Genomic DNA, 144,179 nt, shown 5'->3' with positions numbered 1-144,179 from the left:
GGGTAAAGCTCTGTGCAGAGGAAAGTCAGTGAGTAGAATGGATGTCAGTCCCTGTGAGGACGGACTGCTGGTCCATCCAGGATGGAAGGGACCCAAGGTAGGGAACTTGTTGTGAAACAGCTGGTTGGGTGGATGCTCAGGGTCAGCAGAAGCCTTGGCAATGGAGAATCTGTGCTGTCTGGCTCATACGTGGCCTTCATTTCTGCCTCTGTGGCTGCTCCATTCACCCGTCCATCATACCAGTTTGGGGTGGCTGATTAGAAAGGGCGGCTTTTGTCCACTGGCTGAGTCATTTTGTCTACTTTGTTCTTCCACGCCTCTGCCGTGGTGGGTGCTTCCGGTGTGCATTAATGTGATACAAAACTTCATACTTTGTGGTTGCTCACGTGCTTCTATCCCAGGGCCTCCTCATCTCTCATCTTCCAGGCTTTTCCATGAAGGTCCCTGTGGTCTGCTCAGATGGTTACTATTGCCAGGACGCTGTACTGTTCTCACCTTGGGCCACTTTTCCTTCCACATCTGTAGATGAACAGCTTCACTGCTCACAGCTGAGTGCAGACTGTCCCTCCCTGCTGAACTTCAAGTCCACCCCTGAATGTGGCTATAACGCGGCTGCACATTTCCCCCCATAGACCGCTCATCCATCAAATCCATCTCAGTGTCTGCTTCTCAGGGGGACTAAACAGAACAAAGGTGATATCAAGAGAGGTTTGAGAAAACAGAGTTTTGGGGACTGGCTCACTTATTGACCAACGGGCAAGGAGGACCCCATCCTCAGTGGAATGTGGGAGACAGATGGCTCCTGGCACAAGATTGCACCATAATTTGCTGATGATTTTACCTGCGTGGATCTGGGAAGACATCTCAGAGGAAGAGAACACCCGGGTCACGGTGGCCTGGCTTCTGGTGTTGAAGCTCTGTCACCTAAAGTAACAGGGGCTCCATCGTGCCCATGGCTGTTAGGGAGCCCAGCTCTGAGACCACTCTCCTACTGTCAGCATCAGCCTGCAGAGAGGCCACCACTGCACCTTATAGCGATGCTGGTGCCCCTCTCACCAGCACATTCTTCTTCTTTTTTTTTGTGAAGAAGATTGTCACTGAGCTGACATCTGTGCCAGTATTCCTTCTTGTTATGTGGGATGCTGCCACAGCTTGGCTGGATGAGCGGTGCTAAGTCCGCACCTGGGATCCGAATCCAGGAACCCCCAGTTGCCAAAGTGGAGTGCACAAGCTTAACCACTATACCATTGGATCAGCCCCTCACCAGCACATCCTTGATGGCCTTAAGGTCATTCTTGAGGTCCAGGCTGGTGTGCTAGCAATGCTCCTGCTTGTGCAGACCCTATGGAATTGTCAGTGGTTGAAAAAGATGTCGTATGGAGTTTATGGTGAGCACTGTTGGAACGACAGCATAGGCCCTGAGGTTCTGCAGCAAGGCCTGCCATCTGCAGTGGGGAATTATGTGTCTTTGAGAAATGGCTCCTTGTTTGTTACTGGTCCTAGTAGAAACATAGGCTTGCTCATGGAGCGCCAGAAAACATGCACCCGGAAACACCCATTATGGGCTGGATTATGTCAGAACCGCAATTTTAAGTCAGGTGGGGCCAGGATACTCCAGTGTAAGATGAAAATGGTACATCTGGGGTTGCTCTGACGTGGACAGTGAAGGGGAGGGAACAGACCAGGCAGTCGCAACCTAGGTCTTATGCAGATGCTGAAAGCTACGGGAGGAGGCAGGGGAGGAAGGATGGTGAAGAGGAAGAGCCCCAGACTCCGGTGCCATCCCAGAGGAACGCTGGCAGGCTGATGGAGTCTCTTGGCAAGGGCTGCCTGCTGGAGGCGCCTCGTGTCAAGTGGGAATGACCTGGTGTAGTGCCCCTGCTGTGCTTGGGCATCGGCTGGGAGCAACCTGGCAAAGTCTTGCCTTAGTGAGAACACTTTGCTGGACCCAAAGTGTGCTGGCTGGAGGCTGCTATCAGCCATGCTTCTCAGAGAAGGTCCTTTTGAATGGAGATCTAAGTGGTTCTCCTCTATTGCTGCCATGTCTACTAATTTGTAGGACTTGCTTTTCCTTCTTTCTCTTTCTCTGAGTCACATTGCACCCTCCCTCTGCAGAGTCCTAGCATACGCTGTTCCCTCTGCTTGGAAAACTCTTCACCTCCCCCATCACCCCAGTGACTCTTCAGACCACAGCTCTAACAGTGCTCCCCCAGGGAGGCTGCCTTTGAACCTCCAAAGAGCTTGGATTCCTTGCTACAAGATTTCATAACTCGCTGTACGTTTTGTCCATGGCACCTGTCAAAGTTTGTAATTACACATCAGTAAGATGATTGTCCTGGTTTCCTTACTTGGCTGTAAGCTCTGGAAAGGCATAGTCTTTTCTATCCTCTATCCCAATACCAGTCACAGTGCCTGCCATGTAGAGTGCATGCAACGTGTGTTGGATAGATAAACGAATGAATGAATGAATGGCTCAGTTGTCTTCATTAATTTCAACCAATTCTTTTAATAAATGAGAAACTCTGAGAGCCTTAGGTTCATAAACTTGGACATAAATTACCATCATGCTATGTATAGATGAAAGTACAGAACATTCAAGGAATTGATGCCAGGGAGTTATAGTTTATGAAATATACAATATTTTTGGCTCTTTTTCCTGAATATGGAGTTTGACAATAAGAAAGTTATTGATTTTTTCAGGATTTTGCATATTTGGCTTCCTGATCTTCAAGACTTTATAAATGGGCGTTTAATTAAAATGAAATTCTATAGTAAAAATAATAGTGATATTTTAATGTAATTGCTATCACTATTATATGCATATATTGTACTGTCTCCCATGTGAACCATTTCACTAAATATTCTCAGCAGGCTGTGTTAGGTATTATTATTGTTCTCATTTTGCAGATGAGGAAATTAGCATTTAGTGAAGTTACATATTTGCTCAAAGTCTCAGGCACAGCCTAGTATGGATCTAGCTTTAGATCCACCACATCTGTCTGATTCCAATGACCATGACTTTAGCCACAAATCCTATAACTGCTTAAATTTTGAATTTCTTACCCAAATACTGAATTTTTTATTTCTCTCTGGGAGGTTCTTAAAAAAATAAGAACCTTGAAATAAGAGCCTTGATTCAAATCAAATTTGAGCCTCAGATTCTCCTCAGCAGGTCAAAACCTCCCTTATGAGCACTAGCTGTCCCACGCCTGCCCCATTTCTCCCCCTGGATATCTTCATTGTTTATTTCTCAATCACAGCATGTCCAAGGCCAAACTCAGTGCTTGATTTCCCACATCACTCCTTTTCCTTGGTTCTCTTTTTCAGTGGTGTTGGTGGTACAGTGCTGAGCAAAGATGCCTCCTTGGTCCCCTTGTTAATGAAGGCCATCACCGTATCCCCAGGCATCCAGGTCTGAAATATCAAAACTACTCATTCCTTCCTCAAACGACACTTGATGTGAGTTTCTTGAGGATAGAGATCCTGATCTGTTGTCTCTCTGTGTGTATCTTACCGATGTCTGGCATGGAATAGGTGCTCGAGGGTAATGATAGGAGATCCTCTTCTTCCCGGACCCAGGCATCCATTGGAGATAAAGCCGTGTTAAACACAACAGAATTCTCTAGTGAGGACTACACTCTGTTAAGTGCAGTACTTTGAACTGGAGGTCAATGGTTGTGTCAGTCAATCCTTTGAAAATATAACAAAAAGTTTGTGTGTCTGGGTATTTTTGTAGGAAAGAGCACCTGCTTAAAAGAGCAAGAATCGCTGGTCCTTGGAATTTTGCATCATGGAGATCATCATCTTCAAGAGCAACTTCCGTCAGTGGTAGAGGCAGAAACAAATTTCAGAATGTTAAGTGAGTGGAGAATAAGAAAGTGGGAACAGAGAGAAGTAGGCTCAAAATAGAAGGGAAAAATAAAGGTGGATATGGGTTAGAAGGACACTATGTTCCAGCATGGAAGAGACTTGAATTGGAAGGGACTTATAGTCTTGTAGAGGCACGTTCATTGAACACTTACTATATTCTGATCACTGAGTCGTGTACTTTACATAAATTAGGCATTAGTTTATTGATCAAGTCAGATCCTGAAGATGATGGAATTGGCTGGGGGAGGACACTAAGGAAGCACGTGGAACAGACGAGTTGCCTTGGAAAGTGTGAGGGGTGTCTCATCCCCTGAGACTTGAAAGAGGGAGGGAAATAGGGCACAAACATAGATGAGGGGGCCCAGAGGCCCAGCTGGTTCATACAAGCGGCCTCAGTTTTCTCCATAAAATGCAGCAAAGTCCTCGAACAAAACTGAGGAGGTGAAGGTGGGACTTGAGGAAATTGGGGAGACGTTCAACAGTTCCTGAGAGGGTTTTCTTCTTTATTTGATAAATATTTGTTAAGCATCTATCATGTAGGTACTGAGACTACATGTCCTTGTTCCCTAGGAAGTTGCCATATTAATAAATTATAGTCCCTGATGAGTACGGAGCACGTTAGAATTATTTATTATTTCCTGAGAGTGCATAGACTAGTGTTTTGGGCACAGCAGGTAAACTCTAAAGTTTTAGATCAACGAATTGAATCCACAAGCACTCTTTATTTTAAGCAACGCCTGGGGCTTTTTCGGTGGGAGTCCTCGACAACCAGACAGCAGAGATCTGCCAGCTGGGAGCATAGCTTGTGATGCTCAGTAACTGAAAATATGTTCAGGGCAGCGTTTCTCAACCTCAGCACTACGCACGTGGACTGGACAGTTCTTCGTTGGGGAAGCCGTAGTGTACATGGCAGGGAGTTTGGCAAGATCCCCAGCTTGTGCTGACTAGATTCTGGTAGCACCGCAACTCCCACCCAGTCCTGACAAAAATATCTCCAGAAATTGTCAAATGTCCCCTGATTTAGAGTATGGATGATTAATTTACGTAAAGATTCTGCATAACAAGCATCTAAACTCAGAAAACCCACCATCAGGTGGTGAGTACCAGGCGTGGCTGCTCCCTCCTTGTCCACTGTCTGGTGTGTGAACAGGTGGCCAGGTCTCCAGCACGGAGAGTGAGGGGACCTCAGGTGAGGACTGCTCTCTCCTCTCAACAGCCCTAAGCAGGAGGCTGTCCACAGTTCTCTGATCTTGCCTTCCTTCCTTTAGGATTGGAGAAACTGGGCTGTCCCTACTGTGGATCCTTTTGGTGACTGTGCCCACGTTCATACAGCACAATGCATGCTGAATAAGTGTTGGACTTGGAACCAAGGTCTTCTGTTTAAAATCAATTTAGTTCTGTAATTTTGGAAGATCACTTACTTCTTTTGTTGAATTTGGAGTTGTTGAATTTGCAAACGCAGGACACATAGAAGGCTATTTTGGGGAGATTGTTAGCTGTGTGAGTCTTAGGCTTAGGAGAACAGTGTGAGTTTGAGATGTAGATTTGGGCATCATCAACATGCAGAACTGAAGACAAGGGAAAGCAAGAGCTCACCCAAGCAAAGTATTAGAGAGAAAATAGCAGAGCAATAAAGACACAGGTGTGAGGAAGACCCACGGCTCTAAGGTCAGTTCTGATGAATATCTGTGGTCTGTGTGGGGGAGGATGGGAAATGGGGAGACCAGTTAGGACTGTGGGCAATCAGGACTTTCTTCTGAGAGGATTTGCACGGTGGGAAGGATTTCACCGACAGAGCTGCAAAGAATGGCATTCTGACGTAGGGTCTTAAATTGTGAGAGATGAGGAGGAGCCCACTGAGCAGAGTGTGCGAAAGGCTTTCTATGCACGGGAACCAGCGTGTGTGGAGACAGCGTTGTGCTCAGTGCCTGAGGAGTTCCGGACAGTCACACAATTTACATTCGCTCGGTGGTTTTTCTGTGCCAGCACTGCGCTGGGTGCTTCCCCAGATGACCTCATCTAAGCTCACGACAGCTTTCATTTTAGAGATGAGAAGTAGACTCAGGGATGTTCTGTAACAAGCCAGGTTCCACAGCTGGGAAATGATGGAGTCCAGAAATGAACCCAGGTCATTTGGTTCTGAGCCTGGAGTCTCCACCGTGAAGTAACTCATCTAAGTACCTGTAGGTATTGGGAACTAAGTACCAGTATTCAGGTCAATGGTCACTCCTGGTAGCTGATCACGTGCCTCCAGCCCTGGTCCTCACTTGGTGGTTTGCTTTGATGGCTAGTTTGGTGTGCTCTCCATTATTCTTAATTCTAGAAGAGGGAGTCTGAAACATCACATTCATTTGGGAAGTACTTAAAAACACAGATACTTGGACGTTTCTGTAAGATTTACGGTCTTCAAGATGAGGCCCCAAACTCAGGACTGCGTCCCCTCAGGTGGTGGTGCTGCATCTCCCTGCGACAGTGCTAGGTCTGTCCTCTGAGGGTCCTCAGGCGCTCAAACTGGAAGACAGTACTTCCTGACTTTCCAGGTCCAGTTGCTGAAATACTAGAAAATGCTAAAGATGGTGGTGTGGCCATCCTGGATCGTGTTTACCCTCCGGTTTTTCTTCCACACTCGTTGAAGAGGACTGGTCTTAAGCACTCTTCATGTGCTAGGTGTTTTCACTGAGACTGACTGACTTTCTTCTCACAATGTATCTAGGAGATGTGTCACATTATTTTAGTTTGACACTGAAGAAACTGAAACTCAGGGAACTTACATAACTTGCCCCAGCTCACAGGACTAGTAAGGACTCAGATTTAAGCTCAGATATTCAAAATTCAAGTGCAGGGCTCTTTCCACTACCCCAGGCGATCTCTCCTCTGGGAAATGTTTAATAATGAGATTAATCCATTTACTGGTTTTCCATTAATATATTCATTTCCACAATGTGCAAAGACTTCTGCAAGGCTACCTATAAGAAAATTCCAATCTATATTCTGGTCACACTTCATGATGTGACTTATAGGTTTTAGAAAGAAATTTAGAAAGTTTGAATTCTTCCTTCTCTATTATGCAAATCAGAGCCATCATGTGGTCTGAGGCTGCAGTCTGTTGTCAGATCACAGACCTTGCTGGCAGAAGAAAATAAACCCCAACAGTCAGAGCTACAAGCCATCTGTTTTTAGCTATTTCATGTTTTGTTAAAAATTATCAGCATAGTTGGAGAATAGCTGTGACCAATTAATGTTAGTAAAATGTAAAGTGATTAAATGATTAAATGGAACACTCAAACTGTTTATTCAGAGACAAAATATATGTCCTTTGAAATTTTGGAAGAACACTAAGAATTATGGAGGATATTCATGTTGCAAAGTTATTACAGAATATTTGACGGTTGGTTGGAAGGAAAAGGATTCGTATGCTAATGTTTTACAGGTACAGATTCTTAGGTCCTCACACTAGAACTGTATTTAGAACACTTGAATTTAGAGGCCATTTTACTGAACTCCTTTGTTTTAGAGGTGAGAAAATTGAGACCAAGAGAGGTTAAATGAATTGTCTGAGATCATAAAGTAATGAAGTAAGATGGCACCTCAATCTTCTCACTGTATGAAAAGACAGAGTCAGACAATTATTATTATTACTAATACAAATAGCCCCAATTTATTGATGTTATGATTTTGAGAACTTTACATATATTAACGTATTTAATCTACATGGCAAGTCTAGATGGTAAATATTATCATTGCCATTTTACAGAGGAAGAACTGAGGGTCATGAAGGTTAAGAAACATGCACTGTGAAGTCTACACAGGTACATGGAATGACACAAATAAATAGGCAAATAGATAAATAAAGCAGGAGCGAAAGCTCTTCCTTGGATGGGAAGGCCATCTAATAAATGATGAAGGAACGATGAAATTAGAAAAATCACCATTTGGCAAGCATCATAGTATTCACTGATTAAAGGAAGAATCATAAATAGATGATAAAACTAGTGAGTGAAACATTGATGGGACTTCGTTATTTGCCTAGACCCCAGATTTTTGTCTCGTAAGATAATTATTGATCACAAATGGAAAAATACTGTTTTCACAGTGGAGAAACCTAGCAGATGCCATCTTAACCAGTGATTGAAGTTAACATCTACATAAATAGGACAGATAATATCGTGTTCCTCTGACCTCATGCATGGAAAAGAATAGAACATCACATGCAGGCTAATCCTGCCAAAGATGCAAAGCTGAAACAAATCATGAGAAAACTAAAAATGAGGGACATTCTAAAATATATCTGACTCATTCTCTTCAAAAATGTCAATGTTATGAAAAACAAAGACTGAATGCCACAGGTGATCCAGGGTTTTCTTTTGATATGAAGGACAACATAGGGACGAGTGGAGAAGTACGAGCGCGAGCTGAAGGTCAGATAACAGAATTACATCAGTGTTAATGTCCTGATTTTGTAATTGTACTATGATTATGTAACAGAATGTACTTGTTTTTAGAAAATAAACACTGAATTATTAACGGTCATCATGTCAGTAGCCTTTAAATGGTTCAGAGAAAAATGTGTGTGTGTGTGAATGATAAACAAACATGGAAATACATTAACATTTAGGGACTCTGGGAGAAGGTTTAAGGGCAGTCTTTGTACTATTCTTGTAAACTTTCTTTAAATCTAAAATCACGTCAAAGAGAAGTTAAAAGAAAAAGCAAAGGAATTTGCAACATCACACTGTCAGGTCTGGGGCTCTTACCCCAGCCTGCCTGCCTGGGTTCAGAGGCCGTGCTCTCCTGCCTCAGGAGTCAGAGAGTGCGTCCAGCCCCCATGGATGCTCTGCCCTGGACAGACGGGCTCTCACCTCACCCACGAACTCACTACTGATACTGAGAGGCAAGGAGTTCTGTTTGCTTAGACTTCTCTCTCTCAGGTACTTTCACTAACGATGACTCTTACCTTCTTCTGACAGTGCAGTTCAGATGTGAAGTCTTGAACCTATTAATGTCGTTTGTGCCTCTTAGTCCTCTTCCAAAAGAGGGTCTAATAATACCCACATCTAGGATGGCTGTGAGGATTGAATGTAATCATGAGGGGAAATACCTACATGTTGACAAACATGGTGGCCTTTCACAGTCATGTTAGATGTGCTTTCCTTCTCCTTTGGTATCTACCATGACATGCGGGGTAGGCAGAGAAGGTCCAGAGAATTGACTGGATGGTGCCCAGAGCTTTCTCAAAGGCTGGATTGAACCCTCCCAAACTGCCTCTCTGCTCCTCTAGTTCTGTAAGAAACGTCCTGGTGCCCTTCATGTGCTCTGCCGCGAGGGTTGCAGGAGGGAGGTGAGGCCACCCCAGCTCCCCAGCAGCGAAGGAACCATGTGGAAGCAGACAAACCTCTTTTCTTTGTGCTTATATTGCACGTCTACAGGATGCGAGAAGAGGACAAGGATCTGTTCTCTGTTGGCGGTTCTAAGTTAAGAGCTGCCGTGAAAACCTTTAAGTGGCAGCAGGCCTGCCACTGAAGAAGGATCATTGGGTTTGGAATTTGAGTTTGTTAAAAAGTCATTATAAAATGCATAATCTACAGTGAAATAAACACTAAATGAATATTGTATCGGGCATACCCTAAAGGTCATTCACACCAATCTACACGCTTTGTAGGTAAGGAAGGCAGACCTGGGGAGGGGAGTGACTTGTTACGGCTGCAGAGTTATTTAGTGAAAAACAGGATAAGATTGGTTCTCTTGACATTTAGACAGTAGAACCCCACAGAAAGGGGGCTCCTTTGTGCTTTGGTCAGTTTCTCTAAGCCACTGAGAGTGAGTGGGGAAATTTCCCTTTCCTCCGCTCTAGTGCGATGGGCCAGACATACAGAGCAACCTCCATCTAAAGAGCCAAAAAACTGATAAATAAAATATGAAATAAAACTTTTAAATGCATCATTGGAGTGGCAAGAAAATAAGGACTCCTAAGAGGCCAAACAAAGTAGTTGGAGCAGGAATGCAGGAGATAAGCGAGTACAATTTTAAGACAAAAAATAAAAGGAAACGACAAAAGATGATATGTTATTCATCAGTGCTGATCATTGAACTTTTCCCACTCTCTGACTTCCTGGCTCGTGGTAAGAACATGCTTGCTGGATTGCTAGGGGAACAACTCTGCCAGTGACTGGTGCGGGGAGCTGACAGCACCTCTTCTGGGCTAAGCATCTAATTCTCAGTGAGACCCCCAGCCCCCTCTTTCTTTTCTCTGGGACGACTGGCAATATCCGATGTAGTGTCTTCTTTGTGAGCCTGGGTCCTGGAGAGAATTGTCAGGCAGCAGAGATGGAGCCAAGACTGGTAGGACCTATGGGGGAAGTGAAGAGAAACACAAAATCAAAACCAGAAACATAGGCTTTGCTTTGTAAAGCGCTAGGACCTCGCTTGTTCCTGCAGCATGCCCTGCCTATCTGAACGCAGAAAGTGTGATATTAACAATGTTGATGGCAATAAAATAATGCGAGCACACGTTCATGTGACTGTCAGTAGGTGCCAGACACTTGTCTAGGTGCTTTTCACATGTCAACTCATATAATCATCTCAATAATCATGCAAGGTAGATATGATTATTATTCTCACTTTATGTATAAAGAAACTGAGACGCAAAAGGGTTAAGTAATTTGTTTAAGGTCAGAGAGTTAGAAAATGACTAGAAAATGACAGAACTGGCATTTCCTTCAGTCAGAAGGAAAATTTTCCCTATTGGAAGGTCTAATATGAAATGTATGACACACAAAGACATATGAAGATATAGTTAAATAAAAAACGACTACATAAAGCTACAAAATATAACTCCTAGGTGGTTATAAAGATAAAAGAACTAAAATACTGAATGAAAACAGCCTATAGTTTGAAGAGCATGGAAATTGGATGTTTAAGTGTTGTAAGTTTTACCAGTATTCAAAAGCAGGGCAAACAGATAATTTTAAACTTTGAAAGATATTTGGCAAAACATTTCTAGAGCAGCCATTACAAAGCTAGCTATAGAGTGTACAATTTTCAAACTTGAGGTTAAAAGATAATGGATAGAGAAAAGTCTCAATGAATGCAAAGAGAGGCAAGAATGGGGAAAAATGGAAAAAGCAAGAAAATAAATAAAAATTAGGTGGTAGTATCAGAATATATTAGTAATTTCAATTTAAGTGGACTTACTCTCCATTTACAGCACAAAATTTTTAATGCTTACTATTCTTGATATCAGAATCAAAGATAGTAGAAGAAATGAATTAAATATCATTTGCCCTCATTTGCTAAAATCTCTCACAAATTATTAGCAAGAATAAATCAATGATCTAAAAATATACAATACCTCATGGACGGTTAGATTTTCCCAGACTGCAGTGTAGGTTTAATATAAAACATAAATTAGCATAAATTCATTGTATTAGCATATGATTAAAAGAGAAAAATGCATGACCTTCTTAATAGGTAGAAAAGAAGCATCCAGTAAAATTCAACATGCATGAGGGACAAAACTGGAATTGGAAGGGGCAGATACTAGAGACATGTTAAAATATACACCAGACAATGATGCTCACCATAGCCGCTTTCTTTCCATGATTTCCTAGAAGTCCAAGACAAGACGGCATAAATGCATGAGTGTAGAAAATGAAGAATATGACTCCACCATCATGCACACGTATACCGATTGTTTCCACACAAAATGCGAAGAATGTACCCAAAACTACTAGACTTCAACAGGGAGTTTTGCAAAGTTGATCAAAACAATATCATCGTATAAAATTCCGTTGCATAGCTGTGCATTAGTAACAAGAGTTAGATAATTTAATATTAAAAATGATATAATTAAAATAAAATAGTATCTATCCACATACATACATATAAGAGGATGTATAAGAGATTTTTAAGACTTAAGGGAAAAATTACAAAATTTAATTTAAAAGCATTAAAGAAGACCTAAACCAGTGGGAAGATGCACTGTTTGTGACTAGAACGACTCGAAAGTTTAAAACTATCAGCTTTTCTCAAATTTATCTACTCCTGTGAAAATCTTACCAAGACTTTTGTGCAACTTGGCAAACTGACTCTAAAATTCTAAATTTGATTCTAAAATTTTTATGAAGGAGGAAAAGTTAAGAAAAGCCAAAATGCTCCTGAGGGGAAAAAAATCAGAAAGTGAGGGCCATGACCTACTGGACATCAAGATCCTCATATAAAGCACTAAGAGTTAGAAGTGTAGTGTCAATCTGGGGACAAATGGACCAATGAAATTAGAATAGAAATAGAAGAAACAGACTCAGAAATACATGGACACTCAATACATAGAATGTGCCAAGCAAATCACTGGGTAAAGAAGAGACTACCAATTAATGATACCAGATCAAACACTATCTATATCGGAGAAAAAAGTTAGATTTCTCTCTCTCTAAATACAAAAATCAATTCTGGTTAGATTAAAGACTCAAATTTGAAAAAGAACCATCAAAGTTTAGAAGATAATATAGGAGAAAATCTATGTGACCTTGGGTAGGGGGAGAGTTTATAAACAAGACACAAGAGCACCACCGTAAAATAAATCTTCATACATTTAACTACAAAAGATACCGTTTGTATTTAAAACTGTGCTAATATCGAGTCTTGGTAAGAACATAGAATGAAACAACCCACGTGATTCTTGGTGACTGTTTACATCTTATGACCTATTTGGAAAACTATTCAGAATTCTCTCCAAAGTCGAAGATACAGCTCCCTTACAAACAAGCAACTCCTCTCTTGCCTTTACTCTTCAGGGAATTTCTTACACATGTGTGAAGAGTCCAGTACAAACATGTCCATTGATTTGTAGTCGCCAAGAGAGAAGCAAACACAGAGCAACAACGACAGAATCACAAAGAGGAAGCGGCTCCACGGGCGAGAGGGTGGAGGAGTAAACCATAGTTTACTGACACGAGGAGTCAGCACACAGCAGTAAGCACCGAGTCAACCAAAGGTACACATCTCGGTGTGATTGAGTGACAGAAGAACTCATAGGATATGCTCCCATTTATACAAAACATGAACAATGTACTGTTTAGGAAAACACAGATAATTTGACAAAACTCTCAGGAAAAGCAAAGGAACAAGAAGTCCACAATTCAGGATAGTGATCACTCTCAGGAAGTTGGGCTGGGAACGGGATCAGAGAGCAGCCCTGGGTCTCGAGGCTGTGTGGGATCATGGACCCCCTGGTCACGTGCTTTCTTCCCTGTTTGGGTGGTGGTTATGTGGATGTTTATTTTAGCTACTTTCCTAACTTACATTTTTGTTATGAATATTCAGATTGGAGCAATTGCCTTGTAATTTCACCTATATCTTCTATTCAAGTTGATTTTCACCAAAAACCTATGAAAGTTTTGTTCTCTTAAGTCACGCTAAATAATATTTCTCACTATTTATTCAAGATTTTAGATGAAAATGATGTGTTTTAAGATTCAGCAAATTTATCATTTAGTCAAAGTTGTCTGTTTTTGGCAACTTATAAATAGGAAAGTTTCGTTCTCCATGAATTGAAAGCAATTTAGTATAACCACCTTGGAAATGGAATCTGAAGTTGTTGGAGCTTCCAGTGCAGCCTTTTTCATGGAATTTCTCCTCATTCTCGCTCAGCGCTGAATCATGCCAGCCCTCGTGCCAGCCGCAGCACCGCTAGCAGGGACCTTTACCACGTCCAACAAGAAGCCGTTGATTGCTAAGACTCCAAAATCAGTGGGTTTGCACCAGAGGCTGTGAATTTGTGGCTTTGCCCATCCACCTAGTGCCTATGTGACTTGATCAAAATTTGTGCCAGGTGGAGTGTGGGGAGATGGAAACTCAGTGATCCGTAAGAGAAGAAAACCTAATCCACATTTACTAGATTCTTGTACTGGACACCGGGAGGCAGAACAGTGAGTTCCCAAAAGTCTCTGTGTCTTGACCCATGAACCCTGTGAGGATGTTACCTCACACAGCACAAGGGGCTTCGCAGTTGCGATTGATGATCCTGAGAAGGGAAGATTATCAGGTGGCCCCAATGTAATCACGAAGGTCCTTGTAAGAGCCAGGTAGGCATGTTAGAGTCGGAGAAGAAAGTGTGCTACAGAAGGAGAGCTCAGAGTGATGCCATTGCTGGAAGGAGCCATGAGCCGAGGAACGGGGACAGCCTCTAGACGCTGGCAGAAGCAAGAAGTGGGCTTCCCCATAGGCCACCAGAAGGAATGCGGGCCAGCCGACACCTTCATTTTAGCCATGAAGAGCCAGTTTTGAACTTCTGATCTCCAGCACCGTACAGTAACGAGGTTGTGTTGTTCTAAGCCACCATGTCTGTGGTAACATCTTATAACAGCAAAAGGGAACAAACACAGATGCCTCTGGTGTGTCACGGAAAGTTCTCGTGACTCCATTTTTGACCCACTGCTACTGTCGTGACCAGTCCTGCTGGCTCTGTGCAGCTGCAACCACTCACGTGCCTTGTTGACGGTTTCTCTGATGGCTGCAGGAGCCCCCGACAAACATGTGCAGCCTGGAAACGCATGCCCTGCAGCGGCCCTTGACTAGTGGCAGGTGGCTGCTGGTGAATGAAAACTCCTCGTTTCTCCCTCGAGCAAAGAGTTCTAGGATGCATTTCACGACACTGCAAGGAAGGAAGGTCGAGCACCAGTCATCTGCACGGGTGACCAGCTCGATAACATCCTTGGACTGGTTTCCTTTCTTCCTGTTCTCCTCCCTGGACCTTCCGTCCTGCTCCCAGGGTCACTTCCAGACTAAACCACGTGCACGCCTCCAATCTCAGAGGAACTCAGAGATAGACACGGTACTGATGCTTTACCTGCATCTTCTTGTTTTATTAAAATATCCACCCAGGAAGACATTCATTCACATCCCCATGATTTTATAAAGTGGCTTTAACTCAGAGAAATTGATAATTTGCAGAAGGTAATTCAAGGAACACAGAAGGCAGTTGCTGAGCCCGGGATCCACCTTGCAAGGCACAAGGTAGGCGGCTGCAAACCTCATGTTCTGTGATGTCTTGTTCACATTCTCAAACGCTCTTGGGAGAGAGTAAATGAGATCACAAGTGTGCAATTCTTGGTACAGACAGTTCTCAAAAAGCCTGCAGCTGCAGAAACCACGTCCTATCTTCAGGAAGGGAAAATGCTTCAGCCTCAAAGAAACATGGAAAAATTCAGCTGAGACTCCAAATCTCAAGTTCTGTGCTTCTTAGAATATTTTGTTCCCGTGGAAAAGAAACTGAAGAATTTGTGTTGGCCAAAAACTGTGTAGAGGGAGAAGAGGAATCAGCCCATCACATTATGTTCCGAACGCAGAAGAGCAGCAGAACCCGACTGCCCCGCCCCAACTAGCACAGTGAAATTCTGGGAACCAGAGTCATCTGTCACGTCGGGCTTGTCACATTCTGCTGAAATAGGACGCATTGTCTAATTTGCAAAGTTCTCTTGTGGAAAGAGTCTTAAAATGTATATAACCTCTGTCCCAGTAATTCCATTAGGAACTTATCCAACCCCAAATCTAAAATGCAGAAAAATCGACATGTTGGATGCTTATGGCAGCATTCTTTAAAATTATGAAAATTGGAAGCACCAAAGGTCTCCAAAAACAGACTAACGGTTAAGCCATATAATACACTCATACTACGAAATGTAGCAATTGGATACTCAAAATATATTTTATATGGGAAATTATTTGTGGTGTAATATTTAGTTAAAAAGGGAGTGGACTAAATTGTATTTTGTAAACCAGTACCTCCACATTTTTATGAGCCTGAAGGATAAGACAGGCTATTTTTCTTTAATTGTTCGGGCTATGGTGAATTCAATTTTCTTAAAATGTTTTGATCTTTGAATTTTTTTATAATGATCTCTAATAATAACTAACAAAGGTACAAGTTTTAAAATATTTTTATGTCTTTTTCTCAGGAATAAAATCACGTATCAACAATTTGTCTTCAAGTATCCTAAAGTGTTGTTATGCCATTTGGCACGGACAGGTATTTGAATCCGCCTCCTAAAGCTGCATGCTGGCCTCGAGGGAGGTGAGGGGGCAGACGGGGATCCTGCTCTGTGTCTGTTCCCCTGTCCGTTTATTCCCACTTTTGTTTCTGCTCGATGTTCTTGACCCCTGTAATCTACCCTCCACCTTGCAGCCACAGGGAACTTCCACCAGGCAAATCTAGCCATGAAACTCCTGTGAGAAAAGCCCTGTGATGGCTCCCTCTTGTCATCAGGATAAAGCCTGTCTCAGTTAATTCTCTCTCAGTTGAGAATATCACACTCAACGTCAGTATGTTTAACAAAAAGGATAATTGATCGTCTTACATTCCCGAGAGGAGATCTGGGGGGCTAACAGAAGTGAAGACAGATCCATAGGATACAATCCTCAAGCAACGGCCCTGGGACTTCAAGGCCAGCTGACTTTCTTCCCTGAGCTTCCCCTATGTCTCTCCTCCTTCTTTCTGTGAATGAGCTTCACTGTCTGCTGCTGCCTTCGGGGTTCTCGGGGTGGCAGGCAACACGGCTGCTCTCAGCCTGAAGGGGATTCCTTCCATCATCCATGCACTAATCCTATGGGAGGATCCACTGGACCCGTCTGCATCACGTGCCCACTGCTGGGTCAGTCCCTGTGTCCAGAGGGCTGGAGTCCTAGGGCCACGCTGGGTCTCATGGTTCCCTCCCGCAGAGCACAGGGGTGTGTGGGGAGACACACGGCAGCCATGAGGGCAGGGGACCCAGGGGCCTTCGTAAGTAGACCGTCTGCTGCTCCGTCCTGCCTGCTGCCATGCTTGTCGTGCCTACAGAGCTGCGGGCATTCTGGAATATTCCACGCTGGTTTACAGTCTGTGCTTTGGTAAGGGTGTTTCCCCCATTTGGAAACCTGTGACTTATCCACGTTTCTCACCTAGAAAATGTTCTTTCTCTTTCACTTCCTCTGAAAGGTCTTTCCTGACTCCTGCTGGCAGATGCTGACCTGCTACTGGAGCCCGCTCTGCGTCCACCCTGCCACCCGACCCCCGTGCAGTGGGCCCCTGGGCCGCGGGGGCTGCCTCCTTTATGTTCCTACCCCAACACCAACAAGTCCCTTAATATACAAAAAACACTCAAAAGTGTGTTTATTAGATGTTAAATAAATTATCAGTTTTCTAAAAAGATATGTGATAGGGAAAGGAAGGAATTCAATCAATTCACTTGGACGAAACGGCTGCTCACATCTACAGGAAATCACTGGACCCCTGCTCCATACTAGATACAAAAATCAATCCAGGACGACGGAAAACTTAAATGTCATAAGCAAAATTTTAAAATTTTTACAGGAAATACAGATCATGATATCTTTCCGACCATGGGGATTCATTAATACACATTTTTTAAAAGGAAATTTATAAAAGATTAATAAATCCAATGATTCTAAAATTAAGAGGTGTTCACCAGAAGATATCCAAAAGCATCTGAAGCTGGGTTTCCTAGAAGCAGGGCCCAAGACAGAACGTTGTGCAAGCAGTGTACTGAGGACGTGCTCTCGGAGGAACGTTTAGGGGCCTGAGGAAAGCGGCGTAGGGAGGGAGGAGCCGAGCCGGGATGTGGGTTCAGCGGGAGTCCAGCTCCAGTCTGACCCCACCGGAAGTTCTGAGCATGAATTGTACCACAGAGCAGCCTTGCCTTGAGGTGAGCCGACCTGCCTCTTCTATCTGTACGTCAGTCGGTTATCAGCTACTGGCTGATCCCCAGGGTGCGGATGAGGCAGATTGCTCGGCCAAGTACAGTTCTTTTGAGAAGGACACTGTAGCAAAGTATTAGCAGTTAACGCTCCTCCTCAAACAACATTGACTAGGAAAGTCGAAAGACACGATATAAACCAGGTGAAGACACTTACAATGCCTACACTGACAGAGGATTTGTACCACAAATGTGCAAAGAAGTTCTACAAAGAAATACCCACAGCCGATGTGTGAAGATATTCTCAACCTTATCTGAGGCTGGGGAAAGGCAAGTCAACACCATAGTGAGACGCCACTTACACGTACTTGACTGACAAAATGTAAGAAGCCTGACAACATACTTATTGCAGAGAAGGTGGATCACTGGGTCCCTCACACCTTGGTGGGGGGTTTATAAATTGTTGTCACCACTTCATACAAGTGACTTGGTGTTTCCCTGTGAGGTTAAATATTTATATACCTTACAACCCAGCAATTCTACTCCCAGGTATATACTCAAAATAATGTTGAAATATTCACGGCAGCATTATTCATAATAGCGAAACCAAAAAACTCACCTGAATTTCTGTCAATAGAACAATCGTTAAACAAATTGCGGTACATTCACAAAATGGAATATTGTTCAGCAATGAAAATTAAGGAACTTCAACTATTCAAAATAGCATGGATCAATATTGGTAAGAATCAAGAAAATCAAGTTCCCAGAAGACTACAAATAACATGATAATTTTAACATGAAGTTCAAAAAAGAAAAAATGAACAAAACTAATTGTAAAAAAACAAAGGAATGACAAACATGAAATTCATATTAAAGACACCTTAGGGTTGGGTGACACCAGAGGTCAGGAAGGAGGAGCAGGAGGAGGTGACACGTGCTGACAATGTTTTAGTTTAGGAATGAGCAGTGGATTCATGCTATTAGTCTTATTAATAAAAAAAATGAGCACATACATGTGCACAAATCAGGACACGAACTAGTGAGACTGTGATAAACCCATGGGTATGATTAACCCAATTTTGTGCTCCTGAGGTCTATTTAAATAAAAGGATAGCTCCAAGGAATAAAATTCATGAGCACATGGCTCTAAAAGTTCCACTTAATTGAATATAGTGCATTAAAAGTGAAGTCAGGGGCCGGCCCCGTGGCCGAGTGGTTAAGTTCATGCGCTCCACTTCGGTGGCCCAGGGTTTCACTGGTTCAGATCCTGTGCGCGGACACGGCACCGCTCATCAGGCCATGCTGGGGGTGTGTCCCACATAGCACAGCTGGAAGGACCTACAACTAGAATATACAACTACGTACCAGGGGGCTTTGGGGAGAAGAATAAGAAGAAAAAAAGGAAGATTGGCAACAGATGTTACCTCAGGGGCCAATCTTTAAAAAAGAAAAACAACTGATTCACATGTTTAAAAAAAAAAGTGAAGACCAAAGAGGGGTTGGTTTTCCATTTCCCACTTATTTCCATGGAATACTGGGCAAGCCTTCTCTGAGCCCATCTTCTCACCTTCCTCTCCTGAAAAATGGGGTTAAAAATAGCTGTCCGCCCAGTGTTGTGTGGTTATCTTGAGATTCAAATGAGATCACATACATGAGCTCGCCGGGTAAATTACAGAGAGACGCACAGACAGACAGGTAGATGTACACACTCTTACAGATATGGGTGATGATGGCTGTAGAAGCGATAGTCACACCATCATCATCAGGAGCATTCTCTGGACGTGTGCTGTGTGCCAGGCCTGCAGCCAGGCGTGGTCCAGCTGTAGAGGTGTGCATGTAGCTGGGAAGTGCAGTAACAATTAATAAATGTTCATGGAGGAATAGGATGAAAGCATTGCTGGGCACAGAAGAGGGGACAATAGAGTGAATCAGAGAGGACTGAACAGGAGATAAAATTGTGGTAGATCTTGAAGGATGAGTAGTTTACCAAGAGAGAAGAGAGCAAGGCAGTCTGGGAGCTTGAGCAGCCTACGGCCTGAGGGGTTTAAGAAATGTTGGGTTTTTGGAGTTTCTGCAGCCAAAGTGAAATTCAGGTCGACAGAGAAGCAACCAGGGAGTAAATTCCTGGGAGTAAAGAAATCTGTTACACTTGTTACGACTTTTTTAAAAAGAACTCATTGCTTCTAATTTATCCTAAACCAAACATTTTTCCAAATATTCATAAGATCCCTCCCAGAGAATAAGCAAATTACTGAAATGCATTGTGTTTTCTGAATCTAAGGAGCTATGAAATCCATTCATAATTAACTTTTTAAAAAAGAAAAACATTTCATGACTCGTATGAATATCATTTGTATTATTATCGTGAGATCATTTCCTTCATGCAGAGGAGAATAAGCTTCGGGCTCTGTCAGCCCCACCAATTCATTAAAACTTGTCTTTGATTCTTAAGAAACTTCCTAAGGTTTTCCTCCCCCCAAATTCCCTGCCAAACTCACTCTGTAAGTCAGCCCCGGGTCTCGTCTTGTGTTTATTCCAGAGTCTGAGAAAAACCACAGGGCCCACATCGCTTGGAGACCTTTCACTCATGAGCTTTAAAAACCCCTCAACCAACAAAACCCCAAAGCTGATGGTAGTACGTCTTCCTACTGTGTCGACAGGGCCTTTTAATGTCTGTCTCATTCTAACAGCGCTGGGTGTGGACGGCTGGTTCTTGTACAACAGAGTCCGTATTTTGGATGCTTAATTACTTTAAAAGACAAGTGAAGTGCCCCATTGTCCCTTACTGTATTGGAGAAACGGTGAGAGAGATCATTCAGAACAGTAGTCACCAAATTTCTAATTCTGTTCTTTTCTCTATTGGCTCAAAATTGCTATTTCTTCTAGATTCAGATGGCTTCACCTTGGCAGAGAAAATAAACAACATTTGGAAGAGCACAATATATCCTAGGCTAATTTAGGGTCTTTTAGCAAATCTGGGGCTTCATTTGGTTTATTGAAACATCAGTACCACTTAGATGATCGAGAGAGAGATGGACAGGTGTCCTTCTGTAAATGTTGTCATTCCCTGTGGTTCTTCCTTGTCCAGATTCTCATCCTACTTCAAAGGCATTTTGTGGGTTTTCTCATCTGCTCTCATAATTACCATCTCCAAGGTAATTATTTCTAAATTCCTACCTCACCCCAACCTCTCCCTTAGCTCCAAATCCATATACCCAACTCTGTAGATCAGTTTGAATGTCCCAAAGCATCTCATCTTACCATTTTCCAGAACAAACTCGTCTTTCCTGTCCTTCCCTCAACTTGCTCTTCAACCTGTATTTTCTTAAGCACCCCCAAACAAGGAGCCTGGAATGGTCCTTGACTCCCTCCTTCCATGGACCAATTTCTAAGTCTTGGAGATGGTTATCCCTAAAGATTTAAAAGATTTGTTCCTTTGTGTTTATTCCCACGAGCACTTCCTTAGTTCTGAGCTTTGTCACCCATGTCCCCATTACTATGATGTTCTCTTAGGTAAGTTTCCGCTCCTGTTCTCTCCCGCTTCACATACCCGCAGGAGTGCTCTCGATATAAATATGTCTCTGCTGCTTGAAACTTCTCATGGTTTCGTGTTGCCCTCGGGAAAAATAAGTCACGCAGCTCAGCCTGGCATAATGGGCCATCCTGGCTGGCCAATCCTCTCTTCTGGCCTAGGACCTGTTACCTCTTCATATGCTGAGCGCACGAACTGCTGGAAGTTCCCAGAAGTTTCTGTATCTTGACTTTGAATGTTGCCTTTGCATGAAACATCTTTCTCTCTCTTTCCATTTGTCATATTCCTCCCTTTCTTTGAGAGCTCAGGTGTCATCTCATTTTAGATGCTTCTCCTTATCCCTGGAGAGAATTAACCACTTCCTCCTTCTCTGTGTCTGCAGATTTCTGTCCTCTACCGTAGCATCAACACACTGATGGCTTTTATTTATTCACAGGTTTATGTACCCATTTAATTATGAGCATCTTAAGCCAGAGACCCTGTCTTATACATCCTGTTCCTGGCACCCAGTGTCTGACCCAGAACAGGAGTCCAGTGGATATTAGTTCCATGGGTAAATGGATTTCTTGGAGAAAAAAAAATGAGCGTCATAAATGTGTAATTTTCTTTCTCCTATCCTCATTTCAGCCCAAGGATTACATTCTTCCCAGGATGATTGTGGAAATACCCACATTCTTTATGAAAACTTCCACCTCTCCCTGGCAGAGGTACTGTCTGTCTCTGTGGCCACAACAAGACAGGGACACAGGAGGGCAACAGTCCAACACCAATACTGTTTGGAAGGCTCGGTAATTTACCTCTGAATTCACCAGTTGCCTAAGGTCTTGTCGCTCGGAGGGGAGCTGCGACGCTTGTCCAGCCCAGGCCAAGCTGCACCAAGTCCACGCCGCCCTCTCACCCAATCTCTCCTCCAGCCTGAACTGCATGCTGGGCCTGCATTTCTTTTCTTCCAGTTGTGGAGTCTCTATTTCTGATTTCTTTTGATCAAATACAAGCATATACATCGTGGTCAAAACAAGCAATAATTTGCAGCCTAACCTCCTGCTTAATAAAGAAATCTTTCTCTCAAAGAAGCAACTAAGCATGCAAAGAAATAGCTTTACTAAAACATACATTCGATTTGCATCGCCAAATAGCACGTTAATCCATTTAGTCTAAAACACATGCCTTCAGGTTACTTCAGTATCTTCTCCAAGGAGGAGGATGGCGGTGGGGGGTGGGATGGAGCGAAGTTACATTACATTTGCATAGCCAAGTGCATAGATCCAGATGACTCTTCCCACAGCAAAGGGGTGACACGCTTCAAAATTTAACTGAAGTACCTCCTGCTTGCAAAATAGGAAAGCTCTGATATTACTTTTAAAATGTTTCTACTCGCGGAAGTTTTGAACAAAAAAATCTTAAAGTCAAAGTAATCCAGAACAAATGAATGAGCAAACAATAACACAAGTCACAATAAGAACAACAAAGTCATAACGACAGCAATAGTAATATCATATAGAGCTATTTCCAAGTTTATTTTTTAAGCACTTTCGTATGTTTTAATCTATTTAGTCCTCAAAATTACTCTTTGTGGTAGACGCGATTATTATCTCCACTTTACAGATATCTTAAATAAAACATTATTCAAGATAATCTCTGAGACGCAGAGACTAAGTTACTCTCCTGTGGTCACACAGCGATAAATGGGAGAGCTAGGATTCAATTCTGGATCAGAATCTCTGCTGTTAACCGCTATGGGAAGGCCCAAAGGAGTGATAAATACAACGTCATCTCATAAGCCACATGCATCTGTGTTTGCATGTACTCAATTCTCAAGCCACAATGAACATGGATTTGTGTGCACACAGGTGCACAGTTGTATGCATACACTACATATATAGACACATTCTCACGTGTTACATGCATAGACGTACAGAAACAGAGACACACATATTTACATGGACACACACCAATGTGAAAATACACAATATGTGATAAACGTAAAATAGAAATATAGCAATAGCTTTAGCAACTTTTCCTGCAGCAATCCATTGGGCCTCCTAAATGCAACAATATGAAAATGAGGGAAAAATTTCCCTTACAATTATATTTAGCAAATGTTTTCCAAGAAATATTGTTTAATCACTTCAGGGAAGCAAAACTTTCTAAGGCTGCAGCCAAGTTAAACTTCTGAAAATTGTTTTTGTAATGTTTCCCCAGTGAGATCATATTTTCATTGCCTTGATGAAATACAGGTGCAAAGTCTGAACACGCCAGCCCCGTCAGCCCGTCTCCCACCAGTTCCTGCTTAGCATGGCTGAAATCCTTCCACCTCCTTCTTTTCCCTCTGTCCTTTGCCTCAGAATTTATTGGACTCATGTGATTCTAATGATGTCCACGAAGGACAAACAGGAGGAAATAGTATTTACTGAATGCCTACTATGTGTCAGTAACTTCAACAAGCATTATTTCCTTTAACTGACTCAGTGACATTGTGTGGTTGGTGTTATTTTTATAGAAGGAGAAACCAAGAGAAGTTAAGAAACTTACCCAGGAAATCTGAACTATTAGGTGGTGGATCCAGGAGCTGTGGGGCTCCCTGGAGTCACAGTGGAAAGAAAGGAGGAATAGAGTTGTGGATGCTGTTGTCGAAGGGTCAGTATTCATTCTGCTGTAACTGTTGGTTTTCTATGTACTCCTGGAGGAGAATAACCTTACTCATATTGAATCTCCAGCCATGTGCACTGTGCTGAAACAGTTCACTGGGTCGTTGTTTACTTTTTAAAAAATTGGTTTAAAAATATATTACAATGTCCAAGGGCGACCACGTGTCAGACATCTTGCTGTCTTTGTCATACCCCTTCTCTCCTTCGATGGACTTCAGCATGGCATCCTCACGTTGTGCTGGAGGAAACTGAGGACGAGAGGGTAAAGAAGCTTTTCTGATGACACCCACTGAGCTTGGAAGTGACCATTTGGAATTGGTGCTCTTTGCACGCTATAGGAAGTAACTCATTACCAGGACATTAGTGTTTAGATAGTTTGAACCAAACAGAAAAGGAAACTATAGTCTCCTTGTCTATCTAAATTGCCAGTGCCAGTTCACAGCCTAGATGGAAACACATTTACTCCTAATTATGAGGGGAGGTCAAGGCATCCTTCCTGTTTTCATAGAGGGGTGGCGGCACCTCCAGCCTGGACCCCGTGCTCCTGAGCTGAGGGCCAGGCTGCCAACCATGGAACGGAAGAGATTCAAACCCACATATCCCCATGTAAAAAGTAAAAATCCTTTTTTGCTTCTTAATTCAATCACATACCCAACTGGCAATCTCGCATATCAAAACGGGAATCCTGGGAGGCCGTTGGAACGTGCAGATCAACAGAAGCTCATTAGCATCAACTTGCAGCCATCCCGAACTGATTGGCAGCACAGCTGTAGGGACCCAACAAAACCTGCTGAGTCGCATGTTTGTCAGGCCACCTGCCACTTGGCAGAATCCAAAATAGTGCAAAGCACCATGCCGTAATAGCGCGATAACCTTAGCTTGTGAGGAGCAGGAAACAGACATGTTCGGATCCTGCAGTAATTAGTACCTCCTTCACCTGACACCGGTTCAACAATAGGCTCATGGCTACCTTCCTCCTCCAACACGCTGACGTCTTAATTGAGATTGACAGCTTCTTCCTGAGGCCGCTGGTGCTCCAGGAAGTTTGCAATCTTCCTCGGATCACTCCAGGCTGCAGGCAACGAGACTCTGGGACGAGTTCGTTCCAGCCTCCTGGAGCCTGGCTCTTGTTTCTTAAATCAAGGGCACATTTTAGAAATAAACACAAGACATTGGGGCAGGTACAGGGAGCGTGGAAGCCGGAGATCTGGCTGGGTGCTCTCACGTAAGTCACCTGACATCCTTCACCTCAGCCTCCTAGTCTGAATTGGGGCACCTTCTGGAGTTATCATGAGTGTTGAATGGGGTAATGTGTGAAAGTCCCCAGCATGAAAGGGGCTCAGTAAATGGCAGCCATTGTTCTTTCTATAGCAAGAGACACACACACACACACACCAGAGAGCAGAGGGGCTGACCACTTGGGTCTGATTTTTACGACATGTCACTGGAAACTATTGTAATAATATTTATGGATCAAATCACCGTTGCTTGTATTTGGAAACTCTGCCAAGTACATTCTAAACCTTTATTCTTTCTAAGTCTCCACCTCATATATATAAGGAAACAACTTTAGTAATAATGAGGATGATTGCTAACATTTATTGAGAAATAACTATGTGCCAGACGTTGTGCTAAGTGTCACACATGCATGCTCTGATCTAACCCTCGCAAGCCCAGGAGACGAGTACCATGAGAATCTCAAACTTAAGACGAAAACATCCAAGGCTCAGGGAGGTCTAGTGACCAGTAACCTCAGGGAGGTCAACGTTGACCCAGCACTGTCTGTCCTCCCGCATATTTTAGATGACGCAGATATTAGTTATATTTTACACTTGGGTCATGCTTCCTTGTTTTCAGAGAATGGGGTTCCCTATTCGCAAAGCTGCAAGGAGAGATCGAATACTCCCTCGGTTGTAGCAAAGATGTATGCAGCAAGTGTAGTTTGGGGAGAGCGTTAGGCTTCAGCTTGGCGGTTTGGAAGATCCATTCCGACTCTGAGAGACTCTGATCGACATAATACATTTTGCAGTTAAGTGAAAAGTTATCTGAAGTTTGTTTCAGTTCTAGTGGGTAAGGCAGGTGAAGTGGTAGCGGCTTCAGTTTGACACAGTTTGACAGTGGAGACCCCTGAAGAGCAGGATTGTGGGGTCTGCGCTTTGAGTGGAAGAATCAATCTCTTGGATTTGGGAAAGTCAGCTCCACTGATCCACTTCACGCAGATGTTCTGAGACAGCGTGGGCCTATTTTTTAATGGAGTCTCAGTGTTTTGAACACCCAGGTCCCTCTGACCGTCTGTTAGTGGACTGTCTGCAGTCAGCTGAGTAAGTTCCCTTTGCGTGGTCCTCTGAGTCACTCACCAGTCCCTCCTACCACTGCTGACGCCTCTGCTGCCTTAGCCCGTGACCTGTGAAATGTCTGAAAAGTGTATGACCCCTGGAATGGAGAAATCGCCAAGTGGAGAGAGCTATGAGGCCCCTTCTGGCTCATGAGGAGAGCATGAGAAGGAGATCGACAGACCATGAACCAAGGAGATGTCATTTCTACTCCAAATCGCTCTTAACCATTGACTCCTTTCTCAAAGTACGTTTAGGTGGGAAAGTGGAGGCAGAGACAGCCTGAGCCCACTCCATACAAGAAAGAGAAAAATAGAGTGATGAAAATAAGTAGGGTCATTCGAGCTGTGGTGTCCCTTGTTGACATTACCAAATAAAGAAGTGAAACACGAGTGACAACACTGTGGAAGTGTCTACAGCGTTCAAGGAACTCTGGTGCAATGAATCATTTGACAGATGAAAAAACTGAAGACTTGGGCTGGCCCGGTGGCCCAGTGTTTAAGTTTGGGTCCACTTTGGTGGTCCAGGTTTGGTTCCTGGGCACAGACCTACACCACTCATCTCTTAGGGCCATACTGTGGCAGAGGCTCACATTAAAAAGAGCGGAAACAAAAGAGGAAGATTGGCAACAAATGTGAGCTCAGAGCAAATCTTCCTCAGGAAAAAAAAGGAAGAAACTGAAAACTCAGCATTGGACAGGGTGACAGAGCTGGCAAACAATGGTGAGGAGATCAGAGCCAGTCCTCAGCTGTGCTCACGTTTGCACTCTTGTTGCTAAACAATTCTGTCTCTTAGTCTGGGAGGCAAGAGATGTGTCAGCTAAAGAGAGGAGGACGTCACTGTGATGCAGACAGTGCATTCCCCCTCTGTTGTCAGTGCCCCGGGGCAAGTCGCTGATCCTAACAACGTTAAAAGCTGGGCGTGCAATAAGCACTCAGCATAAGTGCTCGTTTAATTCTTACCCTGCCCTCCCAGGGGGATGTGATACGTCTATTTTACAGATAAGGTTCTTGGAGGTTTAGTAGTTTTTCCAGGAAATATCTGGTGTCTGGGGTGCAAGGCTGGGTTTGTCAGGCTCCAAACCCCAGTTTTTGATGGATAATCATGGAACCTCAGTTGTGGGAAATTAGTTTTCAAAACAAACGAATACTTTAGTGAAAGCACTGCTGTGGGAGGTGAGCTGAAACGGGGAGATGGGCACTCGGGGGACGGACTAGGGGGCGTTTTGCTGATGCGTTAGGGAGCGGATGGCGGTGGTGAAGGTTTATGCCATAACACAGGAGCTGCCACAGCAAGAGACGGTGAACTAGGCCACTCATCAACAGCCAGCCACCGGCCCCTTGTCCTAAGGGCACTAACCCAGTTCCTGTGGGCTCCACCTGGTGACCTAATTCCCTCCCAAAGGCCCCACCCCCGAATACCACCGCACTGGGATGGGGGTTCAGCATATGGAACTTTGGAGACAAACATGAGGTCCATGGCATCCCCCTTGTGGGCCTCCGGGTGCTATCTGGGGGCCTTGGCTCTGCGGCTGCCTGCGTGTGCCTGCTGGCGGCAGGAGGAGGAATGCCAGGTTCGAGCAGTCGGGCTTTTTTGTTTAACATGAAGCCACTGTAGGGTTGGCCGACAGAGCCTGACAGGCATCTGAACACAGAGGAGAAAGCGAGGAATTGTGGGGCCTGGGAGGCCACCGGCTCACGCAGGAGACGCTCACTCAGGATAGGCACCGGGAACTCTCAAGTCTCGTTAGGTACTAGCAAGATTTCTCTGGGCCAAATTTTGTGTTTTTGAAATGCTTTATCGGTGGAGAAGAAAAGGAAAAAGGAAAAGCATAAAAGGAGAAGAAAAGGCTCGCTGATGGAGAGGGGATAGCAGAGGACAGGGAGCTGCCTAGGGCTGCTGGTCTTATGCCAGGCTCGCTGGCTCTGCGCCCACCCTCCCTGGTGCGACGGGATGAGGGTGCCCCCAAGTCCATGCGTCGAAGCCACAACCCTCAGCGGGACAGCATCTGGAGACGGGGCATCAGGAGGTAGAGTTAAACGAGGACAGGCCCAATCGGGTGAACTGTGGCTTTCAAAGAAGAGGAGAGCCAGCTCTCGCTCCCCATCACGTGAGGACACAGAAAGAAAGAAGGCTGACGTCTACAGGCCAGGACGACAGCCTCCCCAGATCCCAGCCATCCTGGCACCTGCTTCAGGCCTCCAGTCTCCAGACTGTGAGAAAGTAAACTTCTGTTGTTTAAGCCCCAAGTCTGTGGCATTTTGTTACAGCAGCCCGGGCTGACTGATACACCTGGAATATTCTATGGGGCTCCCTTTTAGGACCCAGCTCGCCTGCTGGGTCTGTGGGACACCGTGGAGCACAGGGCACACTGGGAGAGCAGGGCTCCTGGTGACGGACTCAGAGAGGCCCAGGCTGAGTCCTAAGTTTTGAAAAAATAACAGCCGTCAGTTATTGAGCACCAAGTGCCAAGCGATTGACCTAAGATAGAGAACCCTGGGGGACAGCGCAATTACCCACATGGCAGGAGGGGGAGGCTGAGGCCCCGAGAAGAGTCCTGAGCCTGAAGGCCTCATGTCAGTGTATGTCCGAAACACTGGATTCTGTCAAGAAAAGTCCTCTTGACTCTCTGTCCTCGGCTTTAACTGGGCCTACTTCATGCACTGAAATTAAGAAGACGTGGTCCCTACTCTCGAGGGGTTTCTGATCCTGGTGCTTGTGGCTGGGGGCTGTTGGACGTTGGAGCTGCAGAGAGATGAATGGTCAGCATGCAGGGTGTAAGAAGGGCCTTCTGGACATCCTTGACCAGAGCCCGCTCTTCTGCAGGTGACCTCGCAGAAAGCCCCAGAGGGGCAGCAAGGAAGACCTTCCGTACGGTTGGTCAGAAATCCTTCAGATCGGGACTCCGAATCTGGGTCTTGGTTTTCTGGGGTTCTGATTTCCAGTTCCTCTTGCGATATACCTCCTTGTCACCTCTGTTATCAACAGCTTCCTAACACGCGTCTGTCCTGCTTTCTCCCCTCTTACTGACCAAAGCTGGTACTGGTGTTCGGCTTTGGTACCCATGTCCTCTGCCTTTGGATGCTATTTCTGGCCCACAGAACTGTGACAACAACAGTACCTGGCATTATTAATTCCTGGGGAGATCTGGGACCCAGCACATTTTTATTCAGCCTTGTGTAATCCAGGAATTCCAAAATAGGTGCATGAGGGCAGAATGGGGCCTAAGGCCCTTGGCCGGTGCAGAATTCTTATTCTCAACAGTTTTACTGAGGTGTAATTTGTGTATCATAAAGTTAATCCATTTTAAGTGTACTCTTTATTGATTTTTAATAAATTTAATGAATTTCCATCACCTCCCACTAAAATACGTGCAGTCCTTCCCTATGCGCACCGTCCGCCCCAGGCAACAACAAATCTTTTTGTCTCTTTCGGTTCACCTTTTCTGGACATTTCCTATAAATGTAATCATACAATATGTGGCCTTTTTGTGTGGCTTCTTTCACTTAGCATGATGTTTTTGAGGTTCATTCTTGTAGTAGAAATGTCAGTATTTTGTTCCTTTATGTTACAAATAGTATTCTGTTGATGGATGTTCTGTGTTTGTTCATCCCTTGCCCACTTGATGGACATTTGGGTTATTTTCCCTCTTTGCTCTTGTAAATATTACTCTTTGAACTCCTGTTCATGCACGAGTTTCATTTCTCCTGCACAGATGCCAAGGAGTGGGATTACTGGTCATATGATAACTCTATGTTTAACACTTGAAGAAACTGACAAACTGTTTTCCAACATGGCTGCATCGTTTCCCATTCCAATTTCCAGTTTCTCCACATTCACGTTAACACTCGTTTTTGTCTATTTCTGATTACAGCCATTCTGGTGGGTGTGAAGTTATATCTTACTATAGTTTTAATTTGCTTCTCTAGGGCCTAATGATGTCCAGCATCTTCTCATGGGCTTATTGGGCATTCATACATCTTCTTAGGTAAAATTTATTCAAATTTCTTGTGTGTTTTTAAATCAGTTTATTTGTTTTCTTTACTGAGTCATAAATGTTGTTCTATTCTGGATACAAGTCCCTTATCAGATATATGATTTGCAAATATTTTCTCCTAATCTGTGACTTATCCTTTTTACTTTTTTGGTGGTATCTTTTGAAGTGCAAAAGTTTTAAATTCTGATGAAGTCCAATTTGTTATTTTTATATTTTACTCCTTGAGATTTTTATGTCATATCTCAGAAATACTCGCTTGCACAAGGTCAGACTATCCTTCCACATTGAATTGTCTTGACACCTTTGTCAAAATCAATTGACCGTAAATACGAGGATTTACTTCTGGACTCTCCACTGTGTTCCATGGATCTATCTGGGATCCTTGTGCCAGTATCATACTGTCTTGATTGTTGTTGCTTTGTTGAAATCAAGAGGTACGAATCCTCCAGCCTTGTTCTCTTCTTTCAGGATTGTCTTGGCTATCTGGATCCTTTGCATTACCATTGATTTTAGGATTAGCTTGTCAATTTCTGAAAAAATGCCAGCTGGCATCTTGACAGGGATTTCTCCGAATCTTTGAAGCACAGTATTTTAAAGCTTTGGAGCTTGAAACTGAGTGCTTTTAGGAGGTACAGCTGCTTTCCAGTTTGTCCAGATCTCCACCACTTTTTATCGCTTTATTCCAGACTCTTCCACACACTACATGACCCGCCTGGTCCCTAGAGCATTTGAACTTTCAACCCCAGGTCTCCAGCATGGACAGCATGCTGAGAGGTGCAGGACGGATGATAAAGGTGGGTCGGCCTCAGCTTGCTGTTGATGAATAGCTGTCAGCAAGCACTGGTTCCCAAGCACAGGCCGTGGACTACCTTTCTAGAGATTTTTAGTAAGGCTCCAAACAAAACTGGCAGCAGGAATCCTCAAAAGTTTGATAACATTTTAGCTCATTACTGGGCAATTTCATGCTTGATGGTGTTTGAGAGCCTTTTTGTGTGCACTGTCCTATCCACATACTTGCAAAGTAGGCATTATTGTTCCTGTTCTGCAGATGGCCCTTGAATAGAGCATTTATTTTCCCCCAAGAATCCGGGCACCTTTTTGCTTTTTCCTGGACTCAGTGTTTCTATCTGAAATCCCATGGCATTCTCTCTGGACCTCTCTGAGGATGCAGAAAAATTCACCTCTTGTTTTACCCATTTATGTACACATGTTACCCTTTACTAAATGGAGACTTCCGAGGGGACAGACCTGTCAGACTCACCAGTGTCCCAGGACGTACCTTCCACAGTGAAGATCGAGTGTTGCCGTGCATTCATATCTGCTGTGTGAGTGAATATTTCAAATGATCATTAACTGAGATTTTCACATGAGGGATTTCTTCTGAAGAGGCAGAACTTTGGATCTCACTCTATATTTCCAATAAAAATTCTAGAAAATTTAAAATAAAACATTATGGAGATCTTGGGCTACTATAAACTTTCCTTTGATAGGCTGAGAAAAAGCACATTCAAATAAGTTCTAACATGTAGAGTTTCAAAATTCATCAACAGATTGTAACTACGTTAGGCAAGCGTCTTCCTTCATTGGTATATTTAAAAAATCTTTTTTTTCAGGGTTGTTTAAGAGCTTCCTAAACCCTCCCCTCACCATCCCTGTGCCTGGGCTCCTTTCTGGTTCCTTCATCCCATCATGGGTTCGTGAGACTAGTCCACGTGTGCCCCTGTCAGTTGTCCTGCATGTGGATGGATACGACTCTGCTTGGATCGCAGTTTGATGCTGCTGTCAACACCCCGATGTGGGACTCATTCTGCTGAGCTGCCGAGGCTGCTCGCTCTGAGCTGTGAGTGAACGTGTACGCTGGAGCAGTTTTGTCTCTGCTGCTGCTGAGTTCTTACTTTTCTTCTGAAGAGCAATTTGGGAGCGAAACCATGACTATGACATTTCATTTTATTGACTTGTTTGTTCTATTGGTAAATCAAGAGTGCATTTTATGGCATTTTAAAGCTAGATGAACGCCAGAATTGAACATCAAGTTGCTGTGGTCTCAACGATAATTTTTAAAGTTTTCCTTTTTTTTTTGCTGCTCTGAGAACATGTTGAGATTGTAGCAGGAGGCCCTCTAGGATCCACAAACCCACACACTGTGTGAGCGCGGCCACAGAGCACAACCCACTTGAGCACCGAATCCCGGGTGCCTCGTGTGGTACCCGTGTGTTTGTGCTGAAGCAGAAAGCAGTTTTCTCTCTGCGTCTATCCATCTCTGTGCCCTTCTCTTTGCTTTTCTACTTCTCAGCTCAGAGGTCTCCAGACATCTCTGAGCTGCTCAGGTTCACATGAAAAATGTGACTGTTGTTGATATCCCTAGAGGTCGGAGGGCTGCCTTCCTCTCACAGAGTGATCTGAATGTCCCAAGGATGCTGGGAACGAATTCAGGCCCCTTCCTGATTGGGATGCTGCCACCGCGTGGTCAGGAGCTAACTCTCAACAGAGACCTTGATCGTGGAGGTGACTCTAAGGCCGGGTGTCAGGCAGCTCGGCTTACTAGACATTTACAAAATATTTAAATGTATGTATTAGAAGATGTCCTTTTATTCACTTGATCACTCAAGAGATAAATATGGAGCACCTACCATGTGCCAGTCCCTGTGCTGGGAACTGGAGATAAAGATGACGACTCGGTCTCTGTCCTTGAGAAGCTTACAGTACAATTGGGCAGGAAAGCGCAGCAGATGCAGACGTGCTGTGCTGAATGCTGTCCTGGGGAATGAGGAATGTGCTCCGGGAACAGAGGAAGGAGGGAGAACATTGCCTGGAGGTTGGGAAGCATGTTTTTTTTGTTGGTCTGCATCCTCTTTCGTCACTGGAAGCCCTGAGGACAATTTTTACACATACTCATTTGGCAAGATAATATTTGTAAAATATTTGACTGTCCTCAGATCGTAGGGGGAACGATTCATATGGCATAGCACGGCAGGAAGCAAAGTCTAACACTGGGGGAATACTTTCAAAGTCCTTACAGTCGTTGCTGAAATGATCTGGAACGACTAGTTACTTGGTGACAATGGATGCAAACTGCAGCTCGCTGGACAGACAGGTGCTCCATCTGACTGAGCATCTTCTCCTTAACTCACTGGTGTTAAGAAGCCCCTCTTCCCTCCCTTCCCTTTCGTCTCTCCTCCTCTCTCATCCTCTCTCCTCAGCTGCAGTACTTTTGGAGTAGTTGCCATGTGTTAGACCGCGTACGAGGTGCTGAGCACACAAAGATGCTAACACACTCCTGCAGGGTTGACAAAGCAATAAACAAGTGAGCTCTGTTCACCGCGACACACGCTCCAGGGGGAGTGTGCGCCACGCTGGGTGCTTCAGGAAACAGTAATTGCATCCTCCTCCAGGGACTCCAGCAAGACCTCAGAGAGGCCGCGATGCTGGAACAGGGTCGCGACAGGCATTCTCGCCTATTTCGTATGTAAGGTCTTAATCACGATTTGACTGTTTGCTGGACAATTGTAGCAATCTATGCAATTCTGAGTTGTCTTCATGAGCATAATGTACAAATTATAAATTAAAGTTCCATTCCTGAATCCACACATTTAATATAAAAACTAATTCATGAATGTTCTTTTGAAGCATTTTTTTATGAAAGCTAGATAGGCTGAGGCTCCTTGAAAATAAATTTGATAAAATTTAGGTTAACATTCTTTGTGCTTGATGTCCTTTGAAATATAAAGAGCCACTAAAAGATTTTGAAATGCTCTTCTAACAGAAGGGTAGTTTCTACAGCAATCACATAAGGTCATGTGATCTGCTCAGGTCCAACTCCACGGGGCGTTATTCACAAAGAAAGACTACGGTAGGAATTTCCTCCTGTGACGTGGGCACTGTGATAGTCCTGATGGTTTCCAAGATGATCTCCTATTTGGCCCCTCTTTGTCTTTTGCATATGTACGTATGTATGTGTACACACCTGCATCCACATATACACACATGCATGTGAATATATACATACAAAAATATATACATATATGTATGTGTATACACACTTTTATATGTTTACAAATGTATGTATGTAAATATAGAAAAGTATACATATCCTAAGTGTATAACTCATTCAGTTATTGCAGAAAGAACAAACCCATGGAGTAAAGATGCAGACAAGAAACAGAACCCTACCACAGAGTTCTCCTTGTCGTTACTCCCATGAAGTTAACAACCAGCTGGATTCTGAACAGCGTTGATTAGCATTTTCTCTGAGTGAGTGTGTGTGAATTAGCTCTATATCTCTGATGTATTTTTTAATACTTGCTCTAAGGTTCACAATTTGCATCTTTAACTTCATCTCAGTCTACATTTAAACAATACTATACTGTTCCATTATAATATTAGACCCTATAAGAGTATCTTCCACTTTTACCTTCTGTCCTTTGTGCTATTACTGTTATAATTTTTATGTATATTTGTGTTTTAAGCTCCCAAATATATCATCATTTTTGCTTTAAACAGTTATCTTTTTAAAAAGTTAAAAAAATGAGAAAATGAATACCTTTGGGAATTATCTCATAGTTACCTTTCTAATTATCTTCATTCCTTTGTGCAGATTCAAATTCTCATTTTATTCATGTTGAAGACCTTCCCCTAATTTTTTTGTGGTGATGTATGCTGTGATGAACACTTTCAGCTGTTTCCTGACATTGTATTTATCCTACCTTTACTTTTGGAAGATAGCTTTTCCTGGGCATTGAATTCTAAGTTAATAGTTTAAAAAATATATTTTCTTATAGCACTTTAAAAATATTGTTCCATTGCCTTATGATTTCCATTAGTTCTCATGCAAAGTCAATATTGATTATTATTTTTATTCCTCTGCATGTAATGTGTTTTTACTTTCAACCATATTTTAAGATTTTCTTCTTAATATCAGTATTGAACAATTTCATTATAATATGCCTGCTTTGGTTTTCTTTGTATTTATCCTTCTTGGGGTTTGTTTAGTTATTTAGATCTGTGGGTTTATGTATTATCAAACTCGGAAATATTTTGGCCATTATTTCTTTTTTCTATTTTTTTTTTTTGAGGAAGATTAGCCCTGAGCTAAGGACTGCCAATCCTCCTCTTTTTGCTGAGGAAGTTTGGCCCTGAGCTAACATCCGTGCCCATCTTCCTCTACTTTATATGTGGGACGCCTGCCACAGCATGGCTTGTCAAGCAGTGCCATGTCTGCACCCCAGATCCGAACTGGCGAACCCCGGGCTGCCGAGAAGCGGAACGTGTGCACTTAACTGCTGCACCACTGGGCCGGCCCTGGACATCATTTCTTTAAACATTTTTTCTGCCTCCTCTGTGTTAAACACCAATTATGTGTATGTCAGACCACTTAATATTATCTACAGGCTAAGCAGCTTTGTGTTCATTTTTTAAAAATTGTGTGTGTGTGTCTGTGAGTGTGTGCTTCATTTTGGATAGTTTCAATTGCTTTGACCTCAAATTTACCAATATTGCATTCTGCAATGTCTGATCTGCTGTCAAGACCATCAGTGATTTTTCATTTTAGGTAATGTCATTTTCACCTCAGAATTTTCACCACTTAGTCCTTTTTCCTCAGTTTTACTTTCTCTCCTCATTATGTTAATGCTTTCCTTTAAATTTTTGAACATGTTTGTAAAAGCTGATTTAAAGCCTAGTAAGATGCTATCATCTTTGTCATTTTTTTGCTTATTTCTATAAACTGATTTTCTCTTAGCTGTGGCTTCCATTTCTTTGCTTCTTGGCATATGTGGTAATTATTTGTTGGATACTTGATACTGTGATTTTTATGTTGAGTGTTCAGATTTTGTTTTCTTTTAAAGAATGTCCCAATTTCTTACAAAGGACAAACAATTCACTTGCAGATTGTCTTAATCCTTTTGCAGCTTGTTTTAAAATTTCTTCATGCGGGCATTGAGATGCCTGTTCTAGGCTTTCTTAGTCATACCCCTAAAAGGTGAACTTCAAAGGTCTCTCTGGATGTTCCAGATGGTCAGTAAGCTCTCTTCCCACAGGCTTTACCCAGCTCTGTGTGAGGTCTAATAATTGTTCACTTTATAGCTCTCTGGTAGCTATTTTTTTCCTGGTGGTTGTTCTTTGCCGTGGCTCATGGGGGCTCACCTACGCATGCAGAACTCAGAATTCAGCCCACGACTCCAGGGGACTTCTATGCAAATTCCTTGAGGTTTTTCTCTGCATAGATTCCTCTTATCAGCTACTTCCACCTCCTTGATCTCTAGTCTCTGTGTCCTTAGCGTAGTGCCACTGTGATGCTCTGCCCGGGTTCCCCTCTCTAAGCCAGGGTCTGGAAGGTGCCTAGAGGTAGAAATATGAGATAAACATAGGGCACATTCTCTTAGCAAACACAATCCATGCTATTAGTTGCTCAATATTTGAAAATAGTTGTTTCATTTTTTTTTTTTCCCAGTTTTTTGTTGTTTTTGGTGGTAGGGCTGTTCCAGTGCCAGTTATAATATCTTAGTCAGAAGCAGAAGTTTTATTTCACCTATTTGTTATTTTACACAACTGCTATCATATATCAAGCACTCCTTGGTGGATGGCTTCTTTCACTCGGTATTATGTCTGGGAGATTCCTCCATATTTTTGCAAGTAATGGAAGATTGTTCACTCATTATTACTTTATAGCACTCAGTTATGTGAATATTCCACATTTCTTTTATCTATGTTGTTTTTTATGGGCTGCCTGTACACTTTAACTCATCATCAGAAAAGGGAATAAAACTAATATTTACTGAACTATGTGCCCAGTGATTTCTTCACAGTGTGGCCAACACTCATGTAATATTGCTAAGTACCAGGCATTGTTCTAAGTGCTTACATATATTAACTCACTCAGTCATCACAACTACTTTATAAGATAAGGAATGTGATGATCAACGTCCCAGTGTCCAGACAGAGATACTGACGCAGGATTCAATTCCTGGGCCAAGGACGCACACAGAAATCACATGACCTGGCATTTGAGTGCAGGCACCTGGCTTTAGAGGATGTATCTTAATTGTTATGCATATTGCCTCTGCGTGAGCAAGCCATTGCATTTAATCTCACTTAATTGTTACTACTGCTGGACACTGTCTCCATCTTACAGTTTAACAAGAATACATAGAGTTAGTTTGTCCAGTGGACACGAGTCAGGGCTGTCACTCTAGTGTCTCTTTCCTACTTTTATATCCTCTACCTCTAAGGCTTTTTTTTTTCTTTCGCTTTTAATTTTAAAATAATTCTAGATTCACAGGGAGTTTCAAAGATAGAACAGAGAGGTCCCATGCACACTTTGCCTCATCTCCCCAGCTGTAGCATCTTATATAGCTAAAGATCACCCTCAAAAAAAAAAAAAAAAAAACGACGCTGCTGTGGTCCACAGACCAAGCATGACTTTATCATGGCTTCTAAATACTCTAAAAGTTATGACACACAAAAGCGAGCCAATTAATTCTCTTTTCTGTAGACAATGGAAAAACTAGTTGAAAGGAACCAACAGGGTACTGTGATTCTAGGAATCAAACTCTCAGACTTAAAAAATGGCTAGAAAGGGGTGAAATTCTCATTAATGGTGGGATTTGCCAGCAACATGTTCTAATGCAGTGCAACCTTGTTACATACTAAAATCTCAACTCCATAAAAGGAGATGAGCTAAACTGCGAATCTGTGAGAAAACACACTTAAGTCACTTCAATACATGAAAGCAATTTCCATGTGAAAACCTATAGGCTGGGACTCCAGATTCTGAAACACACGGCAAGACTATTGCTTGTCCAACATCCCTCCGAAAATTGATGGCTGGCCTCTTTCTAAAAGTTTTCCATTCAGTCTACGGTAGAAGTTTTGCTCTGCAGAATTACAACTCTAAAAATCTTCTCATGGAATTCACTAGAAACCTAGATTCATGGCTCAGAAATGAGTGTGAAACCACTTAGCCTGTTAGGTGAGAGAGGCTTGTATTTGCTCTCGTTGGGCTCTAAAGCAATCTCTCCCGAGGTCCCCGATAGCTGCAGGTGCCTGAGAATGAGAATTGTGGCACGCTCACGAAAATAAATCTTTGTAACTCTTCCCAAGGTGGGAGACTGAGACCAGTCTCACATTCCTTTCAAATTTGAAAACCAAATTCTTGCCTCTGTTTAATCTAGAGTCTGTGCTATTCTGCCGAGTCTGTCCATTTCTTTCTTTATTACATTCACAGAGCACCTTTCCTCCAAAGCAATGTCTTTGTCAGAGCCGGCTCCTGGAGGAATAATTGATCACAGGGATGTTGTGAAGCCCACAGGGGAAGAGGACTAGCAAAACTCTTTCATATTAGAAACAGAAATGTCTTCCCAGGGTTTTTGCTGTGGAGACACTTGTTTCACCTTTTTTAGTGTGGTGACCATGGGAAATTTCTAAACTCTCGGAAGACGTGGAACTCTTTATTTTAACATCCTTGCAGCCCTAAACAGCAATGCCTTCTCTACTAACTCGTCACAATCCAACAACAGATTAAAGGAGGAAAAGGTTCTTATTTGCCAACTTAAACAAGATAGAAAATAATGGAAACATCTCCGGGTCTTTGGAATCAGGCTCTGGCAGGTTTGTAGACATTTTGATTTGTAGATATAGCTCTCAGTCTTTCCAGGCTATATCGTACCTCCTTTTCCCAGCACACTCCAAAAAACATCAGGCCAAGTTCAAAACTTTGAAAACACTTTGCAGATGTGCTTGTGTTGGGAGCTGGGGCTCCCTGACCTATGTGATGACAGGTAGGTGGCATCAGCTCAGAGCTGCAGATGTTCCCGTCTCTCCACTCTTGCCTTAACAATACATGACCACATTTCTCCATCGTGGATAAACACAGAAGTGCTCCAAAATATTGCCAGAAGAGGTTGCAAGGGAAGGCGAAGAAATATCACAGATGAAAGAGCATCAAGCCAAGAGTCAGGAAACTTGACTTCTAGTCCAGGTTGGTCACTGCTTGTTGTGGGACTTTGGACAATTCATTTAGTTTTCTCATCTAGAAAATGAAGTGGAAATCTTGGATGATCTCCTAGGTCATCTCCCCATCCAGCCTTCTAAGAAACTCAAATCAGACTCTTGGAAGTCCTGGTAAAATGTGTGGTGGAATCAAACTTTGTGACCAACTTTTCATATTTCATTTATAACTGAAGCGCAATTCAGTCAACATTAAAAAAATACTTCTTGTATATATTTATTGTGCACCTTCTGTATGCCAGTTGCTATGCTAGGTGACTCAACTGTAAGTGTAAAAAAGAGACACACAGGTCCCTAAGTGATAGACAGTTTATAGTCGAGGGAGACAGAAAGTAAATGAAAAAGTCAACAAATGCTTAATTAATTACAGTTGTGGTAAAACCTAGGCTAGAAAAACACAGGACGTAACTGAGAGCTTATAGCAGAATTTGGCCACCTAGGCTAGGTGCATGCTTCACTGGCTTTTCTTAGAAGTTCTCTTAGATATTCCAAGGAGCATATCTCTGTCACACACGTTTGTTTTAGGAAGAATCAGAGAGACCACAAGGCTACAGTTTATAAAGCACCCTCTTACCATGATTTATATCCTGAAACAGAGCCTGCAAGCAGCCATCACATCCTAACAAGGGCCTGCTGCAAGCTCCATGCAAAACACGGAACACCAACGTAGTGTCCTGACTTATTTTGGTGCCTTCTGCTCTGGACTCTCTTTCCAAAAATGTTTGTAGTGAAAAGTCCTGGAAGATGGAGAGAGGGTTCCCTTCCAGAGCAAAGGGTGGATTTGCTTGCAGTCTTGGAAGATCAAGACAGCATCTCACCCTGGAGCAAAGGCAGCATGATTACTGTCCAGAAGAGTAAAGAATGCTCCCCCGCTCCTTAGGGAAAGGGCAGGTACATTTAATGCCCATTTAAAAAGATTGGGTTCTCTAAGCTCAAGGTTCCTCTCCTGTGACACAGTCTGCTGGGCAGCCACATGTGCAGGTGACATTGGCCCTCTTCCAGTCACACTGTGGGAATTGGGGAGCAATGGAAAAATTGCTGATACTCTGGCGCTGATGTCACTCTTAGTAATAAACTGCCCTTCATCCCATGTCTTCCAACAGCATCCGTGAAACTGTGGCAAGCTAAGTCGGTAGTTTGAAGGTAAGGTAAAATCTCAGACCCTTTACAGTTCTGAATAATAGTTATAGAAACGTGGGAAGAAGCGTTTTTCTTTTAGGATGGCAAATACAAAGCACACGCAGATCTGTTATTTGAGTCTTGCTTGAAACAAACAACTGTGACTTGGAAGAGTTCATGATTCCTGTTTTAAAAAGGAGTTCCTTTTGCACCAGGAGTTGCCTAGTTTTTCAGTAATATTAATAATAATTAAAGTTCATCTCATCTATTGAGCATGTATTGCTTCCCTAGTGCCATGCAAAGCATTTTACACACATCACTTCTTTAACCCTCAGAGCAGCTGATGATGTGGGACACATCAAGGCTTATGCTTTTGACAACATGCCTACTCAACATGACAACATGAGAACATCCTTGCTGTAGGCTTTTTGGTCTTTCCACTCCTTGGCTACATGTTCACTTGCAGCTCTCACCTTATCCTTGTAGAATAGCCCTGGCCCTTGGAGTCTTGAGTAATCTAGGATTCAAGATGAAACTCCATGGTGCCATTTTTCCTCCGCTGACTAGGGTGTCCTGTGGGGGAACATCCCTCCTTCCGTTAGTGTGCACAGAGACCAGAGAGTCAACTCCCTTCCAGGGTAGGCATGACTCAACTTTAACTCTGTCCTTAAGGACCTCAGGCCAAAATCTAAGTCCATAGCATCCCCCACAAATGGAACCTCCCTTTCCCAGGACTCACTCCTTGTGGTTGCAGAAGGGTAGAAGTCCTCTTCTGAAGCCACGTATATTTTTGGGTAAGTTTTCTTGATTTCAAGTATAAATATTCCTACTAATAAGTATTTCTATGTGTCTACCAATTGCCACAAGTTGGATTAGGTACAGTAAATAATCTCAATTAATCTTCACGTAATCCTCAAAAATGAAACTAAGATTCACAAGGATTAAGCAAATTGCAGTATAGGATAAGCAATAGAATGTTGTCATTAAAACCGTGGGTTGTGGAATCACCCTAGATACGGGTTTGAATTCTGGCTCTGTCTTCTACTGGCTTTGACGATCCAGTTGCTAAGCCTTGGTTTCCTGTGTGTACAAGGAAAATAACAGTGTCTACTTCATAAGGATATGGTGGGGATTTAATAAGATAATGCTCCTGTAAGCTTGTCTGCTGAATAGTAAGTGCCAATAAATGTGTGCTGCTGTGGATATTAATCCCAATTTAAGGTAAAAAGTGAGCGAGTGGTAATCCATGACTTAAACTCAGGATAGGATTACCAGATAAAATCAGGACACTCAGTGAAACTGAATTTCAAGTAAAAAATGAATAATTTTTTACTCTAAGTAAATTCTAAATATTGTGTGGGACATCCTTATGCTAAAAGTTATTCACTTTTTTTGACATTCAAACTTAACTGGACATGTTATATTTTTATTTCCTAAATCTGACAACTTGAACTCGGGGTTAATTACTCCCAAAGCCCAAGCTTTGTCCACTGTACAGAATTAAAGAAAAATTGGTTATTTCCCTATCGTCTACATCCTCTCCATCTTCTTCTCTTAAATCCCTGTTTCCTGTGTTTCTCATTGTTCTTCACAGTCATTGGAGAGTAACTGAGAGAAGGGAGAGGCGAAGAAATTAAAATCATGCAATATTATTGTTAGCAGCCCCGCAGGATTTAAGGAAACAGAAGAAGCTGAATTAAGTGATAAAAAGTGTCAGGAGCTAACTTTCCCTGGAAGCCTGCCTCGAGTTCTGCATGCTGGGTTAATTAGTTCTTTGTGCTCCCACAGTGCTTGGAAATGTCCTTCTACCAGAACACTTCTCACGCTTTATCCCGGGGGTTCTCAAACATGGGCCACCGTCAGAAGTCTGCAGGGCTTATTAAACAGAGATTGCTGGGCCCCACTCTCTGAGATTCTGGCTCAGTAGATCTGGGGCAGGCCTTGAGAATTTGCATTCTAACCAGCCTCCAACAGATGCCAACCCTGCTAGTTTAGGGACCACACTTAGAGGACTATACTTTGCTACCATAGTCGCTGGTTTACTCCTTTGTCCTTTACTGGGTGGTGAGATCCTTGACGGTGACTGTAATGTTGACTTCCTAAAGTTCTGTTTCCCAAAAGTCAGTTCACTGAAGATTAGCTCACCAACTCACTGCAGATTCATTCTGAGAATGTTTGGTTTGCTCCTTCCCTGTCTCTGTTCTGCCCATCTTCCTGCCTTTGCATCAGTCCTGGAGAAAAGATGGCCGTGGTGAACTCTCCCAGACTCTGTGTTTGTGAGACAGTCTCTGTGGGGCACAGGATAGGGAAAAGACAAGAAGAGTGGATAGGGCATACATCTGCCATTAGATAGAGGTTAAAATACACACAGACACACACACACACACACACTCTAAAGAGAAAGCACATCCAATTACCCAAATAATGGCAGAAGCAAGTGCAAAAGTAAAGTAAAAATATGGTTCTTTTTAATTTGTTCAAATAGTTTCTCATTGATTTAGTCACTTAGTGAATTAACACAAGGAGATTTTTGTTGTCGTTTTTATATTGCCATTTAACAAGTTGACTTTGATCTCCTCTTGGGGCAAGAGTTGTGTCTTGTTTATATGTCCATACAACATGAAACTGTATGTAGCACTTCTGTAATTATTGAATAAATGATTTATAAAGCTCAACTAGCTGTGATATTCTTGTACCTTATGACCAGTGAAGGAGAATTATTCAAATAGTGAATTGGAAGGAAATTAGCAGTTTTTCCTGTAAGATGGGCCAAAAAGTGATGGCTACAGACTTGATGCAATGTCTCCAAATGTAAAGCACGTCGTCTGGGAGTTGCTTCTGTTCTTCAAGACTATGATTCAACAAATTCTGATTTTTCTTCTGACAACAGTTACTTTACTTATTTGAAGTGCAAAGATAGAGAAGTTAGAAACAGCATTGAGAAAAAAGTCAAAATCAGGTTGCCCACATTAATACTCTGCCCCTGAAGCTGGTAACCTGGGCCTTTCTGCTGAGCTGGAAAACTTTTGGTTGTAGTTAAAGACGTTCACGGAGATGCCTGATCACAGCGCATTTCAGGGAGCTTAAATAAGACACAGAAAATGTGGAAGACGGAATTGCTGTCTCTCCATGGGTCACAAATTAGGAATTTCCTTTAGCCTTTCCTGTGTAGTTTGGGAGGAAAATATTTATTATGGTTTGGAAATCTTTCAAAAATGAATACCATTCCCAAAGTCATCTTACATCACAGAATCTCATAATTGGAAGAGACTTGAAATATTACCTGGTTAACAGACACACTTAAAATAGAACTTCCTTTTCTATTACTCCTGACTGTTTCTCTTGCTGGGAGCTCACTACTACACAAGACGCCTACACAAGAGGTTTGGTTGCAATAAAATTCTTTCTTGTTTGGGGCTAAAATCTAATTTTACTAATACTGTTCAATATTGATGTAAGTTTATTTATTCACTTAATTTATTTACCTCCTAGTATGTACAGTTGTAACCACCTTCTGAGCTGGGGAGAAGAACTGGGATAGAAAGTTGGAATGCTGTGGTCTGTGCTCTCAAAGATCCTAGTTTAGAGGGAAAAGAAGCATAGAAACAAACACAAAGGAAGATTGATCTGGTGGTGGTCCGTACAAGAGCTGTGGGCACTTAGGTGAAGGAGCCCGTCCGTCAGCCTGGGGCTTAGAGAAGCATCCTCAAGCAGCAACGTTTTAACGATATTTAAAGGATGAGTTGCATTGTAGGCAGGGAAACAGCATGGACAGAGGCCAAGATGCTAAGAGAAATCCCTGTCCTGGGGCATGGACTGTGCACGTGTTGGGTGGGGAAGGGGCGCTGATGGTGGAGAGGTTCAGGAATGGTGGGTGAGAAGCTGGCACACAGTGGGGCAGAGCATTCAAGTGAGTTCACCCTGGAAAGTGTGGGGCCAGGAAAAGTAACACCCTGTGTGATACCTTAGAGTGAGAGGAGACCAGATGGATAAGTGAGAGGCTCATTGCAATTTTCCCCACCAGACTAGAAAAAAGGGTGGCAAGGAGAGGAAGGAATAGGTTTGAGGTATTTATTGACAAGTATCTAGAGTAACTGACAAGATTTGGTGACTGTTTTTGAAGGAGGAGGGAGATGAGAGAGCATATCCAGTGGATTCCAGTTTCGGGACTTTGGCCCTTACCCCGTAGACCTGCAGAATGGGGTCATCAGGGGCCTGTTCACAGCGCAGAGCCTCAGGCCTTACTGCAGACCTGCTGGATCAGAATCTGCCTTTTAACTGGATCCCCAGGTGATGGTCTCACGGATTAAAGTTTGAGAAGCATTAACACGAGCAACAGGGTGGACGAGAATGCCATGCACTGAAGAACAAAACCCCCGAGGGAACACAGGAGGCTCCTTAGGCGGTGGGCTGTCCAGGTGAGACAGCAGAGAGGATAAGCTCAGTTAGGCGTGGTGAGGAGTTTGATCGGCCTGTGGAAGACCCAGCCGAAAAAGCCACTGTATGTCCGTCGTATATAAGACCCTAGAGCTCAAGACGAGAAAAGCTGCTCAGCAACCATCAGAGCAGGAAATAGAGGGAATGATGGGGTTAGAGGGGACTGCCCAAGAGTGTAGGCAGACCTTATGTTATTGATTTTAGATTCTAATCTTTGGAAAGATGGGACATTTTCAAGTCAGTTTTCTCAACTTGAATCGTTTGGGAACATATCTGAGGTGGCTGGTCCCCAAAGATGGCCCTGATCAATCTTCCCCTCTGTGCGTGTGCATGCTACTCCTCACAGCAAGAGGCAGGGCTTGTTTACCTTTGCCTTGAATCTGGCCTGTCGTCGAGACTGGCTGTGACAAAGAGAAGGCGTCAGAAGTGACATCCAAGCACTGTCAAGCCCTTCAGAGGATCAGCGTCCTTCGCTTCCTTGCCTTGGAAGCCTGGGCGACACGGAGAGGCCGCGTGGAAGAGCACAGAGGCACTGCCATCACATCTTCCGTGGAGCTCCCAGCCGACAGCCAGCACCACTACCAGCTGGGTGAGTGACCCGCCTTGGATGTTCCAGCCCCGGCGACTGCAGTGCCAGCTGGTGCCACGTGAGATATAACTGCCAAGCTGAGCGGACTCCAGTCCACCCACAGAGTCACCATATATAAGAAGACGGCTGCAGTTTCAGGCGGTTAAGTATTGGGGGTGGTTTGTTACTCAGCAGTCAACTATAGAAGCACTGTCTCTCAACGTCTTTGTAATAGACTTATCTTCGAGCAGTTATTGGACACAGGGCAGATCTCCATCTGAAAATTAATTAAAAACGTGCTTATGTACATATCCATACACGGTGGACAAAGGGAAAAATAGTCAATTGGTAACTTATTAGTTATAATTAAATCCCAGGCACAGGTTGGAGGGGGTCTCTTGATGTTATCTGTTGATCTACCCCCAATTGTCTGTCCTCCTCTCACCTCTCCATCCCTGCTGCTACTGCTCTAGTCCAGCCTGTCATCACCTGCTCCTTGCAGCTCAGGGAGGGTCTTCAGACCTTCAGTTCTGCTGTCTTAGTCACTCCCCTAATACCACCATCGTCATCTTCCTAAACATGGGGTTTTTTTTTTTTTTGAGGAAGATTAGCCCTGAGCTAACATCTGCACTCACCTTCCTCTACTTTACATGTGGAATGCCCACCACAGCATGGCTTGATATGCAGTGTGCAGGTTTGCAACTGGGGTCTGAACTGGGCTGCAGAAGCAGAATGTGCAAACTTAACCACTGCGCCACCGGGCTGGCCCCCCAAACGCTGTTTTGAACAGAGATTTCAGTGTTGTAACGCTGACTTCTATGTAGAATCAATAAATTAATTCATTCACTCATTCAATTATACTCCTCATCAGACCACGAAGGTGGCCCATGATCTTAGTTGACTCCTACCTTCCAGCCCCGTCTCCCTCCGTGAGCTCCTCTTCACCACAGTGACTGCTGGTTGTGTCCACACTGAACCACTTTCTGTCCTCCACACCTTGGCATATACCTCTGCTCCTTGACGCATCTCCCAGGCTCTTTTGCTCCTCTTCCTCCAACTCTGTTCTCCTGTGGTGAGTGTGTTCATCCTTCAAGGTTCAGGTCAAATACCACCTCCTTGGTTCAGATTTTCTATACCACGACTCAGAGCTAATAGCCCATTCCTCTTGAATCTAGCGTCTTTTTTGGCCATTTTCACCAATTAGAAGCAGGTACTGTGCATGCATTATGCTGAATACATCTTACTCATCTTTTAATCCACAAACAAAGAGGAATAAAACACAAAACCCAGAGGTGGTGTTACTATTTCCACTTCACAGGTAAGAAGGCTGAGATCCACGGGGAGAGCAACTTGCCCAGGCCCACGTTGTTTAACAATTCCATCGCAGAGCTGGAATTCTGGTCCAGGCTTATCTGACTCAAATAGCTCAAATCTGAAGCACCAGATTACGTTGTCCTTTTCTATGGATCACGTTTTAGTCTTGTGTGTACCTTAGCAGTCATTAAAGGTCTGTCTCCCACTTATTTAAGCTCGTTGACAGAGGGAGAGTTGCCACGACCGCTGCACTTTGCACAGTGCTCACTGCCTCTTTGCTGAGAGATTACAAAACTGATATTTTCTAACTCAGGTTACTGAGGTCTACCATTTTAAAGAAGTTTCTGTATGCCCTGCGTAGTTTGAGGTGCCAAAGGGGAGAGAGAAGAAAAATGGCCCTGCAATGTTCTATGCCTTAAAACTTATCATAAAACCAGAAAGGGAAGACAGGTGTTCCTGCCACCCACAGTGGAGATGGAGTTAAAAAGGATGTGCTCTAGCCAAGCGCCCTTTCCCGTTAGTCACTCTGTGAAGCATCTCTCACATTTTCTATCCCTTCCACGTCAATGGGGACCAACGTTCCCAAAGTTTAGATGCATTGCGACAGCAGATGTTACCGGAGAAAGGAGGGGATGGAAGCACGTGCTGCACGGTGCAGTCTAATAACAGACCATTTATCCGCCTGGCACTCACTGCATTAACATTCTGGGTGAGCTCACTGTTTGGCAATCAGCATGCTGCTACTCCCAGGGAAAAGTGAAACCACCATCTCCTCCCGTTTCACACCCCGCTCCCCACCCTCCACGCTCATGCCAGCTCTTCCTCCACCCCAGAGTAAGTGCTAGCAATGCGGGGATTACGTGGTAAATTACCAATGGACAGATGACATTTGGGGTAGGGTACAGAAACATTGAAACCAGGAACTCCTCCAGGGTTCTCCATTGTTTTCACCCCATGCCTCAGATTCTACCCCCACAGTGAAAAGGTGATGTAAATTCCAGCTCTTCTCCTTAAGAAAAACATCCACCAACAGTATTTTATATGGTTCCAGTGGGGTGTTTCCTGAACCTAGAGAACATCCAAGGGCTTCTGCTCTAAATCAAAGTCTTGGAGGATTTCTTTGCATGGCATCTGAGGCCCTTCCACCTTCCCAATCTATGCTCTAACCACTTGTCCTGAGTCCTTTCTGGCCATGTCTCATCTTTCACTTCATGCTCTAGCAATTTCCGAGCTTTTGGATAGCTTGTGGAACTCTGTGGCCTCTCCTGCCGCAGTGCCTTGGCACCTTCTGAACTGTCCCGGTTTGCCTGCGATGCGTATTTATCACCAACCTTCAAGAGCTGACTCAAGCACTAAGTCCTGTGAAATCCCTTCCCACATTCCAGGCCAATTTAGGCTTTTCTTTCTGTATATTCCAATTAAAACTTGTAGAAATGACCATCAAATTGCACTGTAATTGATAGTCTACGTCTTTACTGAACAGTGCTCCTTAAGGGCAGGAACCTGTGTATAAATTTTTGTCTTCCTATGACCTAATATGTAAAGGAACTCACCAAATTTCCTGTTCAACAAATGGCTGTCATGTAGCTCTCTACTCCAATAGCTTTGGAGCAAGGCGAGCTTTCAGATCGCCTGGGTTGACCCCCAGCTCCTCCACTTAAAGAGTTGCGTGACACTGGATAGGCCACATGCCCCAGCAGCTTCCATGACTATGTCTCCAACCAGCTCCACAGCTTGTATGTTTTATAAGACGTACAAACGCCTTGGAGAGACTGTTGAACTGGCTGAATGTCCTCCGGCACCTTTGGGCTAATCTGGGCAAGGAGGAGTAGATCTGTAGTGAGAAGCCACTGGTTCCTCCAGGACCACACAGCTTGGGGGGTTCTGCAAAAGGGAGATAAGAATGCAAATGGGGGTGGCTGCCAGGGGCTGGGAGAGGGTCAGTGGGGGGTTATTGTTTAATGGTTATGGAATTTCAGTTTTGCAATATGAAAGAGTTCTGGAGAAGGATGGTGGTGATGGTTGCATAACAGTGTGAGTGTACTTAAGGCCACTGAACCATACACTTAAAAATGCTTAAGATGACAAGTTTTATGTATATTTTATTACAATTTAATTTTTTTTAAAACCATAATCAAGTGAAAAAAAAAAGACTGCAACTAGGATAGAGGATATTGACAGACACAAAATGGTAAGTGTCCATAAGAGGGCCCCAGAGAAGTGCTTAGAAATCGTGTTCAGCTTTTCTGTGTGGTCGTGGGCAAGTCACTTCACCTGTCTGAGGCACAGAGGAGGACCAGATTGCTCCTGGTCAACATTGTTCTGTTTCTGCTGCCTGACCCTGTGTAGCTCTTCCGGTTTCTCTCTGTTTTCCAGGTCTGCTCCTCCAAACTTCTGTCACAGGATGGGTCCCTAATAACTTTCCAGTAAATTCCTATTCTGCTTGAGACAGCCAGAGTCTGTTTCTTTTGCATGTAACCAAGAACCCTGAGTAATGAAGACTTTTACTTAAACAAATCTCCAAGGAGAAAGCCTGGGAGAGATCCTAAGAGGAGAAAAACACCCAAAGTAAGATTTGGAACCTTTATGAAGTTGTCTTATTCCACGCAGATTTTCCGTAACATAAACACTTTTAATTATTCCTCAGAAGGTCTGAGGTTTTATTTAAATAAAGGTTGGGTAAATCATCCTTTGAGATTCATCACCTTTCAAAATTTTCATTCTCTCCCATGCCTTCCTTGACATCTCCCACCACCCCCTTAGTAAGTAACAAACTTGTCTTCAACGCACTGTTTACTCATCTGTGCCCCTGACTCAACTGTGATGTCCGTGAGAAAGCAGAACATACATTAAACATCTGTGTACCCCTAGCACCCAGGAAGTTCCCGGAATCCAGTCAGTCAAGAGTAGAAGAATTAATGAATGAGGAAGAAAGTGAGTGGATGAGTGAATGAATTTCTGAGTGTAGTCAGCTTGGTCTGGAGAACTCAACTGGATTTTGTTCACCTCTCGATTGATTTCCCATTCCCCCTTAAGCTTTCTGGACTGCAGACATTCTTTTTGAAGTCCCATTACCACAGTCAACATTTGCACCATGGCTAATAAATTAGCATCACTTTGAAAACAAAAATGATTCCATTTTGCACATGGAATGTGGTCTGAGAATTAGAAAGGGCAGGGGTGTTACTTGCCCTGGGGCCTGGAAAGTCTCTTGGTGTTTTTTATTAGGTAACAATTTCTGTTTTTACTGGATTTGCTGGTCACTAACTAGCCCCTGGGAGCCTGAAAGAATGCCAAGAGTGAAAAAGAAAACTCATGCTCCCTGCTAGAGGCCCAGTAACCGCCAAGAGCTATCTACTATTGAAGTGAGAGGCACCTACGACTGAGTTCTGAGCATGGACTTCTCAGAGGGAAAAGGCAGGCAGAAGTTGGTCAGTGTTCATGAATTGGCCAAGACAGTTGGTACCAAGATCCCTTCCTGCTGGTCCTGCCGTAGGAAAGTCCTAGAAGCGAGGGAAACAGAAAGATCTGTTTCTCATGATGACTCAGTTTAAAAACATATTTCACAAAGGCAATGGAAAAGTGGATTCTCTTTTCAGTGATGTGTGAGATTCAGGAAAGCAGCACCAACTTTTCAGAACCTTTGGGGGTGACCTGATGCTCAGTCACAGACTTTTTACTTCTTAAAACCCATATTGGGTTCCTCCATGAATTGTCCCTCCTGTTGAGCTGGAAACGAGAGCAGCTGTGCGTCCTGGAACACACAGGATCCAGGGTGGGTGTAGTGGTCAGAACGTTGACTTGGGAGGTAGAAGATTTAGGTACAGCTCCTGTCTCTACCTTTCACAGATAGGTGACCCTAAAAAGACAGCTAACATCTCTGAGCTCTGGTTTCTGACCCGCAGAACAGGGGTGTGACGGCAGTCCTGCTCAGCTCCTTTCCTACCTCTGCTTATACGAGTCACAGAGGATGCAAAGTCCGTCACAGTGTTTGGGAGGCAGGAAGACTCCTCCAAATGGAAGAGATTATGAGAATAGAGTGGGGGAGAGGAAAGGCTATTTTACCTTTGTTCCCAGTTGACCTCTGAACAACTCCAGAAAACCACGGAACCTTTGCAGTGGGGCTTCGGAAAGTGTGGAGCAGAGAAACACATGCAGGCTTTGGCGACAGGTGAACTGACTCAAATCATTCCAGGAATCCATCTTCTAGAAACTATTTTCTTGTTTGTGAAACAGAGATGATGACACCTACCTTGACAGGGGTCCTGTGGGGTTAGACAGAATAATGGGGTGAAACTGCTCCTAAAACATGGGAGCTCCCTGGTTTTCTTTCTCTCTCTGTTTTTTTCTTTACCTTTTAGGATTTTAAGTGGGATGGGACAAGAGGAATTGATAGAAATGGTGGAAATTCTGCAATGCGGTACTCATGGTCTCTATTGAAGTTTCCCCCATTGATTTTTGATTTATCAGGAATTGAGGAATGCTGACAGGGCTTTCTCTGAGAAATCAGAAATGTGGCAAAAAAATTAATTCTAAAAGGAAAATAGTAAGATCAACGAATTAGAGCACAGATATGCAGTCATCTGAAAGAGATACAGCTGCAGGCCCTGACTCTAATATGACTAATACTTTCTTGTAGTTAAAGAAAGTGCCCCTGAGGTTAAGGGATATTGATCAGGCAAGAGAAACATGGAGAAAAAAAAGAGAGTTCTGTAGTTGGCCAATGGCAGGGCCCGTTTTAGCTTGTTGTCTAATGAAAAACTCTTAACAAAGGGACTGCCAGTAGTATGGCCCCACAGGCAAGGCCCCCCCGGTTGGGGAGGGCGGTGCTGGTCTTACAGCAGGCAGCTCAGTGTAGCATTCATACCGCTGCTGCGTTGTAACAAAGACCGAGGACCAGATCTCGGCCCCACCATTTACCAGCAGGAACGTAGCCAGGCTATTCGACCCTCACCCTCGGTTTTCTAACCTGCCAAACAGGGATAATATTATACCCAACTGATAAGGCTGGCGTGAGGATTCAGTGCCAGGATATGTGTAAATTACTTAACATAGTGATTGGCTTCTAGAAAATGCTCAATAAATATTAGCCTTCTCATTGTTATTGGAGCTTGTTTGCAATAAACACTAGTTCCGTTCAGTCAACACTCCTGGGTTTGGTTGCCTGCCTTTGAAGAGCTTCTCGATTTTCCTGGGCTGGTCTGCCTACCGAGAGGAAATGCACTGACTATTATAATGGTCTGTGTGATAGTTATGCTTCGTATTATAAATTTAAACTTGCCCTTCTTTCTGGTTTACCTATCCTTTTCTCTGAGCCCGGATAATTTCAATCCATTCTTGAGGTAATAACCTGCAGTCGTACGGGGTTGACAAACATCAGATTTCTGACTTTATTTGGGTCAGATCCTGATCTGTGTCAAATTTGCCATGGAAAACACCTCTTAATAGGCCTGCTGGAGGTCAGCAAACTGGCAGCTCCCAGCTGCGCCCCAGTAGGACCACATGTGGCATCAACGAGCAATTCAGGAGGGGAATTTTGTGAGGTTGTCACGGTCTCATCCAGCTGGTTCAGGAACTTCAACTCATTACTTCATTAGACTAAATTCTAAAAAAGTGTTTGCTGAGCCTTAGCACACATCAGAATCAGCTGGAGGGCTTATTTCAGTTCAAACTGCTGCCCCGCCCCGGAGTTTCTGACTCTGAGGTCTGAGGCAGGGCCTGAGAATCTGCATTCCCAGCAAACTCCCAGGTGATGCTGATGCTACTAGTCTGGGGACCAAATTTTGAGAATCAACACTCTAAAGTGTTTTAGAATAGCCATTTCAGGATAATCTTTTCTTTTTCTTGATATAAAAACATTTGGCGGGTGTCTGCTGTGTTCAGGCCCACGCTGGGTTTTGGATGTACAAGAACAAGCACCTACTGGAGATGGATAAATAGACCAGAATGCTGAGAGCTGGAAAAACTAGATTGGCAAGCCAGTCAGACCACTTCATCTGCTGGTCTCGCCTCTCAAGGAGGATCTGTATGGAAACTCCATCATGCTAAGGGGCTCGTGTGGGAACTCTGCTGTCAGGCACAGGATGCTGAGTAATGTTAACGAGCAGGGCTGTGGTCGGGAGGGAATGCTCGTCTCTCTCTGTCTGCTTCTCTGAACTTCGACCTGCCTCTGTTCTTGCATGTCCCCCAAAAGGCGTTTTTAATCTAATTAGTCAGATTGGTCCTTTCTGTGGATACTGAGTGATAAAAAGCTGCACATGTGTGGCTTGTTCTGTTCCTACACTTTCCTTCCACACATTTGGAAGGATGGAGTCAGTGAAGACTTGCCTCCTCAGGACACACGCAGCCACCTTGACTTCGGGCTAAGAGGAGGGAAAGGCTTTTGAAGGCTTTGAAGCCATAGCAGGTGTTCCAACCCAGGGTCACCAAGCTTTACCCTGGGAGACATGGGGAACTGGCCATTCACCACAACATAACGCCTTGGTTCTCATCATGCTATTAATGTTTTAAAGAAGTAGACTTTGTTTTCCAGAGCAGTTTTAGGTTCGCAGCAAAACTCAGTGGGAAGTATGAAGAGTTCCCGTATACGCTCTGCCCCCTTACGGCACAGCCTCTCCCACTACCAACATCCCCACCAGATGGTGCATTTGTTGCAGTTGATGAACCCACATTGACACATCATCACCACCCAACGTCCATAGTTGACACTGGGTGTTGTTCATTCTTGGTGGTGAACATTCTACTGGTTTGGAGAAATTTTTATAATAACATGTATATCCATCATTATAGTACCATACTGAATAGTTTCACTGTCCTAAAAACACCCCTTGCTCACATATTCATCCCTCCCTCCCACAACTCTTCACAACCACTGATCTTTTTACTGTCTCCATAATTTTGCCTTTTCCAGAATGTCATGTAGTTGGAATGATAACCATTAATTTTTATAGGTTCAGCTGCCTCAGGAACGTTGTGCGTGCTTTTCAGGAAATATTGCAGACTTTTTGTGTATCCTAGGCAATAACATCCTCCAGAAAAACACCCCCATAAAGAGAAAAGATGGGTAGTGACTAAGCTGTATCCCAAGGCCTTGCTGAAGAAAATATACTGTCAAATCCTTACATTTTGCTGAAAATAACTCTGGAGTCTTCAGAATACTGGCCTTCCATTCGTCCATCCTTTATTTCTATGATCAGCGAAGGGATATCAAAGTGATGGCAGGTACTTCAGCAATGGACGAAGATCTCAGAGGAGGCCATCTGTGTCCCCTGACTCTTGGAGCTCCCACCGCAGTGGATAATATTTTCATTAGAGTGTGACTTGGGAAATGGAAACTTTGAGCATGTTCCTTAGCCTTTAAAGTCTGGAAAGGTGTTTAATAATTTTAGTGTGATGGGTGGACTCATTACTAATGTTATAAAGTTATGGAACCTCTCCCCAAAAGATGAATGTCCACAAAAATGTCCATAAAATGTCAGATACCTCATTTGAACCTGAAGACCACTGGCCCAATGTAAAAACAACAGAAAACAAGTAAGTAAACCAAAATCTCCCAAAGATCAATACCTGTCTCTGAATGGATGATATCGTCTAACTCAACTGGTGTGTGATTAACAGTCAATGGATTTGGCCGCCGTACCCCACCAGAGGAGACGGTGACCGGTTGCCTGGGTGCAATTTGAAGGTCAGACAGCTTCCAGAGAGTCGTAAAACCCCTCCTCGGCGGTTACTGAAGTAGCCTGAAGTCTCTGACCCGGCGGGTGTCAGGGTCTAGTTCCTAATCATGGGAGAAACTTTTCAAGTGATTTATTAATGTGCTTTTTCAAATACTGGTTCTTGAAGTACATGAGTCCTCTTACTATTTATTACTAAAAAGCAATATACTCCATCACACAGTCAGTTAGCTTTCAGCATTCCCTGTTTCCTGTGGTTCTAAGAAAATTGAGATGCCTGGACACGTGTGTGAGACTTGGGTTTTCCCCAGAACCTCCCAGCTGTCTCTCAGTGGGGCTAACTTTTATGCAGGTTCTCTGTCCAACACATATTCTTTCGGTGGCTGGCACAGGGCTAGGTCCTTGGGGTTTCGTGAGAGGACAGACTGGGGTAGTGGGAACACAGTGGAGTGTGGAATGAGATTCATAAAAATCCAAATCCCACTGTGGAGCTTAGGATTTTTGATCTTAGCCAAGTTATTTGGTGCCTATGTTTGAACCTGTTTCACCATCTGAAATAAAAAGGAGTAATAGTGACTATTCGGTGGGGTGGTTATGCACAGTGTATTGCAGAGTCTGAATTGATCTATCTTATAGTGAGTTTTTGGGGTTTCCTGATCTCAAGGTGATCTTTTTTTAATCCCGTCCCCAAAGACTGAAAAGACTTCAACACAGTTGCGGAGAAAGTTGACTTTTACGTATGGATTGTTGCTGTTGACACCCCTCTCTGAGCTATTTGAGGCCTTTTCCGGTTTCTCCCAGTGCACACACTTCAGGGTAGAGTGGGGTCCTTCCTATTGTTATAAGTGAAACGTCTTTGCCAAGAATTTAGCTCTGATGTGCTCAGCACAGCAAAGCAACAGAGAGAAATGAATGGTCCCTGCAGTTGTAAGTGGGTTGGCATTCCACGGTACTCCAGGAGAATAGATTCCAGCAAGGCTGCGAAGAGAGATGTGGTGGGGGGAGCGTACAACCACCTCCATTCAGACGTGGGAACAGACCCCTCTAAGAACGGCTGCAGAATGAGACACCTGCTGCCTGATTCTCCGCATGGGAGTTTAGCAGAAATACAGTGCAATTTGGAGCGACTTTTGTATTCCAAGTTAAAGGGACAGAACAAGAGAACCATGCGGAGCAGTCTGAGAATGGATGTTTATAGCTCCCACTGCTGTTTAAACTAGTGGAGCAGAAATCACAGTTCAGAGCTCATATTTTCCGTTTTGCATCTCCAAAATATGTCTTCCTTTTATATCAAGATTTAGGTTGGCCTCTTGAAAAATTACAAAATTCTGGCTGAGACCCTGACCCTTCGGGGCCCTCCTGTCCTCTTTTCTCAGCTGTTGGCAATGTGATCCCAAACCGTCCGCTCAGACTCTCCCGGCTCCAGGGACCACTACTTTCTCTCTCTCCCACTTTTCCTTCCCCTTCCTCTCTCTCCCTCCTTTTCTCCAACCCTCCCTTTTTCCTCTATTTTTTCTTTTCTTTTGATTGAAGTATAACTTTCACAGGATGAAATGCACAGATATCAGATGCACAGCTGAATCAGCTTTGAGGAATGCAATTACCAGTGTCACCTCCACACCTGTCGAGACGTAGAACACCCTGGTCATCCCAGACGGTGTCCCGACTCAGGATCCTCCCGCATTGCCTAGCAACCGCTGACGACCAGTGTTCTGTTTTTTTCACCATACATCAGCTTTGCTGTGCTGGAGATTTAGATGAACGGAGGCAACAGTGTATACTCTTTGCATCTGCCTTACATTATTTTTGGACTTCACCTGAGTTATTGCCTGTCTTAGTAATCTGTTCATCTTATTGCTAAGTAGTTTTATAACATATGAATATAACACGACATATTTATCCTTTCTTCTATTGATTGAATATTTGAGTAGCTTTCAGTTTTGTGATACTGTGAATAAAGTGGTTAGACATCCCCTAAGCGTGTTTTTTTATTGATGCTGTCGGAAGTGGTGTTATTTATAACTATTTTTCAAATGCTTGATGCTGGTATATATAAAGACAATAAATTATCTGTGTCCTAAGATTTGCTGTATTTGCTTATTAATGATTATAATTGCTTTTTAGATTCTTAAGGACTTTTGATATAAATAATTATGTTGCCTGCAAATGAGGAAGGGTTTACCTCTCTCATTTGCCAGTGCAATACTGAACAGAAATGATGATAGCTACAGCCCATCTTGCTCTGTCTCAGGGGAAGCAATTCCATCTTTCCCTACTAAGTCTGACCATATTTGTGCCTTTGATCAGGTTTAGGAAATTTCTATGTATTCTTAGTATGTTAAGAGTTTTTTAAAATCATTAATTAGGGTTGAACTTGGTTAAATGCTAGATCTGTATCTATTGAGATAATCATAAAAATTTTCTTCTTTCTTCACTATAATTTATCATTATTGTGATTTATAATGATTGATTTTTGAGTGTTAAACTAACCTTGCATTCTTAGGATAAATGCCTCTCTCTTCTTTGTTGTGAAGTATTAAAATTTTTCTATTTTGCTGGATTCAATTTGCTAATACTTTGTGATGGATTTTTGTATCTATGATCATGAGGAAAATTGGTTTGCTAATTTTGTTCTTTATAATGTATTTGCCTGGTTTTAATATATGGTTTATGATAACCAGATAAAATAAGTTGGCAAGCATTCCATTTTTCTTCTTTTCTTTTTTTCTTTTTGAGGAAGATTGGCCCTGAGCTAACATTGTGCTCATCTTCCCCTATTTTGTATGCAGGATGCCTGCCACAGCATGGCTTGATAAGCGGTGCATAGGTCCGCACCCGGGATCCAAACTGGCGAACTGTGGGCCACTGAAGCGAAGCATGTGAAACTAACCACTATGCCACCGGGCCAGCTCCTCTTCTTTAATGAAAGAGATTTTTTTGTATTTTAAGCAAAAGATTAGTATTATTTCTTCTGAAGGGTTTGGTAAACTACAACAGAGAAATGATCTAACCTGGCGTTTTCCTTGTGGGAAAATTTTTGTTAATGAATTTGTCTGGTAGACTGTTTTTACTTCCATGTCTTCTTATACAGGTTTTGTTTCTTTCCAGGAATTTGTACATGATTTCCAAGTTGTCAGATTTATTAGCATAAAATTGTTCATAATAGTCTGTTCTTACTCTTTTTTTCTCTCTGTAGGGATCGGATTAATGGAGTAACAGCCTGTCTTTCATTCACGATATTGATCACTTGTGCTTGCTCTCTTTCTCTCTCTCTCTTCCTCCCCCCCCCCCCAATCTGATCCCTCTCTACTTTGATAATTTTAACCAGGATCAGATGTATACATATTTTCAAGGACCTAATCTTTGTGTTTGTGGATTTGTTCTATTGTTTGTCTATTTCTTACACCATGCAATTTTGTTCATCTCTTTATTATTTCCACCCTAGTACTTACTTTAGGTTTTCCTTTCTTTTAAATCATAATTTCTTTAAGTGCATCTTTAGATTATTAATTTTAGAGCTTTACTATTTTCTAATATAACATTTAAAGGTATAAATTTCCCTTTAAGCAATGCTTTAACTGCATGATACAAATTTGTATCTTTTGTGATTTTGTTATCATTGAGTTAAAAATATTTTCCAAATCTCTCTGGGATTTCTTCTTTGACTTTTGGATACTTTAGAATCATGTGGTTCCAAGTATTTCAGGAATTTTTGGACTGATCATAAAGCAAACATCAAGACATTTAAAAATATTGAAATAATGTGGAAGATGTTCTTTGATGAAAATTAAGAAATAAACAGCAGAGTTGGGTTTTTTTTGGTTACTTGCTTAATCAAGTACTGAGAAATGAGTTTTGAAGTCTCCAGCTATAATTGCGGATTAATTTGTTTCTCCTTTTTGTTCTTAAGGTTTCTTTTGTGTGTCTGAAGTTCTGTTCTTAGGTGCATGCATGTTTAACAGTGCTGTACACTTTTGATGGACACTTTTATTGTAACAAAATATCTCTCTTCATCCCTATTAATACTCTTTGTCCTGAAGTCTCCTTGGTCTCTGCTATTAATACAGCCAACCCAGCTTTCTTTTAATTAATGTTTGCATGAAATGTCTCTTTCTATTGCTTTACATTATCTGTGGCTTTATATTTTCAGTGCATTTCTTGATGACAATATTTACCAGGGTCTTGCTTTTCATATAGTCTGATACTATCATTCTTTTAATTGGAATATTGCTTCATTTACATATAACAAAATTGTTGATATGGTTGAATTCAAATATACCATCTCACAATATGCTTTCCAGCAGTCGCATCTCTTTTTGTTCCTTTTTTTCTGCATTTCCCGCCTTCCTTTGGAGTAAGTAATGCATCTTAGTATTTTATTTTATCTTCATTTTGGGCTTTTTAGCTACACCTCTTTAATTTTAGTTGTTTTTCTAGGATTTCCAATGTGTCACTTTGCATATAATACAAGGATCTTACACTTGATCCGTTCCCATCATTAGCACTTTTCTTTCATGCATTTTGTTTCTATAATTTTTATAAACCCCATAATACACTGTTATAATTTTTGCTTTAGATGGTCACTAATCTTTTAAAACATTAAAAAATAAGAATATTTTTCATTTACCTACATGTCTACCATTTCCAATGTTCCTTTGTCTGGTTGTGAGTTTCTGGCTGTTGTTTCCTCTCCGTCTGAAGAACTTTATTGGTTCTTGCTGTGGGGGCTCCAGTGTTGATGGTCTGGAAAGGTCTTAATTTCACCTTTGTTTTCGAAGGATATACACTTGATCCTGGGCCTGGGGCCCCGAGACCTCTCTCTTGCTGTTCACTCTTTGTTGGGCTCTTTGAGGAGTCCTCCCAGCTCAGGGGAGTGACACCGTGGCAGGTGCAAGAGGAGCTCGCATCTGCTTCAGCTGGTTCAGCCCCATCTTGCCTCTTGCACTGCTGTTTGAGTGGCCTCTGCAGCCTCACCCGAGTGTGGAATGCTCTTAGCTGATTGTTTCTACTACGTTGTTCAGATCATATTCATGGCTCCATCAGTAAAGACCACTTGAGTTCCTAACATGACAAGACCTGGAACAAACCGCCTCAGGCAGTCCGCTAGAAATAGTCATCATGGTAAAAACAAACAAACAGATGCCATTGGACTAGAAGCAGATCTGGGTGCTGGTCCTGAGTCTTTCAACGATTATCTCTAGGTTAGTCCCTGAGCATCTGTGAGCCTCAGTTTACTCGTTGTTTGCTCATCTGTGAAATGGAGATAATACATGTTTCATGAGGTTGTTGTGTGACTAACCAATGACGTGGAAAGTGCCAAACCCAGTGCCTGAACTCAGTCAGTCCCTGAAGAGTCTGAGTGACTCACTCGAATGTACTGGAGGGTCACTCACATGGAAGACGTCGAGATGAACCGTAACCTACCAACGGACTTCTATCCAGTGTCGATGAAAATAATCCATAACCAATCTAGAAATGAAAATTTGGGTGAGTTTACTCTGAGCTGAAATCTGAGGACCATGGCCTGGGGGCTTTCTTCCCAAAGGAAGAAAGGGCACCGAAGAAGTGGGGTGCACAGAGTGGTTATATACCCCCAAACAGGATGTTTCACATATGATTAAAATGTCCCTCCCACAATAGTCACAAGATTGCCCTGTCAGCACAGCTCTTGATGGACACAGCAGGTAGTGGGTCTGCTATCTTCGTGGGCCTAGCAGGAGGCAAGTCGATTGTCTCAAACTGGGCGGTCACAGGTGAGTGCAGCAATCAGTTTCTAGCCTGAGGAAAGATACTTAATCCTTAAGGAGACGCCAATGTTGGGAGGGGGAGGGAAGTTGCACCTTTATCTCAAGGGCCTTTTGCTCTTGCCAGAGGGAATCTCTAAAGCAGATATACAATGCATGCTCAACAGCCTCGGTCAGGCCCTTTTGGAAAGACAAGGTCAGGCTGAATTAGGTTTATACCAAATGGCTTCCTCATATTCTCCAATATATCCTATTACTTGCCATTTTTATTTGTCAGGTTTAACACAACAGAAGTGTACTTCTTGCTCTTACAGGATCCAAACGACGGTGTGGCTTGGGTGAGGTGGGGAAGCTCTGGTCCACACTGCCATTCAGGGACCCAGCGTGAGTGATGGCAGCCCAGGGCATTGCCATCCAGCCAACAGAGGGGAGAGGGGAGGTGGGAGCCACAGGTATGGGTTGGGCCTGGGAGTGGAGGACATTGGACTTCCTTACATTCTGTTGGAGGGCAGAGAGGAAAAGGCAGTGCAGCGTGCACCTACGCAGAAAGGGAAATGGGCTCAGTACACAGCTAGCCAGTCTCCGCTGTCCTGTGTCTCAGGTTTCCCAAGTGTAAAATCAAAACAATAACAGTACCCATTGCAAAGAGTTATTGCAGGAGTTGAGTGAATAATGCACATAGAGTGCTTGGCTCAGTCCCCTTCTCATGACAAGAGCTTGTCAAATGTCAGCTGTTACCACAGTCAGTGCTGTGACAAAGTAAACGGTGGCTTCAGCAAGCTTACAAAGGAAGGTGTGATCCACCGAAACGAGGATATCAAGTAAGACTAAGCAGGGGTGTTGGGCTGCGATGTCAGTTGTGCTGGCTTCCTCAAATCACCAGGCAGAGTAGGTGGAACTTCACGGTCCAAGTGTGTCTCCTCAGGGTCAGCTGCATCTGCCAGCCACCTCTCCTGTGGGAACTTCCTCCTGCATTGGGCTCCGTTTTCACCCCAGGATGAGGGGAAAAAAGTGCTTATGCTGAGAAGACCGTTTCAGGTTTGAAGCAAATTTGAATCATTGTGGACTACCTCCTTATGAATATATTGACTTGACTTTTGTTGAGATCCAACCCATAATATTTGTGTAGCAGGTGCAATATTTTCAGGCCAGACTCGGCTGTGCAAAACTTGTAATATGCTTTATTTTTCTATAGTTGGACTTAATCACTATTTCAAAGCCCCATTCTATCTTTTGGCGGAAAATGCAATCTTAGTCTGCTTCATGTAAATTCAGTCATTTCAGGTTTAATTTCAATCTGTTTAGGATTTTCCTCTTTCTGCTTGTCCTCTGGGGGGTATCTAGATTCTGAGGGTGCTTACACAGCATCCCGGTGTTAAGAAGAGGTCACTGCCTCCTTTCACTCTCAGAACTGCCCTAATCTGGAGATTGATGTGTGCAGTCACTCTAGCTGGGGGCTGCACTGCCCCGGCCTCTGGTCAGCAGCCTGTGGTCACTTTCTCTTCCAAGTCTACTGGCCCTGACCTTGATACCCTTGAATCCCACCTGCTCTCCAGCTTTCCCCACTTCTTAGGGACATGGGCGGGTTTCCGCGCTTCTCCCCTCTATTTCACCCCACTCCAGGGCCAGGGGTCACTACCTCTTAAAGACCCAGGCTCTCTCAGTGCTCAACACTCCATGGAGGCGTCTTCACTTCCCCAAGTCATTCTATTTTTGTGAAGCTTCCACTTCTCAGCAATCCAGGTTAAACTGACTCAAAGTTCTGTTCTCTCTTAGATTCCCTACCCTTTGGAGCACAGGGGAGAAAGGGTGAGGGTATTTCTGGGTGAGGCCCCCATTCAGTGATTTTGTTATCATTTAACCTCTTGGTCCCTCTCAGACCTTCTCTCACCTTCCCTGGCCCAAGAGAGAGGCAGGCGCTGTCTTGATAGATGGGGACCAAATGGAAGTACAGTCGCATGTCCCTTAATGATGGGGACATGTTCCGAGAAACGCATCGTCAGGCAATTTCCTCATTGTGCGAACATCACAGAGTGAACGTACACAAACCTGGATGGTGCAGCCTCCTACACACCTAGGGTGTGGTACTAATCTCATGGGACCATCGTATGTGTGGTCCCTCATTGGCCGAAACGTCATGTGGCGTATGGCTGTATTTCAATTATAACCAGAGCAGATACAAGCTCCACAAAACAAACAAACCAAATGAAATTCGTATTTAGGGGAAGAAGATTCGATGTTTGGTTGAAAGTAAAAAGGAGAGATTAAAAACTTTTCATGGAGAAAGTGGTAATGAGCCTTGAAGTAAATTTGATTTGGACTTTGGTGGCTGGCAGGTAAGGCGTTCTTGGTCATTGTGAGTGGATGCAAGGCTGAGGGAAAACACGAGGTTTGTTCAAATAGAGGGACCAGAGAGTGGAGCTAAGAAGTCAGGAGCATGGGGTTTAGACTGAGACAGATCTCAGTTTAAACTGTGCCTCCACCGTATATCAACTCTGTGATTTTGACTATTTGTTTCATCAATACAAGCCTCAGTTTCTCCATATTTAATTGGGGGCTGTAATCTCTATCTGGCAGATTATTTTTAAAATTAAATACCTAATGAATACAAAGCACATAGAATATGCTTGACAAGTAATAACGATCGTTTTTGTTGTTAAAAGTGAATAGCGAATACTGAATCATTTTGTTAATAGTTAACAGTTTTGTTAATAGTTGGGCAAGGGCAGATGTTGGTAGGAGGAAAGAGAAAATTATTTATTTAGGCTTTATTTAGTCTCTGAGTCCTGACATTCCTTTCGCCCAGGAAACTGGACGCCGCTTGTCTCCCAGGCACTGGGTTTCAGAGCGCAGGTGGGAACTGGTTTTTCCCAACGGGAAGCCTCACCAGCTTCGTCCCTCGCTGGTGTCTCATCATTATCTCCTCCAGCAGGAAAGACGAAAGTCTTGTTGGGTGAAACATAAACTACAAATGATATTTATTCTCCCAAGCGTGTCTCCATTGACCAGCCAATGCCTGCAATCAGATCCGAGCGTATTTTGGAAGAAGGATTAAAAACGTCTCTCTCGTGAGCCTGAGACAGGACCGTTGGCCTACGTAAAGGGTGCTGGTCTCAGGACCAGCCCTTGGAGGCGGGAGCCCAGCTTTCGGGGTTTGTTCACAGCCTTGGCTAGACGAAGCCTGGTTTCGATCCAGCCCTGCTAGTTTGCGGCTCTGGGATGTGAAAATCCATAAAATAAAGCATCTACCCCATAGACCTACTGAGAGGAGCCTCGCCCACAGCAAGTGCCTGACAGCAGTGGGTTTACCTGCCCCGCAGCACCAGCGCAGCCTGCGCAGAGAGGCTGTGGAGGGTCCCAGTCCTGGAGGTCCACCTCTGTCCGCGTGACACTGGACAGGCTCTTCTACTCTCTGGGCTTCGGGAGGAGCTGGAGCAGTGATCAGATGCCGTCCCGTAGCAGTCCTAATGCTCCGGCTAACATTCGCTTATCACGAGAAGGACACGACTTGGGTCCAGGGAGGACCTCTGCGCCACAGACGAAGACAGTGGCTCAAGGAGACAGGGTGAGACGCACAGAGTGAGAAGAGACGAGGCGCCTGCCTCTCAGCCCGCGCGCGTGGATCCCGAGGGGTCACCCGGGAGGATCGTGGGTCCGCAGCCTCCACTTTGCTCTCTCAGGGTGTGAACGCCTGTCTACGGGCCAGAGCTTCTGGAACCTCCGAGTGGTTCCCTGGCCCCTCAGTGAATGTGAAAGTCACTCTTCTTTCTGCAGAGGAGAGGAGAGGGGGTGCGGCGGTGGGCGAGCGGGCTGGTCCTCCGGTGGGAGGGACCCCTTGGGCCTCTTCCTAAACCTGGCTGTGCAGTGGCTGCACAGCGCTCATCGGTCAGGAGCCTTTGCCCCAAGGCACTGAAGCTGAGGGCGTGAGCGTCCAGGTTCTCACACCCACAGGGCTCCGAGGGTGCGTGCAGCACTGCTGCCAAGGCTGCTGGGGGGGCGCCGTGGTTTGTGCCCACCCAGCATCGCCCCCACTCTCTGGCCACAGCACCTGGTTTACTTTGGAAAAACACTGGCCTCCACTGTTGGTCCCTGCAATTCCATCAGCACCGACCACATGTGCTGGCCCCAGGCACGGGCATACAACCTGGGTTGGGCCTCAGACCCAGTCGGTCCTGTGATTTTTGCTAAAAGTGTTGAGGAATAAGGCTCTCTCTTCTTGAGAGAGAAGCTTCTCTTTTCTGTGGTGTCCTCAGCTATTAGAACATGGGCCTGGCACTGCTGATGGCCATAATGCCTGCCCACCTGCCCCCAAACGAAGAAAACTCAGAGGAAAGCAGAGTCCAGGGATAAAAAAGGGACACATCCTTGATGTTGTCTGAGCACCTGGACCCAACCATGCCTGAAGCCAACCCTTCTCTGAGCCAACCCATCCACCTCCTGGTTTTTGTTGAAGCCACTTTGCATGGCTTTTCCATCACTCACAACCCAGAAATGGCTAATTCATAAACAAAAGAATGGGTACAAAGCCCCAGAGGAGCAAGGAAGGACACCTGATTCTTTTTTTTTTCAAATGCTCTTCTCACCATATGGTACCATTGAATCCAGCTGTTACTTCCTCCAAACTGCTGGTGGGCAGGGCCTTGGAGCCTGTCATCTTACATGGCAAAGGCCCCAGCTGTGATTAAGTCAAGGATCTTGCAATGGGGCTGATCCTGGATTATTGTGGCAGGTCCAATATAGTGGTAAGGGTCCTCCTCAGAGGGCTGCAGAAGGAGCTGTGGTAACTGAGTAGAGGTCAGAGGGGTGCCTGCTGGCTCAAAGATAGAGGAAGGCACGTGGGCGGCCTTTAAAGGCCAGGTGGGTGAGGGACAGGAGCCTCCACTTCAGCCCAGTGGAGCCCAGTTTGGACTTCTGAACGACAGGGCTGAAAGATACTGACTTTGTGCTTCTTCAGCCACGGAGTTTGTGGTAATTAGTTCCAGCAGCACCGGGAATCTGGTACACAGCTCACAAACCTAATGCTCGCCTTTCAGATCCCATGAGTGATGGCCATCGATTATGGAGGCCTGAGCACCCAGAAATGTTTAGATGTGTATTTTTGTCACAGTTTGTCTCATGTCCTTGTAACAGCTCTGAGAAAGATAAGGGAAGGCCGCTGACGGCATGGGCCACAGGCTCTGTGACAGCGCACGCTGATTGCACGCAGTGTGTCCAGCCCTGCACGGCTGCGGGCTGCAAGTAACAGGAAAACACAGAGGGACTTAGTATGAGACTCGGTCTTGTGTGACAAGAGCTCTGAAGGCAGGCAGCTTCCAGGGCTGACTAAGTCAGTAGCTCAATGATCCCATCAGACTCACGCCGGCGTCTGTCCTGAGCTGTCTCCACGACTTCAGTCCCTCGGCAGGCCCCAGCACCGCCCCTCCCTCGGCAGCCAGAGGCACAGACGTCCACATCTTTTAACTTCAAGAGCAAATAATCTTCCCCTAAGTTCTTCCACCTGAACTTCCCTTTTTTGTTGTTTTTCTTTCTTTTTTAAAATTTTTTGAGGAAGGTTAGCCCTGAGCTAACTACTGCCAATCCTCCTCTTTTTGCTGAGGAAGTCTGGCCCTGAGCTAACATCCGTGCCCATCTTCCTCCACTTTATATGTGGGACGCCTGCCACAACATGGCTGGCCAAGTGGTGCCATGTCCACACCCAGGCTCCAAACCAGCGAGCCCCGGGCCACCGAGAAGTGGAACGTGTGAACTTAACCTCCGCGCCACCAGGCCGGCCCCTGTTGTTTTTTTTTCCTTTGCTTAATTTTACGCTAAACAACATTTTCCAGGAAACGCAACTACTAACCTTTACATTGAACTAAAAGTATACTTCGGTTTTCCAGAACTTTACTAAGATTTCAGATTTCATCACCATTTTTGAGAAACTTTGTCACTGGTGGCAACACTCCTTGTGGGATTAGAGTCCCTGCTGTAAGTCACCTGCACTAGTTTGCATTCCTGTCCGTGCCTCCCGGGAATCCAAGCACAGACACGAGCGAACAGCTCCCTCACTGTACATTCAAACATAGTCACGCCCGAGGGGCAGCTGTATATTGAAACTCTTACTATTTTATTATGAATTACTTTCATTCCTCCCTTACATTATAGTCAAGAGTCTATTGATATTTATATGAATATACATTTATATATAATATAAATACAATATACGTTTATATACATAATGTATAGGTACATACATGCGTGTATACGTCGAGGTAGGTTACAGTATCTATGCATTTTATGTCAGAACAAAAGGAGACATTACAAGACATTTGTTAGAAAAAGAGAGGCCTTGAGAGGATTGAGAAAGATGCCAGAACTCTTCACACAGTTTACATTTCAAGAGCACAGTGTGTTTCTTTGAGTCTCTGAGAATCTACAGAAATACTGCTCCGTCTGGAGAACTCTGTCCTGCTCGTCTGCGTGGTGAGCTCCTTGTCCGTCTGTCTGCACTGTGCCTCCCGACGTGCCTGTGTGTCTACAACGCCACGGGACGCATCACGCGATGTCTGAACTGTGCGTGTGTCTGCCTGGAGGTTAATTTCCCACGGCTGCCGTCACAAATTATCAAAATCTCATGGGCTAAAACCACGCGTATTTGTCACCTCACAGCTCTGTGGCCCGGAAGCCTGACGCAGTCTCACAGCATAAAATGACAGCGTCCACAGGCGGCGGCCCTTCCTGGAGGCTCCGGGAGAACCCAGCCCGTGCCTCGCTCCCGAGTTCTGCTTCCCACCGAGCACAGCACGACTCCAAGTCCTCTGCTGCCTCCTAACAAGCATCCCCTTTCCTCAGTTTCCAGTGATGTGCTCCTCGTTCCCATCGAGACTCACCAGAACGGCCTTTACTGTCCGTGTTTGCACCAACGTTCTGTTCACGATTGTTTGTGTGTTTTCTGAGAAGACGGAAGCTTTTCCTCTGCCTCTCTGAGCCCTCTCCAGAGTCACCGTTCACATCCACATTTCTGGAGTGCACCTCCGAACTGCTCCCACCTTTTCAGGTGCTTGTTACAGCTGCCCCCCACCTCTTGATACTAAATCTGTCTCCGTGAGCTCAGGCTGCCCAGACCGGTGGCTTAGACACCGAGCATTTATCGTCTCCCGGCTCTGGAGACTGGAATCTATAGTCAGGGTGCCGTTGGCTCGACGTCTGACGAGAGCTCCCCTCCCGGCCTGCAGATAGTCACCGTCTCGCTGCCTGTGCTGGAGCCCTGCGCTGGGGGAGGGGCTCTCTCTCTTGCTTTTCTTACAAGGCCGCTAGCCCCATCGTGAAGGTCCCACCCTCACGACCTAATCTAACCCTGATGACCTCCCAAAGGCCCCAGCTCCCAACACTGTCCTTTTGGCAACTGGAACTTCAACATGGAATTTCCGGGTGACACAACCATTCAGGTCACAGGTGGTAAAGCAAGGCTAGCAAAATGTTAGCTGAAGAATTTAAAGTGGTGGAAACATGGGTGTTCACAGGAACATTTTCTCAACTTTTCTGTTTGTTTAAAACTTTTAATAAGATGCTGAGAGAAATGTTAATCCAGGCCCATCATAGCAAACTACCTCTATGCGTAGTTGTTGAGACATGGGGAATTTGGTGGGAATCTGCCTGCCACTCAGTCCTGAGGTTAGGACGAAGCCAGGACATCTGTCCTCCTGGGTCTGATGTGCGGGTCCTTCTCTAGGAAGCATCATGCCACATGGTCGGCCCTGCGTTTGGGGGTGCTTGTGCTGAAGGAGCCGTTGCTGGTGGTGATTAGACGCCGAGCCTCATGTCCAGCAGCCGGGCTGTTGCTGACCGCGGGCTGTGGTGCAGCAGGTGCCCTGTTGTCTGCTGGGAGCCCCGAGGCTGCTGCCCTGGACGGAGGATGGATGTCATCCAGTTCTGTGTCCGATACTCGGAGGAAATGAATGAGTGGGAGGTTAGTTCAGTGGTTTTAAGTCCAATTAGAAACATTAAATTATATGGTTTGTTTATGACCACGTCTAAGAAAGTAAATCAGCTCTTTGGCAGAGAAGAAGCCAGCAATTACTTCCTTTAGTCACTTACCAAGCACCATCTGAGCACGTATTGTGGGCCAGGCCCTGGGTTAGGTGCTGTCATGTGACAGGCCTGGGTGTGGGCCACCCCTCTGATGTCCAGGCCTGCAGCTCCCCTCACTCTGTTCCCTTGGGCAGAGGAGCTGTTCCGGTTCAAGGACAAGCCCGATTTTAAGGCTGAACGGTGGAGTCACCACGGAGCAGCACACTTCCCTCAGATGTGGAGCTGAGCTGGGAACCACTGCTCACCACCCTCCTCTCACACTGAGGCCGTGGGAAGACGAGGGTGGAAGAGGCATCCGGGCGCTGCCTTTGCCCATGGAGGGACCAGGCAGCGCAGGAGTCCAGCAGGGGCAGCGGGGCCGATGGAGATGTCCTCTCCGGGTCTAGACGGGGATGTCAGAGGAGTAACAAGGCTTCAGTTCTTAACCCTGCGTTGCCATGGAGGACCACGTAGGGATGCAGGCTGAGGAGGCGTTAACAACACAAAGGGAGCGTTTTTCTGGAGGGTCCTTACGTGGGTCCGTGTTCCCGAGAGACTAGACTGGGGTCTGTGGAGACGTCCTGTGGAGATGTCCTGAGCTCAAGGAGCTGACGTTTTCAAGGAGCAATAAGATAAGACCCTCCCAATGACTGACGATGCTATGCTCCTTGTAATAATAGCAAACATTATTTTACACTCCTGTCTCCTTCACCAGTCTTTGAACCATCAAGATCAGGAACTATGGTGCATTGTTGCTCAATAAATACTTTTGAGGGAATTAAAGAAATAATTATTAGCTAGGGACTGAATATTTGTGTCTCCCTAAATTCATCTACTGAAACTCTAACCCCCCAGTGTGGCTGTATTTGGTGACGGGGCCTCTAAGGTAGCAATTAAGGTTAAGTGAGGTCATAGGTCGGGGCCCTGACCCCGTGTGATTGGTGTCTCCACAAGAAGAGACACCTGTGAGCTCTTTCTCTCTGCACGCACCCTGGAGGATGTAGGGAAAGCAGTTGTCTGCAAACGAGGAAGGGAACTCTCAAAGGAAACTGAGTCAGCCAGAGCCTTGACCTTTGACTTGTAGCCTCCACAAGTCTGAGAAAATAAATTTCTGTTGTTTGGGGCACTCAATCTTCTGTATTTTGTTACAGCAGCCGGGCTGACTAATACAGTAGTCCTACTGAGTGCAGAAGGTGCCAGAGCATTGAAAAGGATACAGATGTCAGTTCCTGTGGAGGGAGCTGGACCATGCCGATGAAGAAGTAGCCTCGAAAAGCCCTGAAAATAAAGAGGATTTTCCCAGCTAGAAGGAACATGATGAATAACGTAGACGGAGGGGGTGCATAGGAAATCAGACCACAGAAAGGGGATGACTTGTCTGAAACGGGGTTTGAGGATTTCAATACCAGGGGATAATTTTATACCCAGTTGGGCGTAAACTTTGAACTTATCTTCACAAGAATCGGGGAGCCATCGAAGTTTGAGTCAAGACCCCGAGGTGGTGGGAGCGATGCTCCGGGAGGAGGGGTGTCTGTGCTCAGGTTCCCGTGTGAGGGTAGCTGACCTCAGGCGGACTTCACCAGTGACGGTTCCAGCAGGATAACCCTCCTTGTATACGACACGCCAGCCTCAGATGTGTGTGTGACGCTCACACTATTACAGGGAGTCACTGCTTATGTCACCGCGAGGGCAAAGGTCAGCCGGCTGTCACCACCAGGTTCACGCGGAATCCACTGCAGGAGGAAACGGTAGCTCAGGAACCTCCTTAACTTACAGTGGGATTTATTTCCAATTCCTTTGTAATCTCTTCCTCAGAGCAGTGAACTCTGAGCCAACGGGGCTTTGCATCTAATTCCAGCATCTGGATTGCAAGAGCTCTTAATACCTGCGGACCCGGCATTGCAGAGTGAAATGCATCCCCATTAATCAGAACTAGACTGAGTCACATCCACGAACCCTGGATTTCTACAAGAAAATTAAAAGGCAATATCATTTCACTTCTGCTAAATGTTTTCTTATGATTCAGGGGGAGAAATGGGACACTCTATATTGTGTCCAGGGACACAGCCAAAAATACATCACCAAGAACCATGACAAATGAATGTATAAATAGGAAATGCTCAGAAGGGTGGGTCATAAATCACGGAACGAGCCGGCACCAGCCTTCTTTTCTACGATCCTTGAAATGTGAAATGTTATTGGTGGCTTCCAGAAAAACAATCTGATTTTTGTATAGTTGTGTTAGAAGGCTGTAGGAAATATGGACAGATAATTTCTCCAGCAAAGTCAAAGGCAAGATACAGAATTTTCCAGTGACTCCAAGAACATATAAACGATTTTAAAAAACGCGGTGGAGTTTGTTAGAGAACAGCAACGGTGAGGTTTCTAGAATCATGAGTTTTCTTCTTGAACATTTAGAAATCTGGGGTTTGGTGATGGGCTGGCTTTGGGTCAAGAATGCTCTAAAATAAATCGGATTGAGGCAACAGCAATTATGGGACTTCTCTGCTGGGTCCTGTAATTCCTCCACACGTCTCACTCCTGGAAAACCTTTCTCCATATTTTAACATAAAGTGCTTTATGAGGGCCTGAGTTATAGTCCAAACAGTGACATTTTCTTAGGGAAAAACCCCCAAGTTTCTGAGTATTTGAAAGATACGAGAGTGGAAACAGGAACACTAAGCCTGAAAGACACCAGGACCCTCACAGGCAAGGGTGCTGAGCATTTTAATAAAACTGCAGATGTTGATAATGCTAAATAGATACTTAAAACTTTTCTTGTGTGTAATATTCCCATTGTGCCAGGTGTCCTGTTGGTTAAAAGCAGGACGTTTTCTTCTGCTCCAGAGCCCAGTGCCGAGATGGCTGCTTTCATTTTCACAAAACTGATAACGAAGTTTGGAGGGTGGAGAGTTTGTTCCGTCATCAAGCCCGACGTGGTCCCTGAGTCAGGAGTCCTCGGAGAAGGCGAGCACGGGGCACGACTCCCAAGGGCCATCGTGTCCCTGTTTTCTGAGTTAGTTTTGTGTCTAATAGACCTGCTGAGGTTTATTGATCAGGTCACGACCCTGAGGGCTTGGTGATTTGGTCTGGCCTGGGCTGGGCAGTTCCTTTCAGGTCTTCCTAGGCTCCCTTCCACGGCGGCGTCAGCCAGAAGGCTGGCTGTGGTTAGCGTGGTCCCGGGGCGCCTCACTCACACGCCCAGAGTCTGGCCAGAGTAACGGGGCAACTGGACCGCACGTGTCTAGCCTCTGATAGCCGGGTCCTGGCTGCCTCCCGTGGTGGCTGGGCTCTAAGAACAGCAAGATGGGCCGCTCACGCTTGCTGAGGTCCCATCAGCCAAAGCAAGTCACATGGCCACGTCCAGATTCGAGGGGTGGAAAACTAGCCTCCAAACCCCACATGGTTTGGCTTTTCCTCTTTACAAAAGGTTTGCTGAAAATAATATTAACAGTCTCAACTCCTGGGCTCTTGAAGGAAGGAGCTGCAGAATATTGTGTCATGGCATGTGTGCATGTGTGCACACGTGTGTGTGTGTGCGCGCACAATTTGGTCAGTCTATTGCGTGATGCTTTTTCTGTAGCAATGTGACCCCAGTGGCGGAGACGTATCCTAGCTGCAGTCCTTAGTAGCTGTGCGGCTTTGGGAAATTTCCTCAGCCTCTCTGTTCTTCAGTTTCTCTGTGGCCTCATGGGACTAAGAAAAGCATGTGTCTCATAGGTTTATTCTGAGAATCGAATAAGTTAATGATTGTAAAGTTTGGGAAAATGCCTGGAACACAGCGTGCACTCAATAAATATTAGCTATTACCAGTTTTGTTCTATACCTCTGTATTAGTTTCCTCTATGGCTGTAAAAATTACCACAGACTTAGTGGCTTAACACAGCCTGAATTTATTACCTACAGTTCTTGAGGTCACTGGTGGTGTCCGGGTCTCACTGTCTGGAATCAGGGTGTCAGCAGGACTGTATTGAGATGCCCCTTGACTTTTCAGCTTCTGGAGGTTGCCTACACTCTGGCTCACGGGGATGCTCATCTGCAGAGCCTCTGACCGCTGGTGGAGTCTTTCCCACGTCCTCTCTCTCTGACCGCTGCTTCTGCTGTCACATGTTCTTCTCTGACTCTGACCCCTTGCCTCCCTCCATCACTTTAGGGACCCTTGTGATCACCTTGTGCGCCTGAATAATCCAGGAGAATCTCCGAATCTCAAGATCCTTGGTTTAGTCACCTCTGCAAAGTCCCCCTGCCCACGTAAGGTGACACATCCACAGCTTAGGCGTTAGGACGGGGACGTCTTTGGCGGCCAGTGTTCTGTCTGTCCTAATATTCCCCATCCTGGGACTTGGCTCATTCATCGGTGAAGAGAAGCATGTTGCAAAGGTTTCGCTCAGCCATGGCTATTTAGAGAGCCTTCTATACCGACGAAGAAATTCTGTTCCTCCACAACATCAGAAGCGTCTCTCGCCACTCTAAACCACCAGCAGGGAGAAGGGGTATTTTGAGTGAGGAGACAAACGTGGTCATCTGCCGCCCGTCGGCTAGAAGAGGCTGATGCAGAAAATGCATACAGTCACCAACATTGTTGGTGCTGATTTTTCCCTGGTGCTGAGCTATGTTTTACTTCTGTCCCTTTGCCTCTACGTGTGGCCATGAGGCAAATTCTCACAGATGAGATGAGATGCAGGGGTTGCAGCCACATCCGAGACGAGGCAGTGGAGAGCAGCTGAGCCGTCCTAGTGGTACCTTCTTTGCTGGGTGGTTGCATGTAGGGGTTTGCCAGAGATCTCTGGGGCCCTGAGGATGGTCAGGACCCCAGGTAGGGGATCCTGGGTCCCTGAGTGGCGGTGTGGGCCCGGGCCCCACCTTCCGGTCCTGAAGGCACTGAGAGTTGAAGTTGCTTCCTCCAGCTGCCACAGCTAACGCAAGCAGTTGCCCTGACACCAATCTGCAGAGGCCCTGGGTTCTCAGCCCTGAAGCCTAAGCGAACAGGGTGTGGCTTGTGCTCCAACTTCTTCGTTTCCCTCTCACTCCTAGACACAAGCAGAGCTCTGGAGGTTTTGCTCGGCTTTCGTATAATTTGGATAAGGAAATACTGAAAAAGGCTGGTGGCCATTGACCTCATCATGCTTCTGGGCAGAATTGTCTTCACAGCATGGAAGAATTTAAAGCGCCAGAGGCCTGCTAACGATTGTCTCATCTTGTCTCCTTACCGAACAGATGAGGAAACTCAGGCCCGTAGAGTTTCAGTGATTTTTCTAAATTTTTCCGGAGGAACTCAGCAGTGGAACTGGGACTGAATCACAGTGGAACTGAGGCCAGCCTCAGCGTGGTGCCCGGTGGACCAGGAGCCCTGGGGTGGGAGTCAGATGAACGATGGATGCCGAGCCCTCATCCTTCAGCGTCCGGCTCAAGGCCACCTTCTCCACCGAGGCTTTCTCAAAAGCCCCCATTTCAATTTAACCTCCCCATCCTCTCTCCTCCCGAACGATGATATTGATCCTTTGTACAGCATTTAATAAAATCTGTCTGAAATGTTAATTCGCATGCCTCTATCTGGCCCGGGTGACAAATAGGTTTTATTTCATGTGCCAGATTAGATTGGTGGTTATGCCTGGATCACAATATTGAAATGGAGAAGGAGCCCTTGTCCGGCTCAGTCCATGAACGATCAACAGTGTCTGCCAGGGGAAGAGAATTAGAAAAATAACCAACACGTGCCTGCGTCTCCCAATCCTGGTCTGTTGTTCATTGGAATAAAATCTTCCTTAAGGCAGAGCCACCAGGCTTTTTCTTCTCTGTATCCTGTATGGTATGGAGAAGAATTTCTTGTATATAATAAGCAGATGCTTAATAAATATTCGTTGAATTAAACTGAAATGAAATTCACATAATCCTGGGTCTATAAGTCCCTTAAACCGGTACCTTCCAGCTACCCATCTCTCATGTATTTTTCTTCTTGCCGTATATTCTAAGATTTTCTTTGAGGGGTGCTCTGAGTCTCTGTGGTTAATTTCTACTTAACAATGAATCTCTTGGAAATATTTACTTCAAAATATTTATTGACACTCTCTTTTCTAGTCTTCATATCACATAAGGGTATTCAAACGGGTCTATCTTTTCTATGAGAGTACAACAGAGTGAGTAACCTGGAGGATTAACATTAACAGATCAGCAACTGGGAACTTTGCCTGCCAAGCATATTCATTCAAGGCTATATCTTCAAAAGAAACAAATGAGAAGCAAGAAAGAATAAAAAAGAAAAGGAAAGAAAGAAACGAAGGTAGATATGAGACAGAGGAGATGAAAATATCAACTAATGTTGCTTTAAACTTGAATAAAGAACTTTTGAAAGAACAACAAAATCTGGGGAGCCAGCCAGATGTGCCATCTGATACACTTTTTAAGAATCAGAATAGATGGGCTTATGCCCTCGGATCCAATTTACATGCTCTCCTGGGGAAAATGCAAATTATTGGTCAGGGTGTTCTCTCTAAATAATTGCTTTACAAGGGGAAGAACTGACTTGGAGCCCAGGGCTGTGGGGAAATACGCTGTAATGGTATAAGTGCATACTGACTCCTCACTTAAAAGCAGGAGCACAGAGGAGGCTGGAACGCATTATCTGGGGTGTTCAGGAATTTTAAATGGTGCTTAAGCACTGAGATTTAACTCTTACATCTGCCTTTGAAGGTTAGCTCCATATGCCCATTTTCGTAATTCAAATCTGGTCCTGGGGCGTTTGAGAAAATGACGCTGGCTTTGGTCCTCCGTCTGCAACAGCCGGTTGCCTGCCTCGCCCTCCATGTCCCAGGGGCATCTCAGAGATACCCTGCACAGCACAGAGCTCGTCCCACCAGGAAATCTGTTGCTCCCTTTCCTGAGCCCCCACTGCTGCTAACGGGATTGCCAGCCTCTCGGTGACCGGACACAGGGCCCTGCTCCTCCTCTCTCGCATCTGCACCCAACAGAGGCTCAGTGAGTCCTGCTCATCCCGCCCACAAATCACGAGAGCAGGACGTCTCAAGACCCCCAGAGTGAGATGTAAGATTGGGTTCTGTCGCTTACTGTGTGAACTTGCGTGAGGGGCTCGCCTCTCTGGGCCTTAGTTTTTGAATCTATGAAATGGGAAGAATCCGGCACAGCGTGGTTCTCCAGGTTTCTGATGATTTAAGGCGTGTGAAGCCCTTGACTCTGTGCCTTTAAGTCTCAATGGGGCCTCTCCCCTGGGACCCTGTGCTGGGCCAACTCCGCCTCCCTCCTCCAGGCTTTGCTCCAGTGCAGTTTTCCGTATTGTTTTTGCTTTTATCTTGCTGATGTTTAGCTCTGACCATGTCATCTGCCCTTCACAAAACCTCTTGCCTCTGCACTTGTGGGAGTCCCTCAGCTCGAGAGAGTCCCCAAAATAGGAAAGGACGCTCCACGGAAAACTGCTTCGTGCACTTGGTGCTGCCTCAGTAACTCCCACCAAGAGAGACCTCAAATACTTGGAAAAATAAAATCAGAGTTCTATTCAGGGTCAGGCCTCAGCCCCTTGAAAGGAGTAGAGACATGAGTCAACGTCCAAAAATAAAACCGTGTCCTTCCACTAGGGGTGGAAGCCTGCGTGTGTGTGTGTGTGCGCGCTGGGGAGTGGTAATAATAGATTGCCCGTTAGAAAAACAGTCTCTTGCTTTGGGGTGCATTTTCTGCCCATTGCTCCTGTTAGATCCCAGGGGTCAAGGAAGAAAAAATGGGTTAAATCTTAAGCAAGAGCCAAAAATGTCTTCAAACCTCACATGTTCAGCCAAAGTCACAAGGCCTAGTTTGTGCCCTATGGCAATGAGCAATTTGAATCCCGCCTGGCTGTTCTGGACCTTTTACTTGTCTTTCAGGTTCCTCAGTGCTGGGAGCAACCAGCTGGGTTCAAGGTTTTGGAGTCCTGGTCAGGTGGCTTTCTGATTCATCGCAAGCCACAAAGGCATTTTCTTAATTCAGTTCAGAGAGCAGTCCTGGAGCACTTCCCCTCCTTCAGCAGCAGCACGTGGCCTGGGATATAAAGATAAGTAAGGTCAATCTTTGTCCTTGAAGCATTAAAACTTATAGGAGAGACACACATAAATAACAAAGACACAGCGTGAAGAGTGCTCTGAGAGAGGGCCATATAAATTTCTTTGGAAACATAGATGAGACAGCAATTAATTCCGTCTATGAGGAAGGTTATCATTTCCAGGAAAATTAATCAGACGACACGAAGACAGAGGCGTGAAAATGCAGAGTGGCTGAGGACAAGAGGGACACCTGCCTGCCTATGGGGTGGGCTCCTTGGGCCAGGCAGTGGGGAGAGAGGGATTGGTGAAGAATTAGAAAAGAATAAGTCAGCTGAGCCAGACTAGGGTGCGTGTGTGAGTCTCGGCCTTATCCTGCCGCCTGCCCCAGAGAACCCTGCTATCGCCTGTGGGAGCCTGGGGCAGCTTTACGTAGGAACTAATGTGGCCAAATCTACGTCTCAGAAAGATAACATTGGTGGTAGAGTGGGCATGAACTGAGAGACCACTTAGAAGATGACAAGGGCCTGGATAAGGGAAGCGACGGGGGCCGCAGAAGAGGAACGGTGTGAGAGACGTTCCAGTGGTGTCATTGCAAAGACTTGATAATTGATTGGCTGTGAGAAGTATATCAAGAATGACTCTGAGATTTTTAACGTAGACAGTTGGGCTGGGTGGATGAAGATAATGTAAACGGCATAGAAAAGACAGACAGATAAGCAAAGTTCAGGAAGGAAGAGGCTGGATTTTTACATATTGAATCTGAGAAGATTTGTGTGCCATCTTAAACGGAAACATTGTCTGGGAAGCAGGAATAGGGAAATATGGGAAAAGGCTGAGACTTCAGCTGTGGAGTAACAGAAAGGTGATTGGCATGAAGGAGGCCTTTGAAAGTTGGGGTGACGGAGTTCAACCAAGAAAGTATGTCGATTGAGAAGAGAAGCAAGTTTGGGGCCGAATTCTGAGAAACTCAGTCTTTTAAGGATGGGCATTGTTCTCTGCTCCTCTTGTAATGTCTTGCCTTAGCCTAGAACTCCATCCCTGCCTTCTTGCATCTCTTCACTGACTTGGCATACCTCTTGAATTTCATGCAATATTTTATTTCAAAAAGGTTATAGCAATTCTGTAAAAATTCTGTAAGAGCCTCTTTCCCTGTCTCCTGTGAGGAGGCTGGTAAACTCCGATGTGGTGGGTTTGGAACAGGGCATAGACTGAGCCACCAACCCCTCACAGGCACAGTTTAAATGGGCTGTATCCACAGGCAGCACTGTTAAAAATACGCAAACGGCACCAGGGACAAAGAAGAGCACGGTGTGAGCACACAAACATGGGTCATGGTTCACTGCACAGCAGGTACGGCCACCGGGCAGTGGTGGCTTTTCCACAGACCCGCCCAGGAGAACAATGGGAACTGAGGCAGTTGGTCCGGCTTCCCTCAGACGATACACTGATGCTGAGGGCTGCCACCAGAGAGCCTGCCCTGCAGCAGCGGCTGGGGCTTGAGCTGCCCCACACCCCGCTCTCAAGAAGCCCCCTGTGCCCACGGGGACCTGGAAGAGATGGGGGCCGTCACAACTGAGGGGGAGGTGTCTTCTGAGAATCTCCTCAGTGAAGGGAAAGCACGGATAACACCCACAGTAACTCCAGATCTCATTGCAAACATCTCCCACAGGCCGGATGCCCACGTCGTTGTGGCACCAGCTGTGACCCTGGGCTACAAAGTGACCTTGGGCTACAAAGGTCTTGTCGTTCAGAGATGTGAAAGAGGCTGGTGCTCATTTGCAAACGGACAGGATATTTTGAAAAATAGCCAAATACCAAATCCAAAGCCAGCAAACGTCCACCCCTTCCTCGTGGCGCTGGGCGGGGTGCGGAGGGGGGAGAGCTGTGCAGTGGTGTCTGTGTGCCTCTTGCCAAAACCACAGGCTTTTCTTTCTCATTTATTTTAAATCGTCCTTTCCAGACCCAGCTCGTGGTCCAGATTGCCAGAGCCCTTCAGCCAAGTGGCCTGCTCGCCTTTGCTCACACCCTTCTGAGACACATTGTGGTGTCTGATCTGAGGCCAGAGACTGACCACCGGGGAAATTTGGAAAAGGGGCAGCTCAGAGTTTTGTAACCAGGAGGGGAGATGGACGTGCAATTTCAGCAGCGTTCCCTACCAGGCTGTCTCATCTGGTTGTTGTGGAATCTCTGTACTTCCAGAGAAATGCACAAAAGTATAAAGAAAAAGAATAAAGTGGCATCCCAAAATTGACCCTAATCCTGTCATCCAGCATCGGCTGCTGTGACCCTTTAGTCACGCTTTCCTGCTGTCCTTCTAATGGAGTTCACATATACTGGTCATTTCCTTTATTTATATACATTTTCCCAAATATTTAAAACCACAGAACTAATTATTTGCACTTTATTCTCACAACAGTTAGATACTTCCATTTTGTAGGTGATTTTACAGATGAGACCCAGAGAGGTTAGAAGACCTGCTTGGTGCCACACAGGTACCAGACAATTGGGCTGGAGTGCGGACCCAGGTACCACAGCTTCGTGTCTACAATTCTTTTTGCTACAAACATAGCTGTAAAATTTTGTTGCTGAATTTGTTCAGAAGGTTAAACAGCTTTGATTTCAACTGGCATGTTTGTGGATAACGTGCCTGAAATGGCATCCACGGTGCCGAGCTTCAGCAAGCTAGTGAGCCTTATGAGCGGAGGGTGCTGCCTTTGTTTCTGAGCTGTAATTTGTACAACTTTAGATTTTGTTGATTAATTTGTTAACCTGCTGGTGTGGTTGACCCGAATACTTGCTGTCCTGGAATTAACACAAAATTAAAGATGGATTTGAAAACCCTAAATAGAGTACGCTTATTTATTTTCAAAAGTAAAGAAGTGCTTCCAGACCAAGGCAGGAGGTCCCTTTCCAAATTCCAGTCCAGTCCACATTTTTGTACTTGAGTTATGACTCCACAATAGCTGGGTTTTATGATGGGAAATTCAGAAACCATCTTTCCATATCATGTATCACACACATATTTTTCAGAAAAAAGTTAATTACCTGCTTCCTAGCTGGAATGTCATAGGTGTCCTCGTCACCACTCATTAGAGTTGTTGAAAGCCACTGACGGGGCCGTGAGCACGTCTGGCTCAGCGCTCCTCTGCGGAAGCCCTCAGCTGGGGCGGCAGTGTCCTTTCATCATTCGTCCCCTGCTCTGGATCTGTGTGTCCAGGAAAGATCGTATCTCTTCACAACAAGCTCTCGTTTGAACAGAAAACACTGACAAAGGGACATCGAGGTACTTCGCCTTCTTGTTCTCCTTTCATTGTGAATCCACAAACTAGGGGAGGAATTGTGCAGGGCCGTTAGTCCATTCAAATTCTGCTCCAGGTAAAGTCAGCCACACTTGTACCTGTGGCTTCTCACCATTTTGTCTCACTTTTCAAACCTGACTCAACTTAGCTCTACGACCAAAATGTCACACAAATTCATCCACGACAAATCACCCAGATAAATTTAAAACAAAGCTTAATTAACTTTTCTAATTATAAAACAACAAATTTTATTGTACAATGCTTTACAAATACAGTAAAATAAAATAATCAATAATCCAGCATCCATTAAAAATCTGCTAATATTTTCGTGTATTTACTTACAGTTCTGTGTGTGTGCATATGTTTGAAACCTCATACTACACACATACATTTTTACATCCTGCTTTTTCACATAACAGTATCACATAAGCATTTTTTATCTGAAATATTGTAAGCATAATTGTTGATGGCTTAACTAAGTGCATAATTTACTTAGCTATTTTCTTCTATTATTGGCTATTTAAGTTGCTTTGGACATTTAACTGTAGATGAGATTTTTTTATTTAGAACTAAATACAGGAACTATTGGATGGTTGTAATCAGATTTGTTTCTGTCAATGAAAAGTTAGAGAATATTCACTAGTTTAGCAAAAGGTAAGAAAACAAGCACTCAGTTGACAGAGTCCTGTGTTCATGTTGGTTTTAATTCTCGTCCCTGTCAGGACTTAATGGTTACAAAATGGATTTGAAGTCAAAACCGTTGTGGACTCTGCTCTCGGTTCAGGTGTCGATCCTCAACATACTAGTTACATGACCTCAGACAGGTTTTAAAGTTCTCCACGCTTCTGAATCCTCTTCCACAAGACGGAGTTAATGACAACCATTTGATGGAGAAGTTGTGACCGTGAAGGAGAGAACGCCTGTGTCTGGCGTCATAGGTGGGACTGGTGCACCCGACACACGCAGAGCGATACAAAACCGTGTTGCAGCGCTACGGTGAGGGAGGGTGGTCTTCTGGGACTCGAGGCTCCTGACTCGACAGGAAGGGCAGGGGGTGGGATCAGATCAGGAAAGGCTACTTAGTGGATAAGTAGGAGGCAGCAGGGGGTAATATTGGAGTTGGGTGTTTCCGAAGGGCTAAAGAGAAGCGAGAAACAATTTCATAAGGAGAGGACGTAGGAAAAGAGGCGTAAGACGAGAGCAGGAGTAGGTGCTTGGGGCCTGGGTTGAGTTGGGGCACCACAGGATTTGACAATCTGTAGGGACCAAGGCTCAGGCAGAAGGGATTAACAGTCATGTTAATCCTACATGAGCGAACCATTTTGGTCTCTTCTGGTGGCTCCTGTAGAAAAGTAGAAGATTTTCACTTCTAGTCCTAAGACTTGAATATTGCTATTTCCAGATTTTAATATTTTGGGGATAATTTCTATACAAGATTGTTTTTATCTCATGTAATCATGCTGTTATATAATTTGGCATCTTTTTTGCAGCTTTGTGTCATACTGGAAACATCATTTTTCATGATTGCAAAATAGTCAGTTACAGAGATTTATGTAATGTGCTCAGTCCTTCTCCTGTTTAACTTCTGCGTCTGCTACAATTGCTTCATAATATTAATAGTGTTATAGTGTTATAATATTAATAGCATAACACTATTGGTATTACAATGCTGTATCTTTGTTCGTATCTTACCTTAACTCCATAGGACAACATGAAGGACCCAGATCACCGTGCTGCCGGGAAGAAGGTAGTAGTCGATCCTTCTGGGGCCCTGCCTCACTCGGCCTCTGCCAGACTCTTGCTGCGTCTGTGGTGGACACGTCCCTCCTGGGGACACTTCCGCTCCTCTGCACTGACAGGACCTCACCTCTGACGTCCTGCACACCTTTGCTTTTCTTCCCCACTTGGTGCTTTTGTGGCTGCGCACATGTGAAGCTGGGCCACGTAGGGGAGAGAACACCCTGAGGACGACCCTCGACCTGGGTTTGCTACAGGCTGATGTTGTGGTAAATAAATGCACCCAGGGCTTTGGGTAGACCATCGAGGGTGGCATATTGTCGCTGCTCGGGAGTCCTGGTGGCGTTGACGCCATTTCCCGCAGGAGGGGCCTGCACACTGCTTCTCCTCTTCTCCTGTCCCGCGCTACCCAGAGCCTCATTCTTGGTCCCTGGAATCACTTTTCTGCACGAGTTCTAATCAAGCTTTGCTTTGGGGAAACTCAAGCCAAGGCAGACATTTTTAAGGATCACAAGACACGCCTGCTGTAAACTTGCTTTCCCTAATGTGTGTCATTGCTCGTAGCTTTGTTCCAGTGAAATTGCTGTCTTAGCTTTCGCTGAGGGTGGGGCTCCTAAACTGACGCTGTGCTTTGGGTGACGGCTGAGCAACAAACACTTGCCTTACTCCATGCGAGCACCCAGAAGAACGACCTGTGCTGTTCAAGCTGACTTGCATCTGGGCTCCAAAAACACGAGCCAGGCCTTATAACACCAGGAGCCCCCACCACCAGGAGACGATGCCGGCAAAGAGCCTGTTGTTGTGTGCCCAGAGCCAAGGCCTGGAGGAAACAGCACCAAGCCTTCGCAAGCCCACGGTCCCAGCAGCCTGGCCTGCCGTCTGCTTTGAATTTCTGTATCTTAATTCCACTCCTGGCCCTGCTTTAGTCCTAGAGGCCAGAATCCCACAGAAGGCCCAACGCTGTTCCTTGGGGCTTGTTCCTTTTGCACACGGCCCAGGTGCTTCCAGGGACGACCTCCAGGCCGTATTCTGTTTCTGGGATTCCCAGCACTGTTTCACCCATACCGTCCTCATCCGGGATTTCTCTCATCCTAACTCTGGACCCCTTCTCTTATCGACATCCGTTTGATTGGAATTGTAGTCATCTGTATGAAACAGGTTAACTAAGCACCAAACTGCAAGACAATTTACAACACAATTTAGAGGATGCAAAACAGACAGAGATGGAAGAGGTGTGTGGACATGGACCTTGGTGAAAAACTCAGTTGGAGGAGTCCAGGAGTGAAGATTCTTGGACCCCAGGCGCGGAGTCCCTCCATATGCACTTTATCTCTTAGATGTCAGCTTTCTTCATCAAAGCCCACTTGTGTCTGAGGGTAAGAAGTGCAATCCCCATATCTCTCGGGGTGTTTAAGATACCCTGTGTTAAGACAATTCTTGGAGGTCGGCTACAAGTTACTCATCACGTGAAATACGTTTTACTGAATGAAAGGCCATACTTTGCTCACACCTTATCTCTGCCATCACCAAGGTGAATAGTCTCAATTCCTTCACTCTTCCATCATTCATTCATTCATTCAAGAGCTGCTCAGAAGAGGATAAAGAGGCCACATTCTTACAGAGATGTCTCTCATCTGATAAGACTTCTTTTAACTGCAGGTATGTGTCCTTGCTGGGGCCTCACCACACTGAATTATTCATCGTCAGAACTTAAAACTGTTCTTTATCTGGAAATCCGACGCTTGCCTTGCACATACGATGCAATCTGCTCTTGTGCTTTAGAGACAAGGGTGTTACTTATTTTTCCACAGTTACCTGGAGTCCATACCATCTATCACAGCTTGCAAATATATTTACTTTTTCCTTGATTGCTTTTATCTATTTTTTTTCCAGCTTCCTTTTCTCCAGTGAGAGATGAACTAGAAAAAGAGTTTCAGTTGTCATTCTGCACCGGATAATCCCAAACCCGGGATGTCCTCTACTGCCGGCGGTCTCCTCACCATTGTTAATTCATTTATTCAGCAAGTATTTATTGAATGTTCACCAGGAAGAATGTAGCAGTGAAGGAGATAAATGTGGTCCCTGTTGATCAATTCAGACATATCCAGCTCCGGGTTTTTGTTATTAGTGCAGTCCAGTGGATTCCGACTCCTGGGACCCTGTGGACAGCAGAACAGAACCCTGCCTGGTCTTTTTGCACCACCCTCTCACCTTCCAGGATTCTATCAGACCGTGCTCCACTGCTGTTCATAGGGTTTTCATTGCCATTGTTTTTGGAAATGCATGGCTGGGTCCTTCGTCCGAGTCTGTCTAGTCTGGAAGCTCTGCTGAAAACTGTCCACCATGGGGGACCCTGTTGGTATTTCAAATCCAGGTGGCAGAGCTTTCAGCATCACAGTGTGACAACCGACAGATGGGTGGTGTGGTTCCCTGGCGGGGAAGTGGCCCCCCGCTGTGGCGGTGAGGGCCTGGATCTTACCATTAGACCAAGGGCTCCCCAGCTTTGGGTTTAGGAGGGATAGTAATCTAGTTATGGCACCAGGCAGACATTGGGAGGAGAGTCTGGAACCACCATTTAAACTTGGGAACCCAACAAGGGGGCTCATCCTGCCAAACACGTGGACGACTTGTCAAGGGGATGGAGCAACTCTAGTGAGTTCCAGGTGGAATGGAAGGGTTTCCAGTCACGTTGGGGAGAAGAACAGTGTTTTCCATCTTTGTAAACTTGGGCAGTCACTTCACCACCCTGTGTCTCATCTGGACTCGTGTAAAATGAGGAGGATGATTCTTATTTCATAGAGTTGTGAATATTAAATGATTAAATATGTGTAAAACTCTCAGAACAGTGAATGGCACTTAAACACTCAAAAATATTAGCTGTTGCTGTTATTGATGCAACAAGGAGCCTTGAGAGGTCACTATTTTGGGACTTGGGACTCAGCTATGCAGTTCTCAACTGTGAGTTTTCTCAAATGGAACATACACTGGGTCTGCAGCTCAGCTGCAGCATAACCGGGGCACTGATGAGAGAGGATGGCAGCCTGAGCGGAAGAGCCCAGGGGAGGGGAGGTAAGAGCTAGGGAGGTGCCGTGAGAGGGGACACCCCTCCCAACAAGGTTGAGTAGGACCTCACGGAAGAGGTGACACAGGAATTTCAGAGAGTAAGGAGGATTTAGCCGTGAAGAGAGGGAGATTATATCTGTTAGGGAAAAGTGTAAGGTGTTCGGAGAACAGCAAATAATTTATTCTTGCTGGGGTGTAGTGAATATTTTGGGTGAAGGTGAAAGAAGATACTGGAGAGAAAACAAGGGCGCTGTGTGTAGAGTCTTCTGTGAAAATTACGAGTCGGGGAGGCAACTGATGATGGCAACCCACAAGCTGGTGGCTCAGCCACAGAATCCGCTTCTGGTAACGGAACAGTGTGACGTAGGCCTCCTGTGCACGTTCCTCCGTTCAGCAACTCCTCAGTTTTGTTGCTCTATTGTCTTGGACGCCTTAGGTATTGCATTTGTCTGCTGAATCTTTGCCTCTGGGCTAAAGATGCAGGGAAGAGAGACCATGGAGGTCATGTGGAAGGTTTTGATGGCTAGGCCTGCAAGTGGAGGCTGTCACCTCAGGCGACATTCCACTGGGCAGACCTGGGCCATGTGGCCACGTCTGAGATGGCAGAGGAGGCTGGGAGATGGAGCTGCCTTGTGTCCAGGAGGACAAGAAGGGGGTTTTGATGAGCACATAGGAGTCTCAGGCACAACAAGGTATTTCCTTAAATTTGGAAATGACAGAGAGACTGAGCATTTTATTGGTTAGGAACACGGGCTTTAGAATCAGACAGAATTATCCTTAAATTCTGCTTCTGCTGTTTCCCAAACTCTGAGTAAATTGCTCAGCTTCTCTGACTTTCAGTTTTTCACCCATAAAGTTGAAGTAGCAGTGGTACCCATCTCTGAGACTTCTAGAATAAAAATGACCTAATGTAACTGCCAGTTTTTGAGTGTTTTCTGTGGTCCATGCTCTAAGATGCTCTTAGGGAAATGTTATCTCACCTGCTCCACTCAGAATCTCACAGAATCTAGAGCTTTGGGGTCTCAAAGATGGAGCAACAAGATGTTTCTGGGAGAGTGGGAGGAGGGAAGGACTTACAAAGGGTTGCTTAGGTTCTGGCACGGGAAGGCTGAGTGTGAACGGCCAGACCTGTGGGGGCAAAGGGCCTGCAGGCAGACGGCAAGGCACTTGCATAGGCACCAATTCACTTATTCACTCAGCAAACACTAGCCGAACACTGACTCTGGGTCAGGCCTGGTTCTAGACACGGGGATCCGGCAGTAAACACACAGACACAGTTGCCAGCATCCTGGAGCTTACATCCTAGTGGAAGAGACGGAAATACAAGCAAATAAATATATCAACTGCCAGGAAATGCCAAGGAAGAAAGGACAATTTAGATTTATATGAATCGATATGGACAAACGTCCACCATGGTTTTGAAACAGAAATAGCAAATTACAGAGTAATATGAGTAACATGGTCCAATTTTACAATAAAATCCTATAACTGAGGATATGCACTTGTACAAGCATGGAAACAACTGTCGAGGAATGAGCACCAGCTTGTTAACGGTAGTTATCTCAGGGGCTGGAGCTGGTGAAGGGAACGGGGCAGAGAATTAAGTTTTTAATCTCAAGTAATTTCAACAGTTGGTAAAGTAAATCCAGTCATTAAAAGACAAAGCCTGTCATATGGATGGTCTTATCGGTCCGCCTCCCACAAAGGTGGGTCATCAGTAGTCGTACAAGGACAGCAGCAGAAGACGGGGACGCGGTGGTGGTGAAGCCGTGGTCCTGACTGTGTCCCCGGCCCTGTGCCCCTCAGCGGCCACACTGAGCTGAGTGGGGCTAACGGTGTAAGCTGTGTGGACGGCGCACATGAGCGGTGGGTACGTTCCTCCTCGTCCACCACCCTCAGTGAGGCCTGTTTTCTCGTCTTATGGGCTGAATTCAGCAATGTGCAACTCACATGTCCCTTGTGACTTAATTCAGACTTAAATCTCCGCACTTAGTTTCGGAAACATTACACTACAAGTAAAGCTTAAAAATCAAGGGCTCCGATTCCATTTAGAATAATACAGTGGAAATATTCCGGGTTTGGGGCATATTCCACGACTCTTAGCAGCTTTGAGAACTTAAACTTCACCTTGAAAGGAAACATGACAATACGAGCGACAGAATGTGGCTGTGAGGGTGATGACGTTACGTGGGGGCCAAGGGAGCACACAGCACATAGGGTCATGCTGACATCGGTCGAGCACTTCCTGGGTTCTGGGTGCCACGCTGGGTACTCACCGTGAGCCGGGTACTCGCCGTGAGCTGGGTACGCTTGTTGAATGAGGCACAAGTGGGTTAAGCGACTAGGGCTCTAACTTACACAGGGGTCAGACTACACTCCGCTTTAATGCCTCCCCCATAATCAGCGAGGCCCCACACACCTCGCTGCTGCTGTTTTCATGTTGTTGTTGCAGCAGCAGCATCCTGGCCCCAACACAGCTATTCCGCTTGATCCCACAGATCTGGGTCCCCCTGGGGATGGTCCTGCTCCATCAACCACCCTTCGCTCGGGCTATGGCAGTGCCCCCAACAGTACAGCACATCCTGGAGCCAGGCATTGTATCGCAGGGATTTCCAGGTCAGCTGGTACCCAGCACTGCAGGCTGACCAGGGAGCAATGGTTTTCCCATCCTCAACTGGGAAACTGGTCAGCGAGTCCGCTCACAAGGTGAGAGTCGCAAAGCCTCTGGGTACGTCTCGTCTGACCCCGTGAGCTGTCCACTCAGTCTCCGGCTTCCGTGTTTACACTGCCCTTCCTGGGGTTAAATACATTATTCCTGGGATTAAATACAGCCTGCATTTCCCAAACTGCGTGCTGAGGCAACCCAGGGTGCTGAGTCTGACTCACAAAGGCTCTTCTTAAAATTTCCAGAAAATCTCAGTGATGCCTGACATCTTTTAGGATGACAGGAACCACCAGCTCAAGAGAGTTCGGGTCCAACTCTGGATCACCTTACACTCCTCCTGCTGATGTCACATCTTCACAAAGCCGGGATTTTCATTAGAAACAAGCACCAGGTGTGTGGGAAGAGGGATTATGTGCAAACTCTCTATACTTGCCACGCAATTTTGCTGTGGTCCTCTGACCGCTCTTAAAAACAGAGCTGGTTACCGGCAAAACCAAACCAAGCTCCCATGGAAATCAGTGAGAACCAGGACGTGCATGGTATCTGGTCTCTCGCCAACACCTGAGAGGTTACGTGGTGTCCAAGAGGCTCATGCTTCCCGTTAGGAAGTAATTCCGGTTATAGAAAAATGAAATAAAATATGATTTTTCTTTCAATATATATGTGTTATTTATTCAAAAGGCTACTGAGTAGTTAGGATATAAAAACTTATTCAGCTATTTATATCCAACTACTTAAACAGAATTTTAGGTATTTTTTTCAACTGTGAAAAAAATTACTGTGACACTAACAGTGCCATGCACAAAAAATATTTGGAAGACTCTTTACTAAGCTGAAGTAAATGCTTTCAGGATTAGAAATCTGTGTGACATTTTTTTAAATCTTTCTGTCCCATTTGAATTTGTATTTTGATATTTACTACGCCATTTTGAAAGCAGAAGCTGCGAGCATCATTCACGGTAGGAATGTTATGTGGTCTCTGATCTCTCCTTTCGTTGGCACCACGTGATTCACCACTGAATTTTGTGTTGTGTATTTGTACTTGTTTATGTTTTTTCCTGTTCTCTCTACTTGTCTACGCTGTATTGTCCTTGAAGGCATGACTGTCTCATGCTCTTGTGGAAGGGCACATACGCATCATACTAAATTTGTTCTGAGCGTAGGGAAACCTGGACGCACACGCATTGACTATCAGGAAGGGTTACCTCTGGGGTAAGTGGTCAGATTATGAGAGAGTTTTTATTTTTCTGCATGTTTTTTCACACAGGCAGGTTTTAAAGGCATTTGAATTGATACACACATCGTGTGTAAAGCATCCTATTGACCTTTGGGCAGAGAGTCATGGAAATTGCTTCTGGAGCAAAGATTTGGGACGGATTCCTTAGAATTGTTCTCAGAAGTCAAAGTGGATTTTATTTAGCGACTTCTGAATGCCAGGAACTGATCTGCCTGCTCTCACACATTATCTTATCTGCTTCTCACAACTGTCTCAGGAGGTATCTTCTATATTTTACAAACAGGGAAGTGGACATCCAGTTCAGAACTCTTGGATTCTCGTCTGGTGATGTTAAAGTTTTAAAACTCAGACTCAAGTCAATCTCCAAAGCCACATCTTCTGTGAGTCCGTTTGTGCGCCGTGTCCAGAACAGGGGCAAAAAACCAGGTTGGTACCTGTCTGGGGCTGTGTGTGTCGGGCATGGAAGTGGCTCAGGAATGAGTTGTGTCTGCCACTGTGTCTGGGTTTCTTTTTGGGATATAACTGTGAATATACTAAAATTCAGGAAATTATACACTATAAAATGTTGAATCTTACCGTATGTGGATTATATCTTAATAAAAACTATTTAAAAGGAAGAAACAAACTCAGGCCCTCCATTCTTTAAGCCTCAAGGACAATTTCAGCCGTCTCTAAAGGACCTTCGTGTTACATCCTAATCCAAAGAATTCGGAGGGACCCCAGGATATGCTGATGGCAGTGAGTACTCAGAAGAAGTATTTCTCGTGGGATTGTCTATTCCTCTTTGAAAAGCATCATAGCGCCTCCTAGAAATATAGTTAGAAGTTGGGATGTTTTGAGCACAGGAGGCCAGGCTGGGAGTTATTCCCATCATGGCGCCCGGTTGAGCGTGGGTCCCTCTCGACAAATACGCGCACAACTGCAAGGGCGTCCAGCGATGATGTCATGGGGAGAGAAAGCTTTTATAATAAGAAAGCAGAGTGTGTTTCCCTGAGACAGTCTGAAGGAGCCACATGATCCACGTGCATTTTTAACCCACTCTTTGGGGTCCAAATAAGTTATTGGGGGTCTTCCTTGTCATTGTCATTGTCATTGCTGCTTAATTACCACAGAACCTCTAACCCAGGTGAGGAACTCCTCACTGCCCACGTTTCTTCCTGCTTCAGAATGTGCATCAAATAGCAACCAGGAACATTTCCCATTTTCTCACTTGGAATCTGTTTGGGGAGATGGGAGTTGCTATCGGACAAAATTGGTGACATCTGTGAGGAAGGGCAGCCGAGGGGGTGAGCAAGCAGCTGGACAGGCTGCCTGCAGGCCAGGCTCGCTCCTCCGCAGGGCTCGCTCTGGACCACAGCACGTGAGGCCTCCTCTGACTTTTCCAGTGTCTTTCTACGCGCCCCCACCCACGCTTTCCTCCAAGGGGAAAAAAAGAGTTTTGTGTCTAAGAGGTCAAGTGACTTAAAGGAACGATTCCAGCCTTCTGAAAAGTTTCTGTTTCAAACGCGTGAAAAATAATCCTGAAGGAACAGCCCAGCTCGGCTCTGCCTGCAGGTCTGCCTCTGGTTTTCACGCTGGCACGTCAACACTCGCCACTTTAACTGGTCTTCCAAGAAGCCAGCTCGATGCCTGAACACTCACGCTTCTCACTTTTGGCCACGACAGCTAACTCTGGAGCTGGCACATCAGAAGACTAGAAACCGCGGTCGTTCTGAACTCGCCCCCAGCTGCGTGGCTGTAAGTCCTTCATCAGATCCAGAAACACAGTGCTGTGCGGGGAAGCATGTCCAAGCACGTCCGGTGATTGACAGACAACAAGGGAAAGCAAATGATCCTTTAAAAGGTATTAGATAATTTGTTTTGGATTCTTTTCCCTTATTTTATTTTTTTTAATAAAAGTCTATTCTGTGTTCTTTGGCTCAACTGGCGCCTTAATACGTCTGTAATTTTCAGAAAAGGCAAGTTCACGGGTGAAAACGATGGTTTTGTTCTGGGGGAACAAACGTTGTTGTTGAGCAGCCTCTGTGCTCTGAGCCGACAACAGTGTCGTGCTTGGGTTTAAGGGCTGCTGATAAATTATTCATACCACTAATGATGACTCTGAATCTTCCTGGGGGATGCGGTGACTTATTTTTCTTCCTTGTAAATGCTGAAACAACTTTTGCCGACAGTTCTGGCACACCTGCTCGCTTGCGGCAATCAGGTGTGACGGGTTCCTGACACACGTCCCTCACCCCATTCTCCAGGCTATGGTTTCAAAATAGAAACCTCTGGATGTCTGGCCTTCTTTTGTATGATAGGCATAATTTCTTAAATGAATTCACCAGGTTGATGGAGAGGGGAGTCACACGCAAGCTGCATATGATTAAGGATCTGACACCATGGGTCCCATTAATATCTAAATTGCCAGCTGCAGGTGCACAGCCGCAGAAATGTTAGGAGCTTAGACCGTATTAACAAGGAGACCAAGCTATTGAGGTGAATCTCCGTGACAGCCTTCATTGAGAGCTTCCTCTGTGAGGAGCACTTGGTGCCCATTACTCACTTAATCCTCATGACGGTCTTATTTTGCCAACAAGGAAACTGAGTCTTAAAATGGCTAAGTACTTTTTTCAGTGTCACTCAGAAAGTGGCAAAACTACAGCTTTAATCCAGAATATTACCCCAAACCCATGCTGTTAACCGTGCAGCTGTTCCTAAGTCCTGCTACGTGGCAAACAGGATGCTAAGTGCTGGGAAGATGAAGTCAAACAAGTCGTTGTTCCTGCCCTCAGGGTGTTTACATTTTCAACTCTGGTCCTTTGATTATGTGAGTCACTCACTGGAAGAACATTAATTGAGTTCCCATCCTGCGTCGGCTTCAATGCTGTGCGGCGTCTGGCATGGTGACTTATTTTCAGCAACAAAATTTGGGCTATGCCATCCACCTTGGAATTGAATAATGAGTTGGGATGGAATGGGATGGAATATTTGAATTGGGAGGTTTTGGCCCTACTTGTGAAGAGGAAGAGGTCAAGAAGGGGAGGGTGGGGAGCCAGCTAGCAAGAAAAGAGAAGCTACTGAAATGGAAGGAGTGACTGTGCTGGGGTTTTCATTCTGAAGAGAAAGGCTGTGCCCAGAGGAGATGGATGTTGTCAGTCTCTGGCAGCCTCACGCAGAAAGTAAACTCTCCGCTTGGTCTCGAGATTGGTCAAGAGAGAAGCTGGAGGACTGCAGAAGCCAATGCTCTACCAATGACTTTTGTTGCTAAAAACCTGGCAGTTGGTGAGCGAGGAACCAAGGAGGAGACACGCACAGGAGTCCCTTCTTCTCTGCCCGGGATGTCTGTGGAGTGGACCAACCCGTTGTAAGTGGAGAGGTGTGAGGACAGGGCTCACGCAGCCTCCCACGCACCGGCTCCCACGCCAGTGTCTGTTCCAGCGGTACGTTGTGTAGGATCATTCTAACAGGTAAAATTATCGTAGGAAAACTTTTGATGAATTAACTTCGCATGAATATGAGTTGTTTCTGCTTTTGATAGTAGGAAATGGCACCTTCCTTCATCGGGAAGGGCAAGTTTTAGGTTCCAGTTTTCAACTCTAACTCCTCCACGGCTTTTCTTGGAAGAGGCCAAAGCTGTCGGACAACGAGAGGTCTCTCCTGTGTGGTGTCATTAGTCAAAATACTCTTTTCAACAGGATATAGAAAATTAGGAGGAAATATTTCCCTCTCTCCCCAAGGAAGGCAGAGAAAACAGAGATAAGAAAATTAGAAGCATTTGTCTCATCAATCACAAGAGGCAGTTGGAAGAGATGCAAATTTGCTTTAACTCAAAGATGGGCAAATTCAGCCTAAGGTCTTCCTTGTGGGGCTAGGAAATCAGTTCAGCTCGTTAGACTCTGATTGATCACCCACTCTGTGTTGGGCCCTGTGCAAGGTAGCACGTGTGTCAATTAGGATCTACGAGATTAAGCTGCAGTAAGAGCAACACTCACGTCTCCGTGGATCAAAACCAAATGTTTATTTCACACTCAAGGGACGTGGCCCAGATAGGCTGACAGCAGATCTCCGCTCATCCTAGTCACTCAGGGATCCCTCGTGACATGTGCTCCCACGTCACCACGGCAGGGGGAGGTCTGGGAATCATCAGCTGGGTCTTGATGCTCTGTCCATGGGTGACACACATCACGTCTGCTCCTGTTGTTTGGGGCAGAGTGTGGACGCACAGGTCGGAATCTAGTCCTGAGACCAAGTGTGTTATCTTGTTTCTATTTCCTAACGTTCTGAACCTTAGTCCTTCGTCTTAAGATGGGGGTGATCAGGCAGGTTTTCCGTGAGGAAGAAAATTAATATAAGTGAACATCCCAGAATATGTTAATGCTCAGTAGGGAGAGGCTCTCGGAGATCCCTTTGCACTTTTAGAAACTATCCACAGAAGCAATGATTCTGAGACAAGTCTTTCCATCTTCAGAGGGTGCTGTGTGAAATTCATTAAAGAATCATGTTTGTGCCTCAGAAGACTGTTTGTTTTGTCTGAGAGGCAAAGATTATGTCAGAGTCTGAGATGGTCTTTGCTGATAAATTTCGTAACACAGGTTCCCTGCAGGAATTGCCATAATTTGACAAGCCAGTGGCACACGGTTGCTGTCTCTTAATCAGCCAGTACAGCAATAGCACGCTGCAAAACAATGACAGATCGCTTGCACTGTCATTCCAGGCAGGGGGGACATGACAGAAACGAAGTCCACACTTCGCTGAAGCGAACCTTTTCCCAGAGCTGGTTCTCGGGAGAGGCAGCTGGACCAACAGAGAGCCGATACCCAGCTGCCAGCGCTAGAGCGGCAGCGAGAGAGGGTTGGAAGGGCCCTCGCTGTAGTTGTTTCTTCTCCGCGTGTTCCCATTGGTAAGTCCAAGCGGGTCCCTCAGCAGCAGGGCTGAGCGCGTGCGACAGCCACAGAGGTCGAAAGATGACATCTCGATCCAGCTTCTTCATATGAAAACAGCTTTACTTATAGAAACAACTTCACCCTCACAAGCAATTCATTTTTGTCGTAAGCCAGTGGATCTGAAATCACATGGAACCAGCACACAACACTGTAGCCGTGAAGAGCTGGGCTGATGACCCTGCAGCTCAGTAAGCACCGCACACGTGGGCGGAGCACGAGAGGCCTGAGCGTTTCTCCACTCGCTGGGGCAGAGGGCACGTCTCCCCGCCCTCTCCAGCTTTCCAGAGCGGATCAAGGGTCCAGCCGCGCGTTGTCTCTTCCAGCCACGGCTGACATCAAATTCGCCTGCCTGCATTGCTTTCAGAAATAATTAGGTGTTGAAAGCTCTGACTAGAAGGATTAGGGATCTGAATAACAACTTGACAGATCAAATCAAGTACATTCTGATTTGATTACATTACTAAGTCAATCATTACTTCTTGTCACATTAATTACAGCAAGAGTTATAAAATCTGTCTTCCGATAATTCCCTAACTGAATCACGATGGCCACATCCTCGTGGTGAATCTGTGTAACGTCAAGGGTACACGTTTGTGCCAACAGTGGAAGAGGGGTGGGACGGGTTTTGTGTTAATTTATCTATTGAATGTTTATTAAGCAGGTGTTGTGTGTTGGGTCTGGGCTTAGCTACAGATGTTGGGGATACAAAATAAAAAGCCCGCAGCTCCGAGGGTGAGGCAGGCCTGTGAACACAGTGCATTTGGAGACGCAGGAAGGAGGTGAAAACACAGTGAGAGATGGAGAGAGGCTCAGTCCTGGTGGTGCATTCAGAGGCGTCTTCACTGAGGATTTTCGGTTTGGATCTCATGTTATCTTGCATTGTTTCTGCCCAGAAACTGGCTAGAAGGTATTTGGCTGAATGAGGTCATTGCTGGTGGGATAAGTGGCCCAGGGACTCACGGAAAGGACACACGAAGGCCCAGAGAGGGATCACGTGTCACTCTGCCCCAACCACACACCCGAAGGCTTGTCGTGAGACTAAGGGGTGCTTAACGGTGAATGGAAACAGGCAGGCTTCCTGGGCGTGTGCCTTGTGCCCACACGTGAGTTTGGGATGGTGGATGGGCAAGGAGGAGCATCCAAGCGGGCTGGAGCAACAGTCCCTTCCGCAAGCTGAGATCACGGCTGGCACCCCCACTCCCTGAGCTCACCCAGCCCTCCCGTGTCCTCTTGCAGCAGATGACAGGCCCAACGATTTGCCAGAGACGCAGAGAATTACAGGGTTGAGTAACTCAGCAGGTCACTCAGCAGGTGTATGGCAGCATGGACACTCAGACTTCCCTGTCGCTGGTTTAAAAGGCCATTCCACTGCAATTAAGGAGCAGCACAAAGCAGAGACACTGTTTTTCCCAAGGTGAGTCAGAGCAAGTAAGGGACTTTTGAGATCATGAATCACCTTATCGGCCGGGCTGGTATGTGGATTCCAACACACAAGTTCCCTTTGAGTAACTTTATTTTCTTTGTGAACGATGCACGAAGCCCAGTATGTGGTCCTTGCAGTCTACGTGCAAATGACATAAGATGAGTGAGGCAGGGCTGACCCAACGGTCTTGAGAAAAAGAAACCGCTCCATCTGGAAGTTTTACACGAATCCAACACAATGTCAAATCAGACACCGACATTATTTTCTTGTTTAATGGAGAAAAGTGGGCGCAAGAGAAGGGGAAGAATCAGGCCCTCTGCTAAGAACAGCAGCGGTAACGACAGCGGTGGCTGCTGTGCACCTGGCGCGCGTTGTGGAGCGTGGCAAGCGTTTTACAGGGTCCACGTGTGTAATCTTCACCACAACCCTGGGAGTCGGTTCCGTTTGATTTTCTTTCCACGGAAGCGGAGACTGAGGAGCAGAGACGTTAGGTCTCCAGGTCTAGGTCACAGCTCTAAAAAATGGCGCAGTCATCGTTTGCGCCCTCCTGCTCATGCTGCACAAACGTGTTCTCGCTTAACATAGGATGTAACCACACGGAATCTCCTCATTGCCATTTCCCAGATGAGGAAACTGAGGCTCAGAGAATGAGCATGAAATACCCAAGGGGTTCCCAGAGCAAGCGGCGAAGACGAGATTTGGACCCGTGACTCTGAGTTTGTTTTCGGCACCAGCAGCGGCTGGGCCAGAAGCACACGGTGGACGTCCACAGGCCTCCACGGGACTGCAGGGCGCAGAGCAGACACACGGGTCAGCTGCTCTTGAGTCTCTGAGTCCTGGTGAGTGAACCCGTTTGTCAGTCCCTCTTGCCCCCGGCTCCTTTCCTCTACTGACCACCGATGTCAACCCCAGGCTGAGGCTGAGGCCCACCCGTTATCTGAATCTCCCTCGACCAGAGCAGAGCCTGCCCTAGCAGCCTGGTGCCCACCAATGGGTCAGAACCAGAGAGCATCTTGCTCCTTTGAGGAGGAGGCTGTAGGGTACACACCCCACTCTGGAGCCTCGAGGCAAATGCTCCGGGGCTCACTGTCTGGGTTCCTGTCTTGCTTCAGCTCATCTCCATCTGTGGGGCCCCAGGCAAACGACACATCCTTTCTGAGATGCAGCTTTTCCTGGCGGCCATGACAGTTAAGAGTGAGGTCCCCCCTCCAGCTGTGTCCTCGAGCCCAAAGACCCCCAGACCGTGCACGGGATTGTTACTCATGGCCCAGCCGTTCCCGGCACCCTCCCCAGTCCTGCTCTCTATGCACCTAGGCCATGTGCTAGGACTCTATGTCACACAAGATTCCCCTCTGAAGTCACTGGGGGGCCAGCCTGTGACTTTGAGAGTCTGCACAGATTCTTGATGCCTGTGGAGATCAAAATAAGAGAAGACAAAGCCTGAACGTTCACACCTCATTGACCAGGTGACACTGACTCCTGTTGACCCCTCAGAGAGGCCACAGCTCTGTGCTGACTGGGTCTCCTTTCTCAGCATGTGCCCAGGACACAAGCATTACTTGCTGTTGCATGTATATGAGTCACATATCAGTTAAAGTGTTGATAACCAGCCAAAGACAGTCCAGTGGAAGTTGCTTATCCTTGGACTTCTCTTATCCAGTATTTCAGAAGAAACATCTCTACCTCTGGGTAAGATGATAAAAGGCATGAGCCTAATATCAGAGGAGGTGTTTTAAGATAAATGAATGTACTAAATAAAGATGGAATTGGATGGGAATTTCCCATTTTTAGGATGTCATTTTCTGTGATTCCACTTATTGGAATTTTCTGGGAATAAGTTATTTCATTTATAAAATAAAATGGTAAAATCTTACTGTCTGTAGCTATGGGATCAGTAAAGATGATGACTCAAGATTCCATCTTGTTCTAGGATACACTATTATGGGACTGATAGTTTTACATTTTGTGGGGGTTTCTTTGTTTTTGTGTGTGTGTGTATGAGGAAGATTGTCACTGAGCTAACATCTGTGCCAACGTCCTCTATTTTATGTGGGACGCTGCCACAGCGTGGCTTGATGAGCAGTGCTAGGTCCACACCCAGGATCTGAACCTGCAAACCCCAGGCTGCCAAAGCAGAGTGCATGAACTTAACCACCACGACACCAGGCCGGCCCCCATTTTGTGGTTTCTAATGACTGCTATGGGCCCACCCTCCTCCAGAACCCAAGTCCGTGCAGGGAATGCTCACTCACTCTTTAGCATCTACTCTGTCCCTAACAGAGTTCATTTTGCTCTAATTTTCTGGATTTTATACACTAATTCTGCATTTTGCCAGAAGTTGAAGACCTTTCCAGTAATCTGCGCTCCAGAGGGAGGCAGAGCTCTCTGAATATGAAGTGGCTGAAACAATTCGGTCCAAATGGTTGATGCTACAGGCAAAATATCCAAAGATTGCTCAGTTGAAAATTATGACTCTTTTTCAGGATTTTACGTTGCTTTATTGGTTTTATGAACTATTCAGCGTGCGTTGCACCAGCAGTAATTACTGTGCTAATAAGTCAGCGTGTTACCGAGATGTTTTGCCGTTGTAATTACAGCCACATGTTGTTGTCCTTCCTCAAATGGTCCAGGCTTAATTGCATCATTTTTCAGGAGAATTTATGTAGTGCCGCCTGATTCAAAATTGGTGCACAAATAAACGAAGTGAGAACTATTTCCTGCACTGACTCACGGGCAGAGCAAACGTTCTGGAGGGGACAGCGGCCGAGCTTTCGTGTCCCCATCGTCTGTGGCGTTTCCATGATGAACCCCAGGGGTGACTTACAGAGTGGAAGTCATAAGACGGCAGAGATCCTGGGCGGGTCTGTGCAAGGCGTGAGGAGTGAGGGTCCTCCACTGTTCACCTGCCTTATGGCTCTTGGGCGTCACTTCCCTTTCCTGAAGCCTCAATTCCTCATCTGGAAATTTCCCAGATCTTTGAAACGGCCCCTGGTTCTCTCTAGCTCCCTCCTCTGATGGTGGTTTGGCTCTGCAGGCGCAGCTCTGGGAAGGTCATAGGGAAAGTGCCCGCCCTTAGAGGACCACTGCTCTGCCGCATGCTGAAAACTAACAGCGATGCCTGAAAGGGAAGTAACCCCGGTCATTGGAATCCTACACCCCACGGGCCACCCCCATTCCCAGCCTCAGCCTCTAGAACGTCTTTCTCACACTTGCATTACTGTATGTTTTCCTCCCCTTTCCCCCTTCGTCCTCTCCTTCCTGCCGATGGGGTTGGCCCTGTGCTCGTGGATGTGTACACATCGCGACCCGGCTTTGGATGCTGGGCTCCCACAGTCGACGGCCCCGTGTGCTGGTGTGGACCAAGCCCGTTTCATGCCCCTGCCCTGCACACTCAGGTTGTTCTTTAGTTTGTGATGTTAAGTTCTAACATTTTAAACTAAATTCTGCTGGGCGTCGGCTGGCGTAAGTTTGGCAGACTCTCCCATTTCTTCGGCAGAACACTCAGGCGGAGCAGCAGCCGAGGCTGGACGGGGCAGAGAAGGCCAGCAAGCCACTTACACTTTATGTCTGTGAAGAACCTGGGTTTAACAGAGGTTTTTCCCCAGAGCACTGAGTAGAGAGACAGGAAGGACAGGAAAAGAGAAATAACAAGAGCCGTACGCGGTTGAGGGCCTCAAACTGCATCCTGTTTCTGCCCCATTTGGGCGAATCTCTGAAATTTGGTTTCCTCATGTGTAAATTGGAGATAATGCCACTCACATGATTAAATGAATAACGTATAGAGCTGGCGTCTGAGCAGGCCCCTGAGACACGTTGCCTCCTATGTCCTTACAGGCCATGAGGACACGCCGTGGCGCGAGAGCGTTCCAGGCGGCAGACGACTCACAGAATTGCAGAGGCGGCAAACCAGGCAAGCTCAGGCCCCAGCCAGACCAGGGCCTCCTGGAGGGGAGGGAGGAGGATGCCCAGGAGGCGGTGGGGCCAGACTCAGGGGCTCTGGTGCCAAGCTGCGGGCCCGAGCTGGGTACCCATTCGGTGAGAGAGGAGTCAGTAGGGAATCTCGAATTCACAGAGAGGAGTTTGCAGGGTCTCCACCGGCCCATAAAACACTTTTGTGTAGGGGCTTGCCTGGTGTGTAGTGGTTGAGTTCACATGCTCCGCTTCAGTGGCCCGGGGTTTATAGGTTCGGATCCTGGGTGTGGACCTAGCACCACTTGTCAGGTCATGCTGTGGTGGTGTACCATATAAAATAGAGGAAGATGGGCACAGATGTTAGCTCAGGGCCAATCTTCCTCAGCAAAAAAAAAAAAAAAAAAAGTAGAGAAGAAAACATTTGTGTAATAAAAAAATCATGCTTTCCTCAATCTGTTTCTTCCATCAGTCAGAAGCTTTTGGTAAATATCCACTCTGTGGTTTTATGACGTGAGCTGTGCTCCCCCAAGATGGTGACCTTGTGCAGTGCACACAAACACCAGCAGGAGACACTGAGAGCCCCTGGCCCGTGAAATTTTAGCTCCCAGTGGTGGAGTGGAGCAAGGATTGAGGCGTTCATTCATTCTTTCTTCCAAAAACATATTCTGAGGGCCTCTTAAGTGGCAGTCAGGGTGCCAGACCCTGGAGACACGGCTACAGAGACATACACCTTGATCTCGATGAGCAGAGTGGCTGGACTGAGACAGGATAAGACATCTCGACTGGCCACCGACCCATCCCCTAATCTCGGGAAGGAGAAGGACACGCACGGTTCTCAACCAGGGGCGATCTTGCCCCTCTGGGGACATGGGCGAGGTCTGGGAACATTTTCGGTCGTCCCGCGGGTGGTGCTACTGGCATGCCCTGCGCAGAAGGCAGCGAGGCTGTTAAACATCCCACGAGGCTCACAACAGTCCCCTCCCCACAACAAGCCATTATTCAGCCCAAAACGTCAACAGTTCCAAGGTTGAGAAACCTTGGTCTAATATTACCCATTACGCTGCCGTGAGCGCTCACGTGGGAGACAGAATCCCAGCGGGGGCCTTAGCTGGAAGTGAAGGTGAGAGAGAGAAGGAACCATGAAAGAGCCGGAAGAACCTTTCCGGCCGTGGAGGTGGAGGTGGAGGTGCAGGTGGAGGTGGAGGTCGAGGTGGAGGTGGAGGTGGAGGTGCAGGTGCAGGTGGAGGTGGAGGTGGAGGTGCAGGTGGAGGTGGCGGTGGCGGTGGAGGTGGCGGTGGAGGTGGCGGCGGAGGCGGAGGCGGAGGCGGAGGCGGAGGCGGAGGCAGAGGTGGGTGGAGGTGGCGGTGGCGGTGGAGGTGGCGGTGGCGGTGGAGGTGGAGGTGGCGGTGGAGGTGGAGGTGGCGGTGGAGGTGCAGGTGGAGGTGGAGGTGGAGGTGGAGGTGCAGGCGCGGACGGGGGCGGCCAGCGCGGGCTGAGGACCAGGAGGCCGGCCCACGTTGCTAGTGACGCTCCGGCTGAGGGGGAGGAGAGCGATGGGTCTGGTTTTGACGTGTTGGGTTGGTGGCAAGGCAATCGATGGACACGTCCAGGAGGAGTCAGGGGTGGGGCATCCGCGGGGAGGCATCGGCACCGACCCGAAGACCTGAGAGAGAACTGCATCTCAGGCAGCCACTCTGCGCACGACACCCCCCACGAAACACGTGCCCGGGGCTGTGGTCTGGGGGCGACAGAGCCTGGACGTGCCCCCGCCGTGCCCTGCCCTCAAGGAACCCGGCGTCCATCCCTTCCACACCCACGTTCGCTCCCTTCCAGGCTGAGTTCCTTTGAAGTTGTGGGGACGGTGGACGGGACGTGGGGACGGAGTGGATCCTGCCCCTCACTTGTCCAATTTCCGTTAAATTACACGGGTCTTGAGAGAGGAAAGGAACAGCTCGAGGCAGACGCGCTCTCTCTTGGGGCCACACTGGATTTCCTAGCCGGGGCCGCGGCTTCCGTGCAGCCAGCCCGGGAGGAGACCCGCGCAGGGCTGGATCCGGCCGCGCTGACCCTGGACCCTGGAGACGAGAGTCAGGGCCCGGTCGCCCTCCCCGCGGAGGAGTGAGGCGGCCGCGCTGTGTGAGCGCCCGCATTTCCATGAGGCTGCAGGTCCACCTGGGACGGCAAGGGAGCAATCCGCCTTCCTCCTCCCCCTGCCTGCCTTCCGCGGACCAGCCGTGTCTCCGGGCCTCGAGGGCCACGCGGGTCTGCGCTGTCCGCACCTGCTCCCCCGACCTCGCGCCCCCGGATCCCGGTGCTGTCACCCTCGCGCTCAGGGGAGGGAACTCCGGGTCCGAGCAGCCGTGTCTTCCTCGCCCGCCCGGGCCCACAGGCTGGGTCTCCGGCCACCAAGTCGCAGAGGGAGCTCTGCACGGGGACCCTGAGCTGTGGGGACGTCCCTGCAGGGCCCACGGGAGGAGCGGGGAGGAGGTGGAGGGAAGCCGGCCCGGAGGCTGGATGGACCAGCGTGCGGGGTTCTCCGGCCTCAGTGTCAAACCTTGTTTTTCAACAGCTGAAACACGTTTTCAAATGGAACCCTCGTCAGAACCTTGCTCCGCAGGACAAAGTGGATGTGCTCTGCTGGGAGCAGCAGGGACCCGGGGAGCCGCACGTGGTCCCCGCGCCACCGCCTCCTCCAGCGGTGGCCGCTCGGGCTGTGAGTCTCGGGACTCTGCAGAGCCCAGGGCAGCCCCCCGCCACGTCTTCCTGACGGAACGTCCCGTGTTCCTAGTCACCGCCGTCCCTGTCTGGCGTGCACACTGCCCTCGGGCCCATCATTTCGTGTCACAGCGAGGAAGCCGAGGGCAGGAAGGGTCCAGCAGCGCCCCGAGATCATTCAGGCATGGTGCGAGGCTCCAGCGCCCAGGTCCTTTGCACTCTGGGCACTGCCTCCAGTGGGCCTGACGTTTCCCCTCTGTGGAGAGGGTCCCGGTGCAGCATCCTAGCCTGCGGACCCGTGGGCTCCCGGTCCTGCTCTGTGTACCCCATGGGTGCAGCACAGCACACCAGCCTGCCCCGTAATGTTATTCCAGTCGTTACATATAAATCAACTGAAAAAAGATTGCACTGTGTTCCAGGGACTGGTGATGTGCAAGTGGCACAGGAAACGAGAAGCTCACGGTCAGTGGTAGAAATAAAGCATTAATCAAACCATTATTTGTGAAACAACAGAGTGTTAAGTGCTAGGAAGAAAAGGTATTGATTCCACAGAGCATCTAAACAAATCTGGTAGATCAGAACAGGCTCCCCAAGAGGTGGCATTCAAGATGAGACACGAAGGAAGAGGGTAAATTAAAGATGGAGAGAGACAGTGGCACAGGGAGAGGGAGGGGCAGGATGGGGAGGCAGACAGCTGGCCGATTGGAGAGAACAAGGTACGGTGGCCTGAGACTGGCTGGAGAAGTGGTCGGGGTCCAACCCATTGAGTGACTGGCAGGCTATGTGAATGGTCTGGATTTTACCCTGTGCAGTGGGGAAGCACCAAAAGGTTGTAAGCAGGGGACCACAGGACCAGATTAGGGTTTTAAAAAGATCACTCTGACTTCTGCATGGGCAACAGGGCACAGGCCTGAAATATTCTGGATCCTGCTTGCCTTAAAAATTATCAAAAATCACCAGGCAGACTTTAAAAATAGTCAAATAGGATCGAATCTAAGATTTGATGAAAGTATAGCAAAAGTAATGTTTTTAGCACTTGAGAAGTTGACATGTGTACATAATTGAAAAAAGTAGACCTGATTTTAAATCTGGGGTCATCAACTGTGTGAGATCAGACTAATTATTTCACTTCTCTGTGCCTCATTTTCCTCAACTGCCAGAAGAGGTAACAGTGTCTACCCTGCAGAAGTGTTATAATGTAAAAGTGATGTCTATACAGGACAAGCACGTGATGCTGAATGCTAATTCCATATGTATTAGTGATTCACATACAATTTAAGTTTCAGATTCTGAGCTGGTAATTCTTTAGTTTATGAATGAACTAAAGGGCTGCCTGACACCCCGATGTTCAAATAAGAAAGCTAAACAGATGACTCAAAATCACGTATTGAACTGAACAATGGCAGCCGATGTCGTGTATGTTAACAGCTGCTTAATCGCCATCTCCTGCCAAGGTGGAGTGAGCTCCCAGGATCAGTTGACTCTGGGTTTCTGAGGCTGCACAGGGGAGCCTGTCCTTGAACAGCTCAGCTTGAAGTGCCAAGTGCGTGTTTGGCAATCCCAGCCCAAAGTGTTAGCAAGGTTCAGAGCCAGAGCCCCTTTTGCAAAAGCAACCAGCGTAGCTTAAAGCCAGAGGCTGTGCCGGCCCAGATGGAGGAGCACCCATGCTCACGTGGTGGCTGGAGCATACAGACATTCAAGATCAGGGGCGCTCACCCCATGCACGAAGGGTCTGACGTTGCATCCCAGCTCTTCCAGGAAGGATGCTCTTTGTACCCTCTCTGGGTCCCCTGTGCGAGGTCAGCTCGCCATCCATGGGTGCAGGGAGCGCTGGTCGCTGACAGCACAGAGCTCCCCTTTCCCTGGAGGAACGCCCCAGGCCCCTAGGACGTAGTGCCCTCTCTTGCCCTGGACAAAGACTGCAGGAAAGGACTAGTTGACATGGGCTGCCAGCAGACGGGTGAACTCGGTGGTTGAGTCCTGCTGCAGACTCGCCTGGATCAGGCTGAGGTCAGTGTCCAGCTGAGAGCACATCCTCAGCGTTTCCCATGCCTATCCTGGTCCTTAAACCCCTGCTGCTGAGAATACACCCTCCATGAAAACTTTGTTCAGGAATCTCCATCTCAGACTGTTCTGAGGGAACCCAATCACAGTTAAACCCCTGAATGTTTCTTGGGAGCCTACAAGAGTCATAGTTAAAAGCAAGATCTGGGCTTGGATCTGGTGCCACCACTAACTGGCTGTGTGACCTCGGGAAGGCTTCTTTACCTCTCTGAGTCTCAATTTCTGCATCGGTAACAATGAGACCAGTGGACCTACCTCAAAGCACTGTTGTAAGAGATAATGCTTTGAAAAGTGCCTGCCTTTTAAAGTTCTCTGTCACCTCGCCTTACACAGTACAATTGCTCACTAAATATTTGGTTGTCCATTTTTTAATAAACCCTTACTTATCATCAGCTTTATGCCAGGACCTGTGTTTGCACTGGAGAGAGAGGCCAGTCCTAGGCAGAGCAAGGGGTTATGAAGGTGAGATGCATCTGACAGAGGTGACTCTGAGGGAGGGGATCAGCCGTGCTTGAGGGATATGGGGACGACAGTCATGAGCACACAGCATAAATATCCTCGTGTTTCTGCACAAAAATTACTAGCATCCCGGTTACAGGACGACTGACTAGCAGCCCTAAGATAGTAAAGTACTCCGGGGAGAGAGTTGGAGGTTTATCCCACTGGAACTGGGGTTTACCCGTCAAAGGAGGATAAAACCCGGAGCCATTTGTCTAGTTCAATATGAGGTGGTTCCTACACAAGTTCCCCGGTTCATATTTGTGGGAATCTGCTCTCTCCACGCTGTGGGACATTTGCCCTGAGGGGCAGAATGGGGCACAAGGAACCAATGCAGTTATTGTAATAATAATATGTAATAATGTCTGGTCTTTGATCCACAAACCTAATGCTTGCTTTCAGAATCAAATAAATAAATATGGATTTCAAATTTATCAGTGGTATAAGTTATTAGATAGAAAATTACAAGTAGGTTATTGATATAAGTCATGAAGAATGACCTGGGGTTCACCAGCCAGGAATGAAGAGAGATATTCCTGGCAGAGGAAGCAGAATGGGCTAAAAGATGGGTACGGGAAGATAGGATTTGGTGATGCTATAAGTAGATAAGCATTTCAGCTGCTCGTCATTTGGGATCTGTGATCATTCCCCAATATGAATGCTCATCTCCTTTTCACTCTTATAAAATAGTAGGATCTGGCCATTATTAGTGATGTCTCAGTGCTATCTTATTTTAGGGAGGAAAATATTGAGCAAATGTTAACATTATTATTATGTTTTTAGGTGATGTATTATAGAGGATAGAATGTTTCGTCTTAAGTGTCAACAGCAATGTGAATTGAAAGAGCTTTGCTTGCTTAGGAGGCGTTAAAAGCCAGCAAGGTGCAACCTGTACACACACATGGATTGAAGCGAGTTGGTAGACACGGCCCCAATAGAAGGAGATCACCATCTGCAGAAACAAAAAAAGTGATTCGGAGGAGAAACATGAGGGAGCATGCAGACACAAGGATTGAAGGAGCCCTGTTGATGGGTGGTGCCATCTTTCTCCCTCCCAGCCCTGATTGCAGCTGCCCAGGGCTAGGGTTTCCCAGGAGATATTTCTGCGGTTAAAAAGTTTGAAATGTTTAATAACATATTTGTAAAGCTTTCTCAAGTCCACTTTAAATGAAAAACATTAACGATATAAGAAGACAGACTTACCCTACGAATAATATTATTTTTGGAAGTATGCAAATACACACGCAGACCTGCGATGTTGACAGGTACAGTCAGAGATGCCAGAAGGACGTCTGGAATAATAATAATACCAGTAATACCAATAATAATACCATCTTTCATCTAAGTAGAACTTTCAGCATAAAAACACTGTCACACGTGTTCTCTTAGATTCTCCCACAGTCTTTTGGGGAAGGCAACCTGAAGTCATGAGAAAAGAAGGAGCATTGAGATGGGACAGACCGGGGTCCCCATCCAGGCTCCTCCACTGCCGTGTCCACTTGAGCAAGTCTCCTAGCCTGTCTGGAACTCAATTTCCTTATCCATAAAGACAGGAAAGCACAACCCTCGCAGAGTCCGTTGGAAGATTAGACCACAAACACAGACATCACCTAACACGGCTAGCATAATGGGTTCTTAATAACTTCATTTTTTGTTAGGACAGGTGGATTATGATAGCCTGCTTGATTTTTTTTTCTGGAGAGAAAATGAAAACTTAAAAGGGAAAAGTGACAAAACCAAGGTCATCCAAATAGAAAACAAATGAGTTTGAAACCAAGCTTTTATATCCTCAAGATGTGTCCTTCTCATGACACCAGCTGCTGAACGGTAATGGTTGTGTTTATTTTTGAGCAGCTCATTCAGAGACAAAGAAAGTGAGTTTGTGAGATGAACCTGTGGAATGTTGTTAAAGCTGCCACCTCACCAAGACATGCCCACCCCAGTCTCCAGAAGCTGTGAATACGGTACCTCACACGTCAGGGTAAACTTCACGGATGGGAGTAAGATCAGGATCTTGAGATGGGGGGCGATCTTGAACTATTGGGTGGGCCAGATATAATCACAAGGATCTTTATAAGAGGAGGGCAGGAGATCAGAGGAGATCTGATAATACAATGCTGGTTCTGAAGATGGAGGGTGGGGCCACAAAGCAAGGGATGTAGGCAGCCTCTAAAGGTAGAAAAGGAAAGGGAACAGATTTTCTCCTGGAGCCTCCGCAAGGAACACAGCCCTGCTGACCCATTTAGACTTCTTACCTCCAGAACTATAAGGTAATAAATTTGGGGGCTGGCCTGGTGGCACAGCGGTTAAGTTCGCACGTTCCGCTTCTTGGTGGCCTGGAGTTCACAGGTTCAGATCCTGGGTGCGGACATGGCACTGCTTGACAAGCCATGCTGTGGTAGGCATCCCACATATAAAGTAGAGGAAGATGGGCACGGATGTTAGCTCAGGGCCAGTCTTCCTCAGCAAAAAGAGGAGGATTGGCAGCAGTTAGCTCAAGGCTAACCTTCCTCAAAAAAAAAGAGAAGATAATAAATTTGTGCTATTTAAGCTGCTAAGTTTGTGGTAATCTGTTACAGCAGCAACAAGGAAGTAACACAGAAAACAGTGGAAACTTTTAAACTAGGGAGCGATGGGGAGAAGTGGACTTTCTGAATCTAATCTGCACGTAAACCAGCAGGGACGATGTTTCAAAAGTACATGTCTGGTACTGCCTCCTCCTCCTGCTTTCTAGCACAATTCCAGGAAAACAGCATCGCATGGAAGATTCCCATTTCCCTCAACAGTGAAACAGAAACAGTTATAATGGGTGTTCGAGAACTAAGTGAAATAACATGTCAAAGTATTTTGTGGATTACGATGTACTGCATTAAAGTCTGTCGTTACGTATGTGGGGTTTAGAGTTATTCAATATTAACAGTGCAGCTGGTTTAGCTGTGGGTTAGCAGGCACTCTAAAGAGTCCTCGAGATAAAAAAGTTACTTAGGGAGAGGTTTTCATCACCCCAGATAAATGTCTTAAGATATTTCTTCTTTACGCTTCAGAGGGGGTGCCTGGACATGTGTAAGTCCAGACACACCGGAGCGATTATTAGGATTATAGAATCATAGGACCCCACAGTTGGAATGAACTTAAGGGATGCCCGACCCAGTTATTTGGAGAATGCCCACCTCTTCTGTCAGGCACTCCAGAGAAAAGATTTATGGGAAGCGAGGCCTCTAGCTTGCATGGTGGGTCTGAATATCTGCTTTCCTCTGCTCACACTGGACTGTTTGACTCCCACCACAGCCCTTTGAAATGGATTGGTCCACGTCAATGGCCTCTTTTTTTAAGAAGATGCACGTACAGAGAAGATGAAGCTTCTCCCCCAAAATTACACAATTGGCTAAAATCGTTTCAGGCCATTTCTGGGTGGAGCCTTCTGAGGCGGGTTGAACTGACTTAATGGAAGCCTAGGCTCTGAATAAGAACTGAGCGCTGCGCTTGGAGCCGGGGGAGCAGCGCTGAGCAGAACAGGCTTGGTCCTTGTCACCGCGGAGCCACAGGCCAGGGGGACAGACGATAAGGGAATGCAGTGCCATGTGGTACCTGCGGGTGAATGGACACGGCACGCGGGCGAGCAGGTCAGGAAAGACTTGACTCCTGCAGTTTTCGCTCCACGTCCAGGTTGTGTTTCTTACACTATGTGGCCTCTTCTGGGTGGTAATTAATTCACCAAATTATCCAGGACTGACCTATCTGTGAACCTCATTTGCCTGTTTTCCCTTCTTCCTGAGAGTATGTGTGATGAAAGCTAAATTAATGGCAGAAGCAGCATGACCAAGCCTAATTCTGCCCAAATTCAGAATTCACTCCAGAGAATCCTGCTACAGTCAAGGATCCTGAAGGTATTTACAGATCCCTGGTGATAGTGGATTCCTTGCAACTTGAACTTTTTGAAATAACCAAGTCAGGTAAGCTCGGATTCATTGCTGGTCTGGGTGAAGGGAAGGAGCAGGGCTCTAAAAACATCTAGTTTCTATCCTGACGAATCACTGCTTTCTGTGAAATCCTGCTATGTCAAAGAGATTAGAGAAGTGATTAATTCCGTGAACTTTGGGCCAGAATTATTGTTACTTCCATTGGAATTAGAAGCAAACTATGGGAAAATTGTCACAGTTTCTTGAGTACATTTCAGAACCTGGAAGAATATTTCATCCCCTTGTGAGTGTGTGTGTGTGTGTGTGTAAGAGAGATATCAATCATTTTCCTTCAACCTGGAAAATGGGCCTTGTTCCAGTGGATGCTTTGCTGTGCTGGGCTAGAGAAAATGCCTTTTCAGGAGCTTCATTCTGAAGGTTTTCCTGGAGTTGGGACTTGGATAACAACTCAGTCTCACCCCGCTACACTCTCATATTAAGGAGGCCTCCATTCCGAAGGGGCTGAGGAGCAAAGACGGCATATTTTCGTTCCGGGTCAAAGTCTATTTGAAATGCTGACTTGAAGAATATTTTTAGGGAGTGAGAAGGAAAGAGAGAATAGATAGTAGGTAGATGATTTGAAATACATGAAACTATATGCTGAAAGGATCATCTCTGAGACCATCTCTGATATTCCAATTGCCCATCCTGTAGCCTTTCTCTAAGACCCAGTCAGGGCATCAGTTGTCACTTTTGACCAACCCTTTCCTTCTTCAGTATTGTTCCCTTAATTCCCCTACCACCATTCCATTTTTTCCTTCTTTGTCTCTTTTGCTAGATCCTCTTTCTGTCCTCCTCCCTCAGATCTAGTCTTTGGCCCTTAAATAATGTATTTTCTGCTCCTTCCTTAAAAACATTACACACGGAATGGTTTTAAAGTATGAATAAGAGTCTGGAGTCACTCGGTTCAAGTACTGGTTCTACTACTTATCAGCTGTGAACAGTTGAAAAAGTTACTAACTTCTCAGTCCTTCCATTTCCCTGTCTGTAAAATGGGGCAGATATCCCTTATAGCTTTAATGTGACAAGGAGATGAGATAGTACACATGAATCACTCAGCATAGTGACTACATATGGAAAGAACAAAATAAAGATCTATAGTCATCACTGTCATCAACATCATCAATGTCATCATCATCATCATCATCATCATCGACATCAACATCATCAACATCCTCAGTGTCGTCATTATCATCAACATCATCAACATCATCATCAACATCATTATCACCATCATCAACATAATCGACATCAGCGTCATCATCAACATCATCATTACCATCCTCAACCTCATCATCATCATCATCAATGAAATATCATCATCATCATCATCATCATCATCATCATCATCATTTTCTTTGCTGGAATGTTGCCACAGCCTGTAGCTCTAGCCTTGGCCACTGTCCTCCCACTTTTCTGTCTGTCCGGCATGTCTACCCACTGGCATTTCTACTGACATCTTCAAATCCACACACCTAATTCCAAACTCATTCTGTCCTTCAGAAATCCTAATTGGATCTAAATTCCCAGATGTTTAGGCTCATGATGACTGGAACTTAGTAATAATTGAGAACTTCATTCTAATAGTATCTGAATAAATAGGGTTATGGACAGGAAGTGAGGGAATGCAGATTCGTCACAGTAGGAAGGATCTGAAAACCACAGGAAGGATCTGAAAAAGGAACGTTGATGGACAGATAGTGGCAGTCGTGTTGTAAGGGGTTTGAGTGACTAGTCTTTTATAAGCATTTCTCTATCTGAGGCTCCCCTGGTGCATACACTGTCTGAATTTAGAGCGCAGGGCAAGGCACCGTGCAGACTGTCAATCACTTCTCTCTCAGGTGATTCTCTTTCCACAGCTTAAGGAGTTTTGCCTCATTTGGAGCCACCACCCTGGGATAGTTGTTGAGATTTTTCTAATTCCAATTCAATGGACCTGACAGACCTCAGCCCCCGGCGTTCAGCAGAGAGCTCAGCACTAGCTCTGATCCTTCTAGGACACTGATACTCTAATCCTTTCCTTATTGAATTGTTTTTGTCTTCTTACTTGCTTTTATTGGCCTACATGTCTTAAAATGATAATTTGAATACATTTTATGTATCTATTATTATCTGTTTGTATGTATTGAAAACTGTGAATTCATACTGATAAATTCAATTCTAATCCAACAACAAATGGCCCTTCCTGTTTCAGTCCGGTCTGTGTTTGGAACCCTCTCTTCCAACAGTGAGTCATCTGCCTTCCGTTATCCTTAACACAGCTCCTTATTTAATCAGTTCACCCTTATTCTGTCAGGCTCCCACTGTCGTTCCGCCACCTCCTCCATGCACAGGTCCTCCTGGCCCTGCGTGGGCTTCAGCACCCTGTTCTCGGTCTCTGCCATCTTCCATTCACTTGAATTCTCTCCTTACCCTCACCTTGTTCTGAGACCTGTGTCAGACTCCCCTAAAGTGTGGAATCCTTCCTCATTATGCACAGATTCCAGCACTTTTCTTAGCTGTCCCCTGCCCATTCTCTTTACTGTGTTTGGTCTCTGATACCCCATCCCAGGCGTCCTTCCCACACAGACGCGTTTACGCTCTGATACTCTGCACTATGCCATCCCTTCGTGTGGGGGTTCACCCCTCAGACTCTGAGACGCCATACAATGCTGACTCTCTAAAGAAACATCTTCCTTATCCTGCCCAGGCTCTGATATCTCACACCAGACCATACCCCTGCATACATGGACACCCTCTTCTCCACACGTGGAGTCCAGCTCCCCATGCTGGGCTCCCTCTCGTGCATATGTTCTTCCTGGCCTGCTTGGCTTGAAGACCCTCACCTGCCCACCCCCTGTGGAGATGCCTTCCTTACCCTGCTCGGTTTCTGATTTCCTACACGGGCCATTCTCAAATGTAGATGCCAGCCCCACCTGGCTCATGCTCTGAACCCCATGCAGGGCCAGCCCCTTGCATGACACCCTCTTTGCCCTCTCAGGCTTCTGCTGCCCGATACACCCCTCACTCTGTTGGGCTCAGCTCCCCTCTCTGGGTCACTAGGGGTCTCCCTTCCTTACCAAGCATGCCCACTTTGCCTTCTGCATCCCATCTAATAGTTACAGGAGTGAATTGTCCAAAAGGGCAGGAAAGGGAACGGGGAAAAGAGAAGGAAGTGGAAGCAACTCCAGCCCTTCAGATGAATACAGAGTCTTGATCCCCCTGTGAGCTGCTGACCTTCATCTCCTACTCTCTGCCATGGCTTCGAGTCTCCTTGTTTCTCTCACTTGGAGAGAGGAGTGCGAGCTTAAGTGTGCATTTGCAAAATAATTGTTATATCTTATCTGGTGTTTTTATGTGTTTTGAACAGAAGCAAAGGCTTCCTGGATCAACAGGGTCTGCTGGATTCAGTATAATGACGCTTGAGCTGAAATGCAAAGGATGGGTGAGAAGTTAAGTGGAGGACGTGGAGAGGAAAAACTTGCAGGCAAATCTGAGAGCAGAGGGATGCGAGGAGTCGGGAGCACGATGCGCGAAGGGAGCATATGGTTTGGGGTGAAGCTGGAGAGCTGGTGAGGCACCCGGTTCTGCAGAGCCTTTAACTAAAAGCAAAGGGAGCCCACAACTGATGCTCTGAGGATTTCCAGCCAGTCACCTTTTCACAGCAACGGGGTGTCTCTAGCTCTCAGCAATGAGGTTTTACCTTGTTCTCCCAGGAAACCAGGCCAGTGAAATCTGGCTAACGCAGTGGACTCTTAGGGAAACTCAGCAGGGCTTTCTTGTGCGGGACCCTCAGATTTTCGTCTTCAGTCTTCTCTTGCTCCTGTTTCCTGACCTCCTTGCTTCTGCAGCTCAGCCGACTTCTGAGTTTCCAGTACCTTCTCAAGAGTCTCCCAGTGCTGACTTGACTGTCTGCCCCAGTGTCGCTGCTGAGATCTCAGACCTGTTCCCAAACCCGCATTCCCACTTCGCCCTAGGCTCCTACCAAGTCCTCTTATGTTTAGATGACTTGACTCAACAAATGGAGAGATGGACCTATAAGGCGAATGGAATTTTCTGTCAAATCAGGAGGTTTTCATCATCATTAATAAATACTTTTAGTATCACTTGACGTTTACCCCCACCAAGATTCTCCACGATGCCATCTACATTGCGTTCCTTTGGCTTTTTATGCTAATTGGAGCTTCAAGTCATTGATGATGCCTTTGCAAAGATGCCTTTGCAAAAGATGATGCCCTTCTATCTTCTATTTTTCCATCAAATAGGCTGAAAATAGAGCTCACAGGGAAGTGTGGATCATGAGTACATTGAATCTCATCTGAGGGCAAGTTTAATTAACGAGCATCTATAAATACCCAGTGATGGTCAAAATGTTTGCAGGCTGTGCCGTGACACATTAATACAATTAATTACAGACGTCTTTCTTTTTTTTAAGAGAGATGAAATTGGGGAACAGAATAAGGACCAAATGTGTGTCATCTCAACGACCTCCATATGTTGAGGTCTTCAGTGGAAAACTCAGATTAAGTTTTCAAAGTGAAATGAGAACTCCAAAGTGACATAAAGACTTCATGACTCGTGGACAATTGTTTCAGCTTCCTCCAGAGAGGAGGACACTGCGTGGAAACAACACTGACTTCAAACCTAAGAGAGTTTGGTTTTCCAGTCCCAGGTGCTAGCTGTGTTATTACAGGCAAATTAACCACTCCAAGTCAGGAAATGCATGTGGAGAGTGTGGAAGTATGTTCTAAATGCTTAGTAAAAAGGCACAGAGTAGGCACTTGATAATATTAGCCCTATCTCCTTTGTGTGGGCCACAACTGAAAACCCACTTCATCGTATTTAAACTTTAAGTTGATTATTTAGAAAAAAACATTTTTTTTAAAGATCGGTACCTGAGCTAACAACAGTTGCTAATCTTCTTTTTATTTTTTCTGCTTTTTCTCCCCAAATCCCGCGGTACATAGTTGTATATTTTAGTTGCCGGTTCTTCTGGTTGTGGTATGTGGGACACCACCTCAGTGTGGCCCAATGAGGGTTGCCATGTCTGTGCCCAGGATCAGAACTGGCGAAACTCTGGGCCACTGAAGCGGAGCGCACAAACTTAACCACTCAGCCACAGGGCCGACCCCTAAAGTTTAAGTTGATTCTTGGAGCTATCCTCTGGGAGTGGATAAACAACGACTTTGACTGATCAATTCAATAAAAGGATTCAAGCCCCTTCAGTTACCAGTGGCTTTCCCAGTTCTAGGAAACTCTTGTTGCCAAAATATATATAAAAAAGAGACATTACACAATGGGGTCTTTACTTCTCCAAACTGTTTGCCCCCCCGTCCCCCCATTCAAGTCGAGGCTGATAGGGAGCTGACACACAGTCATGAACTTGCAAGAAGGGACGAGACCGCCCCGTCATTCCAACTTGGCGCAGCACCAGCCATGGGGCATTGTGGTTTCTTGTCCTTCCAAGTGTACAAATTTCTCCTTCAGTAACATTCAGGAAACTTTTGGGTCTTTTTTTTGAGAGCAGGACCTTATGAAGTTTCGCTCATTCAACATAGTTTAAAATATTATTGTTTCAGATCATAAAAATAACATTTACTCATTTTAGAAAATTTGGAGAACATAGATCCCCCTGAAGAATATAATTGACTAAAATCCCACCACACAAACAGCTTTTTCCTGCAGAAGGGCTCCCTGAGTGCCGCTTCACACCCACCCTGTGCTGGGCGCTGGGCAGCAGGAGTAAACTGCACAGCGGAGGCTGCTGCTTCTGTGGAGTTTGTGTTTCAGTGGGAGAGAAAGGAAATGTGTGAGTAAAGAAACAAGTCAATTGTAAATGTGATAAAAGGTGTGAGGAGATCAAATACGGTGGCGTTTTAGAAAGTAAGAGCGCTTTAGACAAGATGGCCAGGATGGGCGATTTCTGAGCGGCATCGGACGGAACAGGAGAATGAGACGCCTGTAAGAAGTCATGGATGGAGGCCTCCTGGCAGGGGCCAGGTCAGGAGGTGGAATGAAGCTCGGTGCAAAAGAGGAAGGAGGCCAGCGTGACCAGAATGTTGTGCGTGAGGGGGATGTGACGTAAGATGAAGTTATGACGTCAGAAAGGGACATTTTGGTGCATATCCTTCTAGTCTTTTCTCTTTGCAACATAACATTATGTTGATGATTTTCTGATAACAGTAAACTTTTTCCTAAAATGACACAAGGCCTTATCCAACCCAGTGGGTGCTCTAGAAAAAGTATTGCCTATTGGAGTTGTCCTTCGTGGGTCCAAATGGTCCGGCCCCATCCTGATTTGCTCCGTCACTGGATGTGGACTACAATGGGGAGAGCGTGGCCTTGGATGAGGTGACCCTGCAGCTGAGGAAGGGCCTGGATGCTGTCTGCTCATTATGCTCAAGCATAGGTAAGAGAATCAGAGGAGGCACAATGTAAGAAAGTATGCAGTGCTAAAACTAGACAAATGTTCTCAGATCAACGGGATCCTCAGTGACTCATCAAGCAGGACCCCACAGCTTATGTACTTAGATTATTTGTCAATAAATGAATATAAAAATGGCTAACTTAGATTTACAACATAGGGCTTTTACCAGTTCTTAAAGATGTATACTTGTTTCTGAAACTCTAAATTACAAAACTGGAGAAGTTTATGGATGTTGCTGGTGGGAGAATGACGACCTGGAGCTGGAAGCAGCCCTGAGGATGATTTCCTTCAGCCTCCTGCCTTGATTGCTCCCTCTGCAGAGGCAGGCTCCCCGTTGCTTTCACAGTTACGTCCCTGTCCCTTCACTGCACACTATGGGTTTAGGGATGGAGCATACATACGGAGGATGTAGAGGGAAGAGTAATCAATTAGGGCATCTTTCTTCGATTCAAGCAGCAAGGGTGGCTTCTTCACTTGGGAGTATTTGGCACATGTTAGGGATGGTGTCGTGGTTTGAACTTCAGCTAATGGAGTCCGACTTTTTGAGTTTGAGTTCCAGTTCTATCTTCACTAGCTGGATGAGGCTGGATAAGTTACTTAAACTCTCTGTGCTTCTCTAGCTCATTTAAGAAGTGGGAATAATAATCGTACTTATTTCAAAAAATCGTTCTGAGGATGAATGTGTAAATGCCTCTTAGAGTTTAGAATGCTGCCTTGTGAAGCTTCGAAACGTGCATTATTACTAAATGGTTGTCTTTGTCTCTGTGGGGAACTGGCTTTTTACAAAACCTCTCTCATTCTCATTATATTTCTAATAAAATAAGGATAATGTTACAAGTACATTTCCTTCAGAGTGGTTGCAAGGATTAAATTAGGTACATGTTAGGCACCTCCACTAAGTTCATTTCAGTAAATTTAGTAGATTGCATGATGCAGTAGGACAAACATGGAACTTTGAGATCTGACAGATTAAAAAGAGTTAGAGTCAGGCCGCCCTGTGGCCCAATGGTTAAGTTCGGCATGCTCCACTTCGGCAGCCCAGGTTTGGTTCCTGGGCACTGACCTACACCCCTCTTCTGTTAGCGGCCATGCTGTGGCAGCTTGGGTACAAAAGGAGGAAGATTGGCAATAGATGTTAGCTCAGGGTGAATCTTACTCAGCAAAAAACAACAAAAGCATCCAAGACACAGCTCAGCATCGCATTGGGGGCAAGGCACTCCTCTCTGAGCCTCGGTCTCTTCCTCTATGAAATGGAGGAAACGGTTTCTCTTGCTCAGGTGTGTTCCAAGGGTTGGCTGGATCACACATCTAAAGCGACTCAGGGGGCACATGGTGGGGCTTGTCACCTATGCCAGGCGACTGCGCACATGAGCTCCCTCTCCCGTAGGGTCTTATCAGCTCTCTTGCCGAGTGCCTGCCGTGATCCAATGGCTTTCCAACCTATGAAAGGACACGAGAAGCAGACAGGGCAGGCGTGAGTTCACGGGGGAAGGGAGGGCTCAGTGCTGGACTGTGGCACCAGTCGCTTTGGAGACTCTCTGACTGGATAATCCCAAGGACCCCCAGCCCCTGTCTGCAGCTGCCTTTGTTCAGGTTGGGAAAACGCTATCATGTGAGTTTAATGGTGAATATCAAAGAAGCATTTTTATTTCTTCTCGTTTAGCACAGCAGCCAGAGTTCTCCCGAACCCCAGCCGGACTGAAATTTAACTCGGTTTCTGCAGGGTTAGCTCTGCACCAATGTGCTCCACCCAGCTCGTGTGGCAAGACCTGGGCCTGTCCTGACCACTGACTGTGGCTCCTGCACCCTCCACACCGGCTCACGGGAGAGGCCAGCGGGTGTTCATGCAGCTCTCTCCTCTGGACGCAGGGCCACGTGCACTGGTTCTCTTGTCACCTCATCTTAGACGAGAAAAAAGCACTGAGGGAACTCATCTCTTCTGCCTCGAGCCAGCTACTGAAGATGGTAAGAGAGGAGAGCGGCAGAGCCAGAAAAAGCAGCCACCAACTCTGCCAAGCAGCTCCTGCTGCCAATCACAGCTCTGTGTGTAGACAGGCTGCGGTGCAGACCAGGACCCGCTTCGGCGCTGCGTCTGGCCCAGGCTCCTTCCCAGTGTGGTTCACCGCTCTCCATCCAGCCCTGAGGACCTCACCCCCACAGCTTCCTGTCAACCGAGCCTCCCCCACAAGTCTTTTCTGACAAATCTCAGAGATGCAACAGCTGGTCACCCTTCAAGCCTTCCACATGTCTCTGTTGCCATTATGCAGATTTCTTCCTTCCTGATGATGTTTTCCATTTCTCCTCTTCTGTTCTGTGGGGATCAGCTAACAGCTTACATTCCCTTGTATTGCTCAGTTCTCTCTATTTAAGTCCCTGCCTTGTGGCAACTTCTGCACATATGGCCCTTCCGATTATGCATGTGAGGAACAGTAATAGATACTAACTTTGCTCTGTTGACATCCTGTCCTATTGTTGAAAAGTTTTTGCCCCAGTGGTTGTATTACGACCTGTCCCTGAGCAGGCACCTGCAGCAGGGGTTTACTGTAAAATTTTTAAGGAGATTAAATAGCTAAAAAATAGTAAGTATATGTATAGAAATAAAAGAAGGATCCACACACGCAGCATCAAACTTGCAAATACAACATCATCAGAACCAATGAGCCCCCAGACGAGCCCTCACCTCCGTCCCCTCCTCTCACCTCAGTCCCCTCCCCTCATCTCAGTGCCCTCTCCTCACCTCAGTCCCCTCACCTCAGTCCCCTCCTCTCACCTGAGTCTCCTCCCCTCACCTCAGTGCCCTCCCCTCACCTCAGTCCCCTCACCTCAGCCCCCTCCTCTCATCTCAGTGCCCTCTCCTCACCTCAGTGCCCTCACCTCAGTCCCCTCCTCTCTCTTCAGTCCCCTCCCCTCACCTCAGTCCCCTCCTCTCTCCTCAGTCCCCTCCCCTCACCTCAGTCCCCTCCTCTCTCCTCAGTCCCCTCCTCTCACCTCAGACTTCTGCTCTCACCTCAGTCCCCTCACCTCAGTCCCCTCTCCTCACCTCAGTCCCCTCCTCTCATCTCAGTACCCTCCCCTCACCTCAGTCCCCTCCTCTCTCCTCAGTTCCCTCCTCTCTCCTCAGTCCCCTCCTCTCACCTCAGTCTCCTCCCCTCACCTCAGTCCCCTCACCTCAGTCCCCTCCTCTCATCTCAGTGCCCTCTCCTCACCTCAGTCCCCTCACCTCATTCCCCTCCCCTCACCTTAGTCCTCTCTCCTCAGTCCCCTCCTCTCACCTCAGTCTCCTTCCCTCACCTCAGTCCCCTCACCTCAGTCCCCTCCTCTCATCTCAGTGCCCTCTCCTCACCTCAGTCCCCTCACCTCAGTGCCCTCCCCTCACCTCAGTCCCCTCACCTCAGTCCCCTCCTCTCATCTCAGTGCCCTCTCCTCACCTCAGTCCCCTCACCTCACCTCAGTCCCCTCTCCTCACCTCAGTCCCCTCACCTCACCTCAGTCCCCTCTCCTCACCTCAGTCCCCTCACCTCAGTCCCCTCTCCTCACCTCAGTCCCCTCACCTCAGTCCCCTCACCTCAGTCCCCTCTCCTCACCTCAGTCCCCTCACCTCAGTCCCCTCCCCTCACCTCAGTCCCCTCCCCTCACCTCAGTCCCCTCTCCTCACCTCAGTCCCCTCTCCTCACCTCAGTCCCCTCACCTCAGTCCCCTCCCCTCACCTCAGTCCCCTCCCCTCACCTCAGTCCCCTCTCCTCACCTCAGTCCCCTCACCTCAGTCCCCTCCCCTCACCTCAGTTCCCTCCCCTCACCTTAGTCCCCTCCTCTCACCTCAATTTGCTTCCCTCCTTTCAGTCCCTTCTCCTCACCTCATTTTCACTTCTTACTTCTCTGTAGTTTCTTGCACTTCTTACTTTCTTTATGGTTTTACTACATATAATTTCACCCTCGATAATATAACGCTTTAATTCCTTAGTTTGAATGATAGAACATAAATAGAATTTACTGTTTGCTTCTTCTCACATTGATGACCACTAGCCTTATATGGCTACTAACACTTGACAAGTCACTAGTCCATTTTGAGATGCCCTGTGTATATGCATTCCAGATCTGTAGGATTTGGGTGGAAAATAATGTCGTATATCAATATTTTTTGCCTTGATTACATGTTCAAATAATAACTGTGGATATATTAGGTTGGATGAAGTATATTATTAAAATTAGTTTCATCCATCTCTTTTGTTCTCAGTATTCCCACTAGAAATTTTAAAATTGAACAGGTGTCTCACATCGTATTCCTATTGACAGGGCTCCTCTGGAAGCTGTAGGTTTGCCTGGTGCCTCCTCTATGAGATTCACCCCTGTTGGTGTTGGGAGCAGCCTCTCCGTGTGTTTCCTTCCATTTTATTCTTCCATCTAGTGTTGGTGGACATTTGGACTTGTTCCATCTTTTCCCCAGGTACAAACAGTGCTGTTAGAGTGAGCGAGTGCTTTCTGGGGTACTACCAGGTCCTGGAGTTGGCACCTATTCTTCTTAAGATATACAAAAAATTATTTTCTGAAGTGGTTGTGCCATTTTCACTCCCCCAAGCAGTGGAAGAGAATTCCTATGTTCCCTATCAGGGGTCAGCAAGCTTTTTCTGTCAACAACCAGGTAGTAAATATTTTAGGCAGTAGTGCCAAGCAGCAAAATTGAACATATATTCTCCATGAAAGGCTAACAGCATTTTTTATACTTTTCATTAAAAAATGTAAAAACCATTCTTGGCGCATGGGCTGTGCAAAAGCAGGTGGCAGGCCAGATTTGTCCCATGAGCTGGACTCTGTCAATTCCTGCTCTACATCACCATCAACACTTGGTATTGTCGGATTTTAATTTTAGCCAGTCTTGCGGGTACAAAGTGATGTCTCACTGTGGTTTTAATTTGCATTACCCTGATTACTAACGATGTCTTCTCTTCATTGGTTTATTGGCCTGTCATGTTCCCTTTTCTATGAAATGCTGTTTAATTCCATTGCCCATTTTAATTGATCTGCTGTCATTTTATGGGCAATGAAACTGCACTTGCCCGAGAGGAGAGACTGCATGCATGTTCCAAGATCTCACACCTAGGAAGGAGCACAGACCCATGCTCTTTCCTTTGATCATAATGTCTTATTAAAAACAAGCAAACTCTAACAGGTTATAATGATTTACACTTTTATTTAATATTTGTTAAACATTATTTAGTAATATTTAATATTCAATATCTTATTTAAGCCATTCACAGGTAAATGTCGTTTCTTCTCAGCTTGTAGGAGATTTCACGATGCCTGGCTGGACAGGGGTGGCCACATTCTTATATCTGAGACCTGCTTTAGGACTGTCCCATTGCTGGGATCGTGTGGCTGTTTGTCTCTGTGCTGATTTCACAGAGTATCTGTCCTCTCTTTCTTCCAGTCAAGAGAACCGAGTAATATATAGACAGTACTTTATTCAGCTGAAAAGCTTGACTTCCCAGGCTGTCTTGTGGCTTGCGATGGCCACGTGACATACATGGAAGTCTGTTAAGGGGCACCCTGGGAAAGTTATTGCCCTCCTGATAAGAGGGGATGGATTCAGCTGGTGCCAGCCATTTGGTCTTCTCTCTACTTCTGCTGGAATTCAGCCTCGATGTCCGACAGTGTGCTAGCCATGTTGCAATCATGGAAGCTGGAAAAATTCTGGGTTCTCAATGACTTGCTCAAGCATATGCACCAACGCTGGACACCTCCACAAATCTTATGACCAAAGAAAATGAAACCTCCTACCATTTAAATCAGTTACTCTACTCAGGCTTCTGCCAAAGCAGCTAAAGCCAGCTCTAATTGATGACGATGAAAACTGAGACTTACAGAAGGTCTATGTCATGTTTGAATCACTTTTAGTGAATAATATTTCAGGAAAAAAGTAATAAATTCCACAGAAGACACATAAGGAGTCTTTAAAAATTGTTTAAAGAATTACCACATATTGAAGAAAAACTTTTCTCTTCCCATTTCCTCAACTACAATTCACTCTGTAAAAATTGAGGCACTAAATTGAGATATAAAAGAACACTGTTACTTCATTCTTCATCTTCATTTATCTATCAAATGAAATAAAGAAGGCTGCAATAAGATTGTCCCTAGAATCTGGGATAGGACACAAGGTCACCCTCTAAAATCACAACAGGACATTAGTGTGGTCTGAGAAAAAGTGTGGGGTTTCCAGGTTGACCCAACAGACCTGGGTTCAAATTGTGAACGTGCCGTTTACTAGCTGTTTGGTCTCGGGCATTCTGGGTTTGTTTAGTCGGCTATAAAGTGAGGACAGTAACCCTGTCATCAGAACGGAACTGTTGTAAGGATTGATGCCTTTTCATCATCCAGCACTTCCCTCTGATCCTCTTTCTTCTTCTGAGTGTGATTTTGGTAAAAACAAAGAAGCAGAAGATGAGTAAAGAATGATCATTTCTCAAGGGACGCAGCCTGGAGCAGGAATTGCAGTTAGTTGTAAGGATCTCTGGTAACTGAATGATTAGCATTGAAAGTAAAGTCGCAGATGTTCACTATTCTTCAGGCTTAACTGGTGCTTGCAAGACTCATAACAACACCACCAGTCACCTCCCCGAGTCCCACTCCTCCTGCCAGTCTCAGCCTGATCTGACTTGCTCAGGGGTGCTCCCCTGACGCCTGCTCACTGGTGCTCACCCCTGATCTGCCTTCTAACTTCTCGCCTCGAAATTGCCTGCTTCCTTGCTGCGTCCTTCCCTAGACAGACAGCTGCTTGAAGGCAGGGGGTGTGTTTAATTCACCATCTTATCCCCAGTGCTGACCACCGTTTCTGACACAGCAGATGTTTAACAACTACTTCTTGAGCGAATGAGTGAATGAATGAATGAGCGACTTTGCCGGTTAGTGAATGGGTGACTTCTCCATGCCGGGTGTTGCTGGGTCCCTTTGTCTGCAAGCCCAATCCGACTGTCCCCAGGGAGCTCCAGCACAGCCACTTGTGCTGTGAATTGACTCACTCAAGGATCTGATACAACTCAGACAGTTGGGTTGCATGAAGCCAAGGAAATGCAGACAGAGAGCAAGAATGCGCGTGTCCCTCCTCCCTCCACCTCTCATGGGAGAGGGAGCTCTTATTGGAAGAGATGTAAAGGAGGCTGCAACCCTAGACTCTGGGATTTGAATATTCCTTTGATGGAAAAGCAATATTGCTTGAGCAGTATTTCTGAGGCTTAACAATCAAGCTTTATGGAGTAAATGTGTCCTCTATAGATGACTGGCCCTGAGGCTTGATCCATATATTAATATAATATTTATAAGAATATAATAAAATGATAGAAATAAAATAAATATACTATATTTATACTTACAAAATAAAATTAATAGAACAAAGTAATAAAACAACACATTTCATATCTCAATGAACATTAATGTATATATAAATATATATGTATTAATAGGCTATTTCACATTGAAATTTTTGGTATATTTAGAAAGAATAACTTTCTCAAAATGTCCTCAACCAGAATTCTAAGCAGACTAGCGCTGTAAACCCAGGTGCCCTGAGACGCACCCCCATCCTGATCACCCAAAGACCCGTTCCATTTGGAGACTTATAACATACCTTCTAAGAGGCAGGAAAAAGAAGTCAAATTCGGGAGTAAAGACTAAGAACTGATCTTGCACAAGAAACTGTTAAGACTTCCTGATGAACATATGCTGTTAAGAAAAGTCTGAGGAAGAGAAATATTTGACGGACTTGATACTTTTCATCTCTAGAGGAATGAAAATGGAACCAGCACGTTCATAAGAGGAAGGCCTGGGAGACCTCAGGTCCTTTAAAGTGTATTTCCCATGAGTTGAAGAGCCAAATGTAATAAAAATAAAATAATAAACCCCCCAAAAAATGGAGGTGATTTTTAAAAATCTTGTCAGAGCTGGAAGGTTTTCTAAGCTTAAAAGTAGTGGAGTCAGGAACAAGAACAGAATAAGGAGAAATAGTGAATTCAGAAAGCTCCCAAATAAAGGTGAATTTTTTAAAATTTGATAAGGATGGCAATTCAAGACAATAACCAAAAAGGATTTTGGAGGAAAATATGTATTTAAATTTCTACATTAATTATTTGACCAAAAGGAATTCTAGATAGATACATATACAATATATATGTACAAAATCATAAAAGTACTAGAGGATAAAATGGGGAACATTTGTTTCATTACCTGAGATGACTCAGTAACATTTAGTAACCTTGGAGTGGGGAAGCCTTTTCTAATTACGAGATTCCAAACATCAAAAAATGAGGGATGAATCTGACTCCATATAGATAAAAGAGAAACTGTGCATAGACAGAAGTATCATAAGGAAATTAAAAGGCAATTATTAAGTGAGGATTTTTTCTCAACACCTAAGACAAAACACTAATTACTCTATTTACAACATACTCTTACATATAAAAACAGAACAATTCAATTTTTAAAAATGACGAAATGACATGGTTTGCAGTTCCCAGAGTTAAAAAGATAATTCTAAATGGCCTTGAAATCTACAAGATGTCCCATGGCACATTATTAGGGCCGCACCTTAGAGCAGGGTAACTTATTTTACTATTGAATTAGCAAAGAATGAAAAGCTCCAGAACCAGTGCCGGCTGCAGAGCAGGGAGGCAGTCACTCCACGTGGGACGTGCAATGGCTGTCATCAGAGGGGAGGGCAGTGTGGCATCCATGTTAAATTTCAAAATCACATACATCTTTTGGCGCAGCAATTGCATTTTTAGTAATTTTAGTTAGAGATAAAACAGATATGTTCACACATGTGTAAAGATGTATTTGCAAGGATGTTTATTGTAGGTTTGTAAGAAGTCTATGAGTGATAACAATGTCAATGTCCTTGAATAAAATAAGTCATGACAACCAAATATGGAATATCATACTGCTGTTTGAAAAATGAGATTAAAAAATTAACAGATCCCTGTCTTACGCTTAATGTAAACCATTTAATCTTCACCACAGTCCTGTGGAGTGGGCACTGTCGTCACCTCGTTTTGTGGAAGAAGAGACTCAGGCAGGTGAACAGCGTGTATGGCTGCAGAAGCTCCTCGTGTTGAAGCCAGAGGCCAGTTCAGAGACCTGGCTCTGGAGTCCCACCCACAAGACTTGCTGCCTATGAACCTTATGATGCTCGTTTTTACCTTTTTTATAGCAAGGTGCAGAATATGGTTATCATGAGCCCATTTGTATTAAATATATAGACATACACATACTCTTCTGGGTCAATAGGCCTTTCTGGAAACATACTTGAGCAACAATAATAGCAGATACTTAAGCAAGTACCATGTTGGTAAGATTCGCACTTGTCATCATAGCAAGACATTGGAAACAACTCAACTCTCTGAAAATATTTAGGTTATAATATTCTCCATTATTGTAGCCATTAAAATGTCTTGTTTAAGGGAGTTCATAAATGAGGGAATATGCTTACATTATCATATTAACAGAAAAGTAGCATATACAATATATTCATGGCCATATTATACTGAAAAAGTACACATGAAATCATTATGGTAATGAGTGCACAAAAAGTGTAGTCATTGTTTTGGGTCGTCTGATTAAGGGTTTTCCATTTCCTACCTTTATCTATTTCTGAATGTTTTGTACATATTACATTTATCATAGACTACATTTCATTTTACAAAAATAATGTCACCAACTCTGGGAAAATCAGACCACAAAACTGAGGGTCACACTTGGGGCCTCAGTGAACTCACCAGATCTGTTAAAGATGGCATTTGGCTGCGGGTTTCAGTACCACCTGGCCCCCCACCGTGCCGTAGGAGACCCCTCCCCACAACGTCTTGGATGGAGGAAGGGAATCTGCATCCAAGGAACTATGGCCCTAAAACCCCAGCCAAACCCGTTGAAGAGGGAAGGACACCAGGGCTGTCATAAAACATCCCAGAGTCCCCACTTAGTTGGGACAACAGACGGGTGAAAAGATCATGAGAACAAATGAAATGCCACTGAAAAGTGAGGCTGACGAGCATCCTCGTGGTCCTGCCCAGAAGTTCTAGGGCTGGTCCTGGCATGAATTGTGCTTCTTTGTTGTATACTTACTGGAGCAGCATATGGCTGTTTTGTTAAAGCCTCATAGACACACGTCTGCTCAAATAAATTAACATTCCCATCTCAACTGGATGATTTGGCAGGAATAATGCACTCACCAGCCAACATGCAGACTGACCGCAGGACCCGCTCGCTGAGCGTCTAAAGTGGAACAGTGTACATGAGGCTGGTAGGCAGTGGGAGGCAGTGCACTTTTAAGTCTTTTTCGTAGTTAACATCCCTGACCTTCGCCTCGCATCCTACATGACCCACATGTGTTAGAATTTGAGACGCAGGAGGGAGGCCCGGAGAGCTACGCAAATTGGGGAGGTGCACAAGAGGCATCTCCAAATTAACAGGATGAGAGAACTGACATTTCTCTGCTTACCAAAGCAGACACGGCTAAAAGGTGAGATGCGGACACTCACATCCACACGCGTGTGCTCACACACTCACATCCACACACGCGCTCACACACTCACATCCACAATGTGCACTCACACACTCACATCCACACGCGTGCTCACACACTCACATCCACACACGCGCTCACACACTCACATCCACAATGTGCACTCACACACTCACATCCACACGCGCGCTCACACACTCACATCCACAGTGTGCACTCACACACTCACATCCACACGTGTGCTCACACACTCACATCCACACGCGCGCTCACACACTCACATCCACACGCGCGCTCACACACTCACATCCACAATGTGCACTCACACACTCACATCCACGATGTGCGCTCACACACTCACATCCACACGCGCGCTCACACACTCACATCCACACGCGTGCTCACACACTCACATCCACAATGTGCACTCACACACTCACATCCACACGCGCGCTCACACACTCACATCCACACGCGCGCTCACACACTCACGTCCACAATGTGCACTCACACACTCACATCCACACGTGCACTCACACACTCACATCCACACGTGTGCTCACACACTCACATCCACACGTGCACTCACACACTCACATCCACACGTGCACTCACACACTCACATCCACACGTGCACTCACACACTCACATCCACACGTGCACTCACACACTCACATCCACACGCGCGCTCACACACTCACGTCCACAATGTGCACTCACACACTCACATCCACACGTGCACTCACACACTCACATCCACACGTGTGCTCACACACTCACATCCACGATGTGCACTCACACACTCACGTCCACAATGTGCACTCACACACTCACATCCACACGTGCACTCACACACTCACATCCACACGCGTGCTCACACACTCACATCCACACGTGCACTCGCACACTCACATCCACACGTGCACTCACACACTCACATCCACACGTGCACTCACACACTCACATCCACACGCGTGCTCACACACTCACATCCACAGTGTGCACTCACACACTCACATCCACAATGTGCACTCACACACTCACATCCACACGTGCACTCACACACTCACATCCACACGTGCTCACACACTCACATCCACACGTGCACTCACACACTCACATCCACAGTGTGCACTCACACACTCACATCCACAATGTGCACTCACACACTCACATCCACACGTGCACTCACACACTCACATCCACACGCGCGCTCACACACTCACATCCACGATGTGCACTCACACACATCCACACGCGTGCTCACACACTCACATCCACACGTGTAAACTCACACACTCACATCCACACGCGTGCACTCACACACTCACATCCACAATGTGCACTCACACACATCCACACGCGTGCTCACACACTCACATCCACACGTGCACTCACACACTCACATCCACACGTGCACTCACACACTCACATCCACACGCGTGCACTCACACACATCCACAATGTGCACTCACACACTCACATCCACAATGTGCACTCACACAATCACATCCACAATGTGCACTCACACACATCCACAATGTGCACTCACACACTCACATCCACAATGTGCACTCACACAATCACATCCACAATGTGCACTCACACACTCACATCCACACGCGTGCACTCACACACTCACATCCACAATGTGCGCTCACACACTCACATCCACACGTGCACTCACACACTCACATCCACACGTGTGCTCACACACTCACATCCACACGTGCACTCACACACTCACATCCACACGCGTGCTCACACACTCACATCCACACGCGTAAACTCACACACTCACATCCACATGCGTGCACTCACACACTCACATCCACAATGTGCACTCACACACTCACATCCACACGTGCACTCGCACACTCACATCCACACGTGTGCTCACACACTCACATCCACACGTGCACTCACACACTCACATCCACAATGTGCACTCACACACTCACATCCACACGCGTGCTCACACACTCACATCCACACGCGTAAACTCACACACTCACATCCACAATGTGCACTCACACACATCCACACGCGTGCTCACACACTCACATCCACACGCGTAAACTCACACACACACATCCACACGCGTGCTCACACACTCACATCCACAATGTGCACTCACACACTCACATCCACACGCGTGCTCACACACTCACATCCACACGTGTGCTCACACACTCACATCCACAATGTGCACTCACACACTCACATCCACAGTGTGCACTCACACACTCACATCCACACATGTGCACTCACACACTCACATCCACACGCGTGCTCACACACTCACATCCACACGTGTGCTCACACTCACATCCACAGTGTGCACTCACACACTCACATCCACACGCGCGCTCACACACTCACATCCACACGTGTGCTCACACTCACATCCACAGTGTGCACTCACACACTCACATCCACACGCGTGCACTCACATGCATGTTCACACACATATCTTCACACACTCATGTTCTCCATGCACCTTTCTCTACCTGTTGCATCACCTGGAAAGCTTGGAAAAGTTTCTAGGTCTATGATATTGGAAAGCAAAGAAAAATATTTTGTAGTAAAGCTATTTTTGGCCTGTTTGACCTGCTGTCGTTCCTTCCACACGTTATTGCCAGACTAAGCAACTTAAGGCATTCTCTGCTCCCTTCCTCAAGGGGTGTCGAGGAACTCTGTGGAGAGGGCAGCTCAGGTTATCGATTCCACTATATTGCTGGAAACTGAAATGCATTTTTCTCCATTCTAGATGCGAAGCACTGTAGGACTATAATTAATATGTGTAGTTTATGATCTGAAGGCACAGCTGTATCTTAGAAAGAGCAGAAGTTTTGGTGTCAAACCTTGGCTGTTATACTGCAGGAGAGCAAAATGGTTCAGCGTGGGCTGTCAACTCACTCCAGCTTTGGGGGCAAATTCTTGCCTTTCCTCACCTGCTGTGTGAGCTTGGCTGTCACCTTATGCTCTGAACCTGTTTCCTCCTTGTAAAGGAGGATGTTCAGGCTCATCCCAGAGGATAACCAGCAAGGTTAAATAGAGTAACACAAGAAATCACTGGCACATGATGGTAATTCAGAGATAGGTTGGATGGCCCGGTGGTGAGTGCAGGACCTTTGAAGAGTGGAGAGAGTGAGGGATGTGTGAGCCTGGAGGGCTGGTGACTGTGTTCAGAAGTCTCAACTTTGCGGATCTGACTATCCTTGAACCTGGTTAATATGCACGTTGAGGATATGAACATGATCCTAAGGGTATGAGGAAGCTGGTCATGTACGGGTACCTTCCCAAGAAGGCGTTTTACAGGGAACATTACAAGGTCGATAACGTCTGACAGCACTTCCCAGCCACCGTGCAGTCCAAGAGAACGGGCCAGCCAGGGAATCCTCCAAGCTGTCTGAAATTCAACTCTACCACGGCTCCCAACTCCACGTCTCACAAGCCACTCGACGGCGCTGAGACGTCACTTCTCAGCAAGTTTGGATCCACGTTTCAAACCCAGTTTCTGTTTTGTTTTAGTGTTATGAGAATAAAACACCTCTCTGTCTCTGTCTAGGTGTCTGTCTCTGTCTCTCTGTCTGTCTCTCTTGCAGTCCCCTCCCCCTCCTCCTCGGGGGCACATGTGGTTTCCTGTCCTCGTACCATAAACCAGCTCTCTGCCCGGGTCTCGGGCTGCGGACAGTGTTACCTGCCCAGCTCTCCAACACCAGTTCACTTGGGATGAGGGTTTTGGGGATTTGCATGTGGGATTTTTGAGATTCTTGGGTCCTGTTCTGGTGCTCACCTCATCGTTTGCTGCTCATTAATGCTTCAGACCTTGAAAGGTGAGGCTCCTGAGAAACTTGGGGTTATAATGATTTAGCTTCAAATCTCAGGAAACTGCAGCTCCTGAAACAACGATTCTGCTCCAGCGGACTGAGATGGAACAGAAAAATAAATTTAGGAGAGGGAACATTTGGACTTGAGTTCTGTGGAACTTTAGTTAAAATGGTGATTTGACTTTTGGAAGTCCCGTCCATTTGTGAATTTGATGATTGATTAATTGTGCCCAGAAGGCGGGACTTTCTGTACTGCAGGCACCGCATTGATTTATGTGTCTTATGCTCGCCTCTGGACTCCTCACGTGACCTCTGGTGCACCGTGTGGAACAACCTGCCTAGGCACCATCGGAGAGGGGTCTGAGAGTGGGGGTGAGCTCCCAGCCCGGGGCGCAGCGTGGCCTCCAGTCTGAAATTGATGTGCTATGCTGATCCGCATCCATGATCCTTCTGGTTGGAAGGCTGCTGTGTGGGCGGCACAGACGGTGGTGAGAGCAGGGTCCACAGGGACTGTCCTATGAATGAGGCCACCTAGAGAAGACCCACGTGGTCAGCCCCACTCCTGGGGACAGAGGCTGAGTCGTCACCACCATCCCAGGAGCAGAGGTTGTTCTTGGTCGGGGAGCAGCTCAAGAACGTGACTGTCCTGCCAACTGCAGGTCTCTGCTCCCGAGGGCGACAGTCCTCTGGGCGTCGACTGGGGCTTGAGAGTCAAGATCAATGAGTTAAGGATGCAAAAATCCAGCAATTGTAGGAGACAATAGTCTTCTTTCTCTTTTTTTCCAGCTTCAGCCCATAGAAAAGGAATCCCTTCCCTCGTAAATGTTGGGAAGTAATCTTGTGCCTGCCTTCTCCCTACCCTCACATTGTCCTCAGGTTCAAAGCATTTTCTCAATTAAAGCTTTTTCTATAGTAAAAAAGACTGACATTTAGATCATAAAAAGTAATGTATGTGCAAAAGGATACACAATTAAACAATTTTAAACTCCATTCTGCCCCAAAACCCTCAGAAACACTCCTTCTAGGACATTTCCATGTATGTAGAAGTACTTTCCTACACGTAAAACCAGCCTGCCTTGTACCACGGTGCATGAGAGTCCTTGATCCTCAAATCCTCATAAATAGCATCTGATTAGAACTATAATAAGAAGCTGCTAGTTCTAAAGGGAGAGTTGGTTTCTGAGAGGTGATGTTAACTAAACTAGAAACCACTTAGGATCCACGGAGCAAGTTGAGGCGCTATTTTCACCCCCACTCTAAAGGTGAGAAAACCCAGGATCGAGGCAGTTAAGTGACTTACTCAAGGCTCACAAGTCTAGTAAAGGACCAGAATCCATGACTTCTAAAGGCACAAACTTTTTAGCTCTGTCACATTGCTTCTGCCACCACCTCTGTACCCTCCCCTTGGATTCATGGAATAATCTGAGAGGCACAAAAGATGTGATTCTGATGTTTTGTTTCAGACTTGGCTGAATTTGCCTCCATGTGCTTCACTTGGGTCCAACTTCAGACAGAGCCAAGCAATGAACCGTGTTTGAAGCTATTCGCTGTTTTACGTGATTCTCCAGTACACGGGTCTTCTGTTACAACCTTCCCAGCAGATCCTGAAAAGTCTGGGATATTTATGAGAAGCTGTTATTTCCTCTGAAAGAAGAGCTGCTTTTCAGCGTCACCAGCTCGTGGCACTTCAGGTGCGTCTGCTCACCACGCGGCTTGAGCTCCGTGAGTGGTGGAGCAGGAAAGAGCTGGCAGGGAGCTACGAGTGTACGAATTTGGAGGTAACTGGGTCTCATCACCGTATGCCTGTATAAAAATATTATTCCCTTTCTGTGGATGGAGGAACAGAAGCCTCGTGTCTGCAAAGACATGAACATTTGTTTGGGAAATTTATGTTGCTATGTAACAGCATATGGTCTTTTTCATCATGGACTCATGTGCGGGAGGCAGGCTTTGTGTTTACAGTTAGAAGCATTAAAGATGGAGCTGCGTGAGTGGCCGGGGTGTGTCCGCCTCGGCCTCTGCTATGAGAATAGGGTGCCTGTCACATACTCGCTGTCACCTTCTTTCCCAGAGACGAAAGGCCAACACTCCTGGTAGAGAATTTGATCTTAGAAATTATCGAAGGGACACTGACACCACCTCAGACGTGGACTCCAGTGAGGACTCATCTCCCTCGTGCGAAGGAGCCACCGTACTTCAGAGAGTCCTCGAGCCCGGTGGCCCAGCGAGCCCCACGAAAGCTGGGAGGAGCAAGAAGACATTGCTATGTCTTGCTCATGGTTAGAAAATACCCGTCACACGTGATTTTGAAGGTAGACGGTGGGACCTAGAAGACCCCTGGCACAATGAGGCTGACAACGCTTGGGATAAAAAGCTTTAGGCTTTGCTCTTATTTTACTGGTTTTCGGTGGTTACCGTTGTGTTTTATTCATTTATTTCTGATTCCCTTTACTATCCAATTTAATCTTTATTCCCTTTTGGTTTTTCATATTGATGTCATTCAATCCACATATATCTGTTGTGCTGACCGATACTGGGTTATGTTTAGAGGCCGCTAGGCTTGCAATCCTTCTGGTTCAGTTATTTCCAGCAGTATTAGTGAGGAATTGATAAACTCAGACCTCAGTTGCTCTATCCAGGCACTGAGGTTAATCATCGCCTCCTTCTTAACAAGGTGCCGGGAAGCTCAGATACAGGGACGTGCGTGAAAGCACTCTTTCAACTGGGGAGAGAAAGAATAGGTGGGTATGAACGTAAGTGTGACACAGCACCGTGCTCGTGTTGGTCGGCTCAGGCTGCCATGGCAGAGCACCTCAGAGAGCGCGGCTCAAACTACAGACGCTTATTTTCTTGCAGTTCTCGAGGCTGGAAGGTGCCCACAGGTCGGTGTCTTCTAAGGCCTCTCTCCTTGGCTTGTCTATGACCCTCTTCTCACTGTGTCCTCGCGTGGTCTTTCCTCTGCACATGCATTCCTGGTGTTTCTTCTTGGGTCATCGTCTCCTCTTCTTATAAGGATACTGGTCATAGTGGATTCGGGCCCCCTAACAGACATTTTAACTTAACTGCCTCTTCACAAGCCCTGTCTCCAACCACAGTCACATTCTGAGGGACTGGAGGTCACGGCCTCAAAATACGAATTTGGGGAGAGTATAATCCAGCCCATAATAATACCGCATTTTTATTTCCTTCACAAACCATTTTTCAGAGCTTCTGGTTTTGTGTAGACTTCTGGGCTTTCCTTTTTCATCATTTCTAAAGTAGAGGAACTAGGCCACACGCTCCTTTCCAACAATTCCATTCTATGACGGTAGGATTAAATCAGTTCTATTAAGAGAAGCCGAGGAACTTGAAGAGAAGATGGTAGCTTCAGTTTCAAGCAAATTATGGGAGAAAAGAAGCACACACACACAATCTATGTGAAATTATTGTCGTCCCACTTGGTGTGTTTTCTCAAAGTCCCGTGAAGAATCCTGTTTGAGAAGCACACAGGAAATACTTAGCACTGACAATTTTAGGGATCGAGCTCCCCTCTTTCTGCTGGTTCCCTCTGACGGCATGTTGCTGACTCTCGCCCCTTCTCTTCCCTGGTTCTCCCTGCAGGCTCCTCGCTTCTCCCCACCTCTCCACCTCCTGTTCCACACATTACACACTGTCCCCTGAGCAGCGCTGAGGCCACCACTGGCCCTGTCGTTTCACACCTGTATCTCTCTCTTCTTTCTTCACTGCAGGATGCTGAATGCACAGCCTGGCCCTGCCCCTCACGTGGTCTAGGTAATTGATTTGCTATTTCTCGCACCGTGTGGAAGGCTGTTGTGTTACTGACATAACGCTCTCCATCCCCCCTACGTCTCCTCAGACGACATATGCCCCTGTGCTCTGCCTCGTCTTTCCTCTGTTGTCACACGTGTCTCATTGTGTGGACTTGCCGTAGACTCTGCCTTCCCTGCTGGATAGCAGCTCCCTGAAGACAGGAGTCACATGGTTCTTCACATGGTTTCCCTTTGGTTTAGCTCAGTGCCTGGCATACAGTAGATACTAGTAAACCTTGAAAAGACAGGGTGGCAGCGTGGTTAGAGCATCCTGCAGCCAGACCCACTCCATTGCCGAGAAGTGATCTCAGGTAAGTTACTTTGCTTTTGTGTTGCCTCTCAAACGGAGTGATGATAGTCCTTGTCTCCGAGACTCATGAGAATTCCTTAAGGTGATATATTTAAGCCTTTAGAACAGTGTCTGGTACAGAGAAAACTTGAGGAAGGGTTAGCAGTCATTGTGGTTTGAGCCGTTAAAGGAGTGACTGAAGGTTAGTTGGATGAAGGCATGATCGTTGGAGAGTTTTAAGTTGATGTTTGGCAAGGAGATGCCAAGTTAGTATCACTAATAAAGTTTGAGGCATGTTTTTTCCTTTTAAAAATACATTAGACAGTTAAGATGTTTTTACAACAAGGTTCATTTTTGCTTTACTACCAATTTGTCTTGTCAACAGTGATAATATGGGCTCTGTCAGAATCAGTATTCCGTTGTGAATTTCTAAGAGCGAATGGGCTAGGATACAGTTTTTGCCTGGCGTTTCTGACAGCATCTGGCGATGTATTCACATCAGAAGAGTCCCTTCCATTGTATGTGGACTTTTCAGATTTTAAAAACGTTCCTTCCCTCCAGTGCTGACAGCAGCAAGGCACGTAATCAACATTTGTTGAACGAGTGAAGGAATGGCACAGGGCAAACGTTTGATAAATTATTATTGTGCATAAAGTCACTGCTAGAAAAATCCTGGAACGTTGAAACTAGAGGATAAGAGGAGACTGGAAGAGACTCTTTTTTGTTTTTTTGAAGATTGACCTTGAGCTAACATCTGTTGCCAATATTTTTATTTCTGCTTTCCCTCCCCAAAGCCCCCCAGTACATAGCTGTATATTCTAGATGCAGGACCCTCTGTTGCAGGCCCTTCTGGTTGTGGCATGCGGGATGCTGCCTCAGCATGGCCTGATGAGCAGTGCCGTGTCCATGCTCAGGATCCAAACTAGCAAAACCCCAGGCTGCCGAAGCAGAGCCCGTGAACTTAACCACTCAGCCATAGGGCCGGCCCTAAGAAGAGACTCTTGGTATGGCTGTCGTCTCTGTCTCTGTCTTCCATGGAAGACGAGCTCTTGTTGTGATGGAGGAGAAGGGACCTGGGCTCCAGCTTTCGGACATATGTGGTGTGGAGGCCGTGTGGGTTCTATGAGCCTCAGGGTCTCGTCAGTGGACGGAGGCGATCCTACCCACCCGATGGGAGTGTGTGGACTAAGGACAAAGCTATGCAGAAACACCAAGCATAGGTGCCTGTGAAGGTTTCATTTCCTCTCCTCTGCTGAGTCATCAGCCATGTGGGGGTATATTTTTCATATTTTTCAGTGTCTCACTGTCACAAGGGAATGGCGATGATTCATGAGACACTGTAGTCATAAGCAACTCGGTGGGAAAGGCTCTTTGCTGATTATCTTAAAGTGTTTAATAAAAAAATTTCAAGTTAAAATGTCAACTTTATGATGGAAAATAAATGTCAAGATGAGAAAGCATTTCCACAGTATTAGAACTTTGACAAACAGTTGGCGTACTAGCCCTCACCTGGGTCATAGATCTGTGGGTGAGAGTGTCTGTGAACCTGATCCAATCTGGAGGCCTCCACTGGAGAGAAACCGGTGTGAGATCAATACAGCTGCAGACATGCCCACCAACATGTGTGTGAGAAGTCAATGGAACTCACTGCATTGGAAATTGCGTTTACATTTTGACCTATTTCTTCTTGAATTCTTACAAAAGACTGCCATTTAGTTATGCGTGTGCATCTGGCAGCTTACGACGCCTGCTGTTGTGTGCAAGTTGTGAGCACTGTCCTGGGAGCAGAGAGACATGGGTTCCCATCCTTGCATATTCTGATTAGCTGTGCACTGTGGTCATGTCACAACATCCGCCATGACGAGCGTGAACCCAGGACAGCCTTTCTCCTCAAAGCTGTGAGATTTTGCACAGGAAATTCCGTCCTCAGCTCATACATGGTAGACAGGCCAGAAGAAGAAAGCCTTTCAGAGGACTGTAACTCTACAAGCAAACTGGTCGGACTCGGCGACAAACAACGCGAGGAAGGAACCACAGCCATCAGCCTTGAATCTGACTCTCAGTTTTCATTTTGTTGTTGACCTCTTTGCTCTTTTTTTAAAATTTGAGGCAGTGTAGTAAAATGGAAACGGCACTAAACCAGAAATCAGAAGGCATATCCTTTGCTGGACTCAGGTTTATCATTTTCGTATATTCCTTGTGACACCTGATTTAGTTAAAGTTAAAAAATATTTGTGTGCTGTTACGGGGTGGCAGGCACTGTTCTTTATGCATTTCTCATTCTTACATTCAACAAGTGGTTCTTGAACGTCCACCATTTCCTGGGCGCTGTGTAGAGTTGTAGCCTACTGTCACAGTGGGTGATGTGTGACATGTGTCAATGTGTTCAGTGCTATGCAAGAAGTCTGACTATGTTACCACAGGAAAACGGATGAGAGACGGTTAACTGCAAGGTCACCAAAGCCCTCAGAGGGGGTGACATTCGAGTTCCGTCTTGGAACATAAACAAGATTTCTCTGGGTACAGAAGGGATTAGTGAAACAGAGAGTAGATAGAGAAGAATTCGGCAAATGTGAAATTATGACAGATTACTGCTATTATTTGTAGCAGCCTCATAGTGTGCTGCTGCAGACACTGCAAATGGTAGTGACTGTTAGTCAATCTTAATTAATCAACTTGTCAGGAGCACAGATGAGAAAAGCCAGCTCCTGTGGCCATTCTTTCTCCTTCTCCACTGAGTGTACATGTGTGATCACTATTTGGAATTGGTTGCACCAGTTGCTTCACCGTTACTTGCACCAATTGACTGCACCATTGCTCCCTTAACATTTATGAGGCACTTACTGTACGCCTAAGCTATATGCTTAGGCTCAGTGCTAAGTGCCTTGCATACATCTTTTTACTTCCCAATGATGAGTAATGACCCGATGATAGAGATATTGTTATTACTTCCACAGAAACAAAATTGGGCATCATGTGGCTTGACATAACCTGTCTGGTGAGATAGGACTTGTCAGTAACGAGATTCCAAAGCTGATGCCCCTGAGTCCAGGCTCATGCAGCTTCTGTATGCTGATTCCCCACATATTAGATATATGGCGTTATGGCCTAAGATCTTGGGTGTATTTAAACCTGTGTGAGTTATCATCATATGTAACTATCTCCAGCAGAGCCTAGTACATTCAACACCTCCTACTAGCTGTCTGCAATGATTTCCCCATTCTCTTAGAGTGATCCCATTCACAGAAGCGAGACCCATGGTCATGTCTGTGTTACCTGATCATGTCCCTCTGACAAATCTGGCTGGTTAGGAATGGGCTCCAGACCTAAACTGGGCCAGTAATCACTTTTTCTCCCTTTGAATGTGTTTTGTTCTGCTTTTTTGAACTGGATACGGGAAATAGCCTCCAGTGGTGACAGCCACAAACATATGACAATGGAATTGCTAGAGCCATTTACCTCAACCTGGAGAGGACACTATTATTTGTTTGTTTGTTTAAATGACATTATTGAGATAATTCACATACTGTAAATTTTGGGTTTTAAAGTGTACAATTAAGTGGGTTTTATTATATTCAGAGTTATAAGACCATCACCACTAATTCTAAACTATTTTTATCACCCCAAAATGAAGCCCTGTACCCATTAACAGTCCCTCCCTTTCCCCCTCTTGCCAGCCCCACAAACCACAGATTTACTTTCTGCCTCTATCACTCGGCCTATTCTAGACATTTCAGATAAATGGAATCACATAGGAAGCCATTCTTTAGTGGAAGTAATGCTGACACAGAGAGAGGAGACAGAAGAAGAAACAGGTGGGGAATATCTGTATCTGTCTATCTATCTATGGACAGATGATATATATAGAGAGAGGGACAGGATCTTAGAAGCATTTGCATTCCTAAGTTCAGCTGTTCTAAAACCCAGTTGCATTCCAGTCTTTCCCGTAATTTTGTTGTTCAAACCTTCTTTGATTGAGTCACAGAGCAGAAGATTAACTCATTTCCCTCAAATGTACAGATAAAATTATTTTGTCTATAAGTAATTTAAACATTCTCCCTAGACTCTTACCCCTAATCAGGAGGAAAACCCACCCAATATATTTTAAAGCTTAGCCCAATCCAGTAATATAAAGTGTTAATTCAGCCAAAGCTCAGACTCTTCTGAAGAAACAGGCAAATCCTTGGTAAAGTGAATCCTTTGGTTCAGTGGATGGAGGATGTGCTTGAATCCAATCCATGTTCTGCCACCAATCAGCTTCACCACCTTGGGCTTGTCTTGGAGTCTCAGTTTCTTTTTCTGATGAGTCAGGTTAATAATTCACAGAAGTTTCGGAAAGATCCAGTGAGATAAATGTGAGAAGAATTAATGCAGTTCCTGCACTAGAGGTAAGTTCCGTGCTCCCCTGGGCATCTGGGCGTCTGTGGGGAACGCAGGGATGCAACGCCCATCAGGAAGCAGTGCCTCCCCTTCTGTAGTGTGGAGGTGTTGCTGGGAGGCGGCTGCCCCACGAGGGGCTGTATTTTCGATCTCCCTGTGTGGACTGGCTGTGATCTCGCATCCCCAGTCATGTGTGGCTGTGAGAGGGAAGGGTTGTGCTGCCCTGAGCCAGGGTTCTAAAGAAGTGGGCTTATTTTTCTCTCCCTCTGTCCCCTTGTCTGGCTCCAAAGCCCTTTGGGGTGCTGGAGCGACAAGACTTTAGGGACTGGGTCCTTGAATTACTGCAGGGAAGAAGACTGCATTCCACACAGAAGCAGAGCGATGGGCTCTCAGACGAGCGAGGAATGTACTTCCACTGGGTTAAGCCATTGAAATCGAAGGTATTGATTATAGCAACTAGCATTACTCTAATACAATACGCACTAAGACCCTATCCTTGGGATCTCATTGAGAAAACACAAGTTATAGTACCCTGGCATTCGTTGTTTGTTTCTTCACAGAATATAAAATCTCATTCATTTGAATCCAATGCCACTTATGTCGCCTTTATGAGAGGAGTTTTCAAAAAGATCAATGAAATAAAACTGTAAAATTCATGAGGCTATTCCATGACCCTTGAATTATTTTTTCTACTGTCATTCAACAGTCATTCAACAAACATTTATTGAGCACCTTGGTGGGAACAGAGGGACTGGTGGAGACATATTTTTAAAAATAGATAGAAATACCATACTGGGTAATTGGAAGGCAGTGCTCAAGGCAAGCCGTAGATCACAGGTTTCTTATAACAGCCGTCGCAAAACCTGCTGACTCTTCAAAACCTGCTTGATGGCTGCGTCCACCTTTAAAAAGTCTTTAGCTGTTGCTTATTGACTATAATACACCTAATTTAAAAAAAAATATTTTTCTCTACTACATGGTAAACCTCTGAAAACCTATTGCTAGAGAGGTTTCTAAGCTACAACTGATATCTTGTTAAGGGATCTGAGACGGCCCCCAGCAATGGGGTTTTCTAGGAAGAGCGAGGCTTTGCAGCCATTGAAACCTCCGTTTCAATCCTGTCTTCAACTTTTCTGAGACTCATTTTCCTCAGCTTTAAAATGGGAAATTTACCGGTTTCATAGGACTTTAAAGAGGATTTTAAACCATTTGTACGCAGTGAGTATAGCCTAGCAAATGCCCAGTGAAAGAGCAGCTGTGGTTATCGCCCCTAAGAAATTCCACCGAACTCACTAACTCAGATCTCCTATGACTTGTGACTGACGAGCCTTTGCCCTCTTCCGCGTACACAGAGGGCTCGCTGGCCCTCTGTGTATTCACATGTGTGTGCACGATTGCACACATTGACCTAACACACATGAGCAGACATGGACACGTGTGCACACATGTACTCTTACATGTTTCTCTTCTGTCAGAGCATTCACCATAAAGGGCAGCTCAGCATCCTCAGTCTGAAGGTTCTCTTTCTGCCTGCACTCGAAAGTCTCTGGTCAGCTTCCTGAATGAGATCCGTTCATTTGTTTTGCTAGTATCTGCCTGTGATTGTTTGTTATTACTCTTTAGTCTCAGAGAGCATTGAAAACTCAGCGAATCACACTGAGAAACAAATAAGACCCAGAATTTTCAAAAAGTTATCTTGAACACTGACCTATAAATAAGATAAATTAGAATTCTTTAAAAATGATCTGACATTTCTGGGAATTTTAAAAGCCCTAGTGTGAATTGAATACGCCCAGGTTTTCTGTAAAAAACACTTGAGCTGGTGATGTGTGCAATAAACTTGACCTTTCCTCTGAAAACATGCATTTTCCCGGCGTGCTGTCAGCTCCTCGTGTCCAGGTTACTGCGAGAGAAAACCAAAGGTGGAGCAGAGTTCACGGGAAGACGTGTTTACACGGTTCCTGCGAGGGAAAGACAGGTTTAGGCACAAAACAGTGTGGACAGCGCCAATTTCCTCTCCGCCCTGACTGTGTTCATGCCTGAGTTCAGCCTGAGTGTAGTGCTGTTCTCAGATTTAGGAAGATTAATAACTCAGTCTCCTACATGTGCAGCAAGGCGGCATTATCTCTTTTCCGGCTTTTACCCCTATAAACAGGGCCGTCAACAAAACCAGTTTCAGAGGAGTGAGAAGTCACTGCCTCTAACCAGGGCTGGTGCTTACTAAGTGAGCATCTATGTATTTTGAGCATCTCATCAAACTCACAAAATCCTCAGCAGTGCTCTGAGGTGGCACCATTATTGCCTGTGTTTGTGAGTGAAGACAGAGACACAGACCAGAGATGATGTCGAGAAGCGGGGGTGAGTCTGGCTTCTGATGAGTTAGCTTTACTGCCCCTCAAATTCACGTGCCTGGAGGTGTGGGCGGCTGTGTGAGCCGGGTTAAGCATGTGGGTTGTGGTGTTGGGCATCTACAAACTGTGCTGCTGGGTCTGCTGTGTGTATACCACGTGTGACCTGGAGCAGGTCATCTGATCTACCCAGGGTTTCCCAAAGAAACAGGGTAAAGGTCACCCGCCATCTGAGAGGACCCTTCAGTGTTTAATGGAGTTCAGGTCTGGTCTCTCAATACGTATTAGCTGTTATGATTGTTTCTCTCCCCCTAGCTCATGAGGTCCCCAAGGGAAACTTGTCCTGGTCACTGCTGATTGCTCAGTGCCCAGCACCATGCTGGGCAGATGATCAACAGAGGTGGAGTGAGTGAACGAAAGAGCAGTCTGAACACTTCTGCACTGAAGGGTGTTCACTGGCCTCTGAATGTGTGCCTTTGTCCCAAAGAGCCTTCTGTGCTTGTCTTTGAGGATAAGCTCATGGGGATGTTGAAGGTATGGGGGTCTTCAGGTAAGGAGAGGCCCTTTGCATAAAGAGCTCAGGTTATTTTCCCCCCAGGAGGCCCCAAAGGCTGACACAAAGTTCCCTTTGGGCCAGATCTCATGAAAAGTGGATGCTGGCTGGTAGCAGAGGGTCATCCAGACAGAAATACACATGGGTCTCTCTGGGCCATTCATTCATTCAACAAGTATTCATGGAATCTCTTTTGTGTGCCTGGCTCTGCGGAGCACTAGGGACATAAAATCCAGCAGGGTCAACTCTCTCTTCCCATGAGCCTGTAACCTGGGATAAAGACGGCAGCTGTATGGTCCCCATGCCCCTCTCAATCATGCCTGTGTTGTGGTGCCACGGGTCCCTGCTTGCTGCTATGCCTGGGCCAAGGGGTCACTAGAATGAGACCCTTCAGCAGCAGGCTCTCTGGTTTGTTCACTGTCTTTCCCAGGCGTGGCCATAATAGGTGTGCCATATACACTTGTTGAAGGATGGATTTAAACACAGCTGGCTCCAAGGGTGAACTCTGCTAACTGTCTCTGACTCCGGGGAGGTTGTGCTTCTGATTCTAGGTGTTATCAGTTTAGCCCAGGAAAGCTGACCTCACCTCTGGACTTGTTATCCGTAAACCTTCCAGCGAAGGCCTTCACATAGCTAGTGTAGGAAGGGCATGCTCTTTCCCTCTCCACGCGCTCCTGGGGACATATCTGTTACGCGTTACAGCTGGTCTGTGCTCCTGCCCTTACTTCACCCTTAGCATTAATAGAAAAATAAAATAGAATGAACGGAAAAGTGTCCCAATGTGTGACAAACATAAAAACTAAAGATAACATTTAATGCAGATATCCTGGGACCGATAGTCACTAAGGGTCATCAAAGTGGCAGCCACTCTACAGGCTAGGCCAGGTAGGCAATGGACCACGACTACACTGTTCTAAAATGGGCTGATTGTGATGAAGTGGGAAGAGAAGAGGATTTAGAGTCTAAGGTTTGCTTCCAACTGTTGCTGTATGGTCTTGAGCAAGTTACTGAACCTCTCTGGGCTTTGCTTTCTTAAATTGAAAAACAGTCATATAGGCAAGCAATCCCATTTCTGGGTATAGATCCAAAGGAAATGAAACAGTGTCTCAAAGAGCTATCTGTACTCTCATATTCATTGTAGCACTCACAATTGGCAAGACATGGAAACAACCCAAGGGTTCGTTGATGGATGAATGAATAAAGAAGATGTGACACACACACACACACACACACACACAGGAATATTACTTAGCTGTCAAAAGAAGGATATTCTGCCGTTTGCGACAACACGGATGAATCTTGAGGATGTCATGCTAAGTGAAACTAGCCAGACATGAAAAACAAACATTGTATGATCTCACTTATATATGGAAAAAAATCAAGTGCAACTCACGGAAGTAGAGTAGAATGATGGTACCAGGCCCTGGGGGTTGGTGGAGATGGGGAGATACTCGTTAAAGGGTACAAGCTTCCCGGTACAAGATGACTAAGTTCTGGGATCTGATGTACAGCATGGTGACAAGAGTTCATGAGACCATACTGTATACTCGAAATCTGCTGCGAGAGCAGATCGTAAGAGTTCTCGCCACACACACGAAGGGTAACCACGTGAGGTGATGGGAGTGTTAACCAGCTTGACTGTGGTAACCATTTCTCAAAGCACATGTGTATCAAATCATCACACCGTACACCTTAAATATATGCAATTTTCAGTTGTCAATTATACCTCAATAAAGCTGGAGAAAGTTAAATAAAAGACATCAAAAAGAACAATAGGGTTAAGAGGACCCACTTCCTAAGGTTCCTGTGATGGTTGTATGAGACCGTGCGAGCTGAGAGCCTCCAGCAGCGGAGGCTAAGTCATCAGTGCTTCTAGTCGGAGCCACTGTTTGCTGGGTTCATCTTTACGTCACAGCACAGCTGATAGGAGTCAACACGCTCAGTGCATGGACCACTTTTCTAGTTTTCCGCCAGGACATGAGGCCAATGAAATGCGCTTCAACTATTCTGCACTTGAACCACGGGCTGGTTGGGGATTGAATTCTAATCAGCAGAAGAGCCCGGTTCCCACTGCTGTGTCTGCCCTGTGATCACCGTCACTTGTCTCAGAGCTTCCACTGGCCAGAGCCGATTTCCTTCGCTTCCAGCCCCTTGAGCTAAGACTCAGCCATCTTAGACAGCATTCTTGCAGCAAGGGGTAAAGCACAGCATAACGAAAGATCCCAGATCCCTGAATGAGAAAGACCTGGTTTCAGATTCTGCCTCTGCTACCAGCTACACTGATTTGGGGAAGTCACCTAACCTGTCTGGGCATCAGTTTTTCATCCCAAATGTGCAACAGTATAATGATTATTTCAGAGGGTCCACTGGGCTTCAGCCCTCACCCTTCACATTTGTATTCTAGTCTAATCCTGGAATGATCTTTCTAAAGCATAAACCAGATCACGTTTCTTACTTGCTAAAACTCTTCAAAGACTGGTTGCCTCAGTGTTAGTAGTTGTGGGGGTGGGGAGTGGGTGTTGTTGGAAATACTGGTTCTCTGCCCCCACCCCAGAGTTAGTAAACCCTAATCTCCTAGATGAGGTCAGTTATCTGTAACTTCTTGTGGCTCTCCTGAGAACCACAGGGTTTATACTTGTTAGCTTAACCTCCCTGTGACCCGACCCCAGCCTCCTCTCAGCATCCTCTCACACCCGGCATGCCACAGGCTCTCTGCAGCTATACGACCGCTGACAGCCTTCCCAGCATGCTGTGTGTCTGTCCTTGCTCACATAGCTTCCTCTGTGGCCACGACTTTCCTACCTCGCTTTTCTACCAGGTAATCCCACACACAATTTACAATGCTCAAATAAACCGTAAGTACTCTGTGAAGATTTTTTCTGCCCCACTCTCAGACAGAACCGAATACTCTTTTTAGCCCCAAATATGCTGTACAGACTTGAAAATCAAGTGGACGACTCTAACACAAACATTCATGTTCTTGCCTGGAAGCCTTTACATGATTGCATACCAGTGGCCTCATTTCTCTTGGTATCACCAGCATCTGCACGTAATGCACGGCCAAAAAAATTTCCACGAAGAAGTGAAGCCCAACTTTTGAAACTATGAACTCTGGTACAGAAATGCGTAGCTCTGATGAATGAGGGTGCAGAACTGCAAGTTGTAAACGATCTCTTTGCCATTGCTGTGGTGAGAAACAAATCAGTCTCTCTTTGGGTCATTAAAGTTGGACCCTTCCATCCGGGCTTTGAGAAGTTGATTCTATTGAGTGCTGCCTTCTATTTTTCAGGGCAGTCAGTGGTTTCAGACGCTGGTCGACAGTTGTGGCATTAATACAGATGCTGACATGTCAGTACACCCAAGGAGCAAAGCTTTTTGGGGTGGGAAAATTACCAAAGCTTTTCATTTCAGTCCACCCCAGAGGTCTGAGGATGATATAAACAGCACGCTGCTGTATCCATCTGTGATTGCCCAGGGAAGTGTGCTGAGTTTTATGGGCAACCTGGTGGCAGGAGATATATTGTCCAGGGTTTTTCTACCTGCTGTTTGATTTATGATTGAAGGTCAGATATATTATGGCTCACCTGCCAATGCTAAGTACCTTTCATAAAATTATGGTCCTGCTGGATGGATGAATGCCCCTCAGTACACACTTTCCATCAGAGTTTTGTAGGTAACAGTTACTAATGCCAGCTAGTTCTTGGCAGTAGCATTAAACTTCAAGCCATAGGCAATGAGGACCCTTGGACCTTCTGATGTGTTGCTCAGGCCTTAAGATCTTTACAGGGAATACAAATGGTGGCGCTAAATCAGATTGACCTTTCTCCTACTCTCCTGAAGCTTCTTTTTCTCTCCAGTGTCATGTTCTGCTGCTGTAGAAAAGTTAAGGGTCTGTCAAACAGGTATTTATTCTTTGCTGAGTCAGGAACTCACTCTATAGCTGCCTATTTTTTATTCCTTTTCCATCTAGGAGGAGTGATTTTGGGCTCCAGTTAGGTGATGAATTCTGTTGAGAAATCCCTATATGAAGAGGGCATATTCACATTACATTCTGAAGTACCCAGTTGGCTATTGCTCAGAATATGAGAATATGAGATAGGTTTGCAGCCCAACGACTGCAGAACATAAGTGCTTGACCTTCTGTAAGGGGTTCCCACTTGCCATCTCAAGGTGGTGCAGTAGGATGTTGAGAGAATGTACTCTGAAGCTAGACAGAGCCGGATTGGATTCCTGCCGATGTCATTATAAATGACTGGGCTTCAGTTTCTCTCTGTCCTCCCCAGCAATAATGGTGACAAAGTGCCTGCCATATATGGCATATAGTAAGCATCCAGTAAATATTAGTTATTTTGATTGTTTTCTATTAGCATCTTTAGCTAGTGACCTTATCAAACCCTGCCTTCTCTGTTGATGGTTAATAACAATACCTTAACCCTCAGTGTACTTCTCTGCTTCAGCATTATAACAAGAATTCTCTAAAGGCCCTCTCACCTACAGTTCTCCAAAAATATTCACATCGGGATTTCAGCAAAATATTTATTATCCCTTAGTATAA

Source organism: Equus asinus, chromosome 16, assembly GCF_041296235.1.
Source record: "Equus asinus isolate D_3611 breed Donkey chromosome 16, EquAss-T2T_v2, whole genome shotgun sequence".
NCBI classification, from domain to species: Eukaryota; Metazoa; Chordata; class Mammalia; order Perissodactyla; family Equidae; genus Equus; species Equus asinus.
Note: the sequence above shows the minus strand (reverse complement) of the source record.